Source organism: Toxotes jaculatrix, chromosome 14 (assembly GCF_017976425.1).
Source record: "Toxotes jaculatrix isolate fToxJac2 chromosome 14, fToxJac2.pri, whole genome shotgun sequence".
Taxonomy (NCBI): domain Eukaryota; kingdom Metazoa; phylum Chordata; class Actinopteri; family Toxotidae; genus Toxotes; species Toxotes jaculatrix.
The window spans coordinates 15,387,665-15,531,843 of NC_054407.1; the positions used below are offsets into that span (position 1 = coordinate 15,387,665).

The following is a 144,179-nucleotide window of genomic DNA, read 5'->3' on the forward strand; positions in this document are numbered from 1 at the left end:
GTAGTGTGTCCAACAACAGCAAGAGCACACAAGGATTTGTTTAAGATGCATTTTCCTGTTAACTATAATTAAACCATTTGTTCACTGACCCTCATGTCATCCATTGATCTATGTCTGTCCGTCACCATCTGACTTCAGCTGCTGGAGCAGAATGAAAACATGGAAACGGAGGGTGCTGGTGATGTGATCACGTAGCTTAAAGACATGTTAATGTGTTAGTTCTCTGGATTAGAGACACATGTAAATCACATTCTGTTAATGCCACTGAAGAGGTTATAACTGGTTATTCTCATAAATGTAAAACTACTTTTCCAGATCATTTTCACATGTGTAAATGTGACAAATTTCATTTTTTCCATTTGAACCACCTCCAGTGGTGTGCATGTATGTCTGCAACAGTGACTTTTTTATTCGATCACTGCGAGAAGTCAAAGTCTGGCTTTAGATACACCGATTAAAAGCTAATATATTATCAGTCAGAACATTCCTTAACATCGCTCTTGAAAAGCTGTGATCTGTTTTCAGATGGGGCTGCTTGAAGAAGACACTGCTTTCCTGTCCAACATACCTGTGCCACTGGATATTACGGTGGCTGTGGTCTATTTTATCTTTGGTGAGTTAAGTCTACACAACACAGTCCTGCATTGTCTTTTTTTTCATTCTTGAACAGACGAATAAAAAGTAAATAATACTGTCAATGAGTTTTCGACTGAAATGAGTAACTGCATAAAGCAAGACAGCACACCGTGAAGACTTGCAAGCACATTCATTGTTGCATTATTGACTGTGCTACTGAGTGATTTGTATTCCACTTTCACAATTACCAACTGTATATATTTAACTCTTCTATCTCTATTTGATGTATATATGTGTCATGTCTGCCTATAAGTGTACTCTTCCTCAGAGGCATGCACAAATAAACGTAAAGCTGTCATACAGACCAGACAGCCTGTGCTGCAGCTGTACATATAGCATCTGTGCTTCTAACACAACAACATAAGGGGTCTCTGATCATGAATTCTGTGGCTGGACCACATACTGAAAAATAATCACGTCCGGGTTAACGTTCATTACAGTCTTTGATCTTTGTAGCATTACTGGAGAATCTTTACATTTAATGCAGTTGTGGGCTGCGTGCTGTTTGTAGTAAACCAAAAAAGACACAGCTGTAATATTACAGTTATTTAGTGTATCGCCTTGTTCCCTTACACTGATCTAACGACACCCATTTAAAATTTCAGGGGAGTTTATTTCCTAATTACGGTGTTTTACTTTACTTTAAACTTTAAACCTACTCATTTGGCTTTAATGAGCTTTAATGAGTATTCAGTGTGAAACAGTGTGATACCAGTGTAAGTGTGTCTCTGCTGCTGTGGGTTTGTGTTTTTTCCTATTCGTGTTACCTTTAGACTCAACCAGCTGTTTCCCTGTTTCCAGTTTTCATACTAAGCTAAGCTAAATGGTTGCTTGCTTTAGTCTTACAATTACCACACAGGTATGGGAGTGGTATCTTCTCATGTAATGCAAATGAAACACGCAGTATGATTCTGACAACTTGTTGAGACAATTTCTGGAAAACCAAAACCAATTCCTTTACACTTCCCACTACATTTTCCTGCAGGAGTATGTTCACTGTTTGGCAACAGCACGCTGCTGTATGTATCCTACAAGAAAAAGCACCTTCTGAAACCTGCTGAGTACTTCATCATCAACCTAGCAGTTAGTGACTTGGGCCTCACTCTGTCCCTTTACCCTATGGCGATAACTTCAAGCTTCTACCACAGGTACTATTTCCAGCACCTATTGTAGCATTAACGGGTAGAAAAGCACAGAAGCAAAGACAAAGTGGTTGTTCTCCCCACCAGAAAATTAAATACTTTAATGGGACACATGCTCACTATAAGTAAGATTATTTATAGGTACTGCTTTTACATCAGATTCTCTTTCAAATTTCATGGTTCATTAAAATATATGGTTGGTTAGCAGTATGAATGCCTGTGAGTTCCCAGATATGGAGTGTAATGCTCATGCTTCTCTCCTCTTTTCCTTTTCCCACTTTCCCACTCCCTCTCCATCATTGATCTTTCTTCTCTGTCTGTCATGTGCACTGTCCTCTTTCTCTTTCTCACACTCCCATTCCCTCCCACGCAGGTGGCTGTATGGGAAAACAGTGTGCTCCATATACGCTTTTTGTGGCATGTTGTTTGGCCTCTGCAGTCTGACCACTCTAACTCTGCTAAGCATGGTGTGCTTTGTGAAAGTGTGTTATCCATTCTATGGTAAGTCTTCAGAGAATCACCCACTGGAATGACACAGGATTAACCATCACATCCCTAAGTGGCTGATTGTTGATTTATCTGTGGAAGAAAACAAATTGATAATCCCTCTGTGAAGCACTGCACACTGACCTTTCTTTGATGACTGACAAGTCCAAGGGCTGCACTCAATAAGTATTACTTGTGATGTTGGTTAATGCAGTGCAATCGGGTCTTCTAGTTGACCTTGAGAAAGTGCCTTCTCCCGGTCACAGTCAGAAAAGGGTTTCTATACATAATTCTCAGCTTTACTGAGGAAGTACAAGTAACCCTAATTTGTCTACTGGAGTGAAAATCTATACTCCTGCAAGACGCCTATTCAAGGATAATTTTTCCAGGAGTTTGAAGGCATGGACAATTGCATGTGGTCTTGGTAATGCGAGCTCTTAACATTTGTATGTTCAAGGACAGAACAGCGTATGGGTTCTCAAGCACACCAGTGCTGAAACTCTAATTAATTTCTTGAATGAGATTGTGTAATGGTTAGGATGGACAATATGACCATGGTTGCCTGTATCAACCATCAAGGGAGGGTTGTGCATAGATTACTTACACATGCTGGAACACAAACTGATAAGTAATTCACATTTCCTTTCTGTGACTGTGACATATATTCCTGGATTTGTTATCCACTGGCAATTCCCTTTAGGGAGAAGAGGAAACTTCATCCAGGCTTAGTGAATCACACTTGGGATGGAGGATTTCTTTGTGCCACAGGAGCACACCCAGTGTCCCATGGTTTTTGACAAACACAATCATGATGTCCCTGGACTAGATACACTCACACACAACTGTCCTCCCATTTTGCTTCATGGGTTTCCTTGCCTTTGAGTCCTTCAGCTCTGTTCAGGGTGAAGGAGATTCGTCTGAGCTTTACATATACCTCGTGCATACAGTAGGTTTCAACACAGACATAATAATCACCGGCCTCTAAAAGCTGGTGTAAAAGCAACAACCTGCCAAGCAAGCCAACTTCATGCAGCAGTTAACCAGATGTCAAATGACGTCAGATGAAAAAGTATGGAAGAACTTCTCTCTCAACATTTCTTGTTGTTCATGCATCTACTTACATCACTTCACACTAGCATGAGCAAGGTCAACACCATGAATGCATTCAAGGGAAGACTGTTTGAAGGTCCATCTTGTTATCCCTATTTGAATGATTAGGCCATCTCCGCCTCTATGCAGGCTGTTGCATTTCCTTTGAGTGTGGCACTTTTGCCTTCAGATGTGCTCAGATGGCACTACGTATGAACATGTTTGTGGAGTAAGTGCTTCTGAGAACACATGGAGGGGGGCATTCACATGACCTCTCATTCATGTAACTCAGAAAACTGGGGTTATGAAATAACCTACAGATTTCCATCATCTAACTTATTGTAACGTACATTCATTTGGCAAATCTATAAATAATAATTGTGTCTGAAACACTGATCTGTTTTCACAGGAAACAGGTTTAAGTCTGTTCACGGCCGTTTGCTGATTGCCTGTGCTTGGGTATATGCCCTGTTATTTGCCTGCTCCCCACTGGCCCACTGGGGGGAATATGGACCAGAGCCTTATGGAACCGCTTGTTGCATTGACTGGCGCCTGTCCAATCAGCACACCACAGCACGTTCCTACACTGTGGCACTGTTCATCTTCTGCTACATCCTTCCCTGCTGTGTTATTGTAGCATCCTACACAGGCATTCTGGTAACAGTGCACGCATCCCGCAAGACTATGGAGCAACATGCATCAAGGCAGACACATATGAGCAGCATCCAGACAATTATTGTTAAGGTAAGAGGAAAGTCTCATAAACTAAAATTATTGCTTCAGCCATGCTAGAGATACCATTTGGCTCAAATTGCTTTGACACTTTGAGCTAGAGTCTAAATTCTAAATATTGACTTAATAACATGTTCCAAGAATCCTTTCAAGCTCCACAGGAACTCACAGTACAGACACAAGTTTGTGAGCTTAGTTTTACTGCTTCTGCAATGTCCTTCAGTCTCTCAATCTCTTTTCACCTTTACATGTTTCTTGCCCTCATCATTAGTGTCACTGCATAATCACACCCCAGAAGAGTATCATTAATCCACTAACACTCTTTCAACTACAAGCACAACATACATGCCCACATTCAAAAATAGTTCTACACCTGAAACTTAACTTAGAGGGAGACTCATATGTGTTTCATAGCTGTAATTACTGGTATAAATCTTATTACGTTCACAAATCTGATCTGTGTGAATCTGAATCTTTTAAAAAAATGTAACAAATAGGTGCCAATTGGAACCATACTGACACAGCACTGTTATACAAATAATGTGGTGGTGGGGTTTAGGGTTCAGGGCTAAATATCAAAGTAACTTCTTAGAGACCAGTGTCCTCTGGAGAGTTCCTCATTCGTCCATTTGCTGAAGAAACTGGCAATGACCTCAATAGATCCTCTAGTGGTGCAGCTTCTCATTAGCAGAAATTGGCTCTGGTTGCACTGTGATGGATGAGAAGCTGCTGCTGCCTTTGCTGACAAATGGTCATCATTATATACTCTTCTCCATAAGAATACCTGTGACTCATAAAAAAAAAGGGTCACGAATCTGATCTGAAATTAGCCAGTCTTTCAGGTTGTGAGGAGAAATGCCCAAATTCACTACACCCAATCAGTCAACAATCATCAATTATCTTATCATTTGAAAAGATTAGCCTTGTGATATTTTATATTTGTCTTATTGTCACTAAATTCAATGGAAGATTCAAAACCAACAATGAACTGGTCCTACTAACAATTGTTGCCAAAACCTGGTACAGCTTATACATCTGTAGGTATAATTGATGTAGACCGCAATTTCTGTCCAAGAACTATTACAAACACATAAATAAGACACACACTTGCACCAGGTGAAATGCTTCTTCATTACAGTGAACATTGGCACTGTAATTAATTTTGAATCACTCCCACATACACAGTCCTGCTGCTTACTTACTCGTTAACCAAATGTGTATTAATCCACAGCTGAAAATAGTCTCCAACAAATATACTATTGACTCTAGATTACCTGATAAAATTTTAACATTTAACTTAATAACTTAAGAAAAACTACAGTGCCTAGATGCTTTAGCTACTTAGTGACTTCTAAAAACATGAGACTAAGCATGTATATGTTTCTTTTTAAGATTTACATTTTTAGCAGAAACTAGTGGACTTATGGCTGAGAGCCACAGACAAGCTGGGGAAGCCAGAATGAGAGAGGTACTAATGCATTGGTGGTGTTGGTCATTTTATGGGATTTACTGACAAAAAGAAAATACGGAGTAAGAAAATACGAAGTAGCACCAGACCTAAATTCAATTTCTACCCTCTGTGTTCTTTTTCCTGCAAGCTAAGTGTTGCTGTCTGCATCGGTTTCTTTGCGGCATGGAGTCCATATGCTGTGGTGTCCATGTGGGCTGCTTTTGGACACGTTGAGAACATCCCTCCTCTGGCATTTGCCATGCCAGCCATGTTCGCCAAATCCTCCACCATCTACAACCCAATCATCTACCTAATACTGAGGCCAAACTTCCGCAGGATGATGCACAGGGACATCGGGACTCTATGCCATGCCTGTCTGAAGATCTGCCTCTGCTCCCAATGCTGCACTAAGCCAGAGATGAGGGTCAGACTTCGCACAATCCATAGACAGACCAACCAATGCCCCTCATCCAACTCCTCTGCTCAACCCCCTATGGTACCATTAAAGGATTACAGTTGTGAGAAGTGCAAGGATGCTTTTGAGTGCTTCAAACACTACCCTCACATGTGTGGTGTCACTAACCCAGCTGTCAATGGAGACTCATCTAAAGATCAAGAGACTCCAGTTCCCCAAATACGTAAGGAGAAGACTCAAAGTGTGTGCCATAAGAAGTCTCTGCTGGCTACCATGTGTGCAAAAAGGACTTCAGAAATAGACAACCTCCATATTAACTTAGAGATGGTCCCAGGGCATGCAAAAGTTGCTTGGCCCTGATATTTCCTTCAATTTATACAATATTGTTTACAGAATATCTCTGGACATATTTTGCAGGCTATGTTCTTTAATTTCAGGAAATCTTGTTCAGGAATGTACCATATGCTCATGAAGTGTTTTGCCAGAAGCCAAGTAGCTTTATTTATTGTTACCCTCTATGCCTTACTTTGGCTATGGTATGATAGAACAGCTTTGAGGGTAAATGCAGACAGCTTTAATTTGAAAAGATATCATGTTTGCAACCCAGAAACAGTCTTACTGTGTCGCCTCTTTCAACACGACTTAAATCTCTATTCAAATAAATATCGTACTGCCTCAAACATTCCTTAAAGCAATACTAGCATCCTCCCTCTGGAGATATTGTATTTCTGTTTTACACAGGATTTAATGAAGTGCTCTCATTTTAGTTTTTAGTCTACACTAGCTAGGTCAAGTAGGATGGAGAGCAACTATTAATAATTCAGCATCTTGTTTTAACTGAGCACCACTTTAAGGTCCTTGAAAACTTGACTTGAGAAGTATTTCTCTATATCTTTTAGTTAAATTTTACGTATTATTTATTAAGAGTTTAACACTGAAAAACTAAGCTAATCTGCTAAATCCTGATTGGTGCAAGCACATTACACCACCTTTTTCCAAATTAGCCCACTCACTTCAAAATTAGTGCGAATAGCAATAAGGAAAACATAAATACAGAAATCTGTGATGTGATAAACAAAACTATTTAAACTTTTAACTGGCAGAAAATAGTATGGTTGTGTTAGATCCTATCACTCTTAAGAAGAGAAAACAAGTTTTCAGGGCCTTTGAAGGGGTAGAATACTCAAAAATCAAAATAATATGTTTTTGAGTAGAAAAAACAGAAAAGTGAAACTATCTTTGGAGATTCCTGTGGCTAATGATATCCTCAAATTAAAGCTGACATTCTGCTCTTTCAACATAGTTTTTGGACAAGTGCTGTGCAAACACTTGTGGACCTTATTAAGTGCTTGATATTATTTTTACTGGTCAGTGGCTGATTTGCTGCTAGTATTATCTTAGTAAGAGTCATCTCATTTCAACATCTGGCAACACTTCCTTTACTATGACTGCCCAAGTATTGTTTACACTTGACAAGTGCAGGTATATAGTTTATGGTGCTTGATCAATTATCTATGTACACACTGGGTAGAACACAACACTGCTGCATATTACCATTATTTTGGCATGCCACAATATTGTCTGTCTACCTGTATTATTAGAATTTCAGTCATATTATTTGTACAACGAAAATGCAATACTTCTATACTACTTTACTTATTATCTAACAATATGTATACTGTTTATGTTTATTTCCCTACAACAAAGGGAAAGGGAAGAAAGACATTATTTAGTGGACGAAGACTACCAAGTTCATGTTGTCTGTAATTGTTATTGTGTATTAATCCACTGTGTTAAGTAAAAATGACTGGAATGGGATTTGGGCAAGTTTTCAGGACCAAATACATGTGTGACAACATCTCAAGCTATTGTTTCAGTTACTCAGGCGCTCACAGAATTGTTTACTTTGCATCAGCTGATCCCATGGGTCCACAGCTATTTCGTTCTATCTAATTAAAATATTGGTGTTTCACCGTGGCAGGGTGTACTGCCTTTGAATAATAACATAAGTTAATTAGATTTTATCTATCAATCAACAGGGTGCCATTTTAACAGCATATTTGAATCTGAAGATGGATGCAGTTACTGTTAGGAAAACAGAAAGCCTGTCCACATTTGTGTCCTAGAGCCTTATCATTAATCCTTCATGGCACAATAGGATTAATTTTTGTGTGTTTGGTGAAAAGATTATCAAACTCAGCTGATTAAAAAATAGCCGTTTGATTTGCAAAATCGTACTATCATCACATCTGTAATCCATTAAAAGGTCTGCTAATGTGATTTCAAACAGTCTTGCCAGTTACAACAGTAAAAGGGAAAATTATCTTCCTGTTGAGTACATTTAGGTGAATTAAAGAGGATTATCAGGACAAATAAAAAAACAAAAAAACAAAAAATGCTGTTAAAATTTTTATACTCAGGAATATTAATCTACATTCTAAAGTAAGTGTGTGTATTCACACAAAATTCTTATACTTGCTTATACACAGCACTTTCTATAGTGTATATTGTTGTTTTACAGTTATTCATGACTTAAGACAAAAGATAGGCCAAACAATACACATTGCATGCAACCCTATCGCAATCAAATTGGCTTGGAAGGGCAATGTATTTTGAAGTGTCGGGATGAAGTATGAATCTAACTGGTGACTCACATCTATATTCTACAGGCCTAGCTGATGACTAAGAGGTGAGAGGCCTGTGACTGTTTTCGTGGTTTTAAAAATACATGACACTGATATCCAGCAACTAGTTGCAGGAGATTACCAATAAGATTGGGAATAAATGCTAAACTTGAATTTCTGTTGTTCAGCTCAAAATATTAAATACATTAATTACATTTGCAGTTTCAAAGACAAGTGTAAACACAGTTTATTCAAAATGTAAAAATTGCTTTCCAGTAAATTCATGTTTGGTAAGGTATATAAAAAGGAAATATGGATGGAGAATGGAGCGTTTACTTTTTTGAAATGCTGCATATCAGTCTACTAACTGTTTGGTGAACTCCATCAAGAACTCAAGACTGCGAGGACCAATACACAAAGTCACTGACATTTGCAATGAAACAGAAAAAGACACTAACCCATCTCCAAGATAATATAATTCTTGGATGGTGAGAAAAGTAGCTTGTAATCCAAAAATACTTGGTACAGAACATTACAGCAAGTCATTAGCTGTAAGAAAATGTGATAATTGTACAGGACAAGCCCGCAAACTGAAAATCATAAAAAAAGCAGCTAATTCAAACATACTTTTTCCATCATTTTGGGGAAATGACATTCATGGCAGTACATAATCTACACTCAAATTAAAGGAAAGGAGTCTGACTTACTCATGAATCCTTCATCTACCGACCCCTACTGGACACATGTATTGTAACTGTGTATTACAATAATACACACATTACTGGAACAGTGCACTGTAAAACTTTTAGCCATTTGTACAATCTGCATTTCATTTTCTTCCTATGACTAATGTTTTCATCCTCTTTCAGACTAATAGACTTTAGCTGTTCTGTGAATAAGTCATTATGTTTGTGTTTGGCTTGAATAAATGTTTACCACACATCATTTGATTGTGCCTGATTATGGTTTCATTATTCTTTTAAAGCTACATTATGTGTTCCATAATACCATAAAATTGAATACAATTTCAGAAAAACAGCTGACAAAGTAAAAATATTTACTTTTGTAGTAATTCTTACTTTGACTTTGAATTTGAATCAGCAAAAACAGTTATTTAGGGTAGTTTTACTTCATAGCAAATTACAAAATGAACAATGATTTTGAAAATTATGGAAAAAAAAAACTGAACCCTGACCCCTGATAATCTCTTCTGCTCATAAAAATAAGCTTTGTATTGAAAGTCTTAAAGTAACTTGATGAGAAAGTTTGAGCTTTTGAACTTGAAATAGTCAAGTCCAAGTTATCATTTTAGCAAAGTGAGAGATTCCCAGACAATGTTCAATCACCTACCACAGACCATTTCCTTATGAAAGCATTCACTTCTACTGTATTATATGGGAGACTGGGACAACATCTCAAAACCATATGGCACATAAAACCAAAACATATCCTTTTTTTGTTTTTGCAATTTTGGTTGAATTGAGCCCTTTCAGAAAACACGGCCACCAGCGTTAGAAAGTCATTTAGAAGAAATGAGGCAAATCAGATGAAAAGGTTTATGAGATCGAGGGAGAAGAACCGCAGCTGTCCAGTATTTTCTGGATGACATCTACCTTTGTATTTCCTGACAGAGCTCGACAAAGCTTCCCGATGGTACAGCCAATACTTCCCTCCTTCATTTTCCACTGCTCCAGCATTTGATGCACCATCTCTGGCAGGCCGTCACGGTAGCAGTCGTGCTCTATGGTCTGTATTTCCACAGGGGTCAGACCCAGGGCCCGTGCACAGCGCTTCCATTTGGTCCCAATGTTGTCCCTCACCAGATCCAGGTGCTGCTCAGTCACAGAATGGTCCTCTAAATGACACAATAAAGATAAATCTATAAGGGTAGTAATAAACAAGCAACTACACAAAATGATTTCAAGTACACTGGGCTGAAATGACAAGTGGATTAGTAAATCAGTAGCTTGGCTGATCGACAAAAAAAGAATCAGAAACTACTGTGATGATCCAGTACCAAACATTCTGATTTCAGCTTCTTAAATGAGAGGATCTAAGGCTTTTCTTTGTTATATGATGATGGCAACCTGAATATCTTTTGAGTTTTGGAGAGCTGGTGAGATAAAACAAGCGATCTGAAGACTTCCTTTAGGAATCTGGGAAATTTTAATGGCAAATTTTCTGTCGTTTTATAACAAAATAAATGAATAAAATAAAAATTACCTGTAGATTATGCGATAATGACAATAAATGTTAGGTGCAGCCAAATAATGAATGATCGTGTTTGCAAACTGAGCGACAACTAGAGTGTACAAACATACTATTACTCTCTGTTGCATTGTTAAGGTTTACCATATTTCTGAATGCCATCTTTGATGAGATAGCTAGCCAAGCTGTTAGCAGATGTGGATAGTGAACTCTGGGCCGACTCGTAAGCTCTGATAGTCAGTGTGTTGTTGCTTCCAATCTGGATCCCTCTGGCATTCTGAATGAAAACAGATGCTGGAAGAAGAACAAAGCAAACACACTTAAAAAAAAAATCACTCCAGTATGGAGCTGTGAACACTTCAGGCCTCTAGATTCAGAATTTGCTCAAGAAATGCTTCATCTCATACCTGGATCTTGTGACAAGCTGCTCTTGGAAGTGCTCATGAGATGCCCAGGAGCAATGTCAGGAGCAGATGTGTCAGACACTGGGTAAACTGGCCAAGACTGCTGACGGTCATAGTGGGAATGTGGATGTAGCTGGGTAAACTGTGGAAGTGAAGGAGTGCTGGCAGACATTGAAAAATGGGCTGGCATAGATAAGGAAGAGTTCATGGACTCATAGAGACCAGTATAAGGGCGATTCCACCCCTCATCCTGGCTGGTGGACTGCGCTGGCTCAGGTTTAGCCCAGGATTGGACAGAGGATACAGCAGGTTTGTCTGGTTCTGGTTGCCTTACAGTATGATCTGAAGCACTGGAATGGTTTTGCAGGAAAGGATTTGTGTTGCTGTGATGGTAGCGGTTGGTAGGGTCAACCTGGTTCTCGCAGTTATAGCTACCATATTTGTGGTACTCAAGTTCCCGATGCAGTTTCTCATCCAAAGCTGGAGGGCTGTTAACTACCTTGGCATCTGTCTGAATGGACTCCAACAATGGCTCACATTGGATGTCATGCATGTCCTCAATACTGGCTTCGACTGGCACAGATACATTTCTGTCTGAACTCACCAAAGGAGCTGGGCAATCTGTAAGGAGAGAAGTTAAGTCCTAAAGCTGCTGAGTAATATTTAACAATTTCTCAAACTTTCTGAACATTTAGAACAGGAAGTGTTATGCAACAAGCAAAGACGGACATTAGAGTGTGTAAATTATATCTAGGCCATCACAATTATCAACAGTGCTTACCTGCAAAACATTCATAGGTCAATGACAAAGATCTCATCTTCTCAACAAGTTCATCTGGGCCTTCATATGATTTCTGCATAAAAACCACACAGAGAATCATGATATAAAATATAATTGTATTTATGCGACAATATTCCAATTTCAAATCCACTGCTTAGTGTCTTCACTGTATGTACAAGACATTATTATCACATCAGATCTATCTTAAAAATATATATATTTACCCTCAGATGACGTAAATCTTCCTCTACGTGTGGTTCAAGCTTTTCCACATAGAAAGGAAGGAATGAGTTGTAGCCCTCTGCAAGCAAAGTAAAAAGGAGGGACAGGATGACAAGAAGAGCCACAAACTAAACAAAGGAGTCAAATTATTGGGCTTGAAATTCAAAGTTCACATGCTGTCTGCCTGTACAACATAGTGACAAAAGCTGAAAAACAGCTAACAGCAACACCAGTACACTTGACTCCTCTGAAAGTCTCGTAATTCAGATTTTTGGGAAGTGAAAAATGACACTTTTGTGGACACAAGCTTGTGAAACTGATGAATCATGAGATTGTGGAATTAATAGTTTTTGTGAGAACCATCAAAAAAAAAAGTAATAATTCAGAAATTACAGCAGTATCATGATTTCATCAGCTTGCATTTCATCTGTTCTGCATCACTGGACTATGTGCTGTATTGTTTATAATACATACACACACACACACACACACACACACACAAAGAATACCCTTAAATGTTGGTCGTTTTTGCGGATTCTGACTCCAGCATCTCCTCATCAGCTGAATTATTTCTTCAGGTGTATCGTCTGGAATAAGGTTCTCTGCTGGCCGGTCACCATTACGAACACACTGGCTGATCTGGTCTTCACTCCTGGCATCTGGGCATAAAAGAAAGACACTTTGGTTGTCTGTATGAGGTTTACTTAATCTAGTAGGAGGTGAACACTATGGCCCATTTTACTACTAAACCAGTAAATCAGACAGTAAACCAGGGAGCAACTATCTAAAACACAATTTAATTTAACTATTCACAGATATATCTGATTTGTTAATATGACTTAAGCATGTTTTGGCATCCCAGCTCACTTGCGTATGGTTCTTCCCCTGTGAGAATGACCCAAACCACGATGGCAAAGCTGTAGACATCAGACTTCTCAGTGGAGGCTGTATGTATACTCTCCAGGTGCTCAGGAGCCATGTAGCTCAGTGTACCGGCACCCCTTGCCCCACCAGACTGGCCTATACGACTCTTCCTGCGAGACTCCTCTTTTGTGAGTTTGCTCCATGTCTTGTAGGTGGCCAGGCCTAGGTCTGCAATCTAGAGAACATAAGAGTAAAATACTGCGATTACTATGATTGTACATTCATGCTGTAAGAATCATAAATGTGTTATGGGCCTTAGTATGTAATATACCTTGATGTGAAAATCCTTGTCCACTAAAATGTTTTCTGGCTTAATGTCCTTATGTATGACATTTTTCTCTGTGAGGTACACCATCCCTTCCAAAATCTCTAAAATGATTCTGCCCTTGATGGATACTGGCACAGACACCTAGGAACAGGGGGAATTTATGATGTTAATATTACAGACATTCATTAATTTTTTGCTTTTCAGCATGATTACAGATTTTGAACCTGCTGACCGTTTTTAGCATGACCAAGAGGTTGCCTCTGGGGATGAGTTCCATGACTAGTGAGCAGTCTCTGTCCTCCATGATCACCCCCAGCAACTTGACCACTCGCTCATGGTTCAGACTTGCCATGATGTTCCCCTCCATCAGCAATGACCTTTTACACTCCCTGGAACATATAGCAAATACAGTGAGAACCAGATATCTGCCAGTCGAGTGGCATAACTTGCATTGTGTTGAGTCTTATAGGGGCTTAAGGCAGGATGTAGGGATGCACCGATCTCATATGCTCATACACTTTTTTTTTTTAAAAGCAGATCAGATATCAGTCATGAAGTGTCTGAACCACATAAAATAGTGTCCTTGTAAAATTTATTGTTTCTGCTGTCAGTTACAATCATCCAAGAAGAGCTCAATTATAGGCAACTGGACTTGGTTGTAGAGCTTTAAGACATTTCACCTTTCACCCAAGAGGTTTCTTCAGAACTGAAGAAGCCTCTTGGATCAACCAGGTCCCATTTCCCTTGATTCAATTTGTCTTGGATAACCAGGTCCTGCATGACTGAGAATATCCAAATGTCAGATAAAATCGTTCAGTCAAGGTGAACCAGATTTTAGCACCAGAGAAATCTATGTCCTATCGTTACCCTACATACAAATGGTTAAAATGACTTCCATACAGTGAAGTACACATTATAAATTAAGGAGGAAAGAGTACTATTGTTGGATCAGTACTTGGTATTAGTATACTAACGGTAGAAAGAAAATGCTGGATTGATATTGGAAATCAGAAATGACACATCTGAATTCTCATGTTAAGGTTGCAGCAATAATATGAATGGAGTTCCTGAGGGAACGGGCTGTAAATAAAAGCAGTGCCTACTCAAAAGTTGTTGTTGATGATGATGTTGGGCCTGTATTCCTCTTTCAGAGGAACTAACCTGCCTTTGAAAAAGGAAGTATGATAGAAATAGAAATGGAAATCAGTGCATGCTTCTTCTAAGTGTACAGCCTGCGGACCATGGACACCCATTGCTGTAACACACATGCATATCAATAAATTCGACGCTCTATATACTGTCAAAAACCACAAATCAGTGTCACTGAGTATGGAGTATGGATAGACTGGCTGTAGTGTCCTGCTGGACACATGATTCAAGTTACCATTAGGCATAAGGGGAATACCCAGCGTAGTAACATGCACAGAGAACTTACTCGTTGCGAATAGAGCCCGTATACAGAGTCTTCAACACCACCTGGCCGAGGGTTACATGGTAGCACAGGTAAACATCTCCAAATCCTCCGTAGTCCAGGGGTTCTTTTTTTATGAGATCGGTCGAACTCATTTGAAGTGAATGCTGCGGCGCGGTGGCCATCCCTAGTAAGAAGTCACAATATAAAACATCGAAACGAGAAACACTACAGCTCAGATTAACCCACAACAAAGTGGTCAACACATGTATACTGTCAAATGCAAATGCAATGCAAATACGCCGAGGGGTCAATCTGAATGACCGAGGCTGCAGCTCAATCATCCATAACATTCAAAACACTCTGACAGACTCTAACAGACTAACTTCAAGCTAACGCTTGACGTCTCCGAAACTTTCGGCTCCATGACAAACTTTGTCCTCGTAACGTTACCCAAACTCTTTACCTAAAAAAAACTATATTATACAGACCATTAGATATCACTATCAGCAAAATAAATGTATTGAACAGTTACCTAAAAGGACAGAAAATCCAAGTATCGCCCTTCGTTGGTAGTTCCGGTATTACCTCGACTTTCTCCTTTGATACCGAAAGCTCAGGGGCTACATTCAAACTACAAACAGCCTGAAAAGTCGATAACAGAACCTGATCAACTGATCAGGACGGCTAGCAGATTCAGATTTTTTGTGGCTGAAAGGGCCTAAAAAAATATTACGTTTGAAAACACAAGTGCAGGATACGATATAAGGTTGTTTTTCTTTCTAATTTTGTCAATTAATTTGAACAATTAACGTGTTTTTTGTGATAGAGGATTCCTCTGAAATAGGACCATTGTAAATATTGTCGTGTGGCATTGATGCCACCTACTGGTGAAATGAATTATCGCAGACTAAGCAGCCTTGCATTACTTAGGAGGACTTTGAGATTGGATAGTATGGGAGTGGTATTTGATAATACTAATGCAATATCTGAAGCTGTTTTTACATCCAGACCGTTTTGAGCTGTATCTTAATGCCATATGCCATATGCTACCTGAATCTGTCAACATCAACAAATCAATTTCATATTCATATTCATTTATAACTGAAGCAGCAAAGCTAAAATTATGTCCTTGGTTAATAAAAAAAATATAGAATAATGATAATCTGAAATATATAGAAAATAAGTTCATTGATAAAATAAGGTTAACGTGAAACTAGAGCGGGAAACCACCTGAATTGTAGCCTCTGACAGCGTGGGTGATGAATGACAAGTAGGCCTACATTTTGGGCAGCCTATCTGTGAACACCCACACTATAAATTCCTCCTTTTGCACACTAAAGCCACAACAAAGCAGTGTCATATTTACCGGTCTTGTATTGTCTTGGTTTCTGGTTTGTTTATTTATGCCCCCCCCACCCCCTTTTTGGTGTTCTTTTTCAAATATTCAGATTTATCGCTGGTGATCTTCAGGCTACCGAGAAAGCCTCTCCAGCCACGACAGATTTCAATTTACTGAACACTATAATGTAGGATTAAACAAACAAATCTGTAGTACATGTACATGTAAACTACTTACTGTCCTCAGTTAAAATGGTCTGAATAATTTAGTGGTCAGCTGCATTTTCATTGAGGGTGCATTATTAGACATATTTTGGAAAATTATGCCTTCATTCATAAATGAAATACAGGACCATTTTAATGCATCTAACCAACTTTATTACTGACAGCATGTGTTTTTTTTTTTCAGGTATTCAACTAAGTGTTGGACTAATCCATCACTAAACTACTCTAAGTCTTAATCACACTGAAAAATCTCATAACTGAAATCGAGTAGAGAAGACTGAGGTGAAAACGTCAAGAGTACTCATGAGGGAACAGGTTATCAGACTGAAAACCAGTTCACTCCATACTTTTCCAGTTCTCACCATAATACAAGAGGCCAGGTCACCTCACATACTGTATCTGCTGCAAACACCTCCTCCCATTCAAGCAGTAGTGTGACGGTCACACAGTGCTCCACATAGAACAGCAACAGATCGCCAGGAAGTTAAACCAACTGGTGCCTGCGGTGTAAATGTGAGGCCTGCGTAAATGTGTCAGTCTGGGGCAGTGGGTAGCAGTAGTTTCCTGTTGATGTTGTTAATGTGATGACTATCAGTACAAAACTGCCAGGTGTCATCCTTTCTCAGTAATAGCACCAGTGTAGCTGCCCGTGCTGTTGACTGGTTTCTTAATGCCTAACCCAGCCTTCTTACTGGTTTTCTATTCAACTGCCTTCAGCAGAGATGTTGGGGATGGAGTTAGTTCATTCCACAGACTTGATGGGGTGCTGCATTTAAAGTGATCTGGGTATGTTTGTCTTCCTTGGCGATAAAGATACAAGTCACTTAGCAGAGTCCGCAGGAAGTAGCAGAAGTGAACATTATTGGCCTGATGTCCAGGTGGTCATTTCCATTAGTGGCACTAGTGTCTGTTTCTTTCCCAGAGGTTTGGCAAGCATCTCAGTGGAGGTTGTTGTCCTGATATCCCTGTGTGGTGGTTGTGCTGAGTCTTTGCCAGGTGTCTGACAGGTCCCTCAGACAAGGGTGGTGGCTGGACAACCTTTTTCGAAAGGTGTTAAGTCACAATTAATGCTCTGAGGTAAGAAAGTGTATCATCCAGGCCACAGGAGAAGGTAGAGACCCTGGGCATGGCCAGTGTAACCAGTCCTCCCCATCCCTTCACTGTCACTGGAACAGTTTCCCTGCTTCTGAGAAATTATTTGCCTTAAGTTGGACAGTCTGGTAAGGTACAGAGGACGCCAGACACAATGCCCTACTGCCACAATGGAACCAGTGATAAGGCAACTTGTCTGAGAATTAGTCACTTCCACTTGCTGCATACCCAAGTTGTTGTTTTCATAATTATTTCTGAATTTAGCCTATATCCATATATTTTTATTTGCATTATTAATTTCCATCAAAGAGAAAACTTTCTCCCCTTCTCTTTCACAATAAGGTTTTGTTCACTGTCTCTTCGTGGTAGGCTTTGTATTCCTGACTAAATGTACATATTTATAGTAATATGTAAACGTACACATATATATGTATTTATATGCCTGTAATCTGCCCCCAGGGACAGTACTAATTTTGCTCTAGTATGTAGACAGTCACATTTTAGTGGTTAGCATTTGCTGTCACTGGGCCATGGATATTAATAGTGGGTTTAGATCACATCTGTGTCCACACTACAATAGCTGCGCTCCTTACATCAGCAAAACTACAACTCCCAACATTCGTCACCGGGAGCCTGGGCAGCATTGCTCGGCTCGCTCGGACGCGGAGCTGCTGCTTATGCGTCCTTGCAGCGTGTTATGGAAATCGTCAATCCGCTGGATAAGCAGTTTTAAATACGGAGAACCACAGCGTGGCGTTTCTTTTCAGCATTGTTTTTTTTTCAGACCGGGTCTTTCAGCATGGGTAATGGCATCAATAAGGTATGGTTTTCATCTGTTGCACGAGCTGGAGTTCACGCACGAGTCGTCCTCGGTGTCTTGAGTGCGAATAAGAAGAGGGCAGGCTTGATGTCATCTTCAGTAGACTTTGAGATGTTAATCACAATATCGAAAAGTTGCCTCCTCTCGTCTGTTTGATGCAGTTAATGTAAACGTGGCTTTTTTAGAAAAATTAAACACTAACCCTCTTAACTTAGATGGTTTAACTAAAGAATTTTAACATATTGCATAGTTATCGTTGTACCTGAACGTTTTTTCCAACAGTCACGTGATCTCAGGTTCTGTTTTGAACCATAGACTTATTTCTAATTATCACTTCATATTTTCAGATTGTCATTTGAGTCAGCTGTTTCAAGTTGTCTCAACTGCTGTACCACTTCATTATATTACAGATGCTTTGACCCTGTCTGCTTCAATTGTGTACTTACACTATTCTCTGTCCTTTTAGGTCCTGCCTGACTTATACTTGGGAAATTTCAAAGGTATGTGTGTGTGTTTTGTGTCATTTTGTTTTGTTTTCTTTTCTTTTTAGTATATATGGTTGTACACACTCATGGTCTCTGCTTGTGGTGTTATTTGTTTACGTCAGATGCAAGAGACCGAGAGCAGTTAGCCAGAAACAACATCACTCACATCCTGTCCATTCATGACAGTGCATCTCCTATCCTCCAGGTGAGAAGATCTCCATTTCCTTGTTATAACGTCTCCACCCTCACTGGGATCATAAACAGTGCACATCTTAAGTTTCTCATTAAATTTTAAGCGGAGTGATCAAGCAAATGAGGCTGAACAGATCTGATTGGCTGAGACCCTCTTGGTGTGTTAGTTCAGCGCACATGACTTGAGCTCAGACACAGTCCATAAACCAGTCTGTCAGGTTGTTCAGGAAGAGGTGCCATAGTGCTCACTTACATTACTGCTTCCTGAGCAAACAGTTGTCAGTCCCATGTGAGTATAAGCAGGGGAGTTTCTACCTCATGTGATTCTTGGAGTATCATGGAAAACATGCCAGTCAACACCAGTTGGTTTGGACAGTATACTGAGTTGTGTGCTTGCGTGGGTGAGAGAGTAGGTGGTTGTTCTTGCTTCAGCCAGCGTGGACTGTGCAGTCTCACTTCATTATTATTTTTTTCTAGGTTATTGATTTTGATTTAAAGTTTCTCAAACAGCTGCAAGTAGAAAAGCAGCTTCTGTTTTGTAATTTTAAAAAAGAGAACATGCAAAAATGTGACCGCAAATCAGCTTAAAATTGCCTTTATTCTTTCACATATAGTAGCACAACCTACGCCCATCATCAGCAACACACACAAGTATTGTGAAACCTTAAGTGTTGATGTGTGGTGGTATTTATTATGTGCTGTTTATTGAGCTGTGTGAAATGCATTAGACAAGTGACTGCTGACAGGTGACTAGTATCCTTTGTCCTTTAGGAGATGACCTATCTCTGCATTTCAGCAGCTGACCTGCCCACACAAAACCTGTAAGTACCAAAATGTGCAGCACAGCAACACAGCTACAGAACAATGAAAGGCTGAGGCAAAGAGAGAGTACCACATCCATTTGACGCTGCACTGTGTGGGCGTCTGAGGTTCATTTTCTTCAAGCTAACGTGTAAATGATATGCTTTCACAATCTCAACATCTAAGTGTGAACTTATTCACTGACTAGACTACAGCAACAGGATTAGATTCAGCTCTTGTTGCATGTTTTTTTTTTTTATATCAACTCGTGACACACACATATACCTGCAGTTTCTTTTATGTACTATGCGAAAGTAGCAAAGAAAAATAAAGTGTGGTGGATATATCACAAAGGGATACCCTGGTTTCAACACACATGTGCATGAAAACACACACACCTACATATGCATACACATACACAAATCTTTTATGACCAAATACACATTTCAGCAGGAAGGAAGTCTCGCAGGTTAGTTCTGCAGTTTTCGCACGATGGTTAGTGCTGTGCCTCTATTTATACACACAACCCCCCCACCACCACCACACACTCTCTCATACATATGAACACACATATGTACACACACGTATAAGCACACTTATGCTCCTTTCAGCCTTACGTCCCCCAGCTGCCTCATACCTTTTACAACAGGTTCAGAGTTTGTGGTGTTTGAAATCTGTTCTGTGAAATATGAGACTAATTCTCTCAAGCCTGAGATGATCACACCCTCATCCTGTTCTGTCCAGGATGAGAAATGAAAGGGTCTGACAGGTCAGGTGCAAAAACATACACATACCATGCATAAAAAAAAATACCAAAACATCATATGAACACAATAGGCCCACCTTTAGATACATACAGGAGCTCTAAGTGTCAGTGAAGACAAAACAAAAGCACATAGCAACACAGTTTTTCCTGTGATTTTCTGATTATAGCTTAATGTGGCTATGGCCTATTATAACAAGTATTTTCTTCACAGGACTCAGCACTTTAAACAAAGTATCATGTTCATGCACGAGTCCCGCCTCAAGGGAGAGGGCTGCCTCGTTCACTGGTGAGAACAAGATTGCTTGTTGTGCCTTTACCTGAAAAGTAAGACTCAAGTTTCACTCTCACTCATTCAGCAAGTGAATGAGTGATTAACTTCATCTATCTTATAATACAATCATAGACATGTTGAATATAAATGTACAGTGTTCATCTGGAGCTGAAAACATCTGAGATCAACCAAGTACACAAGTGAACTCATGTGTAACTGCTGCACAGAAGAGATTAAATGATAAGCAAAGGCCTATTCTTGAACTTCCCAAAACAGAGTACAGTAACAAGTCTGACCACATTCTGTGTTTGTGTAGTAGGGTAGCTGACCATATGCGCACAGGGGAAAGTTATATTTGGTTAGACAGAGGGTCTTCTCAGAAATGCAGGGGAACAAGTGGCTATTTATGAGATTTGCATTGACACAGGGCTTGACAGCTTGATACGTCTTGGTCTAAGAATTCAGATCCTTTCAAATATGCATTGTGCAAAGTGTTTTAAATCAATGACTTCATCCAATTCCTATCGTATCCTGTTTTCTGTCTGTCACTGTCTGTAGTCTGGTTGATTTTACCTAGAGTGCCACCTACTGTGAGGTGTTTTCAACCTCTTGCTTACACACAGTATGTTTACATGCACGTTTACCCTGGTTCTGAGGCTGGTTTTTACTCATATTTGGAAATGTTAACATGGAACATAGAAAACCTAGTCATTCATATCCCTGTTAACAAGGCCCTAATATTTTTCAGCGTGCTGGATTTAGCTTCCTCATTTAACTCGAAGGGAAGATGAGAGAAACCACAAAATGACGAACTATCTTGTAACTACAGTTGTGGACGCACCTGTGAACGTGACAGAAAATGATCAGAAATCTGTTTTCCATTCAGATTTCTATTTTAGAAATCTGTGTTTATCTGCCACAGTATCCTGGTTTCTAAAACAGCACGTTCAGTTTTTTCAGAAACACAGGATAAGGACGTATATAGGTTATTTTCTTACATTACACTCTTCATCCCTCTTCATTACAGTTTGGCAGGTGTGTCCCGCAGTGTCACCCTGGTAGTAGCTTACATTATGACAGTGACAGGACTGGGCTGGCAGGAGGCGCTGGCTGCAGTGAGAGTGGTCCGACCTTGTGCCGGCCCCAACCTGGGCTTTCAGCGCCAGCTCCAGGAGTTCGAGGCTACTCAAGCTGATGAGGTCAGTACTGAGAACCGAGTATGAGAAAATGGAGAGGGAGAGTGTATCTTTACATTGTTATCAACAGACAGCTGTTTTTTTCTTTTCCTACAGTTCAGAGAATGGCTACGGAAGGAATATAAGGACAACCCCTTCAATGATGAGGCTGATCTACGTGACTTGCTCAACAGGGCGTCCAGAGTCAGTGGTGAAGAGGTGAAAAAACATGTATCTACCCCACCTGGAGGAATCTGATCAGAAATTGTGATGGGATCTTTTCTAGCTGGAGTCTGGAGGATTACACCACAGTGTGATGCTTAAATATTTTGGACCTGTCTGGAAGTCTAATATCTTTTGGAGTGGACCACTATCAGGATGTTTATCGCAGCTGGAATGATCCTCTAGATATCATGGATGTGAACACTTGAAGAGACAGTTATTATGTAGAGCACACATTCATTTTCAGTGTTGATGGATGTTTTCAGTGCTGTTTTTTTCTAATCTGTAAATGTTGTGAATTGTGTTTTCTGTACTGCCATTCTGATTTTAAATAGTGAAATAAAAGGAGTAAAGTCAAGCGTTTTGTGAGTTTGTCGGTCGGTGGGCTGTCATATTGAAGGTGATAAGACACATTCAGTGCTATGTTTACTCTGTTTCCTGGTTCTCTTCCTGTTTGTCTAATGTGCAAGGGAGGTCATGCATGGTGGCATCAAAAACACCAAGATCATGTTCTTTTCTCACTCTCTCTGCTCAGTTGTCCGTAGAAGCTATAAAGCAATACAATTTGATTAATTTCACCAAGGTGAGACACAGATTACATAAAATAATCCAAGTAACACCAGAGATTGGTTGGGGATGTGCATAGATAGCCACTGGAGGGCAGTAATACAAAGTACTTTTAACATGCATATATATTCTGGACCCAACCATGTGCGTCTTCCCCTACACTGGTTGCTCATGCCTGATCAACCATCCAGTCAAATTCAATCTTTCAACAATAACACATTTAAAACCATATAGATTTAATTATTTCCAGTCAACACTTATGCCAGTGGAAATAAGGTTGAATTTTTAGACGTTTAGAAACATAAAATCTATGTTGGGGGCGAGAGAGGGATGCGATGGTTAAATATACAGGTAATTGTTCCATTCCGTCCCGGTGTCTGCTCAGGGTGTCACTAGAGGGATTCCCCACCTCCGCTGTGTGTGTGGGCGCTGAGTTAAAAAGAAATGAACTTACGATTGCTGCGCATCACTCTTAAACTTCTCAGAAACTCCACCCCTCCTATAACAAATCAAGATGCGATAACGTTTAAGAGAAGGGCACCAAGAGCTTCAAAACAGATTTCAGCGGGGGAGCTCACATGATCAAAGGTAAGGGATAGCTCCTTGAAAATGAAGAAACGTAATTTCAACATCAAAATTAATAAAAACTTTTTATTATTATTATTGTTTTTTAAATTTATCTATTGCCCGCAGTCGTTTCAGTTAGGAGAAAATACCTCAGTCTCAATCATTAAAATCAGTATCAAGTTTGGCAGGTAAAATTTCAACATAACATTAACTTGGTGTAATTAGAGGTTTATCGTTGAACTTATAGTGTCTGTTAATCATAAAACTTGTAAGCGTGAGTTTAATTTTTTTTTATCAAAGTTGAATTAACGTCCTGCAAAACAGAACATTAAGATTAAGAAACGTGATAAAATAGCAATTGTACAATAGCACGTATACAAGCATTCACAGTATTTGCATTAAAACACATCCTTGTAATTTATCTATGGCAACGTGACTTATGACTGTATTCATTCACGTATCTCAAATGAGTCACGTTTCTTTTTGCCCACTAAAACCCCTACCCTTATACTCTTCCACTGTATATGAGTATGAGCGAAGTATCAAAAGTATCCTTAGAGAGCTAGTTAAAATGAACTATTACTAGATCAAATAACTAACCCTGGCAACACTTTTATTATTATAATAAGTGTAATTTACTGGCAGTTGCAATAATGATAACTGTTTTAAACTGAGCCTGGTACCTTAATCAGCTGATCATATTTATCAATCTTCTCAGCTTCAGTCTTACAGTTCAAAAAAGAAATTATAACCAAACTAGAACTGCATCACCTTACTGTTCCCACAGTTCCATTGAGTGTTGTGTTTTATTTTGCTTTATTTTATTTTGCAGAGATGAACCTGGATGAAGACAGCGCCCTGTCAGTCAGTTGTGGCAACGGCAAACTGAGACAGTGGCTGATTGATCAGATCGACAGCAGGAGGTATCCTGGCCTGGTATGGGAGAACGATGAAAAAACCATTTTCCGTATTCCGTGGAAACACGCGGGCAAACAAGATTATAACAGAGAGGAGGATGCTGCGCTCTTCAAGGTCAGACCATCCCACCTGTCTTCACACACTGCACCTGAAGTCCCTGACAGCTGCATTTTGAACACACAGCTGCACTTGATTTTTCAAAAGGAAATTAATTTAGATTAAACGGCAGATTTGAATCTGTATGCTTCTTTAATTTTTGTTATAGTGATTTAATACTGGTTTGAAAAGGCAGCCGCTAAAAGGATTTTAAGTGTCCATGCAGCAATCCATTCTTCAAAGCTGTAACTCTTTAAAAGTCTTTGTACATCAACACAAATAAAGATGAATTTGAACTGAGTCTGTTTAATGGTTGTTTCAGGCATGGGCAATGTTCAAAGGAAAATATAAGGAAGGTGTGGACAAGCCGGATCCCCCCACATGGAAAACTAGGCTACGCTGTGCTCTTAATAAAAGCAATGACTTTGATGAGTTAGTAGAAAGAAGCCAACTGGACATCTCAGAGCCCTACAAGGTCTACAGAATCATTCCAGAGGGAGCCAAGAAAGGTATTCAAGGTAAGATATTAGGGGCGGAATAGCTGGGCTTTGATTACAAGTAGTAAAATATAAACCCAAGCCTTAGCAATGGTTCATTTACATATACAGTTTACTTCTGCATTGCACAAAGCAACTCACAATGTTAATAGACTGCTGGCACATTTTTCACAAAACATATGCACCACTGCAGTTGATTCTATTGAGGCAGGAAGCACAAAGGAAGCCAGAGCATGTACCAAAAAGGCCGTAGTGCTTTTTTTAGAGGGCTTCGGTTACTAAGTGCAGGGTGCACATAACACAACCAGACGACCTCCAGCCTTGCATAACTAAGTTTCTGCCATAGCACAACAGTTTTTGTCACAGCAGAGCAGTTCTTTATATCTGGACTAGCACTTAATCCCAAAGTAAGATTTAGATTGGCACTTGCCTGAGACATTTGCTGCATTCACTTTGCAAATCACCCTGTTCATCTGTTGAGTTAAAATAGCAAGACCTCACCAGTGCTCAAAGCATATTCACAGTTTGGACCTGCCAAAATTAATCAGGCTAGTTAGGTCCACAGAATTTTTATAATAAGGCCTAACATATTTTTTTAGATCATAGTTAATGTGTACAATAAAACAATGTTATAATCCTGTATTATTATGAAAGATGTTACTTCCTTGTGTTTGCAGGGAGAGCTGTCATTATAAGATGAGTCCTGTCTCAGCAGCTAAGCATGGATAATAGTGTAGACAAGTTATCTGACAAATCTATTTTTGGTTTTGTACATTTACAGGATTGAAGATGGGCAATATAGATGAGACACCATCACATGTAAATGCCCTTGGCTACATTCCTCCATATCCACCCCTGCACAACCAGGTCAGGACATTTTGTGGCTGCTGCGTCCTATACACTTGGCCTAACACATAAATTAAAAAAAGAAAAGGAGATTTATAATGACACAATCTCTGAGTGACCACTACTATGTTCCCTTTTCAGGTACCCTTTATGGTTTCTCAGGAGAGAAGGGACTGGAGGGATTTCTCACCGGCAGAGCAACCACCTCTTCCTCCACCACATCACCATGGGCCACATGCAGAGCTGCAGTATGGGCAGTGCCACTACTCATCAGCAATCAGTCGGCCTTGGCCAGGGTCACACACAGAAAATGGTAAGACAATGCCATACACACCTCATGGATACAACATTCAGAGAATATTCACACACATAAGAATGACCACAATCTCTGACTCAAATTTCATTTGGTCATATAAGTTGTAGATGTGTAACATTGTTATTGATTGTTGTAATGTAGAAAAAAAGTTTTCAAAAATATTATCCAAATAATGGCATGAACAAAATATAAAGAGCACTTAAAATCACATTTGTTTCACTGTGTAATGCCTTTAATCCATCTATATAATGAGGCTTTAACAGGTTACAAGGTAGTATCAGTAAGCTTGTCTATAGGTATATCATTAGGTCATTTCAAATGTTCTGTGATCACAATCCTTAACATGTAGTTTACAGTGGAATCCATGTTTGAGCTTTGAGGTGGAAAAAAAGCCCACAGACAAGTTCAAGGACTGTTCTGTCACCAACTTTTTTTGCATAAACAAGAATATTGTAAGAATATTGTCTATGTTTTATGAGGGACATTGTATAGAATCAAATAGAAACTTTTCAAATAAGTAATTATTTAAATTGTAATATTAGGTTTAGCTGATAATTAAAGCCAAATCAGATGCAGTCGACGGAAAGCATCAATTTTAGTGTAAGAAGATTCACATAAATTCTAAAGTGTTAATAGCAATATTAAGGTAGAAATTACTATAGAGAGTATGGATCAGCTGATTGCAGAATTAGATCATTATTCAGAAACAGTATGAAGTAACAGTTGCATGGTTGCAGGTCCTTCCTTGTAGATTAAATATATATTCACTTAAACTTGTGTTCACTTGAACTCATGTACAAAGAAAAAGCCAGCGGAAGTGGCTGTAAATACATTATGCTTAGAACCACACTTACATGAAATGACAATACAGTACACTGTACATGTACTTTTATAAGATGTACCATAGCAAAGTTGCTGCCCTGTCTATGTTTACCAGTGGTTGTACTGAGCAGCAGCAGAATGTACATAGTTTTGTTAATGTTAGGTGATGTTTCTGACGATGATCAAAGTCTGGGAAACAAAACAATTAAATTAACCAGAACTCATACTGAAAGGATAAACATGCTCAGTTAACATGAATGTTAATGCTAATAAACCGTAGGTGTAGCCTGGGGAAGATGACATCAGTGACATAGCAGGGAAACAGGCAGTGGTTGATCCAGCAGCTACGCACTAGTGATTAGTGGCTTGCACAGAAACAACGAGAGCCAAATTTGATGACTTCCTCAAACTTGCAAAGAAGTGGCCAAGCACCCCTTTCACGTGTCAATACTCTCACTTTCAGCGCTCTAATTATGACCAGTTATTTAATTTATTCTGCACAGGTTTTCAGCTCTCCTTCCACACCTACTTTTCAGAGTCACAACAACCCATGTATACAATGGACCACAACAATCCAATAACAGGTAAAGAATCATCTCAGGCTCACTAAGAGACATATAAATAGATGTTCCCTCACATGCTTGCTTTCAAATTTATTTTACTATTTGGAATTTATTTGGTTTTACAGATAAGAAACTACAAACACTTTGTCCAACACTTACTACTTACTACTTCCCTATTCTGAACTACAGAGAATAGTGTGGGTGTTTTTTTCCTCCCATGTCGTGATAGTTTAAAGACGAGGGTTACAAAGATGCTTGGAATGATATAAGAGAAGTGACTAATACCCTAAATGGCAAGATTACTGAGGATTAAGTTTTATTTAAGCTTGAACTTTCAAGGCTCGCATCTGATCAAGCTGTGTGGCTGAAATTATGATATTGATGAGGTTTCCTACAGAGATGTATCTGCTAAATGCTCATCTCTTTCTTTCAGATTTCAGCCTGCATGTGTCCCTATACTACCGAGAGTCTTTGGTGAAGGAAGTTACCACCACCAGCCCAGAAGGTTGCCGGATCACCTCTTCTTCCTCTTCCTCTTCTCCATCCTCTTCCTCACGCTCTTCCCCATGCCCAGAGGACAAGTTTCACAGTGGGGCAGAAATCATCCTTTTTCCATTCCCATATCCTGAGTCTCAGAGGCAGGGTGCTGAGATGCTTCCAAACATACTAGAAAGGGGGGTGCTTCTGTGGATGATGCCTGATGGGTTGTACGCTAAGCGCCTGTGCCAGGGACGAGTATACTGGGAGGGACCTCTGGCTCCTTATATGGATAAACCAAACAAGCTGGAGAAGGAGCAGCCATGCAAACTGTTTGACACCCAGCAATTCCTCATGGGTAAGCACTAATATCCTCCCGTAGTGGCCTGTTCACACCTACAGGTTTTGGGCAGAATGACAGAACCACCTGTGCAATACCTGAGTGATGCAGCCCAATACAATTTTGTTTGGAATAAAAACTGCTTTTGATAAGTTTATACTTCAAATACTTTGTTCAGACTGTGTCACAGACAGTGGTGGAGGAACACATTCACTTAAACCAAGTCAGTTTTTATTTCTATAACCCAAAATCACAAACCACAAATTCACCTCAAAGGGCGTTACAATCTGTACAGCAAATGTCATCCTTTATACTTAGATATGTCGTATTATCATAAATGCACATATGCACCATCACAAGTAAAAGTCCAGTATTTAACATTTTTAAAAGTCTTTTTGGCCTCAACTTTCTAAGAAAAGGTATTATCAGAAAATATACATTTAAGATGAATATATTATGATGGGAATAATGAATACTACTACTACTACTACTGCTAATAATAATAATAATACCCATAGAAATATTTATTACATAATAAATATAATAATTATTTACAATGACTCCGTCTTCAACAATTATATACACATTTAAATGATTCATAGCCTAACACACTACAATGTACTTTTAAGTAGATATAATATGTTGATCTGTTTATTAATGTACAGTATTTTTCAGCAGTTGTTCTCCTATGAAAGCATATTAATATGAGTAAATATGTTTTACTACAGTGTTATTGCATACAACTTACAAACCACTTATCAAATGTGTATATACTGTTTATTAATGCTAAATAGGGGGTTTACAGTAAAGTGTTACTGTTTAAGCAGTTGATTGGGTGGAGCCAGTCTGAACTACTGTATATGGAGTTTGGTAGTTTGATTCATAGTAATGCATCATGATGCAGATGATCATATGTTTTGTATGTAAAATCTAAATCTACAAATTAGCTAGTAAGTAAAGCTGTCTGATAAACGTAGTGGAGTTAAAAGCACAATACTTCTCCCAAAAATGTGGTAAAGTAGAAGCATAAAACACAAATGCTTTAAAATTGCGGTGCAGATGTGTATAGCAGTGATATAGTAAACATACTTTTTTTCTTTTATTTTCCAGTACTGGTCACAGAGGTATTGATTCAACTTTATGGTATCTTGTTAGCCCACAGATTGAGGCGTTAATATTGTATTGAATGACATTGCAAGCATTCACAGTATTTTTTCCACCAGTGTTTGTACAGGAGTTTGGAGTACAACATTATGGCAACTGTGAAAAACATACATGGAATTTACAGAGGATATTCAATATTATTAATAATTATTATTATTAACAATTATGTCGAGAATGCTTTTCACTTTCCAGTGAAGTTGTAATTCAAATCATGACTGTAGCTTTCTGTACATTGTCTTTTCTGTGGGGTTTTTAGTCCATCTAAGTGAATGGACCTCCATCCCCATGTCTTTTTTTTTATCCTGTGGTGTAGATGCTCTTTATTTACAGTGATGTTTTTTTTTTTACTTTTACTGCTCATCAAAACCTGTAAGTGAGCAGAATAACTGGAACTTACAGATACCCGTGCAGCTTCAGCTATTTACATTATGACGCTGGATGTGGTCATGTTGATAATGGCTATGATGATGTTGATGTTAATGATGAAGAAGAGGCTGCAGGTGCTTTAGCTGGGTAAGTCCCTCTCAGTGTTGAGGTAGCACTGAAAAGCTAGTCCCATTCTCAGCAGGGGGCCAAATTGTGTGGAGTCCCCACCCACCTCCTGTGGGCCACCACACTGTATGACAAGATGGTGTTTTCTGTACCATGTCACACTAAAATTTCCATCATCCTCATCAGTGGTTTCCAGCAAGGCTGTCATATTTAAGGAAAATACTGTGTGAGCAGTTTGGGGTTTTTAATGTTTATTTACTGTATATTTAAATGTGATTTGGAATAGTACACAGTGGGTTTTTCTTATTTCATCCCCACTCTTTTCTTGCTCTTCTTCTCTCAGAGCTTCAAAATTTTGCCCATAATGGCCGACATCTACCGAGACACCAGGTGGTGCTATGTTTTGGAGATGAGTATCCTGACCCACAGCGGCCAAGGAAGCTGATCACGGCACAGGTACCCATACATTATGAAACGTCACCTAATAACTGGAAGCATTTTCCTTAACCTATGAGCTATGACATTCTCAGGTGATTGCTTAGAATTATTTGTCTCTCTCACAACCAAATATGCAGAACATAAATATATGCATATACTATCCTACAAATGCAAAACGCATTTGGTCAAAATGGGGTAAGACCTGAATCTTAAATTTTTACATCTGTTTAACAAAATAAAAACATAATTTCTGTGAAAACACCTTTTTACAATTCACATTAACCACAAAAGAGCTGAAATATGAAGCCACACTGCAGTAACTGCAGCAAAAGCGCAAAGCGTAAAAGTGCTAAATCTTACATGCTAGTACATAGTCACGGATAGCCATAGCCCAGAGCAAAGCTAGATTTACTCACTGATTTTTCCCTAGCTTTTATCTATAACTGAAAAATATTGATTTTTATGAAAACACATGCTGGTTCTTTAGTTAGTTATTCTGTAATTGAAGCTGTAGCTAAATTGAGAAACAAAACAGCTTGACTCTTGCTAAAGCTAATGTAAATAGCTGAACTCAATGACCCTCAGTGACTAGCTGAATTGTTATTTAATATGTTGAATTCATTAAATGCATTAATGTAGATATGTAAATTCCTTGACTGTATTTGGTTCAACTTGAATATTAGTAGTAGTTGGACAAACAGATACCTAGCAAAACAGGGATACATTTAAATGAAATTTAATTTCTTAAACAAACTAGTTAAAGTGGACAAGAAATCTGAAAGAAGTGCAGTACCTGCACCTGAAACGACATATTCCCAGTCCCAGGCATATTTCATACATAGACATAATTTCATTGCAGGTGGAGCCAGTGTTTGCCAGAAAACTGGTGTTCTATTATCAGCAGAACAATGGCCACTACCTGCGGGGCTATGATCATGTCCAGGAACAGAACACATCTCCAGCAATCGACTATCCTTCCCAGAGACCTCTACAGCATATTCAGGAGTAACAAGCACGCACACACACAGACACACACACACACAAACACAAACACACACACGCTAGAAAGCACGAAGGTGAATGTAAACCACTGACCATTTTTACTGTCAATGGTAGAAACTGGCATGCGACTAAGGGGTAGCGATGGGGAAGACCCTGTTGTTTTCACCTGCACACCTAGGCATCGAAGTCTTTGTGTCTGTGACTGTGGAGTAATTTTTTTTTTTTTTTTTCACGAAAAGTATTATTGTGACATTGTGAAGGATGCGGTTTGAGGGTGGGGGGGATGAGGGGTGCGGAGGGGGACCGAGACAGGAAGTACTAGCACAGGTGCACAGGAAGAGTGGCCCCTAAGACAAACACTGATATGCCAAAGTAATAAAACATTGTGACTGAATATTTAATACATTTTCATAGGTAATAGCTGACGCTACCATTGTTGTACTCACATACTAAAGTGGTGCTCAAGACTATCACAGACTTTCCCTCTTAAACTCGACAGAGTTTGACAAAGATCCTTCTTTGGTTCAAAACTTTTATTATGTACAGTACTTGACAAACTGAAAACATTTGCTTCAATGAGCAAGCCAACAGTCAACAGTGTCAGTGCTAAGGCCACTGAAAAAAAAATTCTACAACTGGAATGTGAAAGAAATCACTGGTCTGGTGATGTAGTAAAGGAAGCTGTTATCTCAAATTGTGCCCCTCTTAGCTGCTACATGTAGGCTATTGCAGAACATGCTTTCTACTAAATCTGATCGGCTTTTAGAAATATCTAATTCCTTTACATCAAATTGAATTACATCAAAATAATGAAAAAAAAACCTGTACTGTTGGTTTGCAGAGAATGGCAGACATTTGCTTTTTCTCTGAAAGACAAACATATACAGAAAAGGCAAAAAAACAATATTGCCTGGGGCTCCACTCTAAGGAAACAGAAGGTAATATAAGGGGTCTCCTGGAGATCACAGAGATAGTAAATCAAAATATCGTGTTTATTCATTGGACTTTTCTCTGAATTTTTTGACCAGTGGCTAACAACACATTATCAGAGTAGCTTGAGGCTCAAGCTCTGTGTCACAAGAAAAGACTGGCCACAATGGGCGGTCTTGACCTAACTGGACTGTAGGAAGTTGACTGGAAAAAATCACACTCATCCTGTAACTTGCAAGGAAACCATACCTGTTCCTCTTCACCTGAAACTAGTGGCCTCACAAATGGGAAGGAAAACTACCTTTGTGGTCAGTGTGCAGGTTCAGCCAGGGAAGAGCTCTCTGGTTCCCATTCCTGAGACACTGTATTTGCTCTCCTGATACAACGCCCACTAAAATCTATCCCAAGACCTCAATAAAATGTCTGTTACCTATTTACTAATGAGTATATAACATAAGACACAAAATGCAAAAGTCAGTAGTGGAATTTCTCATTATGCTGAAGTCCTAAAGGGTGATGCAGCAGTAGGGGGGATAGAAGCTGTGCTATGTGTTTCTTCTGTGGTCCAGAGTTTCGATCTCTGCATTTACTTCCTTCACACTTAAACCACATCACTTTCACAATGGCTTCAAAAGTCTGACCAAAATCACAGGAGGGAATGTTTTTCTTTTTTGTGTATGTATGTGAGCCAAAAATCCTTTTTGGCTTCAAGCATCAAGTCAGTGCCCCAATTTTCTGCTGGGTGAATTTCTTTTTTTTTTTTTCATTACTCCACAGTCAGACATTTGACATTCAAAATCAAAACCTAATAGTGAAAATGTTGTCAATGTACAGTGTGCTTTTGTGGTAAACACCATGTATATGTATGTGTGTGTGTGCGTGTGCAGTAAAGGGCTGTGTGTGTGCATGTGTGTGGGTGGGTACATGCATATGTCACACGGTTGCGATATTACTGTTATCAGGAGTTGACATTTCTGGACTCAGGATAAAACATGTGACTCCCCCACCTACAACATCAGTGACTCAAACACAGACACACACACACACACACACACACACACATACACACACACCCATTTCACCTTACAGTTACAGTAAAACGTTATGAGCAAGCTGCAGAGGAAATCACAAAAACGGGTGCATACTGAAAAAAACATTGTTACATTTGTGTACATTCTTGTTCTTGTTAATATTTTTCAAGAACAACAGAAATAATCAGAAATTAATATGGAGACTGATTAATATAAAACTGCCACATGAAGAGATGATTTAGTTTGAAATAAACTTATCAGTCTTCTGCTACACGTCTGCTGAGCTGTTTCTTCTTTGAGATCCCCTGATTTGCAAACAAAGGGAGGAAGAATGGGAGAGTCATATTTGGTTAGAAAACGAAAGAAAAAAAAGAAAGAAAAACACTTTCACACATTTGCCATGGTGTTTCCCCCTCTGCAGGAAGCCACATCATTTGTAGTCAGACTTCAGTTTTTCCGCCTAAATGAGCCGTTACTCCAAGCGACATCGCCTGAGCCCTTGACTCGAAGCTTTGGAGCGGACTGTTTAGTCAACCAATCCCACAAACATCGTCAAAAATGGTTTTAGCGAAGAATGAAACCACCAACAGCATATCAACTGCATCACTTTCTCCAAAAGACAGTGATTGTGCTGGTTCCATCTTGACTCAGTGACTATGATGAATTTGACTGGCTGGGCTTACAATGACACATCATACTATAGACCACCGTTAAAAAGTCTAAGTGAGAAAATGTGTAACCAAAATCACTGCAATCACTGAATTTGCTTTTTCTGGCATTTCACTGCAGTTACAGCAGCATTAACACTGATCACACATGCTGTAAAGTCTGTTTTGTACTTTTACACTAAACTCAGATGTTCATTTCAAAATATTCAGAACACAGTTTGTATGGAAAGCAGTATTGATCCATTGGTTTATTTATGTGTGATGATACATTAAGGCAAGAAAAAAAATTAGGTTGTATCACAAGAAAAACTTTCAGCAAATGTTTTGCTGACATCTGCTGGTTTGTGTAGCTGCAGCTAAACAAAAAGATTTTGCTGTGGTATACAGCACTGACTGGCAGCCTGAGTTCTTCTTTTCTAAACAAGTTAGGAAAGAAGGACTCAGTGACCCTGAAGAAAGAAAAAAAAGAAAAAAAATCCTAATTATGTTTTAAAAGAATATTGATCTATGCTTTTTGTTGCAAAAAACTGGAATTACTTGATATGCTGTTGGATAGATTTACCTGTTCAGACCACTTAAAATGTATTTAAATGAAACAGTAGGAGAAGGTAAAATGCTCAGAGATTATAGAAGTTTTTTATTGCTCTAAAGCTTCACAAACCAGATATTGGGAAACCCTGAGTGCAGGGAGACTACGATAACTCTTCACTTCAGTTAGGGTTAAAGTCAGGCTTAAGGTTTACGACAAATCCACTAAATCCCCATTCTCCAGGTAATAAAGTCTGGGTTGTCATACATGGTTCTAGGTGTTGTACACACAGTAATGTGGGTGGTAATAGTGGCTTAAAAGCACCTGACAAACTGCAGACATGAGGATACTTAATACCCAGCTGGAGATGATATTTGCCATTAAACATCAGAGAGAACAGTAAAACTGGTACAAAACATTACTCCCCCTGCTGGCATGAAAGGGGAGTGCATCTAGACTTTTTCTGTTCTTTGTGAATTTGACACAAAAGTAGTTAGAAATTGCATTCTGCATTCACAACTCAGCGTGCAAATTCTGATGAGCACCTGACTTGTCTCCCTTATGTTTTAAAACCTTTTGCCTGAGACTATACCTGTGGTAATTTTACACAAAACTCAGAGCCAGTGACCCCAGTGTGTTTAGGGTCAGGGAGGACTGAGACCCCTGCCCAGGATTTGATGACAGTGGTGTTTAACCCTCTGCGACTTGGGCTGATCCTGCTTGTTGATCCCCTGGTTAGGAAGGTGTTGACCTCATTTTTCCTTTTTACAAATTTTGACCCCTCAAACTGACACTGCAAATCCATCAGTCATCACTCACTGACCCACTGTTGATGCTGTGCTGTCATGAAGCTGTAGCTGATGGGAGCAAATAATGAGGAAATTGCTGACAGATGATTATTATCCATTATCCATCATTATCCATGTAACTTAGCAGCATTTTATTACCATTCGTATTATTATTATGACATATTATTTTTGTTAAATTAATTCTCTAGATGTGACCGACAGGAGGCATGAGAATTGCTCCCCATCAGCAGTAAATAAAAATTTTATCGTCACAATTAAGCAGCTTGAATTGTTTTCAGCTGTCTGTGTTTATCCGAGACTCTTCAGATAACAATGTACTTGACCCAATACATCATGATGGCAGGAAAGCAAAAACAGTTGTCGGATGAGGAGCAGCAAAGCAATGCAAAACAATCAGATGACTTCAGAGACGAGTGTAAACAGATAAGGGCCGATAAGCAGAACAATATGGTGGGCTATACCTGGCACTAATGCAAGGGCCTGGCTGTCTGTTTAGTTTGGCTGGCAGCTTACAGAGGAGATAAAGGAAAATAGGAAATGCTGATTTTTAATTTTGTTTTTTTTAAACTATAAACTAGTTTTTCTCCGGGGACATGTAACACACTGAGAATCCAATTTTGAAGCTCAAACAAAGTTACCAACCAAGTCACTGTATGTGGATGTAGGTGCAGTAAAATAAATGACCAGCAGGGAGTGATATGTCATTGGTTGGCTGCTGTCTGTGTAGAGCTGGAGACTGATAATATGAACCATAATAGCAACATATTTGGATGCTTGGACTGCATCAGTAATCAGTGCATTCACACACCATTTAATCGCTCTTAATGGCCCAGGGACGAATCTCTTTGTAACACCCCTGCCTCTAAGACAAACATACATCCACACATGCAGGAGGGCACACACGCATACACACAGGGAATTTTATAGTTTATTTCCTTAATTAATTTGCATTCCTTAGCATGATCAAATTATGCTTTTTGGATTTCCTGCAAACCATTTCCTATAAAACACAAGAGTCTGGGTTTTTTTATGTTTCTGTCTTCCTAAACACAGATACTTTTTGTTTTTTTGTGCATCAAGTGACACCCACAACCAGTGCTGACAGAGAGACGGAGGCGGTCAGAGTGACAGCTCATGGGCCGTGTTGCGTGAGAGTGACTTGGGCTGTTCTCAGACTCTGTGTGGTCTGGGTGTGTGGTCTCCAGCTGACGGGCAGGGAGGAGGACGAAAGAGCCCTGTGAGAATATGTGTGTGTGTGTGTGTTCATGCCTGTGTGTGTGTTCAAGTGTTTACTTTATCCAGAGTCAGGTCCAGGCTCTCTGTAGCCACGGCTTAACTAGAAAGCTCTGCCTTCCGCCACTCAGCAGCCCTGGTCTGAAAAATAAACACACATTGCCACCACTCTGACATGGCTCATCTAAGGATAATTTTTATCCATGTATACACTTATGGGACCTGAGAGACCTTTAGGTTAGAGGGTCTTAGACTAGTGTGTAATTTCTGAAACTATAGCCTTGTATCGTGTACTTGTTTTACATCTTTTCCAACGAATACTGGATTAGAAATTGACACAATTTCTAAATCAATCTCTCAACTGAAAATAGTTTGTGTACATTTTACATTTTTACATATATTTATAAGTTTATTATATATTGAACTTTTATCCTTTATATTTCTTCTTTTCCAGTCCTTATTTTTTTGCTCTAGTCTTTTAGCACAATCTTGGGAGCATTTCACGAGACCTATTACTTCTGTATTTGACAAATAAATCTCTGAATCCTTGAATCCTAATTGATGACAAGATTCTTTTTCTTTATTTATACTCTTCCTTTACATTTAAGGCATGAATAAATGTTGGTTGCCTGGCTCAGCACTATGAATAGAGCCATTTTTCATTGCATCTGAAATATTTCTTCCATGTTCAATGAATCCAGGTTTTTTGATTCAGTTTTCTTCTCTTCTTTTTTTTCTTGTTTTGTGAATATTTTGACAAGTGTGTTATAGGTGTATATTATTAATGAAAAAATCAAGTCAAATGTAATGTCTTAATTTAATTTGCAGTATGACCCAATTAAAGTAATACAGCTATCACTGAAAATTGAATGGATTTACCTCAAGATCATTAAGTGCAGATTCACAGTGAAGAAGATTAGACCTCATACAACCTCCACACTCTTCCCTTGTGCAAACACACACACACACTCAACTGTTGGGCTAGTCTACACTCCTCTCCCTCTCCCACAGCAATCTCAGGGGAAGGCTATGTAATGCAGCACTGCTGAGAACGCGCCATGAAAATATAAATACAACCTCGCCGCATTTCAACCATGTAAATAAACAGGGCCACCCAAATTTCCAATTAGAGCTGGTGTGGAAGGCCGGAAATGGGGTAGACAAGAAGAGACCACACCCCCTTCTCTATCCTCCACTCCTGAAAAGAGTCCAGGTCCAGGTCCAGGTCAGGGACATGGGATGGCGACAGTGCAGACACAGTGAAGAGCACAGCATTCAGTACCCCATCTTAAACTGTTTTGCTCATCCCCCTCCAGCTCCACTGTGCTCCTCCTCTTGCTACCATTAATGGATGGGACTCGCACAAACTTCCACCAAATTCAGATATGGGCATGGAACGAATACATGGAATTTGATACTTAAACTTATGAAATCACCATAATCTCACTTAAGATATTGTCGGTCATGTCTCCACCTCACAAGCCTTACACCAGCTTGCCTTATCCGTCCAATCAAGGTTATCAGGCAATTCCTATCTGTCTGAAATGAGGCATTCTCACTGTATTCCATGTCTTCTTGGAACAGCTAGGCACTGTTATTATGCAGCTAAGCCCCGAGACCACCCAGGAACCGGGGTCCAGGTCTGCGAGGCAGTGGAAGGATCCTAGTGGTGATAAAAAAGACAAGCTTTCTCTTAGGAGAGATGGCGTTTTGACATTGTAACGAGGTTTGCCTGGTAGTTCGCCGGATCAAAGTCTGATTCTCTGAATCTGACTCTCCTGGCTCTCAGACTCACACTAGGTCGAACTCATGTGCCTGTTGGCAGCTGCTTCAGCTGTGGTCAGTCAGAAAACATCATGGGCCCTATTAGTTAACATAAACACACAACTTAGTATAATTACCCCAGAGAGTCAAAGAGCTGTGTCATGAAAGTCACTTTCACTCCAGATATGGCACCACATTTCCTAATGACTATAATTCACCCGGAAAGGGCAGTGCTCATTTAGATAAAGCCTAAGGGAAGGACCTGAGGTAATGGTTTATGCTCACTTTGTATGTATTTATGTTACGAATAGTTAGACAATCTTGACATGGTGTCCTGTTGAGTTGTCCTGGGATGGCAGCAGCAATGATACCCCAAAACCTTGTCTTTGGAGCAAATCCTCCTCCGTCCATCATCCATTGTTCAGTGTTTATGTTTGATTGGTCTCTGACTGCAGTGTCTCTTCCCTCAGCAGCCACACAGGAAACCGACAGTATAAACACAGGGCTCAGGAGATCCTCTCTTGCCTTGACTCTGAGCAGCAGAACCTCAATGTAAACAGACAGAGACACTGGCTACTCATTTTGAGAATATTTCGAAAATTACCGGCCATCTCTCACATAGAATTTTGACCAGTCTCTTGTGAGATTAAAAGATTCAAGGGTTTTTCTTTAGTCTATGTTAGTGGCTCTGTGAGGCTGTAGTGGCTGCTACCTCTAGAGCCACACACCTAAGTATAGCTAAAAAGCTAAATTGGAGAAGGATGTTCACATCAGATGTTAGACATGGAGATAACTGCAAACCAGAAAAGGGTGTATCATCTCTGAAGGCGCAAAGTAAACCACAAGTCAAAACTTTCATGAGTCATGGAACACTTAGAGTCTGTGATACACAGGCCATCAGGCCTCTCACTTGGTATGTTATGTTCCGTTAAGGATCCAAACAGCCAGATTGGATTCAGAATGCGGGAGTCAGGCAGCTTTAATTCTTAAGTGCACCACTGCAATTACATTCTTCGAGGTGTAAAAGTGAAAAGGACACACTGCAAACTTTACATCAATATTGACCTCCTATTAAATGAGACTTAAAGCTTTCTGTCCTGCTTAAACGTTAAGTCTTCTGCAAGCACTCTGGGGAATGTATTTTTAACAGCAGCGTGGTTTTAACGACCTCGGTTAGAGCAACACGCTGCAGACTGGTACAGCATGGAAACACCTCGGCGTTGGATCAAATGCCCCGGAGAACATCAGTGGGAACAACATCAAGGTGTATTTGCCTAGACAATATTCATTTGCTGTGTGATAATAAATATTAGCGACAAGCCGGTCTGTCTGTCCGTAGAATATGTATGGAGCTCTTGTGTGCTAGGCCACAGTTTGCTACAGTTTGAGTCTCATGCAATAAGTCATCCAGACAAGGGTACTCAAAGCAGAATTTTTGGAATATTGTAAATGTGTAACATACTTGTGTTGTGAGCATAGAAAGAAGGAATATATTTAATATGATTCCATTTAGTGTAAATTCCCCTGTGTAAATTATGAAGTCATTGCTTACTCTATTTCTTCCTTTCGGTGTGGTTTAAAATAGGAGTGTCTCACAATTAGAGGCTGCAACATGCCAGTACTACTGTAAAAGCTCCTTTAATCATTTTTATTTGGATGTAATTGTATTTGTTATGTTGGCAGACAGAGGACAAATGGCAGATAACTTGTGTCATAAATTCCCCATTTCCTCAAGGAAGTAATTTACAGAGTAAAAACCTTTCAAAACATGTTTGTAAAACAAAATTATTTTCAACACTATTTGATGTTTCGTTTTTATTTTTATTCTTTTGGTTTTGTTTTTTCTTGTTTTTAGCAACACCAGACTTTTCCGTTCCAATCCAAATGCAACAAACTTTGCAGGATGTTCCCACATGATTTAAAATATTTCCTGATGTGGGCTCAACTAACTGCAACTTTAATTTTAAAAGGGGCAGAATTAATTTAAATCATGATGCAGTCTAAACAAGGATTTAAGTCCATAACAGCCACTGTTATGGACTTCAGTTATATTTTAACATAGGCTGTAACATTTGAGATGGAAATAGTATTTTTATTTGGATAAAACAACCCTGGATGTTTTTTTTTTCCTAAATGAATTAATGCACAGAGAACAAACATGTACAAATCAGAAACCAAATACAAATCATCTAGCTTTCATTTACATGCTGCATCCTGCTGAGACACACTGACCCATCATGTCTCTTGTGCCCAGCAGGGGGCATGGTTGAACAAACTCTTTTACTGATCATTTTAAATGACATTTGGCATAGTATCAATAGTTCACTGAAAAGGTGCAAGACTTCCATGTACTGTGCTCTGCTGGCATTCAAAGAATTTCTTGAACATCTTGTCCACAAGGAAGGAGGTTCTGTAGTGAGTTTATTTCTAAGTACAGTAGCTTTTAGAACAGCACAAGTTTGACAAATATACACAATAAATAACATTGTTCACAAAATATGGGATGTTTATCCTGCTAATACAAACAAATGGAACCAAAAAAAAAAAAAAGGAAAAAGAAAAAACAAATCACATGAATTTGATCATTCAAGCAACTGATTTGAATGAGTTGCTCTCTGTACACCTTACCCACCCACTTATTGTTCCATGGTGGTAGTAGTGGTGGTGGAGATGTATGTGTGAGTGTGTGTGTTCTTCCTTTAGTACTAGAACTGGCTTACATAGATTGGACCTTGCAAACTCAGTTGTAGTGTTTCTCTGTTTTTCCAACCCTGAGTCCTTTTCCACTTTTCCTCTTTTCCTCTTTTCGTGTTTCTCCAAAACTTTCTGCAAGACTTCCTGAAGTCCTGTTTAGAGATACCATTAGTCTCTTTATAAGATCTGAAACTACATTACACTCACACAAGCATTTTTCTTCCAGTGGTTAAAAAAAAATGCGGCTCATCAGAAGAAAAAAAAAAATCACAGAACCAATCATGAGATGGAATAATCTTCCAGTAACATAACTCAAACTGTGGACTGTTTGCAGCTCTGAGGATAAATCATGCCCTTTGTAGCTTTTATCCTTGTGACAGTAATGGTCATCAACACCTCCCCATTTACAGAATATTTTTCAACAGGGGTCTTTTCTGGATAACGTACGAGGTGATGAGTAAGAACATGTTTTCTTCTGAAACAAACTCTCAGATTAAGGGGGTGACTCAGTGTTTTCCTTCACCTTGCCTGTCTCCACTCTTGCCTTTGTGCATCTTTCTATTTATTATCTCTACATGCTGTCACTTGTGCAAGATCTTACACACAATATTTTTGTAATGCTAATATAACTAATTTATTGTCTTTGGATCTTGTTATCTTTTATAGTAAGGCTGTAAAGCTTAAATGGGTTAAACTTTACACAACAATTTTCAGGAGGCAATACACATTTGTCAAGCAGATGAAACGATAAAAGGCTAAACCTTCAAACAAAAACTGAAGTAAATGCGTACAAAAACATTAGTATAACTTTAAGGCACTGTACACTCTTTGTGTGGGAAGAGATGCTACTGCTGAATGTGTAATTGTCATTTTATTTTGTGTTGTGAGCAGTACAAAATGACATGTATTTTCATATAAGACATTTCTTTGAAAGTGAGTGAATTTTTTTTTTGTTGTTGAATCAACCGTTCGACGCCTTAGGCTGACTCCGGTTCACATTTAAATAAAAACACTTCAGTTTAGAAAGATAAATACCTTGAAATATAGCCAAACTATACAGTTCAAGAGTGCAAGCTGGGGGTCCAAATTGTTTCCTTCAGTGCTTTCTGTAAACATTATGTCATGAAGAAACCTTCCTGAAAAAGTATATTTTTAAAGCTACTGAGCTATTTCTACATTTGATTCACTGTTCATAACAAAATGATAGCAGTGAAAACACAATTATAAGTGTATAGATGTTTTGAATTGCTACTGTATACTGCTACTTCATCTAATGTTAAGTCATTATCTAACACTGTGTTCAAAAAGAATTAATACTGCATTTAACTAAACGTGAATGCTTTATCATGGTAGTGAAAGCTGAACCCTTTAAGGTAAATATAACACTAGCCGGTCATTAATTGGTATCACTCAACTAAGAGCATATTATCTGTATTATGTAAGAGGTGCTGTAAATGTGTAAACAATCCACACCCTCGTTCAGAGACAGAACCAAATCTTAATCAAACTCAGTTTTAATTAATTCTTTCTCCTTTTTTTTTTTCATCTGCAGGGAATTTAATTTAGACGCAGCTACTGATTTCAGTTTATGTTCTATCATTTTCTGTGGTCAAAGATGCCATATTCAGACATATTTCTCCTTTAAACTTTGAGTTCAGATGGCAAAGAAGAAATTCTAATGGAACAATTTTCGACTTTGCTTTGTGTTTTTATTTTCAATTTAGTTTTCACATTTTTTTTTACTGGGTTTAGAGTATCCTTGCACCTTTTCTCTCCCTGCTCTCTCTCCCTGCCTCTGTCTCTCGTCATTCTCTCTCTACTACGTTTTCTAACTTGATAAAATAAACAAGAGCTTGCTCAACAGAATGATTAATTGCTGATTATTAATCATGATTAATCATTCATGAAGCTAATGTAGCCGTGTACGAACAAAGAATGAGCCTTGGGTTTAACCAAGAAACATGGATAATATTAATCACATTATCAAAAGCATTGTGTAACAAGTAGGAGTGTCACATTTGCACTGAACACTTTGATATGATTACAAGAGGAATAATTTAGAGTTCTGCCCATTAAAATGGCATTGTAATGTGGACATTATTACTCAGTTAGGAGGCTACTGCCTAGCTTATTACATTTGAATTGAAAAGAAAAGATAAAACAAGGATTCAAGTTCAATATTCTTCTTTCCCCAAAATCAAATTTTCTTACTTTTCTTATTTACTTTCAAGTTTGAAAAATGTTTTCCAACTTGGTGTCACTCTTTCATCTGGTGAATTCCTCATCTGACAGCGAGACTCTTTGTATTTGTAACTTCAACTCTAGAGGGCCCTGTAGTCAGAGGTGGAGACCACTGCTGTGCCTCGATAGCGTGACTGAGCAGAACACAGCTGTCAAGAAGTGCGGACAGGCATCTCCGCCGCTCTCAGCTGTGAAAACAGTTAACAAGATGCCCCTCACATACATACACACACACACACACACACTGACACAGAAAGGTTTACTGCTATATTAGCCTATACACAGAAAGGTTTATTGCTGTATCAGCCTATACCTTGTGACCTTTATCTGCTGATGAATAAGTCTTGATTATATCATAGATTGCTGTATTAATATTAGCTCTTTGATACCGTGAAAGAGAAATCACTGCTGATAAAAGTTCAGTTGTAATTAGTCAGTACATTTTGAGCTAACTGTTTTTATCAGTTGGCCTCTACACGGCACTTAAACAGTTCTTTCTAGTGTTGTAAATATGAAAGCAGTTCCACAGAAGCTAATATAATACAGCATAAATAATAATGAAACTGTGTATTAGCCACAGAACTAGAGAGATGGTCGCTTTGTGTCTGATAAGCTGCAGCTTATTGCATTTGCTCATAAGATCACATTTGTAACATGATGCAGAAGATCACACGCCAATTATACACAATTGGTGGCAGTACTGCAGCTGAAACTCAACAGCGGTATTTAAATATTACAAAATCATAGATGTAAAGATGTATTTTTGCATCAACATTTTAACAATCAAGGCAAGGCATTGCTCGAATACGTTTGCCATGCCCTTTCTTATGTTAAGGTTCACCTTGATAGTAACTTGTCTATCTAGGACAAATCTCTCGTTAAAATTCCGTCACATGGGGTTATAAAGGTGATATTGTTTCACCGTTCATTGTCCCAAAGAGTAAAATGACTCCTCCATTACGCGACAGTATCAAGTGAATACGTTTAAAGTTTAACCATGGCACGACCCATAAATCATGTCATTTGAACAGATTAGAAAGGCTGTCTGATATAAAGAGAGAGGGAAAGGAAGAAGGAGGAGAAAAAACAATCACGTATCATGTACCATTAACCTGTCATCTCATCTCTGGTGTTCTGACAAAAGTTATAGAGTAAGTGTGTTCACCTGTGCTTGACAGACTATTGTCTTGACATGCTCATGCAGCGTCTTGGCCCTCTTGCTGCACAATGGAAAACACGTGAACTCCAGTGCAAGGATTTAAAATAAATATAGGAAAGTTATAACATTTTATTCATATTCTTTCAAGCAGGTTAAATAGGTATTAATTGTTCATTTGGCCACTGTTTACAACCTGTGAACACAACAAAGGCATATTTTCACCTTCTTAAAATTTTATTGTGAATGTGTTAGGAAACAGTTGCATTACACATCCATCAGACAGGAGCAGCATTAACATTCATTTGAAATCATGTCTGAGCTAAAAGACTCTAAAATTCTCCATAAAACTGAGGGGAAAATGAACAGATCTGAAGTGAATTATTTGTGGGAGCATCACTATGAGCTTTAAATGAGGATAAACCTATATACAGTATGATATAGAAAAAGCACAGACTTTGTTGACAGAAATAATTGTGTCTTTTCATTTTAACTTTAAATTAGTTCTTAGCTGGGGTAGCAGAGTATCCATCAAACTCTCAGTTCTTTTTTTGTAAAAGGCAATAAAAACACAGAATCTTTATTTCTTAATAGATATGTTTATCCACACAAGGTTCATGTGGGGTACTGAATGGCCAAGCTATGTAGTGGGACAGGGTCAGTGATCCATGGATTCAGGAGGACCATAAATGGGACCAGTCCCTATCAGGACCTGGCGGGACATTCCTGTATCAGGAAAGCTCGGCATGTGAGCCTCGGGCAGAGCCAGACACAGGTTTGTTTATGTCCTTAAGCCCACATCGCGTGCCAGACAGGAGTCACGCATGTCAACACCAATCCCAAAGCATAGAATCCCCTTCCATAGAGACATTAGTCATTACTGTTTACTATAGGCAATGTTTGTGTCATTACTTTGTGTCTTACTCATCAGTTAGCTTATTAAGTAAGCTTTAAAATCCCCAGAAGAATAACACTGAGGCATTTCAGGGCTGTTTGTATATGTGTGCCTCACTGCTTCTCCTCACAATGTTTAGATACGGGCCTCACCCCAACTGACAGCTTTCATTCAAGTAATGCTGCTTTTATTGTGGAGTGATTCCACCGTAACCACTGAAAGCATGTCTGTGTTCAGATGCCAGACAGGTTTAATTTTCTCAACTGAATTCAGAGTTACAAACTGTGCACACAAGATTTTAATAGACAGCTATTTCACTTTTTCTCAGCTTTGAAAGTGAAGATAAAACTAGCAACAATCACACACCAAATATAGCTTTGCATCCTAGAAGAGTGCGTTTAATGCCATCAGCCTTTACCAGAATCATAATAAGAAGGTGTTCATAGCTACAGTTAACTTTCAGTCCAACTAAGAGCAGTTGCTTAGCAGCACGTGTTTAACTATGTATGTGCTCAACACAGGTTGAAAACAGTAATAAAGCATCATTCACTGCTCATGCACAGCAGTGATTAAAGTTTCCAAAGAGCCATTATTACATAGACAGCAATGCTTTACAATTACAGGTATCGTATAGGTATTATAGGTGAAAAAAAAAGAGAGAGATTTACCCATTCACCATGGGTAAATCTCTCAGGTGTAAAACACCAATTGTTGTCATTTCAGTCAGTTATGTTAACATCAAATCAAAGTATTGGTGAGATATGTGAACACAATGTCTTTTCTAAAGAGAAATCCAAAGGAGAAATGAACTGAAAGAGAACACAACCACAAGGTCAGTAAAACCCCTTGTTGCACAAGAAAACTATGCGCATGCAGAACTACCATAAGTACAGTATATCAGTGATGAACAGACACTTTGGGTATGATGACACACTGTGTCATCATCTGACTACTCATGTTTCTCGCTCTGTTGGACTTTTTTTTAGGTGATGACGCATTCGCAGATCTTAAGGTGTGTTCAGACAGAAAACAAAGCCTGTTTTCAACTTGTGTAATCCGTGTAGTCCATGCTGATTTGCCCCAAAAAACCAGTGTTGAAAGCTGTTCAGATGTTAGCTGTCCAAGCTTCCAAGTGTTTCTCTCAGTTTGCCCATGTGTGCTTGTGTCCACTCAGCCTCCAAGTGGACACAAGCACCCTCTCTCAGAAGTCACCAGTAACTGGTACTTTTCCCTCCAGTCTTCCTCCCTTTTTTCCTCCTGTCTATCTTTATGAAGCAGATTTGTAATGTCTCGGGACAAGTGCAAATTTTCTGCTCTGCCACATTTTTCCAGCAACGTGTGTAATTATGTCTCCACAGTCAGAAATGAACTTGGTGAGCACAATGTTATTATAACTGATAACACTGACAAAATTATGAAATTTGGACCCAAATTTAAATAAAGTGAAAATATCCTTTGAATACTTGTTGCCTCTTACAAAAAGCTCCATTTATTCATGCATCTGGTTGACATGTGACCTAAACACTTTTTAATTTTTATTTTTTAAAATACTTTTAAATGGTAGTACTGTAAAAACAATATCAGCATTAAGTAACCCAGTGTATATTGAGACAATCTCTATAATAAAGGAAGATGGTACCACCCTAATTTGTTACTGGCACTGTGTTGTACTGTTTGAGGACACTGATAGTAATGGTTGAGGTGCCACAACAGAAGTGACAATGGGCATGCAGACAATACCACCTGCTGTTATGTGATAGCAGCAAAGAAACAACTATTCATCTACATGCGTTTTCAGTGCTCTTATTATTCTCCTCTCTTTGTTCTGTTATTCTTATATCTCAAAACAACACCCTTCCCCATTATATCTGAAGAGTTTGCTTACGAAGGGAAGCCACAGAGGATTTAGAAGACTGTTTTTCCAAAGCTGACCTTATGTGTCACGATGAGTCATACTTTGTTTATGGTTTTCTGAATGGACATTACAACCTCCCACACTCACACACTGCTTGCTGATTTTTTCCAGTTTTAATCTTTAACCAAAATAAAATCATCATCTCCTTTACTCTGGACTGAATTCCACTTTGTGCCAAAGTCACTGCATCAAAAGAGCAAAACATAACATGATATGTTTATAATACTCCTTACATTTCCTTTGACATTTTTTTTTTTGCAGATGTTTTTCACTTACTACAGCTACGGTTACACGGTTAGCACCTGTGCTGTGAGGAATTCCAGCTATTCCAAAAGCCTTGCTTTCCTGCTCTCTTGTAACTTGAGAGACTGTGTTAATTGGTGGTTCTCTCAAGTGTCTGAGAGATCAGCATTTTGTACTGTTTAGCACATTTAATCTTTTAATTGCTGTTTTTTTTCCCCAAATCATTTTTGTAGTTTGCAGTTCAACTAGTTTGAAACCTACAAAGAGAGATTATAAACAATTCACCACCTGTAAATAGAAAGGAGTAGAAAGCAGACAAAATGCCAGCCTCCAGTGTCTCTTTCTATAGTTACAATGTCATTGTGTTGTGGTCCTTTCCCCAACTATTTTTGTGCCCTTTTACCTCATTGTTTGTTGTTTTGTTGGTAGTGGTTGTTTGATGCTGAATGAGGATCAGATTACAAAGGCTTTGTTTTGATCTTGCTCCATAACACAGCAGGGTTAGAATGACAAGAGGTCAGTGAACGGGAAATGCTTTCATCGTGCCTCACTCTTTGACTCTGGTCCTCCATTGTGTTTATGGGCTAAGTTCACTCTTCTTGATGGGGTTCCCAGATCATCAATGGGTACCAAGCTCTGTGTCACTATGAAAGACATCTTTACTTGTAGCTGTTCATAGAGGTAAGGTACACATGTGGTGACACAGACACAAATATACAAAACCTAAAGAAAATGCAAATGTCCTTTATGAATCATATGATCAAATGAATTTTTGAAAAAAAAAAAGGAAAAAAACTAGGCAAAGACAAAGATGATACTACAAAATTATACATAACAAAAGTGGGACTTCCTTTACTCTCCCTCCTGTTTGCATGCTCTTCTTTTCTGGTGTCACAGTCTGGGTTAAAGGTAAGAGACAGACCGCAGACCCCCAAAGGATGGAGGCCTCTGTCTTTCAAAGAGACCGAAATAGAAATTACAATTCCCCCCAAGCTCTCCGTCGACCTCATCATAACCCACCTTCCCTCCTCAGACCTGACAAACACTGGGTGTAGTAAAGAAAACATCCTTTCACGAGTTGTCCCACTGCCAGTTTCCTGAGCAAGGTATACCCAGTCTCTAACAGAGTGTCTCAGAACCTGAACTTCCCTGTTTAGCAACAGCAGCCGGTGAGTCATCGTAGTGGGCTGTGATTCTCACTGAAGATTACACACTGAGAATAAATTTGGTCTATAAAACAGACCAAACAATATTGTTTCTCTGCTTTTTATAGTATAAGGTTACTTCTCCAAAACAGATTTACTTTCCTTTGATTCTATTGTTGTGCACAAGAAGAATTTCTTCTGCCATGAGGTGACTGTGTATGTCTGAATGTTTTTTTTTTTAGTTCAGTCAGCATATGCTTTCCAAAGCTTTAGGTGCCTCCTGAAATGCCTTTTGAAGGCAGGGTCATACCAGAAATTGGTACAACCAAGTTCATCAGCGTGTCCTCACATGTGACATAGTGATCACTTGGCTTGCGGGGCCTGTTGTAACTTTTTGTGGAGCACTTTATATTCCTGCATAGAGGGTTAAATAAAAATAGATGGTGCAGTCAACTCATAAGCTACTTTTCTGTTTTGGACTCTTAAGCTCTTCGTTTCCCTCAAAGTTCAGTACTGTTGAGATGGTTTGCCTTTTCGTGGACAGCACAACATTTGCATGTCTTTGTTCACCAGAAAGATTTGTGCCGATTGACTTTGCTTCCCCAAATGAATCCACCGACCTCTGTGATTCCATTGAAATACTGGTGTGGCCAGGCCTTTAAGACAGGTGTTTCATGGCAGATAACAAGGAACTCTCCCCAAGGGATGAGTGAATGACTTGGTGGCAGTTTTAAGAATATTATACAAATTTAAAACTTACTGGGGGACTTGGCATTTGTTGAGAATGAACCCCCAAAAATATAGCATTTAAGAGGCCTTGTTTCTCTGTATCCACCACAGCACCAAGGAGATTTCACAAGGCCATAAGAGACTCTACTTTCTATTTTCACTGGTTTGGTTCCAGCTTGGGTGCAAATTTAATTATTCTGACGTCTGGTTTGAACTTTACCCACATGAATCCGAGACCTGGCTCATTTTCAGTCACACATGTTCAGCACTCATTATCAGGAATGTTTATATAGACAACTGATTTATGTTGCTTTATCTGACGTTAGTGATCGGATAGATGTGGAATGATTCATGAAATGGGGTGGAGTAGAGTCTCTCACGCACCTCACTGACATGGGCTGATTGGATGATTGTGCAAGTTTGTCCTTGCAGAATTCTTTGCCAAACTGCCCAGATGGCTCGGTGGCTTTACCTAAATTAGCCTTTGGATTCAACAGCTAGTCAATTGCAGGAAACAAAAAACAACAACACATGAGCCATTACCATGACATCAGGTGCAGTATAACCCATATAAAACTGAGGGAATTCTACATTAGACACCAGGAGAGCAATCTCTGCTGGTGACTTCAAACATTGTGCATGCTACATTAATCTCTCTCAGATCTCTTAACCTGGGAAGATTACAAAAGGATCACATTTCAAGCACAGTTTACATTCTCTCCATTGTACACATACCACACACACAGACATTTGCTTTGCTGAAGAGTGAAAATGTCGACAGCTCTGAAAGAATTCATTTTGAAAATGAGAGGATTTCTTAAAGGACAGAACAAGCAGTCATATTTTCATTGGGTGTGAAGGTACTGCAAGGAAATTCTAAAATATGTTGCTCACATGATTTTTGGTGACCTCCTCCTGTCTGTCAGATCATATTAAATAAATCTATGCACAAAATGGGTGAGACATCTGGACTAGCGACATTCTTTGAAATGGCATCTACAGTGATGTCTGCTGTCCTACAGACACACGTGAATTTCCAAAGATTAAGAGGAAATAAAAAAGGTGCCGAACACTTCTTTCAATGACTCATAAGGGACAGTTGATTTTAAAAGCTGGAAAAGAGTGCAATACATCTTCAAGTCTAAACACTGATGAAAAGACTGGTCACCCAGCGCATGAGGGAAACTCTAATAAACTAAAACATGATCACGTCTCTTCTTTTCTCTTGCCTTTCTTTTACTGTCTCTGTCATACTCTTTCTAACATTTATTGTGTGAAACAGCGACACTTCATTCACGTTACGTGCAGTAACAAAATATCTCTTGTGCCTCATAGAAATCCGGCATTCTCCTATTCAGGTTGTACATAGTGTAAAATGAAATGAAAATATTTTCACTGTCTGAAAATAACACGGTCACAATTGTGAGTCTTAAAATCACGTTACTGACATGACAACTGATTGTAGATCTCACTTTCAAAGTATTTAGGTCAACCAGGGCTAACAACCAGGTATTGGACTGTATGAAAATAAAAGTCAAACTAGTAAAACCATAAAATTCACTTTACATCAACACAAGATTGCTTAAAAACACCCACACACCCAAAGATTATTGTTTTATATGTAATGACCCAAACTTTGATTGCGTTTGTTCCATTGATAGTTAACTTGTGTGTATATTCAAGTTGAGCTTAGAAATCGAGATCATAAAATGCTGTAAGCCCATGAGGTAATGATGCTATTGTACAAGTTTACTTTAAGTGACGCAAGTCATCTTTGAAAAGTCTGCTGATGACACTTTGAACACATATAAAATTCCAACAGGAATGCCAAGTTGAGAGGGCACAGTCATGTTTCCACTTTAAAAAAATCCACCAAAAAAAATTATGTTAGCACAGAGAAATTCATATAATTACATTAGTTATAAGAATTGTTTGAGTGATCACATTGTGGTTAATATTCCCAAGGTTATGACAAAACAATGCATATCACACATAGGTGCACTTCTAAGTATTTTGTGTGTGGTAGTTTCCAATGACCATCACTTTTCCAGGACAATGGCTTTCAGATTTAGAATTTCAGGGAAATACTAACTCCTGAGATGAATGAAAACAAGTTTTTCTATATAGCACAACACTGAGTCTACGGCCGTGCTGTAGAGCTCAACACATCTCACTGATAAAAGGAAAATATTAACCTCATGACAGCACCTGAGGTGATCACCAAAGACATTGTGATTCATCCTCTGGGACCCATAAATGCCTACATATTGCCACGACAACCCCTTCAAAAGTTGCTGAGATATTTAAATCTGGACCAAAGTAGTGGGCAGACTGACCAAGACTGAAATCCCTTGAACTATGCTGCTAGCCAGAAAATGGCAGCTGCTGCAGCTTCAGTATATGAGCTTGGGCCTGGTCTGGAGCGGCCTGAAAGAGTATAGTATAGAATAGTCTAAGCCTGTTCTAACACTGAACAGAGCGCTGATCTGCTGTAGCTCTGCGGTGGGGCCGAAAAAAACAGAGATGTGTGGACTGCAGCCGAGATAGTTAATCTTCTTAGGATGGCAGGTAGGAGCAGGCTAATTCACCTTCAGGAGAGGTTGTGTGTATCCAAACTGTCATACAGAATCCATTACTGCTGTCAGCATGTGTGCAATCACACTCTTATAGAGACAGTATGAGGAATCAGCACACATACAGATAGGCATGTGCGCCCATATGCATGTACTTCATCCACACACTCGTCAAACATGCTGTAAACATTCCCCATTCACAGACATTATGAGTAAACTCACACCGGTTTTGAGGCAAATGTGCTGAGCTCAGGTCCAGCCGAGAGAATGGATCCAGAACAGATCTGGAAGTGTGTGGCTTGGATATAAATATCATTAAACTCAGCTGTCAGATTGCATTTGGCTCTGCACAGAGCGCCGCCATCCATAAGAGCTTGGCTATACTCCACGCAAGTGCTGGGTCTCTCTCTTTCTTCTCTCCTAAACACACACACACATGCATTCTAACATGCTAAATAACCACTACTCACAAAGAAACAGACACAAACACATGCACGCACACACTCTTGGACCACCTGGGAGATCTGTTTATGGAATCTTGCAGAGACCACATGAGAAACAGACGTCGCCTTTTATTTCACTTTAAGTAAAAAAGATCTGAATTGTCTCATTCATTTACATCCAAAATATAGTTTTGTCACTGGGGAACAAGGATTGCAAAGTTATGCTGTGATCACAGACAAAGATTTGTTGTTATAAACAAGCACAAACACAAACTGGAATGGGGTTACTGGTCTACAGCTAAATGCACCAGAGTAAATATTTTTTACCACTACCTTGCCTTGTGGTGTTTTACAGAGACAGGGTAATTAAATTAGGAAAGACAACCCTGGTAATAAAAGCGCAACAAATATATAATATGGCAACGAAATACTAAAAATAAACAAGATGATAAAGATTATGATTATCTCGGATCCACAGTACATTAAATCATCTTGACAGGATGGCATTTGCCCTCTGATTGACTCCTATCTGAGTAGGTGTAAATAAGGTGTGTGCTGGTAAACCTGTGTTGGTTTCGTGCAAAGCCAGCGTTTTACAGGCACTCACCTAAAGGGAGTTCCTCCTCCCATTTGCACGCAGAGCCCTTTGTTGTCTACGTTGTGAGTCTTTTTTTCCCCCCGTCTTCTTTTCTCTCATTTGAAAATAACCCAAACAGGTCCTGTAGACGTAGTAACGGTGATATTATCTAAGCATACTTCACCTGAAGGGGATCCCATCACAGAGATTTTTTTTTTTTCCTTCCTGCCTGCACGAATGAAGCCTGGAGGCCTGAAGGCAGGCAAAACAAGTTGAGCACGGTTGGGACAGGCTAAGCACTGCTCGTAGATTCTTTTTCTTTTTCTTTTTTTCAAGGTTTCTGTAAATAGCCATTTTGCTTCGTTAAAACACCCAAAATGTCAGGACATTTTGGTTTGTACACATTAAATGAATAGCAGGTAATGGATATTGTAGGGCCTGTAGGAATTCTGACAGTTCTGCCCTGTAATGTAATGTGATTTTAACATCACAATTTAGGTTTTGTTCCACTAACAGACTTGAGGTGATGTTGCGCTACCTTATTTAAGTTGTCAGTGCGTAAAACTTGAAAAACAGAGACTTCGTATACAGTATGATTAAAATGCTGATAACATGAGAACTCCCATCAAGATCCCACATGTCGATTTACGAAAGCAGCCTTAAATGTTTAGGCACAGGGCAGCAGACCATGGCCTCACGCAACTGTTGTTCTTAGAGATAAAGCCTGTAGATTAATGGTTAGTTGTCATACTGGCACACAGACTTGTTTGTAACAAGAAAAAAAAAATCACACTTGCTCTAACCACCGTTTAAGCTACTGTGATACATGGCCTTTCACATTTAAAATCCAGCATTCCTCTGCCACTATCCAGAGAAAATGGACAAATGAAAAGAACATGTTATCGGGAACTGAAGTTTAATGGATTGTATTTCACATTTACCACTAAGGTACATTTGATCTTATTTAAAGTACAACACTGCTAGTTTGGGTTTGGTAATGAGCCAAGATAATTATAATTTGTGTATTTTTCTGTGAGAGGATTTTCTATATTATATCATATTATCATCAGGTTCTCATTTTACTATCATCACCTTTTTCTTGTTGCGAACTGCAGTACGAAGAACCACCTAAGGAATTAGGTGGTTGCCAGAGATCCGTGTGGAACTACTCTGGAAAGCGTGCTTTGGTTTTCTGGACATCCCAAAAAACAAAGCTGGTGCGATGTGCAAAAATCCAAGAAAATCCAGGCAATACGATGAAGAATGTATTAACATTTGTGATCCTAGTGTAGCCACACATTGTCTGAACCATTTGAAAATAAATGTATAGATAATGTAATTTTTTTTTTTACATTTAAGTAATGAGGTCTTTGATTAAAGAAATAAAACTCTGCAAGTCCTCTAGTTTCGAATCATAATGAAGAATGTCATAATGTTTACACAGTCTGTTTTACATTTGTTCCTCGGGTGTCAGTTTGAATATAACCAGTTTTGCATAAATCGCCACGATCAGAGGGGGAAATGAGGGCATATTGTTTCGTTGTTTCAGTCTAACAGTGGTTCAACTTTATGCTGGTTCCAAGTAACTGCTGATGTGGCCGCATCAACATCTGATGAGAAACGAGAGAGAAACAAACAGATGAGCAAGAAGATCTGTTGATGTCTTCAATAACACAGGGTGTGGAGCAAACTAATGTCAAAGAAATGAAGCTGAATTTGGACAAAAGTATTTATAACTGTATAATATCCTCTTTCAGTTTACACAAGACGCTGACTCAGTGTAAAGAACCGCCCAGCTATCTTGATATTTTAATTCCAAACTTAAGCTTGTCTCACAGCTATGCTTTGATCACTGTGGCTGCACATGGCTTTAGCTTCCTTTTTGAACATTTGTATTTCATGTGATTGAATTTGACTGAATTTACTCGTTGCTATGGCAAAGTGAGTTACAAGATGAAAACAGAGAACATGTCGTTGCTTGTTTACGGCTTTGAGTTGTTACTATTTTAGTTACAGTATGTGGTGCCATGCTCTGAAGCTTTGGACACGGAAACAGACGGAAACAAAACATATTCAGATTCAGAGGCCACAATAAGAGGGAATAAGAGAGAGTGGGCTTACCTGCAGGAGATGATGAACCTGATGTCTCTCAGAGCAGGGACATAAACATATAAACAGGGGTCCTTTAAAATGAGAAATTAAGGCCTGTCATTGACTAACCAACCTGCTGAATCTACTTTTCTGCTGGATGGAAGTAAATGTATTTTTATAGATAATACTTTTATTTATTTATTTTACTGCATCTACTGCATCTATGGTGCGCACAATTCATTTAGTATTTTGTACTTCTTTTGAGGGGTTTCATTTTTATAATCCTTAATGCTATTGACAACCAAATTTTGTGATTTAGTAATATTCAGAAAACTGCTCATAGTGCGAACACTGCAAAGTAGTTTGTCGTAACATATGAGCTCGGGATTTGTGCAGAGGACCTATACAATGAATGCATTCTAGGGAAAGTAGGAAACCATTTCTGACAAAAACATAGTGACTTGTAGCAATTTAGATCCCAAATTCGAAGAAGAGGCATGAAAATGATCAAAGTAAAAATACCTGCCAAAAATACTCAGAGAAGTTTATCTGGCCTTTGTCTCTACCGTTCTGTAATGATGTTAACAGTTTTGTAGCCCTGCTGCTTGTCAGTAACAGCTTATGAGATCCTCTCCGTTTACATACTAGGCCTCCACACAGACCTCACTACCCGGAACCCAGACGAGAATAAATAGAGAAAGGATCGACCCCTTTCCCTAACGCATCCACTGTCATCACTCACACTGTTATGATTTTTTACCTCCATTCGTGAAAACTGTTTCCCCATTTGCTAGCTAAACTGAATCCCTATCTCAACCCCCACCCTCAGTGCTGTGCCTTCGGCAGTGTTTACCCCATTCCCCCTTTTTTGTCTAAACATGAGTGAGGAGTTAAGTGGTGGACTCACATAGATGGCTAGCATGAAGTACACATCACTACTCTTACACCAAACCAGTCTCCTGCACCTAGTGGCTACCTGGTCAAGCAAACCATGTCCCAGGGTGCCTATATCATAAATAAATGAAACGGCATGTTGCACAATTTTGTGAAAACATGATGGGAACTCCACCGGTCAGTTTTTAATTCTGTTTTCTAGTGTACCTTGCTGGTTGGTCTGCCTGTGACTTTATTACCAGTTCATCATCAGTTGGTCCCTGCTTTTGATTGATGATGTTATTTCACTAAAAATATACATGATGCTATACAGACAAAACTGTTTGTTTAAGAATGGAGAAGATGGGTTAACACAATGTGGTGCAAAACTAGACCATATATAAAAATGCATCGGCAAAAACCATGGTCAGGATATATTAAAAACAATAGTTGACCAACTAAGAAAATGTGAAAAATATAAATGTCGAGAAGCTGCAACTGTAGGAAAATGTAGTGAAGGTGAATGAAAAAAGTGATGAATTTGATAAATTAGAAACTAGAACGCAAAGATTGAAAATACGATTGCCCTGTGCCAGAGGAAAATATATTTTTTTAATTTGAGTCTTTGACAGTATAATTGTGGTTTCTGAACTGATCCCCAGTCCCCATATGCAAAAAAGAATGTCAGTACATTTTATTTTGATTTGTTTGGAAGCTCAATCATTTTACCTCTGACGTGACAAGACCAAAATAGAAACTTCCCAAACCAGCAGCCGGCAAGGGCCCCCTTTTCATGTACGCTATACAGGCCAGATATACACGAAGAAACATATAGAGCCAAATGCACATGAAAAAACACACTCTACTGTAAGCTATCTGATGATGAGTAAGAACACGTACATGTTTGTGCAAAACCATAATGCACCAGTTAAATACTGAGACACTGGTAAGGCGGTTTCAAAACAGACCTGTCAAAATACCATAATTAGTGGCTTGTGAAATATTTTGAGGTGGGATGTATTGTACAATGATAATAAACACACAGCTACCATAAATAGCATGAAGGAATGCATGGAATCAACATGAAATTTTGTGTCTATTTTGAACCACTCAACACATCCCTGAGTATGAAGCCACCCAGTGATCGTTGCGCTCTCAGCAGCGTAATCTTCTGCAAAACATCTGAACACGAGAACACTTCAGTCAGAGTTGTGCAAACTAAACCCCCCCCCAGGTTGACATCTTCACTGAGTTATTTTTAGAACTCTTGTGGAACAATTTACATTGCTGAAATGCTAATCACAGTTTAAATATTTGTGTCCTATATTTTAAAAAAAAGTTTCATAATCTGTCCTGACATGTAAGACAGTTCTTTTATGCAATACAAAATGATGACATTATACAGTTTTGTACTGCAGTAATGGCACTGTGCATGTTTTTAAAAAAGCAATAAATCGAATTTTCTATTTTGACATACAATAAATGCACAGTCTTTGATTGTTATATAAAGAAAGTACATGAACCAAATTGCATGGAACAAGTGTTTATGGGCACATTGCTCTATTTACAACACATACCTTATTTCATCAACTTATCCCGAGAGACCTTATCTGTACTGTGTGACCTCAACAATGTCACTATGTCACTGTCTTGTCAACAGATTACTCAGTCAACAGATTACTCTCACGAACAGCTGATTTCGTTTGATAGACACACAAAAAGCAAACTTGTCTTAAGCCTTATCTTCATGATCACATATCTTACTCCCAAACATATGGTGAATTGTAATTTCATAATGTGGTGCAAACTCTTACAGTGAACAAGCTCCAGTAGCATTAGCAAAATCTGTTACATGAAGCTGTGGTGTGATTGAAAAGAAATATTCAACATATTCAGTTCAGCCCAACGCTCACTGATGCTAAAATCTACTGTCACAACATAACAAAACAAAACATTTGGTGTTTTCCTTCCTGCTCTGTATTTAGCAAGAGCTTTGATCTTTACACCTGCAGTCAACTAAGAATATTTATTCTTTTTCCTCGTGCACTGAAAAAAATGTTTTGTTGAATTTACTGTTGAAAGTGGTTGCACGCAATACATTCATCTAAATCCAGACATTTTTTAAGTTGGCTGTACTAGTAATTTCAAATAAATTACATAAGCACTTTCGGCATGAAAATTCTGAGTATTTGTTACTTTTTTGTATGAGTTGTGGCAGCCTGGAGCAGCTCCCAATTCCATTTGACAAAATTAGAGTCTTGTTCAAAAACTCCACAGTAAAAAATGCACATTGGGCCAACCAGAAAGATAAAAGTAAGCAAAAAAGAGGAAAAAAAATTCTCAAGAGCACTTCTCAAGAAGAATCAAAATAATTAAATTGTTTTATGCTACTATCACAGGGAGACCCCATGCACTAAAGTAAGGCACATGTGCTACACACGTGCCTTACATGTGCTCTTTCTCAGGTAGATTTTATCAGAATGTTGATCCTGGTGTGAACTGCTGGTGGTGATGTGTGTGGTATGAACATTTGGAGGAGGGAGTGAAGGAGAGAAGTCACACTGTGATCGTGTATTTGATTTATTGAATTTAAATTTTGTTGACCTGTCTCCTTTGTTGTACTTCTTCCTCTGTCAGACCAGGAACAGCCAAACCTGAGCTGGAGCGGTCCATTTGGTTAAATAGGGGGGTTCACAGGGGGAGAAACCAAGTGTGGTAGAGTGGGAGGGGTGTTTTGTCTTTTGTGGTGAAATGACCTGTATAAGTATCTTGTTTAAAAAGAAATATGTGCTTTTCAAGTAAGTTTAACTGAACTTCTATTTGATAATATGTTATTTAGTATGGGATTATTGTAAGTGTGCTGGAAGAGATAATTGATATTGATTTCTTGGTGCAGTCCACCAGTATAAAAGTGAGGAGGCTGTGGTGGCCGGAGCCTAAAGGAGAGAAGCACAGCTCCTGAACACAGCTCCAGATTATAGCTCCTGCCATGGGCCCAAACTTTTAGGGTATAACCAGAAAGGCAGTTTAGAGAGAATTCTTTTGTTCTGTATTATTTTGATTCTTCGTGAGAAGTGCTCTTGAGAATTTTTTCCCCCCTTTTTGCTTACTTTTATCTTTCTGGTTGGCCCAATGTGCATTTTTTACTGTGAAGTTTTTGAACAAGACTCTAATTTTGTCAAATAAAATGGAATTGGGAATTCCTCCACACTGCCACAACTCATTGTTGTATACCGGGTTTCTCAGCCACCCCCACATCTACATATACATTTTGATTGTTTTAAATAAAATTGTGAATTGAATTAAAATATTTTACATATGTAGAATAAAACAATTTAATTTAAAACACAATGACAAATTAGCTAACCACAATATATGAATTACATACTGAATTTAAGTAAATTAAACATGGGTTTAGTTAGAATTACTAAGGAAATCAGAGTAACAAATACTCAGAATTCTTGTGCTGAAACTGCTTACATAATTTAATTGAAATTACTCAAAAATATTAAGTACAGCCAACTTAAAAAATATGTCTGGATTTAGATGCATGTATTGCGTGCAACCACTTTCAACATTAAAATTGAGTAAATTCAACAAAACATTTTTTTCAGTGTGCCCTCTAACAGATGACTGGAAAACTATTTTCCCTTACAAACAACTAGACAGAGGGAACTTATTAGAAATAATGGGCCCGTGACTGTGTCTGTTTCATGAGTTACCACTGGGCCAGCAAAGTTCTGTTTAACTCAAGCTTGGAGGATACAAAATGTAGAGGAACCTGCTTGTGAGCAACTGCAGTGTTCTAATATATTATGTGCTACAACTGTAAGTGAGTGCTCAGGCAGCTGCTGTAGGTATATAGACGAGCATAACTGTGATATACTGTATTCATAAATCTAAGCTAGCAGTTTATTGTGTTGGCATGAGTTTGTGATTGTAGAATGTTTATAAACTGAACACAGTGCCAACGAATCACTGAACTGTATTAACAACCAGGGTGTTAGTCACTGAAGTCTGACTACATGTTTCATTGTGCTCCACATTCCAGCACATCAACAAGTGATACCTCAAGGCCAGAATCAAAGCTACAGTCACAGTATACTGCACCCAAATAGACATTTGCATTTAAAATGCCTAAATCAGTTTTAATGTGACAAGAAATAAGGAGCTGTTATGGACAAAGTGCATGTGCTGCTCAAAGATCAATGTCATTATTTCTCTGCTCGTACAGCACCAGTCTTCGTTCTGTTACTTTGAAGGTTTTCCATTTTTATGTCATACAGGCATGTGATTTAAAAACTGAGTTAGTGAAAATTAAGAAGACCTTATCTGATCTAATGTCTGCAGAAAAGCTCCACACTATACTGTAATCTGAAGTGCTCATAAATCTCACAGCACTGATGTTGACAAAGTCAGAGAGAAGGGCTGTGACAATAAGAGCAGGAGCCTCTAGTTAAAATTGTTTATGCCAGTATGTCAAGGACTGAGGAAAACGTAACTTCATAGACACATATCCAGACTCAGGAGCAAATGTTTTTAAATCTATTGTCTACAGTCAGTGTGTCTGCCAAGCATTTGAGTTTTCACAAATACACTTTTATACAATATCTGCAGCCTATATTTGTATACTTGATTATTATTTAGTAATAATGCAGTTAGAAATGTTGGTAATTTATTATTCAGTGTTCATAAGTCATTAATGAACAATTTTAAGCCTTAAGTCTGCAGTTGTAAGTGCTAATAAATTATTAACAAAGTTATTTTGGTCTATGGTGTCTGTATCCTCTTCCACGAAATGCGTGGTCAAACGGTGATTCATTTATTATTGACTTATTATTCATTAATAAAGCCAATGTTTATAACAAGAAGGTGCTTTATTAGAAAGTGGTTCCTTTTTGTCTTCATACACCTTTTTGGCAGTATATGAGGCACATATATTCCTCTCTGGTTCCACCTGCAAAGCCATAACAGATAAACTGTTATTAAGTAGATCCTGATGTATACAAGAACACGATGGGCTCACAAGCTGCTACATGCAGTGAGCAGAATGAATACATGGTATTTGAGCTCTTGTCATTGTGTGGCTAGCTTACAGGAATCCATCCTTGACATGCCACCTTTCAAAATAGTGACTTCACCATGGATTGGGTGTCATGAGCAACAAGAACAGATTATTACCTGAAAATCAAAACATTCACACCAAGCACAAACATGTGTAACCTACATGCAAATACAGCCAGAAAAACACACTTTGCATAAACACAAGTTAACCAGCTTGGCACAGACAGAACAAATTCAGTGGCCATAGCATGATGTCAATGTCGGTTTCCAGGTGGTGTATGATGATATAATTTTTCCATTTGACTGTTTGGTGACAGTGTTCCAGCAAAACCAATGAAACCAGTGATTTGGTCTAATACATTTGCAGGAAATAAGGCTACCAATTACACAAAGATGGGTTGTTGAGTTCAACATGACTGCCAAATGAACCTGAGGGAGTGAGTGGGAGGGAGGAGATCCGGAATGTGGAGTGGAATTAAAAGAGAATGAAACACTGACATTAGCTATTAAAGTTATAATATAGACTTTAGGGTTTTTTTCTATATCTTCAATGGGTCTATTCCCCCTGATGTCCTTGTTTTCATTATTGAGAATCACATCACAAGTGATGTGGTTCCAGCAACATCCCCCCGCACACACACCCCATCACCCCCTGTTCAAAAGTCTTCCAAAACCTTTAGGCAAATCTTTCAGAAAGAAAATAAATCACAATGAGTAATTTGCTGGGTAAATGCACTATCCTGGCACTGAGCAACAGGAAGGATCAGGCCCACTATTTGTTTTAAGAGAGAGAAACACAACAACACTGGTTTCTATGTGGGCTGTAAAACTGGCATGAACATCTAAAGTTCACACCTATGCAGACTGCTTTGTCCTGAGAGATCTTGAGATCACCTGCATGGCCACATCCTGCTGACATACGTAGCATCTTTTCTAACAGACTGTAGTTTGAATGCTAAACTCCAATCTGAAAAAGAGAGTTTAGAAAACAGTTTTCACTCCAATGAGGATGTAAAGAATTCCAGTCTGTATCTAAATGGAGCCAGTAGATAATTCTGGCTGTGACTACAGAGCTGCCTGAAATTGACAAATGACACTGAACTACCTGCAGGCACCGCGCCTTAGAAATACAAAGGAAACATACGCCACCTGCTTGTCTCAGGTGAAATAGTCCCAAGGTGTTTGCCAGATCACATTTCACAGGTGAGGCAGCCGTGAAGCGGCGCTGGAATGGTGTTTTCGGTGAATGTCGTTTCTTAGTGGTTGCTAAACAGTTTAAATTAGGGTCATGATGAAACGTTTATTATGATCCATGTTTTTATGGAGTATCATGCACGCAAAGTGAAGATGTTGTGAGATGCTCCAAGTCATCTAGCCCCGCCTTCTTGGGGTTGGTCCTGAGGTGAGCCGCCTATAAACTGCTGCTCACACTGACTGTAGGTGAGAAGGCGGTTAGTCGTCTTGCAGGTATGACCACTAAGAAGGAAACTGCTGGATTCTATTCAAAACACTCTGCATCTTGACGCACACAAGTTACGGACTTGGGAGAGCGGAGAGCATATTGGACAGATCTTATACAGCACCATTAAAGACGATCAAAAAGTATGAAGTTGGAGGTGTTGTGCGGGAGCCACTATGACATGAAACATTTCGAGATGTCCAGTGATGCAGAGGGGAGTGTGCGCTCTCCTCTTTCTGCTGAGGAGGAGCTGGGGTCGGATGGAGACTGCGTGGCGCACAGTCCTCCACCTGTTACTCCCTGCGGCAACAGCAAATCAAAGCCGTACACACGGAGACCCAAACCCCCGTTCTCATACATCGCCCTCATCGCCATGGCTATCCGGGACTCCCCGTGTGGACGTCTGACTTTGGCGGAAATAAACGACTATCTGATGAAAAAGTTTCCGTTCTTCAGGGGCAGCTACACCGGCTGGAGGAACTCCGTTCGACACAACTTGTCTCTTAATGACTGCTTTCTTAAAGTGCTCCGGGACCCGTCGAGACCTTGGGGGAAAGACAATTACTGGATGCTCAATCCTCACAGCGAGTACACGTTTGCTGACGGGGTGTTTCGGCGCAGAAGGAAGCGCATCAACAAAAAGTTCAGCAAAGAGCAGGAGGTGTCCGAGCACGCAGAGGAGCCGCAGAGCATAGCGCAGTCTTCAGCCCCCACCAAGACGGATTCATGTGCCAAGTTCACCAGCTCCTTTGCTATAGACAGCATCCTCAGCAAACCCTTCAAGAGAGACTCAACTAAAGAACACTTTCCTCTCCTCCCGGCCTTCACCTGGCCATGCTACCCTGAACTAATGACGCCTCATTCAAATACACCTGCCTCATTTCCGTACGTGAATGCACCTTGCCATATGGACTCCTATGCTGCTGCTGCGCATGTGTCAAACGTCTATGGCGTTGGGCTGCTTTCACAGACAGCCATGCAGTATCAGAAATAAACTCTCTTTAATCTGATGATTCAAAATCATCATTGTGCACTTATGGTGGACACAGGACCAGAAAAGGACCAGACACCAAAGACAGAACATTTTCCATCTGTGTTGGGATTACATTGTATTTGTGGTGACACGGTGTTACACGTTCTTCTTCTTTTTTTTTTTCGTCTGGTCATTTCCTTTTAAAGCATTAACAGACCTGATGTTTTGTACACAATTGTTTATTGTAAATGTTACTGAAATGACGATAAACTTTGTTTGTTCAAATAAACGTGTTAAAAATGCGCACTTTGGTTTTGTGTGTTTCTTTCTAAAAATCTGCTCGTTGAAATGAAAAATAAACACATGTAGTTACAAAACAATCCTGTGGAGCAGAATCAGGACTTACATCTGTATGAGACGTTAACACCTGTTAGATGCCAATGCATGAATGTCCATGTGGGCGTGTGTTCATCTGACTCCACCTTGCAAAATTCTTAGCCAGCAAGTGCACCAAAGGCCTCCTATAAACACTAGCCTCCCCCTCTATGTAATAACATATGCCTTTGCTTTGATAGTAACGATAACAACAACAACAACAACAATAATAATAATAATATAACCACAGCTTATTATTGGTTTCTGGTGATAAGTGATAATTGTTTTATTCTTTATCCTTTAAGCTTCCAAAGAAATTGCCTTATAAGTATTCACTTTTCAGCGTTCAAGAAGCTCGCTGCTGCCGGATAGGGGCATTCAATATTTATGTTTTCTGTCTGGCGCTGCAAATAGCTGTCGCCTCAGTCACCACACATGCGCAGGAAAGAGTTTGTACAAATAGAGCATCCTGAGCGAGCTGAACTGGAATCCACAATAGGAAGAAATGTCTTCCAAGTAGGCCCATTCTTCTGAGGCTAGAAAGTAAATTTCCTTTAAACCAGCTGTGCATCCTGAGCGCAGCGGGGTTGCAGGTTTGATGTTGCTGATAGACTGAGTTAGACTGTGTTTTAACTTTGCTGGTGTATGGGAAATTATTTCATGTCCTAAGTGTGGTGAGTTGCCCTAAATTGACGGAAGAGACAAAGAAGCCATTTACAGAAAGAAACGTTGCAGAAACGATATCTGAATTATTCCTTTGGACTCTTTTAGATTTTACAATCAATCCATTTCTCCAGGGATGTAATCCAGGCCCCAAGAGGTAAACTGACACTTGTGCGCTGTGTGTGGTATGTTGGCACGCTCTGATGGAAAAAGCATGCTTCCTCTCATGTCAGAGCCCTAACCCTGAACAGATCCCAAACAAATCAGGACTCCTTCTCCTGAACACCTTTACAACAGAAAACCACTTGCAGACCTTTTTGTAGGTATGAGACGAAGGGAGTAATTTATCCGAACTGTGTCTCTTCATTCATCCTGACTTGTCAGGTTGTCCTGCCAAATATTGGTCTGACAAATGTGGACAGAGGTGTTTTGGAAAGAGAGTCGTGGGAGGAGATTTATCTTACTCCACTGTGCCGTGTCCGGCTTCTAGTCTGGATCCTGGCCAGATGGGGAGGGAGTAGTTTCTGGCGATTTCTTGGAGGGATTTGGGGGGATAGAGGGGCAGATAGAGATTTTAGAATTGATAGGTGGTCGAGTTGTGTTTGGCCGGGTGGATATGCGCAAGCAAAGTCGAGGAGCTTTATTCTCCCTCTCATATGGGATCATTGCCAGCAATGGACAGAGAGAGGAGGGAGTTCAGCGGCTGGCGTTTCTTGATTTTCACGGCTATAAACGCGCTGAGCATCGCATAGAGACTCTGATCTCTTTAATTGTCACATTAGGGAAACTTTAATAGCGTTTGAAATATAGTGAAAGTGAGCTACCCAAACGTTATATAGACCCCACAGTGGTCGGATCCAAAAAGAGGCGCAACCATGACGACCGAGAGCTCCCAGCAACATTTGGATCCATCTAATCCTCCGCGCTCCAGTCCAGCGGCCGGTGCTCTGAACGCAGCTCTGCTGAGCGCACAGCCGGTGATGGAGAGCGCGCACACAGCATCAGCTAAAGGGAAGAAGGGAAACTCGGGCTTGAGGCGCCCAGAAAAGCCCCCCTACTCATATATTGCCCTCATTGTGATGGCAATTCAAAGTTCGCCGACCAAAAGGCTCACTCTGAGCGAAATCTATCAGTTCTTACAGGCCCGGTTCCCTTTCTTCAGGGGATCATACCAGGGATGGAAAAACTCCGTCAGACACAACCTGTCTCTGAACGAGTGTTTTATAAAGCTGCCCAAAGGTCTCGGCAGACCTGGCAAGGGGCACTACTGGACCATCGACCCGGGGAGTGAGTTTATGTTCGAGGAAGGCTCCTTTCGTCGCAGACCTCGGGGGTTTCGCAGGAAATGCCAAGCCCTGAAACCGATGTACAGGATGATGAATGGCATCGGGTTTGGTGCGTCTATGCTGCCACAAAACTTCGATTTCCAGTCCCCTTCAGGCTCATTATCCTGTCATAACAGCTACAACATTGACTTGATGGGTAACCCAGTTCCAGGTGGCTTTGAGGGACTTGGAGGGGGGCATCACGTCCCACACATGCCATCAAGCTCCGGGTCATCGTACATGGCTGCATGTCAGGTGGCCTCTAACGCGGACTATTGCCCGGACAGCAGCAGCAGCCCCCTACAGTCCTCACCAGCGATGGTGGGCACTCTGGACTGCCAGTCGCCTTATGCAAATGCAGCCTCGCACTGGAGTTCACCTGGTGTACCTTCATACATGAAACAGCAGTCACTAGCATCAAGCAGCCCCACTTCTTCCACTCTGCACTCGGGGATGTCATCTTACTCTCTGGATCAGGGCTATCTGCACCATAATGCACGAGATTCTTCTGACATTCCAGGTAGAGCCTCACTGTGCAGTCACACATATAAACTATGGATTTTATTGTCTCACAACTATTAGCACCTTAATGAGTCATGGGGATGTTCATAGTTTCATAATTAACATTAAACTGCAGAGAGGTCACCGCTCTTTTGAGTTGAGAAAAAGAGAGTAAAGAGTAAAGAGGGAAAAAAAATAGCTTTTCAAACATCACGTGCATAAAACAGAACAAATATTAAGAGATTTTCACAATGCGTGTTCTGTCTCAGTTGCATTCGATGAGCTGCGTCTTAGGAAAATGCACCTGAAAATCCGTTTTTGACTAAAATTTTAATCATTTTTTAAGCATTAAGCAAAAACCCAGAAACGTGTCCCTGCCAAGCACAAACTGATGCGCATTAACTGTTCTGACTGTATGGTAAAATCTTGAAAACATTTGTTTTTGCTATTTTTCACCATATATCTTAAAATTGTGTCTGAAATGTGCAGAGTTTTCTGAACCCTCTCTCTAAATTTCTCACCATTTGACTGCATCAAGCTCAAATTTTCTTTAGAGGCCTCTGAGTATACACAATGTTCTTTAACCATAGCACAATAAAAATGCTTTAAATACGCTGGCACAACTACATTCTTAATAAAAAAAAAGTTTCAGTACAACTTCATTAAGGCTTTTAACATGAGGCACAGCAGCTCAGTTCGTTTTATCCTGTTGTATAAATTATTATTACTATGATCCTTTTGTTAAATAATCCTGTTGTGTGTTGTGTAGTGTTTGTACTGTTTCATTATATTTTATTTTTGATTGTTCACGTTTTTAGTACACACGATGGAACAAAGTGGCACCACTTTATAGTAAAAAAAACCCTAATTAAGTTTTTATAAGTTAAATGGTAACTTTATTAATGGTTATGTTTAACTATTGTTTCATAGATCTGTCATAAACTATTAGTGTGAGCAATCTTTGAGTTACCAGGTTGTCAAAAATCCCATTGCTGGTGCTTTAACCTCCTTCACAAAGACACTTTGCTGCTTTGCTTTATCTTTTTAGCTTCTCGGTTTATCATGAAGATGTACTTTCTGATAAAGGCCCGTAGGGCAATACTACCAAAATGCACATTAACCATGAACTGTAATCAGAAAAAAAGAAATCCACAATTATCTGTTGATGGATTATAACAGCACAATTACAAAATTATTTATGAAGCCACTGGACACCACTTAAAACACTTTACTTAGGACACCTCATTAAAAGTGGCACCAAAAAATGTACCTAAGGCACATATCACTGAAAATGCATATTATGTTTTGTTATCAAGAAATTCATTAACCACAACAAAAACCAGAGACTGACTAAAGAAATAATGATTTAACCTCATGTCCTGTGTCCTGTTTGTTTACAGTGGGACTGTCTCGATATTCCAGCCACTCAGCTCCCGTGTGTGACAGGAAGGACTTCGTCTTGAACCTAAACGGAATCTCTTCCCTCCACCCCAGCAGCGGAGGATCCTATTATCATCAGCTTCATCACCATCACCAGAGTGTCTATCAGGACGTAAAGCCGTGTGTCATGTGACAGAAGATATTCGCAAATGACCTTTAAAGACAAAACTGTCCAGTGCTTTTCATCTAAATACAACCCTCAGGCGGAGTATGCTGCAACAAAACCATTAGTGACGAAAAGGCGATTTTTATTTTCTGAAGACTCAGAGTGAAAACAGAGACATTTCCCTCCAGTGAACTTTGACCTTTTAAACCCTTTAGTAATGGTTATGATATGGAGGGGACTTGGTGTGGCACTTCACTTTCTCAGTACATGTCTGACTTTACACACATGGATAAGCAATATTTACATCTTTACTGAAACAATACATAAAACACTTAACTGAATTAATCTTTATTCATGCACTTAATTTTGTTTTCCTGATGTTACTGAAATTGTTGCTTATTTTCTGCAAAAAGCCATTAAAGAGATTTATTTTTAAAGGATAGTTTGGAAGTGTTTGTCATTTGTAAAATATATATATACATATATATATATATATATATATATATATATATATATATATATATCTCATGAAAAAGTTTATATATATACACAATGATTTAAAAACCACTCTACCGCTCTATCTCTTCACCTCTGTCCTTCTGCTACAAAAACATAATCATCATTATTATTATTATTATTATTATTTATAAAACCTGATTTATTATGAGAAGCAATCTTAAACTAGTTCTCTTTATTCCTGACCCGTTAAAATGTTGGAATTGATTATCACTTCCTTGATTTAAGACATAGCAGTATTAAAAAAAAAAAACCATTAAAAACCAATATCGATATACTTATAGCACCATCATGGATTTCTAGTTCTTTTATCTGTGCCTTCTCTTGTTTAATTTTCACACTGGTATTTTCACACTGGTGGACTGTACTTAACAGTTCAACAGGATGTGGCGTTTTTTTTGGCTTGTTTTTTTTCTTTTTATCATTATTATTATTTACTTATACAACTCACACATAAAAGAAAGTAATCATTCTTTTAACTGCTCATGAGCTGAGGATAATTTAAGTCATTTGTGTCTTATTTATCCCAGGAAACCTGCCTATAAAATTGTGATCTCATGATATTGTTATTGATATTGATAAAGATATTAAATTAATTAATAAAAACAAACAAGGCAGACAAAATACACATTTAATATATAATTTTGAACCGGAAGCGCTGAGAAAAAAACCTCATCCCTCTCGATCCTTTCGATTTCCATGAGACTGTACCGCCACCTAGTGGTGACTGAAAGGTCAAGGGCTAAAACAAAACTCCAGTTACTCTCTAAAACATAACGTAGCGCGTGCTTGGTCTCATTTTGCTAAAGAAATTGAAATGTTACGCAGAACAGCCATTTGGCCATTCAGTGAAATTTATATACGGAATAGAGATAAAACTCATAGTTTTACCTAAGTGATCCACAATCTGTCCCTCTGATATGGGCTCCTACTGTCTATCGTTTGTGCCTATTGAGCTATTAATCCAGAATCCAGGTCTGACAGGTCAAGTGTAGAAACTGGCACGATGTTGAAGTGAAGTATATTTATATAACATTGGTAACAGATATGTGGAACTGATGTCAATCATTTGACTCCAACCATCAGTGTAATTTTCCAAAACAAGCTTTCAAGAGCGAGGGCTGTTTTATTTCAAGAATTTGTTTATGTCTGTTCCTGGTGCTGAAGAGGATTATTATTACATTTTAGTCTGTCTGTGATCCAGTGTATATATATGAAATATACACAGTAGTCCCATAACAATTTGGCAAAATAGCAGTGTTTAACACACTTAACCATGATGCACTCTGACTTTGATGCTATAGGTTAAACTAATATTAATCTGGAAGTCAGATGGCAAGCATCAATTTCAAATTTTCAAATTTCAAAAAAAAAAAAAAAAAAAAAGGTGCTGGATAGTTCACTTGATTCCTTTTTTTTCCTTTTAAATATGTACTCAAATTAACAAATGTTAAGTCAGAAATTTGGGTTATATCAGTTTTATTTCAAGCACTTAATCTAATTAATGTTTAAAAAGGAAATATATAACATATACGCACATATATGTACATATATGATACACATAGTATCATATTAAGAACTTGACTATGGCGGTTTCCAGTGTACATCTCCTAAAATATAATAATCCTTTACAGTCTTTAACATGAGTAGATATATAAAGCAAAGTGCAAAACATTTGCCAGATGACTTAAAAGTTATATTGGAGGAATAGCCTGCTGTTACACTAACAGAGAAATATATAAATTTAAATACATGATGACGTTACCAATCAGCAACACCATTTATCATCAGTGTTCTGCGGAGTCATCACTGTGACTGGTTTCCAGCACGATTGCTGTCAACATCATCGTTTCTGCCTGGCTGCCCTACATGACCAAGAGGAGGGACGGGTGATACAAGAATGATGATGAAAGAAACTGTCCAATGTAAATTGCTCACAGGGTATACAACACATAGCATGCTGAACACAAATCAACAATTTAATTCAACATGTCACTGACAACAACGATACAAAGGACCCAGAGAGGGATGGGTACAAGCTGTGAGCTACTGAACCTGTCAGTTGTTATAAACTTTATCTGTCAGAGATGTTGTTAAGGTTTTTCTTCCTGGCCCAGAATTTCCAGTTCCAGTGGAACATGTGCCAATACAGGAAAAAATGTAAGGGCCTGAAACATAAGAATCTGCAAATATCATGATGGTCATTAATTCCAGGTCATACCAGTGCCAAGATTTTAGAAGAAATTAACAATCAGAATATTTTATTTGGTAGAGTGAAAGGTTACAGTGGTACTGTTTATACCAAAGATTCAACTTTGTATTTTTACTTTATTATGGAAATTAGCCTGTAGCATATCTTTTGGTAAAGTTCAATTAGTTTACTGAAAAATAATGTTTATACATTGTAACCTTCTGAACTGAAAGGCAAAGCCCTTTATCCTGCACTTTTCCATGGATGCCAGGTTTGGTACATATACAGAAGATTAGTGTTGGCAACAAGTGTTGCGTCTTCTGTGTCTTGTTAATGGCCCAAAAAATACTGTATATAACACCAAAGTGGATCCTCAGTTAGATGGCCAACAAATATTTACAAATTCTTCTGTGAAATTAGACCACAGGAAAAAAAAAACATTTAAAATGAAAAGATGTTCATATGAACTAAACGCGTGTACCAGTGTATGGCCCACACCGTTCACCTATAACACTGTAACCTTGTGAGAAGCGCATAGGTATAGGTGGGTTTCACATGACGTCACGACACAGCGGCGCGAGGGCACCAAATTCAAATGGGGAAAGAAGTGTTTCAGCCGTTAGCTGACTGACACACTGAGAATCTACCGTGTGGAAAAATGCCTATGTTTTGTGCAGTTTACCGGTGCTCAAATCGTTCCAATAGAGAAAAGGAAAATAACTATTATAGGGTAGCAAAAGTAGTCACCCACAACGGTGAGAAATATTAAAAAAACTTACAGAACAACGCCCTTAAAGGTGGATCTTAAACCTACGTCTGCGGTTGGGAGGAGCAGTCTGCTAATGTCCGTGTCTATGGTGACCACTTCGTCAAAGGTATGTTAGCTAGCTAACATTTTTTTGTGGCTGTGTTTATATCACTAGGTTGTCGCTTAATGCTCATTTACATAGTAATGATTATTAAGTTGCCTGTAGTTTACTATGGACTTCATTGGGACTTTTTAGGCTGCCCTGGCGTTTTAGGGGACGTTGACTCAGTAGTCCAAATGCTATTCCGCTGTCATGTCATACATTAGTATATCTTTGTAACTGACAAATAAACCCCCTTGTATCCCTGTAAAATGTGTTTGTTGACATTATAGCCGCTATTGCTAGCTGCTTGCTGTACATAACCAGTATAAGAATAAACACTCACCCTGGCGAAGACCGGACGATAATAAGAGGTCTGAAGTACGAGATAATTGGTGATCTCAACAGCCTGGGTTGTCGGCAAATCTTTAATGTCCGTTGAAAACTCGCTCATCTTCATGAGGTACGGGTCACGTCCAACATATTGTTTGATTAATTGTGTGTATCGCCATCTGGACACGGGATCTAAACTCGTACAATATGGACTCTCCGCTAATATTTCAACCATTGGCTTTGACATGTAACTTACTTCCTGCCCGCCATGTGAAATCGCTCCGCCTACGTGCGTCATCATGATCACGTGACTGAAACCCAGCTGTTCAAGGTCCTGATTTTCTTTTTCTGACGGTGCCTTCTTGTCTTCCATGACTAATGATCTCACATCTGTGCCCAGTCACTGTCTGTAGTACTAAAGTGGACCATGAGGTGGCAGCAGTGTCTCAAAAATGTTCTGCAGTCTCTTTGCCTGTTGGAGGCTCCTGATTGTAAAACTGATCAACCAGCCATCACCGCACTCACATACACACAAACGTACACACGCCTGAAATGAATCTCGGTTTTATTAATCTTGACAGCCATCAGTTATTATTAGTAGTATTATTTTCATCTGTATCCAGAAATGAAAATTCTATTATAAAACGGTTGTTGAGCATTAAAGTGAGGATTATTATAAACATCAGGTTTAGAATAATCAACTCCAACTGAAAGTTACAGAAAAGAAGTTTACGACCTCTGAACACTAGAGGGAGCCAAATTCATAGTAATGATGAATCTCTCTCTCTCTCTCTCTCTCTCTCTCTCTCTCTCTCTCTCTCTCTCTCTCTCTCTCTCTCTCTCTCTCCTTCTCTTAAAATAACATCATTGTGAGTTCATTGTATTTTGAATCACGTTGTTAGGTTTTTATGTCAACATCAATATTTGGAGATAACAATATAGAATGTATAGAATGAAATAGAATGCATCGCGCTATATTACATAATTACGTGTTTTTTTTTTTTTTTATAACTTGGGATTAAACTTGCTAAATGACCATGTATTAATGAATACTCCCATACTCCCCATGTATTATTATTTATTATGATCTCGGCTTTTGTTTTAGAGAAAGAAACACTTAATTGTAAAACGGCCAGCTGCAGTATGCAGGTACAAATGCACTAATAGCCCAAATAAATAAACAAATAAAATTGAAAAACTAAAATAGAAATAAACTAAATTAAATTGTAGAGCAAACATTTTTCAAACAGGTGCCTACATCGTTATAAAAATGTAACATTTGTTCTAATATGAATGATGCCCTGACTGTGTTGAAACACACAAATAAGAATAATAAAATAATAATCATAGACAACGACCATCAAATGTTTCTCCCGTTGTTTTGTGTTTTGTTTTTGACACTTATTGATGTTTTTCGGTGTGCTTCAGTCGTGGATGCCTTTAATAAGAAAGAGTTAAGGAGGACTGGGTGGGCAGGCCATGGTATTAAGTAAAAGGCCCGTCGTGAATTGTGTAAACAGCCCAGGGCGGTGGAAAAAGTTCATGCCCGGGTCCATGTAAGGAGAAACCGGCGCAGCACCAGGCCACTGCACGGACATTTAATTAAGACGACCTGCAGAGGATTACAGCGATACTGGGACTGTAACTGTGCCTCACAATGACCGTTAACAATTTCATGCACAGTCGCCTTTGACAGAAAGGCCATACAAAGACCTTCAGGGTCGGTTTATTGAACATTTTCTCTATCTTTGGTCAAAATTCTAATCTTTTGATTTACTCCCCAAAACTCAGCCTTAGGATGAATTTATTTGGAATTTGAAATAAATAAATAAATAAAAATGCGCACACTGCTACAAAACATCTAATATAAATATATCTTCAGAATGAAAATTAAATGAAATACTTAATAGAAGATTTACATCTGTGTGAAGAAAATAAAAAATTATACTTGAATAGTATACGTGATACCTGAAAATATACGCGAATAGTTATGCTTTAATACTAAACAAAATATTCTTAATGTTCAGTTTTGTTTATTCAGTTAATGGGAGATTAAATCCTCGATGGGCCTCAAATATCCCATCCCATCAGATATTCTCACAGTTTGATGAAAAGCCCCTCATCTGAGGTGAGGTGTCATTGTCAGGTCCCATTTGGTTCCTTATCTTTAAATCCTTTTTCTTGAATAAACTCTCACCCCTGGTCGCTCTCAGCCCAAACTGCCTTTAATTCCCGCTGTAATGAGATCGCACTTAACCGCCCACTGCCAAAAGATGGGAGACTGTGTCCTGCTTTGATCTCCCGGTGATCTGCTGCTGGTGATGAGTCTTTTAACTAATAAAATGCACTTTAAAAGAGGTTAAACTGCACGTTAAGGACGCCATTTGGTTTACTGGTGTTACTCTTTTCTAATTTTAAAAAAAAGGAGGGGGGGGGGGGGGGGGGGGGGGGGCGGTTAATTAATTCACTTCTCATTAAGGACAGCCACTGGAGAGCCAATAAATTCACAGCATGCCTTGCGTAAAATGTGTGATTTTTTTAAAAGAGAAATATTAGATATTAATTTAAAGCTAGGATTTCTAGGATATAACACCATTAAATCTGAAATCTAACTGATCTGTTTTCTTAGAACAGCTACAGGTCTGATAGAGGCTGTCTTTTTTGCAACAAAGTGTGCGGGGATAAGCACTGCGAGATCTGATTGTGTACATGTGCGTTACTCTGTCACGTCTGAAGTCTTGGCTGGAGTGAGGCTGGGAGTTACCGACACCTTCTCTCATTTTACTAAAAGCCATGAGTGTGGCCGGGAGCTCTCTGCTCTCTCTGACTTCCTATTGGACGACCCGTGCGCTTTTTGGGGAGGAGCTCCACGGGCAGAGAAAAAAAAGGAGGAAAGAATTTAACTGCGCAAAAAGTCCTGTGTGGTGACGGATGTCCGAGGTTCAGAACTTTTTCAATGTGCGTTTCATAGAGACACGGAGATGGGGACGGCTTAAAACACTGCCGAGATCCAGCACGCTGCACTTGTTAAGACTTTTGTCTCATTTTTCTTTTTTGAGTGAGCAGTGAGGAACTGTGATTTGAGCGCCCCAGCCTTCAGAGGAGGGAGAAGTGGAGCTCTCCGTCTGCTTATTTTGGAGCTATATATATATAGTATTTTTTTACCGGATCAAAGTGAAGACATGCAGGCTCGCTACTCCGTCTCCAGTCCCAACTCACTGGGCGTCGTGCCGTACATCAGTAGCGACCCGAGCTACTACCGGGCCGCTGCCGGTGGGGGATACACAGGGATGCCAGCACCTATGAACATGTACTCTCATGCAGCTCATGACCAATACCCTGCCAGCATGGCCCGGGCGTATGGACCTTATACCCCTCAACCTCAGCCCAAGGATATGGTCAAACCTCCCTATAGCTACATCGCGCTCATCACTATGGCTATCCAAAACTCGCCTGACAAGAAGGTGACCCTGAATGGGATTTACCAGTTTATCATGGAAAGGTTTCCATTTTACCGAGACAACAAGCAGGGCTGGCAGAATAGCATCAGGCACAATCTGTCTCTGAATGAGTGTTTTGTCAAGGTGCCCCGTGACGATAAAAAACCCGGTAAAGGCAGCTACTGGACCCTGGACCCGGACTCTTACAACATGTTTGAAAACGGGAGCTTCTTGAGAAGGAGGCGGCGGTTCAAAAAGAAGGACGCGCTGAAAGAGAAAGAAGAGCGGCTGCAGAAGGAGCTGCCGCAGAGGCAGCAAGGCCGGGAGCAGGAGCAGCCTGTACAGGGCTCCCAGCCTGTGAGGATCCAGGATATTAAGACTGAGAACGGCACAGTCACGCCACCGCAGGCCGACTCACCTTCTTTGAGCACCGTGCCCAAAATCGAGAGCCCGGACAGCAGCAGCATGTCCAGCGGGAGCCCTCACAGCATCCCCTCTAGTAGATCCATCGGCATGGACAGCTCCGATCACCACCAGCACCACGGCCAGGCCTCGACGCAGGGCTTCAGCGTAGACAACATCATGACCTCCCTCCGGGGGTCTCCACAAGGGGCCACAGAGCTCACCTCCAGCCTCACCGCCTCCACCAGGACAGGTATAACACCGTCTTTGTCCTTAAACTATTCTCCAAGTCAGACATCTGCCTATAGTTCACCCTGTAACCAAAACTCCATCTCCACTACCTCCAATGCAACCTATCATTGTAACATGCAAGCCATGAGCTTGTACGCCGGGGACAGATCTAGCCACTTGGCACCGAGCACCACCGTGGACGAAACGTTGCCAGATTACTCAGTCACAACCACCTCATCCTCTCTGACCCACGGTAATCTAAACTCTGGGCAGGAGGGCCACCATCCCCACCAAGGGAGGCTGACCTCATGGTACCTCAACCAGGCCGGAGACCTGGGGCATCTGGGCGCAGCTTACCCAGCTCAGCAGCAGAACTTCCATTCAGTCCGAGAGATGTTTGAATCCCAAAGAATTGGCTTGAATAACTCACCGGTGAATGGGAATAACAGCTGTCAGATGTCATTCCCACCGAGCCAGTCCATCTATCGCACTTCGGGAGCTTTCGTATATGACTGCAGCAAGTTCTGACCAAAAGAAAAAAAAAATACAGGCTCGATAATTTCCTCACGGTGTTTGAACTCTTTCAGTAAAATTCAAAGCTCCCCCCCCTCACCCGCCCACACCATATGGACTAATATGAGACAGAAAACAAAAAACAGAAAAGACTTGATCTTGGTTTGTCTAAAGAACAGTGTTACTGCAAATAACACGTAAGTCTCTCTTTGCTTTTGTGGCTTTATGTGATATGTTAAAGATATGTCAGTTTTCATGGACGTGTAAATTGCATATAGTAATTTATTTCTAAACTGTAGCCGGATATTATGGACCAAACACCCAAAAAAGTGTTTCTAAATCGAACTGCCTTAATTGTCCTAAAAATGTTCCATTATAAAAGTTTAAAAAAAAAAGGAACGTGTATATCGCCGTGCTATTTCAAAGATTCTTCATTTGTTGAAAAGTATTTTTGAAGGATTTTGTTTGTTTGTTTAATAAATTGTCATTTTATGTGAGTTAAAGTTACGCCTCGTTTCTTACAGACTTGAATACAGGCTGGTGATATTTTACACTCAGTCTGGCCCGTCTTAGTTTTTGTCTGGAAGGTAAATAGGCCTCGTTATTAATCTGATCTGAACCACTGAGATTTCTTTTCTTCAATGGTGTGAGTTCATCAAATTTTTAAAAATTTGATGAACTCACACTATTTTTTTAAAAAAAAAAGATGTTTGGACTGTCATCTGCTGCAATGATTAAGACCTTGCTCATTTCTTTTACTCATGACGAGGCCCTGGAAATAGATTTTGTTTCTCGTCTTCTTATTGGAAATTCCTTTAGAAAACGCAGGGGGAAAAGGCAAAATAGAATCTGTCGTCCTGCGCACGTCCAGACAGAAAACGCATGTAAAGGATATGTTTATTTCCAGGCTTTTGAACTTTCTTATTCATACTTCATATTCAGTTGGTGTTTTCATTGTCGTATTGGAAACGTTTATAAGAGATGATGAGATAGCATGTTGACCTCGAGGCCTAGACCTGCACACAGCACAACTTTGTTTTGGATTGCGTTGTGTGTTTACTGGCGCATACCAGTGCTTACTTAATATCATGCCACACATGCCAAAGACAGTCCCGTTGTCACTTGAGTTTTGATGTTTGAATTCTCACCAGTCTGACATGACACTGACGGGACTGGGGACGACTGCGACCGTCAGGTTTTAGTGTACTGGACTCAGCGTGCTGCTTCAGGGTGTGTGATTTCCAGAGTGAGGAGATATTAAATTGGCTTTATAGATTCCAAATGCCAAGTTGAGGTTTTATTGTGATCCTGGTTGGCAGTTGTTTTTAAACTAGGAGTCATAAAGACTTTTAACAGTTAGTTCCCCTCAGCGTGAAAGGGAATCAGTCTCTTTTAATCCCATTAAATGAGAACTCCTTAATTACCTCAAAATACGCATTCATTTAGTATTATTGCGTAGAAATAGTTTAAAGCAATGTAAATAGAATATAAATATGTCAAATCAGATTTTTTTTTTGAAATTATTTAATTACTTAATTTATTATATTTTATCTTATTTTATTTTATTATTTGGAGAGATTTCGGATACTCACTAATAGCTGAAAAATATTTATTTTAAATGTTAATATATGCATCTTTTTGCATCGATAGACTGTGCATGGCTACAGTTTACAAAAACAACGTCAACAACAACAACAGCAGCAGCAATAATAATAATAATAATAATAATAATAATAATAATAATAATAACAATAATTGTATGGGGCACTGGTTACTAGTCGTTATTACCAAACCACTAGTATAAAGAGATCGGTTCCAATATTACAACGTAGTAAAGAATTGTTAATAAACGGGATAAAGGGAATAATACCCGTTCATAAATGTACACATCCATAATTTGCACATTTAAATTACAAAACGAGCAGTTTGATTTTTCTCTCTATACACTTTTTTGATATTTTAAGGACAGTTTAGATGCTTTTTGCACAAGTTCTTGCTCCCTGAGAGAGGCGATGACAGACGCTCAGTCAGAACCCACTCATGATCAAACAGCCTGTCATATAACAACAACACGTTACCTGTGATTCTGAAACCTTGTCTCTACAGTGGAAGCTGGGTTAGGTGGGCTTATTCTTCATATCCTTCTCGGTTGCCTCAGGCTTTTAGATCAGCAAGACGAGAGCGACGGCAACAGTGAAACAGCACATGAAAACAAACCATCTTGAGGGTTGCTGCAGGGCGTGCATGTCTCATTCTGCATAGGCCCTAAACTGGCATGCGATATATTTATGAACTACAACGAAAATATATGAATTGTTCTATGCAGCCACGACTAAATCCTGCTTGTTTGTCTCTCCCAGCTCTCCGATTGCACCAACTCCAATCAGGCTCATAAAAGCCATTAGATACTTTCCCAAGTATAGGCCCAATAAACAAACGTCCTGTTAGTCAAAAGATTGATGGCGCCCTCACAGAATAGACCAGGTCAGGAAGGAATAAAATTCAATCAGAGAGCTGGAATCGTTTTTCATGAGACGGAAAAGGCAGAGAGGGAGACGGGGGTCAATGAGGAGGATGTCGGCCGCCAGAGCACCATCAACAATGTAACAGGACATAGCAGAGAGAGAGAGGGTGAGAAGGACGACCAGAGTTGAGTTTAACTTGGTGTGTGTGAACTGAATTCCTAACAACTGTAAATAATATAATTTAAAAATGCAAACAAGATACCAAAAAAAAAAAAAAAAAAAGAAACTACAAAATACACTATGCAGAAACCTGCTGAAAGATGATTGTAACTGGTTCTTTTGGTTCTGGAAATGAACTGATACTGTAATAAGCAAAGAGCCTATAGTTTCCTACGTGGGCCTTGAGGGGCTTTCATCCGCCCGGAAGGGTCCCACAGCAAAATAGGTACAAATTTAATTTCACTTTCATTTCCCCTTCTCAGAGGAAGGAGTAGAAGGAATAAGCCCCAACCTAAAGTACAAAGGTTATAGTAGTTATTTCAATCACAATAAACAACAACACGTCTAATTAGTTGCAGCATAGGCGTCTGTTGGGGGCTTCTCAACACCAAGACTTTTGGAGAGCCTTGTTTAAGCCTGTGTTTGGACTTTACTCTTTTTCCTGAAACGTTCCGCTACATTCCTCAAAACGCACAAACTTCCCTGCGCTGCTTTGGGTCAAATAGCAAAGACAAAGGTGTGTGTTGTGGCCTTCATTTTAATATTCAACAAATTAAAACACTACATTTCAAATTTTATTTGATTCCTCAAATAATAAAAAAACATAAATATATATTAGTTTTCTTTGTTATTTTGTCGCCGATTACTTCGCCTGAAACATGACTTTCGATGAAGCAAGTGTAGACTATTATTCATGAAAAAAATACAAATATAAATAAATAAATAAATATAATGAACTATCTAATCGTTTTGGACATGATACATTCTGAATTTAATCTGATACACTTGAGCGCCAGTATTACAGGAGCTGTACTGTTAGTCTGTGTGCTGGAGCTCAGGCCAAAGTGAAGAAATGCACGTAAAAATAAACAACATAATAAAAAGAATAACATTCACGTTTTAAGACTGCATGAACAAAGACTAAAGACAAAATAATCTCACGGAATTTACAATTAACGTGGACATACGAATTTGTTGTAGCTAACAGCTGCATCAGCCGATGATGCGCAATCAAAAAGAAAAAAAAAACAGGTAAAATTTCACCTTGTAACCTCCACTGTTTTTTTTTATATTACCTCGAAAGCCGTGACTATCCAAAGGGTAAACAAATGTCAACAGGAATTACATTTAAATGATTGATAATTTATCTGTACTTGAAGTAAATACTCTGTATTTATTTGATAGAAGCTTAATAAACATGTGAAAATATGGATTTTTTATCTTTTAAAAATTTTCCTTTCAAATTTCCTTTCACCATCTCTCTGGTACTTTTAAGGTTGCGTGGACAGCAACGGAGCTCTGAGTGGATAGGTCATAATGCCTGCATTTATTTTTTATTTTTTTTTTTTGATAGGAACCGATGATTATTCCATCCTTTCTGGTCGTGAAGGGCGCGTAAAATGTAATGCAACTGGGCCAAAGCTCTTTTCCCAGTAGAAATCTCCTGTGAGGCTACCTGCAAACAGAGCTGCAGGGCGCTCGTTGTGACCCATCCTATGTTTCCTTCAGTTTAAAGGGGGGAGGGCAGAGAAAGAGAGAGTAGATGCACTGAAATCTGGCTGAGCTCCTGCAGACTGTGTGCACCTGTATGGCTGAGTGACCAGCTCAGCTCAGTATGGAAAATGCCGTGTTTTTCAGCTCCGTGTTACAGTGTACAAGACCCGAGCTCCGAGCGCCATCTGCTTCTAATTAAGGGCCCATAGACGCAAATTCTGTCTGCACTGCGGCCAAACGAGAGAAAGGTTGGAGGTCCACCACTTGTCTCTCAGAGGGAAAAATAAGCGCCGCATGCAGCCTCTTATCTTGCACGTCTCATTTTAAAGACAAATGATAATTTAAAAAGTCCTTTTTTTTAAAAATCAAAAAACATGTTTTAGTCAAAACAGGCAGAGCGATGAGGCATAAACAAGGCTTCTGGATTTAAATAGCAGTGCAATTGAAATCGTGCAGCATCTTCAAGTCAAATGAAATGAACTCACGCAGACCTCATGAGCACTTGGATGGTAGGATAATGGGGTACTGTGAATTCAGACCAGGGGGGAAACGGCCGACCTTCGAATAACCCGACAGCCTTGGCGAGATACCTCAAAAACGAACAGAGTTGCCTTCAAGTTACACAAAACCTGCTTTTCTGTAGCTCGGCCCTGCGGTTTCTAATTATAGCACCTTTTTATACACCGAGCACTTGAATGTCCCAATTATACCGTCACGACATACAGTAATTTATTGTCAAGTAGTTTAATTTTATGAATATATTTTTGAAGGTTTCGTTCCGGTCGACTTTACAACCTTCTTTTTTTTTTATCTGAATGACCGGTTAGGGATAAAACTTTATTCTGCAGCAGGTGTGGGTGATAAAAGTGCGGTATTTTATTTATATATTTGCTAATTTAATTGAAATTTTCAAATGTATACAATCAGAGATCATGGTGTTTAGTTTTTGAAAAACAAGCCAGTGTTGGATCATTCTTTTCTTTTCTTTTCTTTCCTTTTCTTTTTAAAAAAAACTTTTTCAAAGCAGATCGTGTTTTGAGCTCATAGTAAAATACGACATAACATTAAAAATAAGATTATAACAGAATAAAATGATAATAATAATGGAACAATAGAGTAGGGTAGTGCGGTGGTTGTTTTGTTTTTGTTTGTTTTGTTTTAAAATTCTTAAATTTCTGTTCCTGCCTCTTGACAGAAGTACTTGTACGTGCAACTGACGTGCGCATACATATTAAATACATTTGGCTAAACACAACATGTTTAAATATGTACATTCAAATAAAGAACAAACTCAGTTTTGGTGGACTGCTGATAGCAAACGTCCAATTTCAACAAACTTGAACTCTATAACTTGTGACATGATAGGGCCACTTCAGAGCTGTCCAGCTACTGCTATTTGAGCCACTGTAGCAGTTGTCTGTGTCTTTCGTGGGTCTCATATCATTTTATGGTGCAAGGCTGCCACTGAGCTATGAAAACATCAACAGTAGACTTAGAATGCAAGACTCACATTAAAAAAAACTGTCTCCTCTTTTAATGTGAAAACACGTTTTACAAGAAATAAAAAAAATTCCGTCAGGCCCCATCACTTTCTCCTTCGAAAATAAACATTTCTTTAAATATTATAAAAACCTGGATGTTTTAATTTAAATAGGGTTATAAAATGAAAAGACATTAGGCTTTTCCTATATGCTGAACTGTTATGTCTTGTAACAAAAAGTACTACTAAAAATAGCCAATACTTATAAAAGTGAAAAAACGAAATAAATGCAACACAAATAAACAGATATATAATCAAAATTCTTTGCTGATGACTTTTTTTTTTTAACACTACTACTTCTTAAGCATCAGAACCTGAGACAAAATCAGAAAACATTTGTTCAGGACAATAAATTCATAAGAATAATTAATGAGACATTCATTTTACAATGAATGCAAATTCATTTTCAGGGAATGTTATTTGTTTTATGTCCCACCACAAGGGCATCCATGCATATGTACACACATGCTGACGTCATCAGTTTTCACCAGACTCTCCCCTGATCCTCACATCTTTTGAGCTCAGGGAAGCGGGTGGGTGTCATCTGCACCAAAGGAGGAGGAGACAGTGCTGGAAATGACCCATCTCAGCACTGAGTCCTGTAGTCTCTCCGAGGAGGGGAAAAGAGAGTGTCACACCATCCAGAGGAAGAGACAGTGATGAATTGGGTTGCAGAGTAAATGTCACCTTCCCTCAAAATAGAAGAAAAAGTGGCTTTATTCAGGAGGTAGATCATTGAGGAAAACAAACCTGAAATTGGATTTTAATAGGGAGGATGGTGTTTGCGTGTGTGTAATTGTTGAGATAAAGCCATCTAAAGTCTTGAAGAAACCCATTATTTCCTGGCAGAGAAGTGTAACGCTGCACTGTGCGGTACTAAGAGATCATGTGTGCATTAGGGTTTATGTATGTGACCATCAAAACAGTCTGTAACAGACTTCCTCTTGAGTTATTTCCCACTAATTGTCTCCTGTCTTCACTTTTATTTTGAAGTTCCGATGGCAGCAGTGATTGTGTAATCAGAAAAAGGCAATGTTGAACACAGCCCTGTGCTCTCTGGGACACTGAGACTGTGCTAATCCAATGTACTGCAGCTGATTTATTAAAAACAGATTCATCTGCTTTTTTTTTTTTTTTTTTTTTGGTCCATCAGAGATGAAAATATCTGATCACATATTAGCTCTGTCAGTCATACAAGGAGGTCAGGAGGTCATGAAATTATCTGATGAAAATTCAGAGCTACTACAGAAAATCAAAATGTCAACAATAATACATCCATTTTTGGAAATGTTGTGTCAGTCCTTCCTCCTCTTTCTACTCAGTCTTTCTTGCCTTTATAATGTTGACAGATTTGGTAAGTGATGTTTAGGTAAAAGATATTTGGAGAAATCGCCAGATTTATCTCAATTAGTGAATTAACTTGCTGCAAATTTCAAAGACTGTTTCAATCACATGTTTATTATTTATGTGATGACACTGGTGATCATGATTAAACATTATTTCAAGCTTGAAACATGAGCAAAAATTAAACATGCCTTGATCTTACTCAGCAGTTATTCATCAGTTTCCTTGCAGGTCAGTTACAGCATGACTGATTGACTTTGCCATGGTTGCAGTTTTATTCACAACACTGTGCTTCTGAAAGACTGATGAAGATATTATGTGTGTGTGTGTGCGTGTGTGTGTGTGAGAGAGAGAGAGAGACAGACAGAGAGTGCCCAAAGGCACTGTGTTCTAGTGACAGTCTTGCAGTCATGCATGCTGCTCCACCTAGATTGTGATCAGTCCCTGCAACCAAAGTAGCAGGAAGCAGGGATTTACCTGCAGCGCCTCCTCACAACACACACACACACACACACACACACACACACACACACACACACACACACACACACACACACACACACACACACATACACACACACACAAAACAAACATGCAACATGCTGCGACTGAGAATTACCATGCAGAATGGGGTGTGAGGCGAAATACAGGCAAAGAAAGGAAAACAAGCTTTTTAAAAGAATAACACTCTTCTGACGAGATGTAAGTTAATTAAAAATAGAACTTGCACGGGGCAGCACATAATCACCACATGGATCCGACTGGCAGCATTAACCTTGAATGGACGTGTTTCCTGTGACCTAAAACAGCATGAACACACAGTAAAAGATTGTTGGAGTAGTACAATATACAACATGGAACAAAAACAAAATCTAAAAAACCATGACGAGAAAGAAACATTTCATCATTCTTGCAAAAATATGTAGTATAACATACCCACGTACAAACAAATACAAGAATCCCACATATGAAAAACACAACACAGCTCTTTGCAGTGAACCATAATGTATCTCAGATGTCAACTGTCTGAGCCAGTGTCAATGGACAAACTGCCTTCTGACCTCTGAGAGGAAAACCCTTCCTCCCGACAGTCTTTTTCAGCGGCCCATTGTTTACTCTTCAGTCAGTTAACTAATTTTCTTTAAGTCTTCCTTTCTCCATTTTCATGCTCAGTTGCATTGTAAAGCCAACTCAGAGGTGAGGAAAGTCAAGGATGAGAGTCTATGGAGCACACAAAGAAAGGGGGAAAGAATGGAAGATTAAAAAACAGCTTGACTGAGTAGAATTTGATCTGTCAAAGAGATAATTAGTAAAGGAGAGGAGAGGCTGACTGTTCTCAGTGTGTTAGTCAATAGCTTAAAATGTGAACATGTGGCACATTATGGCCTTTTTGAACTTCTCTCTGCTTTTTATTTCACCTTGACTTTTGGAGTATCTCACAAACCCAAAGAAAAAAACCCCCAAACTTTACACTTATGGCGTTGCCGACAGCGTAGACAAGTTCATATAATATCAGCGGTTCTTTGTGTGTTTCTTTGAGGTGTGCAGGTGTGAGGTCTTCGCCGTCTGGTGAGAGGCATCCAGATGGTGTTTGTGTGTGATGGCGAGCAGCAGCGATACAGCGGTGGTTCCTTTCACAGATCAGCACTCATATCTGTTCCATCTCCAAGCTCTCTGCTCATATAAACATCCCCAGTCCAGGGGCCTCTGATGTTTCTGCCATTGTGTTTACAGTGAAAAGTCAGGCAAATACGTGAACTTTAAGACAAAGAGAGCAAGGATGAACAATGGACGGAGGGGAAAAGCGTTTGAATTAGTTGTGATGTAAAATCATACTTGTACTATAATGTGATGAGATGAATTTTCTGATACAGCATTTATAATTTTATCTAAACAACAACTTTAGTAAGTAAACTAACATGCGGGTCACTTCTTCTACTAGACATTAACATTATGCCTCTCTATATTATCTATTGCCAGTGGCAATCATATCTTCCAGTGGATTTTCATACACATACTGCACCCTTTGGTCTGTACACCCTCCCCTTCACACAGTAGGAAACAAGCTCAGTTACACTGATTCAGCATAGACATGGGCGGACTCAGAAAAAAAGTGGTCACGTTTCAGCGCTCAGGGCCTGTGGCAACCGAAATGAAGAGTTCGGGAAAAGTGGAACGTAACGCACATATGCACACACACATAAATGCTCACTCACAGTTCTTACTCATTCTGCCAAAAGGTTAAATTGTCTTTGCAATGAAGCAAATGAGATGTAGCATTCACTTTTGAAAATGGAGCTTTGTCTGAAAATAACCTCACAAAAAAATAATCATGCACATTTCCAATCAAACCCAAACCCCATGCAACGCTGCGACTCCGACTTCAAAGTGCACTCAAAGCGATTGTCTCCCCCTGCTCCTTTTAAACTGCCCGTTTTTCAAACATAGAGAGAAGAAAAATCCCCTGAACATCAAAGAGGGAGACAGAGAAAGTAATTTAGCCTTATCTTAATTGAGCTGCAATTTTAATAATGATCTTACACATTGGGACCAGGGAGGAGAGAGAATTAGCTGCAGGCTGCAGGACAAGAGGCTGGCTTCCCTGCTCTGTGCTCCACTGCTCTACTCTGGTTGTCTAATCTCAGCTCCAGACATGTCATTGGCCAGTGATTTATGATGACCTAATGTTTTGTTTATTTCTTGCTCATAACAGGCGGGTGGATTGCATAGGCTGTGCCGTATGGGGAAACATGAAAGAGCTGGGACCGCTTGCAGGGCTGCAGTCCCCAGCAGTTCACTGAAATAAACAGCTCTGTGCTTCAGCCACCTGGCACAGCACCTCCCTCAAACTGAGAGCCAGGGCAGCCGGCCACTCCGAAATTTACAAAAATCCCAGGCTGTGTGTTTCATTGGCTGTCATGAGGCAGCCATCAGTCTTCCGTGTGGAGGTTACACACTTGATTTAACCTCTGGAAAAACACATTGACCCCTCTGTGCATGCACTTTCTCAATAATTGACTTGCCTTTGCCATATGAGAGGACAAACATATGGGGTCTGACAACTGCTTGACAGTAAGGTCAAGAGTCCAGTAAGTCAGTCCACTTTTAAATGTGTTGCATTCGGCTTCTGTTGGTGCTTTTCTGGTATTCAGCGGAGCAGCGGAGAGGGACTCAAATGGCCCTGGTTGCTTACAGGAAATGCTGTGACTGCTAAGGAAAATAAACACAACAGTGGCTTTGTGTGAGTGATTTAAAAGATATGATAACGCAAGGGTGTCACAGTGGTTTCCTTCACTGTTAAGGAATATGTGACCATTAAAAAATTTCATGTAGTGTTCTTGTATGCTTATGCTTAAACTTCTTGTTTCTTCCACAAGCCTCAACCTGATCTGGACATAGTGACTCAAATGTCTTTTCTCTGAAAGTAATGAGAAATATTTGCGGCATGATGCCTGTTAGTGGACAGCACAGGGAGGGAGACAGGGGGAAGCAGAGGCTACCTCGGCCTATTATCTTCACCCGCTGTGGGGGCATACACGAGTTTCACCTTTCTGATGCGGGCAATAAAGAGGTGATGGCTCCACATGTTTTCTTCCAGATTCATCACCGTTGACGGTTCAGCACAAAAAACCTTTGAATAGTAGCCCCAAATACAATTTTAAAAGAAAGAGTTTCAAAAATGTAGCAGATTAGTTTTGTGTGGTTTGAGTCTTTAAATCTTAAATGTGCCCAGTATCTTGGGGGAAAAAAAAGCATTTAACTTTGAATCCCACCTCCACAGCCTGTTGACAGACTTAGTCAATCTTACTCTGCCCACATGCTCTCAGTCGTTTGTTTTTACGCTGACTAGTGTTACTGTCATTCTGGGGTTGACCTAAAATGGGTCTGAGGTCAGTCTTTTCATGACAAACAATACTTCTATGTGCATGACACTTTCATTTGGATTGTCTTAGACTGATATATTTTTTTATATTAATGGACTCGTTAGAGTTAAATTAAGGGTCCGGATTATGGTTAGATATATGTAGATACCAGTTAGGTATATAAACTGTGGTCACATGACACAAATAAGGCAACATGGATGATAAAAGGTTTAGGTTTGAATGATTTTACTTAGATTAATGTCAAATAAAACTTTTTAAAAACTTTATCAAAACAGTTTTACTTTGACAACAATTCTGAATAGAAGTGAGAGATACTAGTACATCAACAAATTGCCGTTAACCAGATCTCACCTAGTCTTGTAAACTCTGCTGTTTCATTTTGTTGTGCTTCTGTTGTTTATTAACACTGCCCAGAGGCCATGCCCACAACTCCCAGAGATGGAGATGTCAATAGTGTAAATATTTTTCTCCTTCCCTGTCTGGCCATTCAAAATCCAATTTGAAAACCCCATCAGATAGGCATTTCCTCCTTCTGCACCAGCAACTAGAGCAGGCGACTGCTACATTCTTATCTTATCAGTAGCAACAATCTCGCATCTCTTCGTGCCCAAACAGGGAGAAACAGAATCATAATGAAAGTGGTATTTTAGCTCCCACTTCTGCCACAAATAATCTACATACTGAAGCTTATGTGAAACTTCTTCAGTCATCGACTCAGACTGGATATTGGCTTTTTGTCAAGCAAAAGAGCATAAAGGAAAAACCCTCTTCTTGCTCTTAATACTCCCCCAGCTTCCCCTTCTTTTTCTTCTCTCCTGGCACGGTGACATGCATGATAAGAGCAGTGAAGCGAACTGTGAGCTCTGTCTGGGTCTGTACAGGAAGCACAAGGGAATCAGTGGTGTTGTCCATCAACAACAGCTCTGCTGCCGTCAGAGCCTAGAACAATGGCCGTAGACTCCCCTGGCATTGGGAAAACTTAGTCAGCCTGCAATCTCACTAACACAGAGGAGATAAAGTTAAGAGGAAAATGAGAGAAAGTAATCCAAAAATTACACTTACTCACATTACCATGGACACACAGGCAGATTTAAGGTCACCTCTAATGTTTTTTGAATTTTAGAACGAATGTGTATCTCGATCAAGATTACAAACCTCTAAGACGGGAGCCTTGAAAGTGGGTTGGAAAGTTCACTCATTGAGTCAAGTTACAATTAACCCTTTAATACCTGTGTGCCTTTGGAAGAACACATCACAGTACATGTACTGCAAATGTCAGATGTTTCTCATCAGTAAATTCTACAATAATTTCCCACAGTTAGATATCACAAGTATATCATCACACCAGAGAATTTGCTTGCTTGCTTCCCCACATCCACTGAGCCAGAAAGAGCGGCTAATATTAGTCAGATTTTGTTATTATCAAGGACCAGCTTTGAACAGAGAGTAGAAATGCTACATAGTGGATGTGCGAGCCATTAAAGGGGCTTTTTCCTCACATAACAACAAACTAATGTTATTGTTATGATATGTTAATGTAATGTAGTTAGTTCCTTCTTCCTTGGCTTTGGAAGCAACTCATTACCTACTACCATATATAGTACGTTGGTTAGGCAGACATGCTAACATTTGCAGCTTGTGTTAGAGCATATAAACACACTGTTTAATCCATTCCTTACATTTTTGTTATTTATATTTTTAATGATAAAAAATAATCTCTTTAGATACCCAGTATCGCTCTTACTAGAGCTCCATGCACATTGTTTCGACATGAGGAGAAATCCAAAGTTTGACAGGCCTGCTGTGTCTAGCTACAGTTGCTAAGCAATGATGAGTCCGCTGACAATCACTGTTTAGGGGAAAGGTCAATTTCCATATTAAGAAGATATCACATTGGAGAAATGTTTGTGCCAAATACACATTTTGGTTAGAAAGCAGTGACATTCCTGCCGTGGCTTTCTTTACACAGCAGGAAACCTAACCCAGTCACCCAGTTGTAAAGTAAAGGCTGAATATACTATGAAAACAAACAAAGCACAGAGACTTGTTAATTTAATGCCATGGCATACATTATTGTAGGGGAAACGTTTTTCACTGCCAACATAAATGCATTCCATCCTCACGCTGCACATACTGGGGATGAAATATAATCAATAATGCAGTAACTCGTGTAAATAATAGCCCTCTGCGCGGCTGTAATGATGATAGATCTAATTGCTTCTGTACAGAAATGTGTTCAGGCTTCTGAAACGTGTGGGTTACCAATGGCTAAAATCCCCCAAAAGACTTTTTACAGTGATGGAAAGTATGGAAAACACAAAGCCATCTATATACCAGCCCAACACACACACACACACTTAAGCCATCTGTCCTGGACAGGACATAGCGAGTGCATCCTTCAGAGCACACTTAGTGGAGTGGAAGTCAGGCCTTGAGGTTGTTAAATGACATCAGCCCTGCAAAAGCGACACCATTTATCACCGACCGCTGAACATGGAGACATTCATAACATCCTGACAGGAAAATCTTGTGGAAAATAATCACTTGGGCTTTGATAACAACTTGGCTCCTTCTTTTGCTCCTCATTTTGACAGTGTCCTGTTCTGGTGTGCCATTCTTTATCTGCGACCTTTATTCATTTATCATGCATTCAACCTGCCATCACATTAATCAGTGTTTTAATGACTTAAATTAAAAAAGTAAGATATTCTCCTGAAATCTCTTTTTTTGTCCTTGATTGCTTGATATTTGGTAAATCTTTAAAGCTGGAGAAAAAGATATTTGTCAAATTGGGTTGGTCAGTATTTAAAGGTGATCATGGAAAGGCAGTTACCAGTGTGATATCCATATAATGGTAAACTCACAAAAGAAGAAAGAGGAGATGACCAAATCTTTCCAGAACACGCTCATTTGGGTCCAAAGGTTAGTCAGCCCTTTCCCGTTTAAGCAAAGTACGGAGTCTGTTGCAGCTCTTTGTAAACAACCTGCTCTCACTCCTGGTCTCTCTTTTGTGCGGAGGTGAGAGTGGAGCTTTTGTCATATGTCAGAGGAGCATGGACAGCAGCCAAGCCTGTCCGTGGGTCTTCCTATTTTGACACCCTGAAGCACCTGCCCTCACTGAAGCATGGCAGGGAACGTCACAGGGAGAACAATAGAGAAAGGGCCTCTTTCCAGCCACTCCTTGCCGGCTGATCCTGCACTGACTGCCTGTCACTCAAATCCATTAAAGGTCATTGTAGCTTGCTACCCTCCAGCTCTCAGTAGGACACGCCCTAATGGACTCTGCCAGTTTTACATTCACTTTTTCCTCTCCACCACCTCTCCTTCCCCCCCTCAGAGGTCATAAGAGGGGGATATCCCAGAAGGAAATGCCTGAGCTCTGAAGGAGGTGCCTTTGCTCTCTCCATCTTTTTTTCTTCTCCATTTCTTTTACCATAGTCCTGGGTGTTTTTTGCACTTATGTAATGGTATCTCTCCTGAATTACTTTTTTCTTTTCTTGGCAAAAACACATTTACTTACATTTGGTTGGTGAAAGACAGACAGTAAGGAATTTATGTTACAGTGAGATTTATTGTTATAGTGTGAACTGTAAGAAAGAAAAAAAGCTTTTAAAAAACATAGTTGATGCCATCTTACTACAACTTTATCAATCAAGGCAGGCAGAAGTATCACCTGGCTAGTTGCTGTGTCCATTATTATTACCTATACAGATGTGTTGCTTTACATAGCAGCACTAAGTTTTCTCTTTCCATTTCAAGATTCAAGAGTCTTTATTGTCATTATGCGAGCATAACGAAATTTGTTGTTTACCATGGTTAGGGTATAATTTAGAAAAAAAGAAAAACATTTCCTCTTTGTGCTTCTTTGTTTTGAATCTGTTTACAAGACAGGCACGTCACCGTGGGAGCATCTGTACACTTAAATGCCTCACTTCAAACAGCAAACCTGTATTTCAAGTCAGATAATAATTCGTAACATAATACTTTCAAGGTGATGATGGGTTAATTCAAGGTGGCAAATGACAGTCGGCAATAAACCTTTGCCCAAGCAATAATTCACTTGCATTTAAACTTACTAATTAGTGTCCAAAGGTAGAGATTTAAGGAATGTTGTTTGGACTATTTTTACTTTCAGTCAAACTGCCATCAACTGAACTGATGCCACACACATTCAATTGTGACTTGCTGCTGGAAATATTTTTTTCAGGTGAGGTGTCTCTAAATCGTAAATGTAAATGAATGGTTTTCTTATCTTTATCTATTATCTGGAATCATCTCTCACGTCATTTAGCTTACACCGAAGAGAGAACCTGAACAGCAACAAGCGATACTGCGCCTTAGCGGAGGCATGCACACAAGCAAGCATGCACACTCAAGCACAAGTGTGTTCAGCCATATCAGCCCTGGCATTCCAACCCCTAGCTTGGGTGCAAGAAATGATTTAGGTCTCTTCCTCTTGATAAATGCATACCTTGACTGTAGTAAAATGAAGGGGTGCAGGAAGGGAAGTATGAGGCACCTGAAGCAGTGAAACTAAGGAGACAGGTCACTGTGGTGATACTTCATGCAGCACCTCGTTCGTCTCTGGCGTTGTGAAGACAGATAGATCTCTTTTTTTATGGCAACTCCATCATCAGCTACAGGAGATAGAGTACCCGCTGCCATAGTGATGTTGACTCACCCCTATCGCTTCAACACACAGACCTGAAGTATAGGGAGTTATGTCTGACTTCCTGCCCTCTATATCCATCTTTGTGTGATAAAGAAAATTGCCTTTTTGGCTGAAATGGGGTGTTACCTTTTCTGCAACTGATGAAACATGTAAAACACATTCAACAAATATTGTCTATATAAGGGCATGATTGCAAGGATAAAAATACATAAGGTCCAGTGCACACCAAAAAGCGCCAATGTGCCTATGTAATCAGGCATCCAGTAAGAACAATTTATTCAGAAAAATGAGGATAAAATTGAACGACATTCCTAAATATGAAAGAAAAAAGGTTCACACATGGAATAAATGACTAACCTCAGCAGGCATTTTCCCTGTTAAATCACATCAATATACTTTTCACCCCCCCCCCACAAGGACAGTAGAGGACGTGAAGGGAAAAGAGGGAAAAGTAACTCCTCCAATGATCTACTAATAGCCCCGGGCAAGCTTCAACCGCAAGGCTGTCCATCATCAAGCAACAGTTCCTGCCTCTGGGTTAATAGTGAACGTGCAGATAATGTCAGTCAGTTTACCTGCTGCTCTGATGGCTTAACTGGAGCTGTTTGCTTCTAGCTTTTACTGGCAGCTTCAGAAATTTGGGGATTTACAACATATTTTTGTCCCGCTCATGTTTTTAATAGGTAAAAAGTAAAATTGATTGATTGATTGATTGATAACTAGTGATTAAAGAAGACGCAAAATAGCATCTCCACCTCTCCAGCTCTTTGAGCTAACACAACCCCTTTTTAAGGGCTAAAAAGAGGGTTGTGTTATTTTGTAATTAAATCTCACCAATACAAAAAAATCCACTCAGCACAGATGTTTGAATTTTCTTTCTTTTTTTCTTCTTCTTCTTCAAGATCGGATTGCTTTTGAACTTGCTATTGAACAAGAAGTTGAAGAAAAGTGAGCCTATAAGTAAACTGGAATAAAAATATGCAATGTGAAAGTAATATGAAGCAGTTTGCTCAAGATGCCAAGATAATGTCAAGATAAACTACTTTAACAGGTAAAATCATAAATGTGCCAATAAATGTGCTCATAACTATGTATCATATCAAAACAGATTCAATCAGCTCATCTGAGGATACTGAGGAAGCCAGTTTGGTGCTGACACACAGGCTGAATATTTCATATCTGCCTTATGAACAGATATAATCTTTATCTTGACATTTTAGCTCTTTCTGCTTTTAGAAATAAAAACAATCTCAAAACATTTTATGAAGAACTGTGTGATAACAAAACAGCAGAAACCTAGACAAATAAATAACAAGAAATAAATTGTAGAAATTTGTAGCTCAACAAAACAGAGCTCATCTGAAGCTTTTGAGCAGAGTCATAAACCATGTGAGCGAAGCGGATGATAACAGGTCGCCTGCCTCGTCCATGGCAGCTGTCAGCCTTGGCTCGTGGTTCCCTTCTCTGGGTCAGAGGTCATCCAGCTGTGCCCCCCCCCCATCTCCCCTTGACGCAGCAGATGTGGTCGGACCACCATGGCGAAGGCCTGACCACATCTGGCTCTGATTATGGCCAGACAATCCAGCTTTATCAGCTCCATCCACTTTGCTGAGCTCTGCTACACTCATTCTCCCAGAGGTGATGTGTGACACATTCTCAACTCACCGATATCGGCTTTACAAGGTGATTTATACAGTATTTAAGTCACCAAAACTGGGGTTATATGCTGTTGAAGTTCTATTTTGGTTTGAATATAAGACACATGCCCACAGTACCTGACTTGTAAAACTTAAAAATGACTATGGCTAACTCCACATTTCTCCTCTACCTGTTTAGTACATGTTTAGGTTCTCTTGCTGATTATTTTTGCCAACCTTCCTTTTAAAGGAAAAGTAATAATTATCTGCTTGACAAAAAAAAAACAAAAAAAAAAACTAATGACTAATGACTTAATGACTGCTGAGCCGCCGTCAGCCGTTTTCGACTGTTAGTGAGTCTGTATTTAAGTATTTGCCTGAACTTGAACATGTCAGTTCAATCAACAAATCATGTGATAGTGCTTTCACACACATTGTACAAAGCACTTTTGCTCCTAATTTCTCTGCAGACATGCCGCCTTTATTCTGATGATCAGTCATGTGATCTGGATGAGAAATATGTCACACTTGCAGATAGAAATCCCAACATCCATAAACAGAGGCGTTTTAGAAAAGATTATGTTGCATACAGGGATCACTGACTGCAGTTTATTTTCCCAGGGCGCCTTTCCCACTATTCCCCACCCTTTTGCCAATGAAATCTCTACAGCCCTTAGTTCCCGTGGTTACATTGGGATATCTCAAATCACTTCAAACAAACAGTTGACAGATGAGGTGGAATTCCACAAATATGAACCTGAAATTGAGTCTACCATGAAAAATTCATGAATACTAAGTGGGGGGGGCTTAATGTTTGTGTTAACCATTGTGTTACTGTTCCATTGCAGTAACAGTAGTACTTGTCCTGCACCCAAAGTGTTTCCAAGGTCTCAGTCTGTATGGTCATTTTTTTAACACATGCACCTACACATTATGCCATGTCACATTCATACCATGTCTTCTGTGGCCTCCTGTCCTCATTCGCATCCGAGGTTAACAGGAGAAGTTGTCGGGGTGGTTATCACAATGCTTTAAACCCTCTCCTATCCTATCCTTCTATCCTTTTAACCATCATCACCTACTTTAACCCCACTCAACCCTAGCGGCAGCCCAGTGCTGGGCCACTCTCTGCAGGCTTCCATATGTCAGGGGTCCCTATGCAGTCCACTCCCTGGGACACAGGCATGTGCACTAAAGCTGTCACCGCCTTCTACTGCTGCCAGTGGTGGAGGTTATCTTCCACACAGAAGTCCCAACTGGCCCGCTGTGGCTGTTTGATCTTTAATACTACTGAATGACTTTAGTTTCCCCCACTTCTCTCTTTGAATTGAGATTTGTAAAAGGCCTGGCATGTATCTGGATGCATGACGCAAAAGGATCCATCATTCCAGAGGTTAAAGTTTAATGCATTTGGCAACAATACTGCCCATACAACCAACAACAATCCTTGATGAGAGCTTGGCAGCAATGTAACTATAGTTCTTGTCTTGCTAGTAGGAAAGGTTGCTGTTGTGACTCTGGATTTGTGGATTATATCAGCAACAGGAGGAAATGGGTGAAGTATGTTGCTCTTGAACTGTGAGAGCAAATAAACAGAATGCTAATTAGAGAAGTTCAGTTGTAAATGGCCCCCCTGCTGATGGTGAAAACTGCCAATCAATGAGGAAGGTGCTTCACCTCTTTATTACCGGTAGGGTGATAATAGCCCAAAAGGTTCTTCAGATTTGGTGTAGCAACTTGGATGCAAATTTCCTTCTCAGAAGTTCTCAGAAAAGTAGGTGCATAAATAAATTCACTTCCCAGCATCTCACAAATCTCACAAATCAAGACATTTTTGTTTAGTCTGTAAAAAAAAAATAATAATGATAAAAAAAATGTCAAAATGGCAATCTGAAGTTTTACTACACTTTATATGCCAAAATAGTTCTTAGCTAGAAGTAACTTCCTGGATGTTTTGCTGATATCCTGGCCCCTGCTTACTGAAACAAAATAACCTAAAACTCAAACCACAACATGTCGTCTTCACTCTTCAGTTTTTCTATGGATTGTGCAAATGAGACATCGTAACTAGTGAACTACTGGAAACCAGGGTAACTGGCTGCTGTCTATAGCTTCATATTTACCACACACTTCTGAAAGATGTGTTGATCTCATTTAACTCTGCACCAGAAAGCAAATGAGCGCATTTCATAAAATGTTGGACTGTTACTTTAAAGATTAGATAAGCTAATGAAAGATTTAGCTGCAGCTTTCACACATTATTTGTCATGTTCACACATCACTCCGGGATCATTTGCATATGACAAACACCTAAAATGAGCTTTTTCTCTCTTTTAAAGTGGAAAATCATTCAAATCAGACATGCTGCCAAGTGGGTGAGGAGTTTACTTCTTTTTAGGTGTCATCAAAGTGACCCAGTTGGTTAAGCCTCCAACATGTGTGAGAGTGTTTTCTTTTGGGGGAGGAGTGAAGGTCTAGGGAACTGCAGGGAGCTAATTAGAAGCTATTCTCTAACTCAGGGCCAAATGGAGCAATTATCTGGCCGAGTGAGTAGATAATTCCCTCCCATTCATCTCCCACTGTCAGGGTCCCACTACCCACCAACCTGCACTGAGGACTGGATGCCAGGGCCTGCTGACACCTAACCTCTTTCTCGTAGTCCCTGCATCCCTCCCTTGTAAGTAACTCACTGCTGCCTCTGAGCAATGACTAACATGGTGGATCACCAAGCTGATAATTTCTCCCATGGTTGCCACATACCATTGCCAACCCCCCCAACAGGATTTATGAGTACCACATCTCAGGTTCAGCTAATGAGTCTGTTGGACACTGGTGGGAGAGCTTGCTTAAAGGGATGATTAATGCAGCAGCCTGATAGGCCCCATGCTTGAAAAAAAAAAAAAAGTTGCAACATATGGACTTGCTGATTGAATTAGAATTAAACATGGGGTTGGCAAAAGGACAAAAAAGAAAACCTGATTATATGGGAAAACAAAAGTTCAGCAGCAGTGCTACATTCTGCAAGCTAAGTGCACTTTTGGTCCATGCATGACTTACAACAGGTGACGAGTTTGTTTTCATTCAAGATCAGTATTTTGGAACGCCATGTGAGAACTGTAAGCTAATATTTTCTGCACAAGGGGAGTTGCAGACCTCTGTCCAAAGTTTAACATTTCACCGTGCATCCAAGGTTGGCAAGAAAGTTCATGCTGCTGACAGGAGTTGCCATTTATTACTCTGAGTATCTCACTTATAACCAATACAAAGAAGGCATCCTTTCAACACGATTCCTGTACTGAAAAGAAGTGTTGAGAAAAAAGGGCTAAAAGACTTCACTCATGCAGAACCTAAGTACGTGAGTCATAGGCAACATGTGAATATACAGTTGTTAGAGGGGTTCCCCGAAAGTAAAAAAGACTATACAGAGTATGGAAAATAAATCAGCATTAATTGCATGTTAAAAATGCATTCCCATTTTGTGGTTCTTAGTCTCTGACAGATTATTTCATCTGCAACGTGGAGAAAGTGATTAGTTTGATCTTTATGTCCAAGTCTTATAATGTAAATCTGTAAAGGGTTCAAACTGGATGCTAAGTAAACTTTAGAGCTGGTATTATAACAAAGTCAATGAAAAGACACAAATGAACACCACCAGGTGAAGGTGCATCCACTCAAGTTGAACATAAATAAAATATTGGCTCACTGTATCTTATCCTCAGGCTACAGAGGCAATAGGAAAAAATGAGAAATTGGAGGAAAACAGCAGCTCCTGGTAAGTTTTGCGATCTGGGTTGCCGCACTAAAATGGGCATTTTCTGAACATACTTACTTACTTCCTAGCTACACAACTAGATAAATCTATACAACTGATGAAACAAAACATTGCCTCACATCTGCCTGAGCCTGCTATAACAGGTTTTTGTTATACATTTGCCTTGTGAGCAGTGAGACCCATGCAGTTTGTCTCTCCTGATCCAATCTCTGTGCTTTATGTTTATTATTTGTGCAATATTATGTGTTTACACATGTCACACATTTGTAATTTAAGTTCTTATTTTGCTTACAAAATGTTAACATACTAATACTGGGTTTCATGAAAGACAGATGTCCACAAAGAACCCTGTAGATTATCCAGTACTGTAACAGCAGCTGCAGAACAGCCGACATCAGACTGTACACTGGAAAATAACCTTTTCTCAATGAATAGTCAATATTTAATATTAGATTTATTTTCAAGAGGATAAATACATTGGATTGTGAGGATCAACTGTGATTTAGTCACATAAATGATAAAAGAAGAATCAAGAGGTTACTGCAAAATACATTTTTGTCTTTTTAGGCTTGTGTTTTTTCTCACACATCTGCAAAAGCAAGACAGATTTTGGTCAAGCTTCTATGTCCCCAGTGGAATCAGATGGAAACAGAGGCCAGGTCTCTCGTCTCTGCCACCTGAGACAGGTCACTGAGGAGGAGGGAGATTTACAAATGTCTATTACTGTTCTGGGCGCCACTAATGCAATATTCAACCACTGAAGATGGAAAAGAGCTCAGAAGACAGCATCAAGCCTTCCCTGTCCTCCCACCTCCAGAAATACATGCCCCATCATACCTCAGTAATCTGGGCTATCAGATCTGTTGCACAAGGGAACTTCACAGCCAACTGTCTGTGAGACAGAGCTACTTTTGAAAGCCTCATGTTCTCTGTCCTCCTCTACAGTGCTGTCCCTCACTTCCTCTCCTTTCCTTGCAGCTGAGGTAAGCAAACGGGGTGAGAGGAAAGGGGCCGAGGCATCCGCATGACCTTGGAATTAGTAGAACTCCTGGGACAGAGCTTGCTGGGTGGGACTTCATTGGCAGCTGCTGGACTTCTTTTCCTCCCGGGTCTGCAAGATTAATGCATGCACTGGGGGCTTGGCGGTGCTGAAGCAGTGGGGGGGCTTGTGCAGTGGGAGCAGCAGTGATTTTGGACAGGTCTACACACTGTGAGGGACTTATGCATGACACAATGCAATGGGACAAGTAGTATGTTGTTAGTCTTGTAAGGTGCGTAATGAATCACAATTGAAAGATGCAGTTCTGCCCATTTATATGTCTTGGTCTAGATAAAAAAAAAAAGGTCAGCCATGGATATGGATATATAGCACATTTTGGACTGTCTGACCCTTGCATCACACTGTTACACAGGATTTGTGTACTGCTTCCTGTGAGGCCACACACACCAAACACTCTGGAGACAGAAATTTTCCTCTCTCTCCTCTTGTGTATTATCTTCCTTGAGGCAAAACAGTGATCCATTCACAGCCTTTTCATGCTCTCAGAATCATAACAGGGATTTTGCACGTTTCATCCATTTACTACAAAATCTACAAATAAAATCATGAGTTTTGCTGAGTATTGTGCAAAATATGCTATGATGTTTTGCACTGTTTGTATTTTCCCTCATTGTTTTCCAGTCATTTCCATATGAAAATCACTTGGCAGATGCATGAAACCTTGTTATCAAACAAGTAAACTGAATAAAGACCTGATTTTTTTTACAGTGGCTGGTCTGCACAGTAGGAAAAAAAATCTATGGAAAGCTTTTGAAAATTATCTACACCATTATAAAATATATATGATTCAAACAAATACAATTTGCAAAAACTGTGGCATTGTCCTTTAAAATACAAAGAATCCTGTAGAGAACATTGTGTGTTTGATTTAATAACAGCAAACATGGTACTTGTGAATGTTGCCTAAAAAATTGCACCTACGTAGAAGCTACTTAGGATGTGCCCATGTGTTAGCTGGTGCCCTCAGTAACAAATCTTGAGTGGCCATTTTCCCAGAGTTCAGAAACCACAGGAGGCACTTTTACCTTCAAGTCCAAAGTATCGTAGCAATTTCAATGGAGCTTCCAGACCTCAGCACGGCTCAGCTGCTCAGGCAATCAGTGCTCTTTTTTCATGTAGGGGTGACCGTGGCCATGCACACACGTGTGTTTGTTTGTACACCGTGCACTTGTGTAGAGTGTGGTGTGTGAACGTGTTATAGCATGATGCATATATCATATTAGTGTGACATAAATCCCATGTCCTTAGGTCCTTAGTGTCACCAACATGGGCAAATAAATACTGGATATAAAGGTGCAGAGTGACTGACGTGTCATCCGCTGTTTGACTTCTGTATGTGTACTCAGGCCACATATACCTATTTATCCTACTGTATTTTGATTAGGTGAACAAATGTAGAAAGATAAATGCTGAAACGGTTGGGTCCGTCACATGAGATGTATATTTATCCTGGCGCTGTGAAGTACTTTATAACACTAATCCTTGGAAGTTTTCATGTGTAAACAGTATCTGAGATTATGTAAAAACATTTTAGGATTATGTAAAGGAGCAATTAGTCAGCAAAGCTGCCAGCTCCACAGCATGCACAGACACAGCCCACAGTGGCTGTACTCAACAAGCCTTTTCATCTGGTATTAATTGAGACATTTCATTTAAGTTTCTCTTTTCTCACATGTAAGTTTGCCTATCTTTCTGACAGGTGTTGAAATAGGAAAGCTACTACACGTTCTAACAAAGTAATCATGTTTGCTCTGGTCCCTTCAGTGGGTCACTCCTTTTATTCCGCCATTTCTCTCTTTATTTGAATTCCCACTGACCTCATGACGTAGCATGGAATCAGGGTATTAATCGGGACTTAGGCCCAGCCTGTTCCCGGCCTCTCATGTCGGGAGTGCCTACAAAGGTGCCCGAGCGGACCAAATCCTGGCTTCATTTCTCCATATGAACTCATTTCCTTGTGGTGGTTCTCGAATTCATGGTAATGTAACCTGAGGAGAGCATGGACTGAGGGCCTCCAGGGGATGAAAGCATCCAAAAGCCTGAGAATTAACCCCTCGGGTCAACTGCATTATCCACCTCTATTTATAGTTAAACTTTAATTTTTACCGGGTGAAAAAAGGCAAAAAAACAGGATTACAGGGGTCACAGCAAGAGATTTGCAGTTAATTAAATCAATCGTAGCGATTGACAAAATCTGTGGCTTTTTCCCTTCAATATTCTATCCACTTAGTGACATCTTAATTAGATTACATGACTAAATTTCACTATCAAGCTTTGTGTGAGAGCCCAGGATCTTTTCTTTTTTAATTCCTTGATCTGATTGAAAAAGTCCCTATTTAAAATATTTATACTGTTAATCTTTTTCACCTACAGAAAAAAATGCATAGTCATTATTTGAGTTTTGGTTTATGATTAATCAAGCAGTCTCTTGTCGGTAATCCATTCTTTTTCAGCTGTGCCTTCACATCCACTCCCATATTTTCTGATTGGTACTGAGGTAAAAAGTGTTTCTTTGATTCTCACCAGGCCAGCTACACAGGACAGAAGGGTCCTTTTACACTGTAGTGAGGCCTTTTTCAAGTTTTCTTCCTGTCTCAAGTGGTCTAGACACATTAAAAGCAGATGTCATTTAGTATACTACAGGAGCAACAAATATGATCAGGAAAAATGTTGCATGAATTGGCTGTCAGTGATCAAAAAACTACTGATGGAAGCTTGGCTGGAGAGGAACGTAAACATTTGAACTCCAGCAGTGTAAACTATAAACAGCCACATCGGAGGAAATTCATTGAAATATCTTGACAGCTATTCTGGAATAATAAACATATCTTAAAATATTCCGTTTTAAACTGTTCCTCTAAATCTTTTTGAACTCCCACTCAGCTCCCTTTGGGAGGAAGTGGAGCAGTCTGGCCAGTTATATTTACTCAGATCTCAGAATAGAGTCAGTTACAGTGATAGTAAGTTAAATTTGGGTGAATTGTTATTGTGCATTTAAGGCCATGTGCAAGTGTTTGGATGGGTGCAAGCATGCGTGAACTAAATAAAAGTGTAAGTAAAGATCAACGTATACTTTGTAGAGACTGGATTGATGCTTGTTTTAGGTTCTTTGATCAAACTCCTATGCGACAGCAGATCTGGACCAGAGCCCTTCAGACATTTTACCAAATTAGAGGAATTTCCTCACATACAGTCCCAGGCCCTCAGTCCAAATGCCTACGAACATAAACTCTAAACCTTTAACATGTAGACATGCAGCACCGGCACCATTAATATATAGATTTGAACCTGGCCGAATCCCACCAATCATAGGGTACATCTATTAGACCCTTGTTTGAGTCTATCTAAACACACAAACTCAGGATATGGACATAATATTGGAAACAAAGTAATAAAAAATTCCCTACATGGAGCACTGTTCCTCTTGTGAGATATCAGAACATTTAAAAAGGTAACAGCTCCAGAGTCTGAGGAATGCCAAATGACAAAAGTGATGTCTATGCCCCCCATTTGGCAAATGATTGAATATTTTACAACAGTCATATTCAGTACATTACATGACTCATTATTCACCTTCACATACTGCACTGCAGAATGTACATGCTGTATTGCATACTTCAGTGCACATGGTTACCTGTATTTCCACAATAGATAACTAAGCAGAACAGGATGAGTTTAGCAATCTTTCAAAGATGACTTATTGACTAGTCATAGCGGGAAAAGCACAGATGGAGCAAACAACATTAATCATGGTCCCTTTCCATTGAATTGTAAGCTATGGCAGGAGGTCTGCATTTGCCCTACCAGGGCCCTCTTACTGGCACAAATACATGAAATGCAGCCATTAATAGTGTCATGAGTTACACCTGTGTTTGAGAGGTCAAACTGTGAAAAGCTGCACTGGTTTTAGGAGAGAAAGGACTGGATTTGAGACAGCACACAGTTAATGAATGGTTATTGAGTAGAAAATGAAGACCAGGTGACACTTTAAATGAGAAGACAGATGATCATCTGTTTAAGCATGATAATGACTAAGTGGTAATTGCTTCAACAGTATGGTCTTCACCTTATATTGCTCCAATATTCCCCGCCCATCTCCTTTACTGCAGTTTGCAGCTGCCCCTCAACCCCATAGTAATGCAAACCCCTGCTCAGAGCACAAAGGGAGCCTGTGTGAGGTGTTCACCTACCCCCACTGCCCACCTCTCTGCTCCCACCCCAGCCAAGCTCTCTCCCCCAGTGTGGCTGATGTGCTCCATTTGCTGGATGATGGACTGAGCGGGACAAGGCAAAAGTTCACACACCTTTCCTGTTCACATGGCAGGGAGGCCAGTTTGACCCCGCTGAGCAGCTCAGGGGCCACCTCCCATGTGCCACTGCTGGCTGCTGGCCCACCTCCTTGCACCACAATTTGTCCCCTCATTTGAGGCCAGCCACGCCTCTGTTGTCCTAATGCCATAACTGCTCTCAACTGTGCTATAGCTGCCATTTCCTTGCCAGGGATGGAGAGAGGAGGGGATGTAGGGGGACGTAAAGAGAGAGGAGTTTCTTTGTATAAGGTCAACAGTTAACACTAAATGAGCACACAATGAGCATACTATGGTTTCGTTAATGTACCAATTTTGCTGAAACAAAAATACCAGGCTTTCTCTAAATTCATGAGCTCGGTCTTTTCCTTTCATACCTGTACCACAACATCCTGTTAAAAGATTGTGGATTGCAGTTTGCAGGGGCCACAATTTTCTTCACTGTGTTAACACTGACGTGTCTGGTAGAAAAGTGTGTGTATGCATCTTTAATCAGTATGTATTCAGCATGCCTGGGTGAGAGGCTGCGGCTAGCAAAACAAATGGCAGAGCCACTGTGCTTCCCCTTTTCCCATAATTCAGCTGTCTCACTGAAAATGATCTGCCAGTGACTGAGCACAATTTGGTACCCCCAACCACCCTCCGCCCCCCCTTCACCACCACTTCCCTCAGCACACAGACACCCACCCTTTGAACCCCCACACATGCGCGCGGCCCTCACTTACCCCCCGCCCCTCGTGAACACACTCCACATCAGCCCAGAGGAATTCATTTTCTAATTTTCCTTGACTGAGAAAACAATACACATGCCTTAACAATGTTGACATCTCTAATGCCTTAAAACGCGGTAGTAATGGAGCTTTGATTGGTAGTAAGTGGATACCCGATTACAAACACACATAGGGAGCTCCCTCACTGTACTGCAATCTTTCTGACCTCCACTGGATAAATATATTAGAGGTAAAATAAGGTGAAATAATTAAAGGTAATCTATTGTGAATTTACAATGTTCACCTTTAACAAAATCTTACTGAATTAGCTAGAAATTGTTAAAACAGTGAAAAAAATGAAAATATTGTGGACTACAATGATGATATGAGATAGAAATGTCCTTGCAAAAGTATAATACTGTCCAAAATTTCCAAATTAATTTAAATTTATCTCTTACTCAAATGTCTTTAGGACCAAAAAGGGAAAAAAAAAGTTATAAGCAATAATTAGCTGCTGTCTATATTGGATTTCTAGGTTCTTAGTCCTGTGCATTTTCAGTTTGTGGTTATACACTAACTATGGAGTGACACATTTAGACTTTATATGTGATTTATTTCTATTGCAATAAAAGGTCAGACAGGCTCGACGCACATGACTGAGGACACTTCTCAGGACGCACACAAACTAGGCTTACAAATCAGAGCTTCGGCGTATGATGAGATTATTTGTCAACAAAGCAATGTTTAAGCATTAAACTGTGTGGTTAATAAACATCAAATACTGCCTCTCAGAGTACATTCAGTGAGTTTTCTTGTTTTTTCAACAATAGTTTGGTTCACAGATGCTGAACAAAACAGCAGAGAGTAGGCTTAAAGAGGAAATATGGGTTCTTTTTTTGAAAACTCCTAAATCTTTCATTAAAGAAATGTATTTTCCTCAAACAAATTGATTGTTCAGATTTTGGTATTTTAATCTTCACATTGTGTTTGACACATTTTCAATATTTATATTCCTGTTAAAAACTGACCAGGCTCATGCAACTGTGTAATAACTAAGGCAGAAATCATAATGTAATTGGTTGTAATCCGCTGACCCACTTTGTTCTTAAACTATCGCTCAGTTTTAATTACATGGGCAGTGACACTGAATATGAAAACATCCTTCTAAACATTTTTTGTAAATATCTTTTATTGAATCCATAAAACGGTTATAGTATAACGTGAAGAGCCCCATTTAACTTGTCATATCTCCGGTCCAGTTGTAGATTAAACAACAGTTACATTTTGTCCTACAGCTGCAAGCGTGTTTGTGCCTGTGCTTCAGTTTCAGTATGTGACAGTGATAGCATGTGTCAGTTCTTCACAGTTCACTGACAGGTTCATTTTCAGTTTTGTCCTCTTCTTCATTGACATCTTCTGCTACTACTTCTTCATGTTCAATATTTCTATCCTCAGCAGGGCCATAATCCAAGAAGAAATCATGTGCCTCATTCACAGTTTGTCGCTCACTCATTGTGGTGCTACCACAGAATGACGTGAGGAAAATAGTAAACCCTAATTTGTAGACCAAAGTTATGAAAACCAATCATAACTGATCAGTGTAGCAACAAGTCATGTGCCAGTTGGATACAGCTGTTTTCAAAAAAAAAATCTAGTTTGCAAACTTTCTCATTCAAATTTAATATGTTATCTTTCAAATAAGTTGATGACACAGTTCAAATTTAGTGTAATCAAACACCTGCCATTGCGTTAACCTTTATCTTCATGCAAACAACAACCACACTGATTTCTATCACTGTCCACTGTATTAAAATTTAAAGAGGACAAAGCTGCTGCATGCGCATGTGATGAGAGAGATTACGTCAAAACAAATGAGGTATGCGCATGATGTCAGTTAGCTCGGAGATTAATGTCCTTTGGTCCTAACACCCTACATTTCTGGTATAGTAACTTCTGGTATAACAGATGCTGAAAATGTATTTGTTTAAAAACTGCAGCACCACAGTTATCTTGTGGATGAGCTCATGCACTGCAAAGACAGCAGATTGATAAAATCATAGATGTCCTATTCAGAAAATGTGCAATGTCTTTCTGCTACGATGGTTTTCACCTTTCTTAGGTTACATTCAACAGGATTCCCATGACAAGTCCTTGTCTGACAGCACTCATTAACCAGTTTGTCTCCCATGAACACCTCTGTCTGTTATAAAGGCTAATTGTTAGCCAAGTTAACAGCAGCAGCAGCAGCAGCAACCTCTCCTCCTTAGCCAGGCGATTTATTGCAGTTCACATTTTTGCTTGAGACAATTCACACCAGTGCACCTGTCACTTTCCTCATAATATAGAAATAGCGGTGGTAATTCTTTATGAGCACTTTGACACTTTCATTGCCATGCCATTCCATGCAATACATCAACCGTAAATGAATATGGAAGAAAAAAAGATTAATTTATTCAGTATACTGGCAACGGTTTTTATTTGACATAATTTTCAATATTTATATTTAAACTCGCCCTAATTCTTAAGTTTACGCTGACTGGTTTAGCTGTTTCTGTTCATGTAAATTTCACATCCCATTCAGCTGTACTGAATGATTATAAATTACTGATAACACAGGATAATTGTTGTGTAGGTAACCTACCTGAAGTGGATCTTTGGCATCATAGTGGCTACTGTGACTAGTTTTGCATATCACTGTTTAATGTTATCTTATCAAGGAAAAGGTACGCCTATGATTTGGATGTTATGGATTCAACAATGTGCCCTTTCAGTGCAGAAACAGAGTATTTCACAGATCAAAGTCACAGGATGATTTCAGCAAAACTGTGAAACGTTCATTGCAGACTTAAAAGAAAAAGTCTGACATTTTGGGAAATACATTTATTCTCTTTCTTGCTGAGGACTAGATGAGAAGATTGATATCACTCTCATATCTCTATGGTAAACATGAAAGGGCAGCCAGCATCTGGTTAACTTAGGTTAGCACAAAGACAGGGGCAAACATCTAGCCTGTCTAGGCAAAGCTGTCTGTATGTTTACATGTAAAAGACAGTGCTACTGATATTCTCATCCCACTCTCAGCAAGAAAGCAAATAAGTGTCCAAAAATGTCAGACTTTAAAGGGTCAAGCGAACCTCAAGTTTAAAGGACATGCCTGGAAAAATAGGTCAAAAGTTAAGCAGTCATTTAATAGTGTAGTAATTTTAATTTATTTGCATAGGCACGTCACAAACCACTCAAACACTTTCTCAGTTAGTGATTTGAGACTCCCGTTTGACCCTCGAGAGATGACATCTCTCCCATGTCCATGATTCCCTGACCTCATCATGTCCCCCTCCATTTATGTGTTACCATAAAATCATCTGTTTCTGGCAAACCGGCTGCTGAGTGACTTATGCCTGGCTCGGCCGCCGAGAGGCGGTGAGGAAGGCAGTCCAGTCCTGGAGACAGGCTAGTTCTAGTTCAGCGGCCCACACACAGAAAAAAAAAAGACCCCTTCAATCATTCCCATGGTTCTTATTCTGGGCAGCAAGCGTGGTGTCTACAGTTTCCCAGGCCCCTCCTAAAAAATGACACATTCTCAGACCAGATGCTTGAGACAGCCAGTACAGAGCTGTGATTATTAGCAGGGCCCTCTTTTTTTGTCTGAGAGAGGGGCAGGCTATTTTTAACCAACGACCAAAGTTTGAATATCCTTCCACCCCTTGAGCACACCAACTACTGCTGCCAGATACTGCAGGGTTTCAGCCCAGACAAGGGGTGTCTGGAGGGCATGGCTGCCATTCAGACCAGCGAGACAGCACTTTGCCATTACTGGCAATGCTACATTTACTTCCTCTCACTGCACATAACCCGCAGTTGAATGCAAAAGAGGGCTATCGATGAGTGATTGAGAATGCTGAAAGGCTGGTCTGGAGCTTTGTGACTGCCTTCTTGTTCCTTTGTTAGCTGGCAGTGATTTCCAGTGGCATTCCAAGAAGCTATATTTCCCATACATTCCTACATGTTTGGAGGGGCTTTCTTCTGTGTGGGCTGTCAAGAGAGACGTGGATGACAAGCTGGGACTGAGAGCAGAATGAGGGCTGTCAAAGCTCTGCTGTATTAGATCTGTTGGAGAAAGATAAACGCTTACAGACAGAACAAAATGTCTGCTGCACAGAACAGGTAGGAATCGCTGCTTTTGGTGCTTGCACTGACTTTGAACTTGGAAATGACTTGGAAACCAAAACAATCATGTTTTTGTGTGATTTCGGCACTCCCTCTCTGATCTGCTTTCCTACTTGCAGTTGCTTGTTGTCATGAAAACACATGACGCTGCACACATGCTGTATGGGGAATGTGTGTTTGCAAAAAACTACATCACGTATGGTTGCAGTTTCATCCACACATTTCTGAATTCAAAACATTGATCAAACACAGCGTAAACTGTGTTTCACAACTCTAATCAAGCACACTGGTTGCACAGAGTTACAGTCCCATGAGCCTTGTGTGCGTTCTGTACAGTAGGGGGAGTGATGGAGATTTAGTTGTGAGGTCAGACAAAGTGCCATTACAGTGCATCAATTGAATCGTTGTCAGACCTCAAAATGTGGCTGCAGTACAAGTGGCGCATAGTTTACACAGTTTGTCTGTGTTCATACTAAATAAATGAAAGAAAGGCTCAAGGTCATTCCCTGCTTCCCTACTAATAAATCATTTTAAAGAAACAAAAGAAAATCATAAAACTAAGACCAGTTTTTTGGTTAGACAGTCGGCATCCACCACACCACCATAGAAAGGCAGCCATAACTCCAGGGCCCAGCTCCAGTATCAGCTGAGCATCCCAGACAAGGCTGATGAATAATGTGATTCTCAGTGTCCTGCATCCACGGTATTTGCCAGAATCTTATCCGGCACCGCATCTGCCAAATACTGTTAGATCAGCTGAGTGCACACATATATTTTCTTTAAACTGTGCCTCATAAACAAAGACAGGTCCAGATTATGCAAATTGTTTTTGCATACACATGTAAGCGATAAACCTGACATGCTATTTCGTTGTAAAGATGGCGCTCTGCCAAACAACTAGTAAGAATTCCTTTTACCCCTCAGACTTCTGCAGGCGCCAGCCACCACTGCACTGGAAATGTGTTCACCAAGGGGAGGGGAGAAGAGGAGAGAACGACTATTTTAGGAGTTTGCCTAAAAATATTTCATAAATAATGACAGGAATGAGTGTACATAGGTCAATGTGAGTTTATGAGTCACTAATAATGCCTGAGATTGCAGAAGGAATGGAAAGTGTATGTGATGCATAGAGAGATGTGTGTTTTTATGTGTTTGTGCATTCGTTGTTCAGTAAGGAGAGCAAATGGAAAGAACATGCAAAGGTCTCATTCTTTTTCTCTCTTAGGCTCTCTCTGTCTCCTTCTTCCATCGCTCTTTCCCTCATCTCTCCATCTCTCTAGGGGAGGAAGGTCTCAGAGTTTCTCAGGAATGTTGACTTCTCTGTGCTTTGGTCCCTTGGGGGAAGTTGGTTGGGGTCTTGACCCTTCTCCTCCTGTATCCCTGGAGCCTGGAGTCAGCTAACTAAGTTAGCATGAGATAACTCTCTGCTCCTGCCCCCCCTCATTGCAGTCTTTTTCCTTTCCCTCCCTTTCTGTTTCCCTCACCCTGGGCTAATATGAGACAGGAGCTTCATTAGAAGCAGGAGAACATCCATCACGCTACTGTCTAATCTTGGCCTGTGGCAAAATTTGTCTTTCAACCCCTGTCCTCCTCACTCACACTCTGCGCTCAGACACTGATGAAATCTCCTTTGCTAATCCCTTATTGGGCAGAAGTGCCATCCAGGCATCTGCTGGTATATGCCACAGTGATGGCTCAAGTTTCTGTTTCACACTCTGACATTTTCCATTTGAAGTATCTGCAATAAATTTAATTTATGAATGTACAAGATGTAAAATTTTTTATTGTGTACGACCCCCACATCCAAACTGCCTGAAAAGATACAGTTGTGTAATACCATAGAAAATGCATTACAGTTTATGTCCTTGCTGTCCAGCTGACCTCCCATGTGCTCTCATCTTGCCTGCAAACGGCTGCCGCTGAGCTCTGCAGCATAAGCAGGTACCTTGGGGAGCATTGTATTTGTCATCACAATTGTGTTTTGTTCAGTCACTTCCATTGTGTGTGTGTGGTATGTCTGTCCCTTTGGGACACAGTTACTTTGCTCTGGTAAAACATTTACATAATGTTGCATGTGCATCAAATCCCTGATATTTCTGAGCATTTTTAAAAATGTATTTATTACTGTCTTTCTGTCTTTTTTTTTTTTTTACATTGTGTCATGGTTATTATGATTACTTGTTATAATGCTGCATTATCAGCAGGCAGTTCCTGTGCCAGATTTGGCAACATGCATCCAGTGATTTTTGGAGTTGGAGCCAACTCCAGAAATAATGATTGTTAGATTTAGTCATTGTTTAGGACCCAAAACGTATAACACTGAGAAACTTAGAGACAGTAGGCTAAACGCTACTACCATTGTGTATGAATGAAAATACTAGAGTGAAGAACCTGTCCTTAAATACTGCAGCTTGGAGGTGGGTTGATGACGTGATGATTAACAGGTGTGTAGGTGAGTTGGCGGGAAAAGAATCTAGGTCACCACGCTCAGGCCAGAACACACACACAAACACACGAACAGGTCTAGAGCGCAAAACGGGGACAAACGAGGCACACAGGGATGAGGGAGACAGACTACCTAATTCTGACAATTTCACCCTTGAAGACTGGATGTGGAGAGTGAAAGGCGCTGCCTTGAATACCTCTGCAATCCTGTTTTTACTGGATGTCTTACGAATATCGTGGCTGCTTACCCTATTTAGCATATTGCATCATATTAGATCTAGCTGTCCCCGCCTGCTAGAAGATCTGAGAAACTAATTTCCTTGGTAGAAAATTTTAAATGTTTACAAATTAAAGGGAGAAAAAAGGCATAAAGTTTGTTAGCTAACAATGCTTCAGTGTCACCTTTAATTTAGAAAAAAGAAAGGTAATATAGCCACTGGCCTTCAGAGCTGACTGGCTGATCTTTGCTGTGACCCTTCCATGTCATGTAGACAATATTTATCAGGACCATCAGTTGAAGATGACTGTGATCTGCCTCCTGTTTGTTGTGTATTTTCTCAAGCCTTTCTTATTTCCCTGTAAGGTCAGTAACCCTGCAATTTTCTCCCACACACTGGAGAGCATTGACTGGCTCTAGCACTGGTCCACCTCTTGTTCTGTTCACCCCTCACATTGCCTGGGGTGCTTCTTGAACTTAGGGACGCACTTCGTCCCTCAGTGGGAGAACTTGGAACCAGGAGGAAATGGGCTTTTTCCCAACGTTGGGACAGGCAGTGTTAGAGAAAACATGAGGAATGGCTTAAAGGAGGAAGCATGGAGATTACAGAGACTAAAAATGAAATGGATAAATGCTGTTTGAAAAGTATGTCACTGCAGAGAAGATATTAAAGAATGTGTTTAGAACCGTCATGGTGACTTTTAGATAGCTTGAGGGTATAGTTGCCTGATTAGAAGGTCAAAGTTTGAATGTGGAGCCTCAAAGAGAAGCATCTATGAACTTCTAACCTAAAATCTGGACTTGGTTATTCTGTTAGAAGTTATTTTGTGCTATCATTTCTCAGCGCACCCTTGTTGTGCCACACTAAATATGAAACCAAAAAATACTGGCTATTATTTATTATTTACGATTTCCATTCTGGAACTGAAAAACAAAGGAAATGGACAAGTCCATACCTTGTTTAAAATGAACCGCACAATTTTCCTCCCCCTAACTTGAGCCATTTATTGCTCGTCTCTTAAATGAACTAGCTGCCTGCAGACGGATATTACTCATAACTCCAGTCACTGCCAAGTCCTGGTCTGAGGGCCATTAAGGTGTTTAAAGTCAGCCATTCATATTTGTGCTGGATTGCCTCTCTCTTTTTTAAATATTCCCTTGAAATTTTTACATGAAATATAGCTATGGTGATTGTTTGAGAGTGCACTGCATCATGCCCTACCATCCTGCATTACCAGACATCATTCAACACCTTACACATTATACAGTCACATTACACCTTCATATTTTCCTGCAGGTATAGCCTGCTATATTTTACTTTTGAACAAGCTGAATTGGAAATTTACACAAAGAGGAAGTTGGCCAACCTGTGCTATTAAATCCAGACAATTTTCCTTGAACCAATCACATAAGGTAAGTCATTTTTTTTTGTTTACTATCTCCAGTCATTTGCTGCTATAATGGCCAGCTCTGCAAGAGCTGGACTCCATGTACATGTTTACCAGTTGCTGGTGCTGGTAGCTCTTCTTCATTGTTTTGCATATTTTATTTTTGTACATTAATTCTATTTTATGTGTTAAACACATGTCTTTTTTCACAAGACAACCTGGGTCTGTGACTGGAAGTGTCCATCTCACATTTTTAGTGCATTCCTAGCTTGAACAATGCTGTCCTACAGCAGTTTTAGTTTTAAAGGTGGAATTTATAAAGTAAACACAGTGCTCAGTCTAATCAACCATATAGCTCCCAATCTCATGCATAAAATAGCATACATGTTAATTTCTTAAGCAATCGTGTGCAACTTAAAAAACACGAGGCTGCAAGTTGTCAGTCTAATTGCTGAACCAGGTGACAACACTCAGCCATCCCCCCTCTCTGATTGAGGGTGTGTCTATCAGAGAGATCAGCTGTTGTCTTTGGTCAGTATAAAAGCCTGCACGCTCTGAACCAGAAACACTCTGTTAAGCATGAAAAGCTGCAGATGTCATAGCTTCTCTCAGTATTTAGTTTTTTCTCTCCTGCTTGGCATTGCTAAACTGTGACACAAGGCAGTGGGGGTTCAATAAAGAATTGAGTAAAGCTGCCTTTTCTGTGTGCTTTTGCAGAAAGGCCCCTTGGGTGTGCTTTACCCTGGAAGACTCTGTATATGAGAGCCTAGGGTGTCGTCCACATGGCTTGTGTTACACTGGGCCCCTGTGACCTCCAAAACACAGGGCTAAACGCAAAAGTGACAATGTGCATAATTGCCTGCTAAACATAATGGACTGCTGATTGTGATCAATGACTTTTCCCAAACACAGAAGTGGCATAAACTAGTACAGAATTAATTCAAGGCTAAGATGTTCAGAAGCACTGAACCATAGGTAGCCTGAGATGCTTTGCTGACCCAAAATGTGTAGAGAAAGAGTTTCCTAAACAGCAGTGTCAACCACAGTATATAGACATTCACACGATCACGCTTGAGAGCTCTCAAAGAGAGAGGCACGTACGTACATGCACATGTAGAAATATGACAGTGGTACATGTGGAAATCATGCTCTAGTCTCACTGCATGTGCAGCCTTATATTGAGATACAAGCAGTGTGTGTGTGAGACGAAAAACCCTGGAAGATTATACAGTGGCTCTCTGCTGTTTTATCAAAATAAATGGAGCCTATGCAGACAGGAATATACACAGACATGTACCCACAAAAATATATACATGTACATGCATGCATGCATAAATAATTTTTTTTCTAAAAGACTTGATAATTTCAATGTGTTCTGCCAGCAGTTTAAACCACCCTTTTGAAATCTAATGCCACCCCATTCATCTCTGCTGTGAAACACTTAAATATGCATTTGTGAAACACTCCTATGCATGAATAAGGTTCTAAATTGCAGATGCTGCTGGCTATCTGCTGTGCACATGAGACCAACATAGCCAGCTTCACAGTTCTGTTAACACACTGAAACATTAACCCTAGCCCTTAGCTTGAGAATAGTCATTGGCATGTTGTATTTAGCGTGGGATTTTCTCTTCCCTACTTAGTTGAGCTTCCTCCATTGTAAGCTGATTGTATATACAGTCAAGTCAGTGGCAAACGTGCAAAGTTTTAAAAAAATTAGCCTGTAACTGCAGTTGTCAAGTATAAAACCCACACATCTACATGGTTCACTGCTTCTTCCACTGAATAACAATAGGCTCAAACCTCCATAAACTAATTCTGTTGATTATGAAGAGAAAGCACATATTATCTGTCTGCTTTGTGTCTCTACACACCATTGTCAAGAGTGGCTGTGGTTGAGAAGGTACACATTTGTGTCTCTCAGGGAATTTTGCTTTAATTAGTAACCCAGGTTTCCTCCATAAGGCACAGTTTGTTCTGACTTGGTGATAGTGGTCCTCTTGAGGGAACCTCTGCTAAAGTGAAATCATATGACAGAAGCAGGGCTCCTTGTGTCATGTATAATGAAAAATATTCTAAGATGTAAGAGTGCTTTGTTGAAGATAGGAGTTAGCAAGTTAGAGCGCTGAGAAGCCATGTTACTGGATTGACTCATAGGCATTAATCCATAACATAGTTCACAACTGATTTAAATTGCACACTTGCATGTTTGAAAAAGACACAGAGGGAGAGAGACGGACAGAAGACGCTGTCACATGTAAAACAACAGACTACAGTTAAGGCTGGTACACTGTGTAGGCGGCTAGCCACATCCACTGGCTATGAGTGAACATGCACAGAGGTGACACAGCAGCATCCATCTATCCTCATCACACACAGATAGCTGGCTTCAAACAAAGCAAGTACAAAAAGAAATTGACCTTGATTAGGACTAATGTATGGCAGGAAAAGAACCAGTGACAGACTGAGGCAGATTTTAGCCTGGGTGGGATGCTGCTGATGGGGGCTTAAGTGAGGGAGGTGGAATAGGGGCAGGCATAGTGATGCTTTGATGTAAACAAGATGAATATCTGGCATGTTTATGTTTAAACTTGGCGCCTAATTGTTAGAAGATTGGCTACAAATTGAAAAATGAAAATCAGGTGCAGACTCTGGGATAGTGCTCACCTCACTTAGTGGAAACTATAGATGCCTACAGTACATTCAAACACTTGCCCACAGGCTCAGAAACTCCCAGTTTTCTTATGTCTTCTTGAATAAACCTCATCTCAATTCAGAGTCTCCAGGATCCTTTGTAGGTCCACAAAGCTCTGTCATTTCATCATCTCTGCCACGCTGGTGGATGTTTGCAGCTCTTTATTTTCACCAGCCAAATGTGAGCCCATAAACTGTGTTAACGTATTTTTGTCACATATTTAAGAAAGTTGTACAAGTATTTATTAAGCGTCCATAGTGAGGTTGGGAGAGGGAGCCCTAACTTGAGTTGCATTGCTGCTACCCGCTGTCCTAGGAGAATAAAAACATCTTGTTTTCATTACCGGGGGGGTCAGGGGTGGGAGGAGGGCAGAGGAAGAGGGAGGGGGAATGGAGGTAGCAGTTTAATGTACATGTTTGTCTGAGTGTTTCTGTGTACCTGTCTGTGTGTGTGTGTGTGTGTGTGTGTGTGCAATAAATGTGTGGTGTACGTAGTTGCCTACAGAAATACTACCATTATCCCTTTGGGGAGATGGCCGAGAGTCTGTGTGGACAAAGACAGAATAAAGAGCTGATGACATCCAGATGAAAAACATTCCAAATTACAAAGAGCTATCTTTTGCCAGAGAACTGCGGTCAGCTGACATGACATAACATAACTCGGCACCTAATTTTGTGTCTACTTTGACAACTTCCTGTTTGAGACATTTGCAGGGCAGCATGCTGCGTGATCACTGTGGTAATATGGTCAGCAAGTACATGACTTGTTTCTCAACCACAACAGAATGCACATGCACAAACCACAAGGGAGAAAACTTTTGTATGGACACAATGGCGCTTTGCCTCACCTAGCTACCTTCCTGCTGTCAGTCATGAACTTCTGACCCTTCTCCAGGCCCTGTTCCTGCAAAGCAAGACTTTTTAAAGCAAGACTAACAGACACACAGGTAAACACTGTTTACAGAAACTTAATACTGATACTCCACTTACTTTCAAGTGACTAAAATCTTGCTTCCAAAACTCATCAACAACTTTTTTTCTTTCCTCGTATATATTCTACTGGTTTGTTTGGGTGAAATCAGTGAGTGACTCCTCTTGGTGTGTCAGGAGAAGTATCCAGCTGAACACACGGGAACTGGCAGAAACCGCTGCATATATTATGCTCCTTGGTAAAACTTGCTGTCAGTGGAAAAGCAGCAGTGGCCAGTCTCTTGTGTATCAAGGCAGCACAGACACATTCAGAGATTTTGCATACACAGAAGTACCTGGGTTACATTTGGCTTTCTGCTGTAACCTGATTACTTAATCGTGACACATTCCCTCTAAACCACACACACACATCCTACCTGAAACACCCTGCTGTTACCAATAACATGGGAGATAACTGTTTCCTCTCCTTCCTATGGGCTTGGCTTTATCACCTCATGTATGTTTATAAATGCTAGTATCTATTCATACAGTAGGAGTTGTGAGACACAAAAAAAACCTTGCTGTCTTCCTGAAAATGTTTTTCCTTTTGTCCTTATCACATTGGGCTTGTCCCCTGTCACAACCCACAAACCTGACTGTCCATCTCCACCATCAGTGTCATCATAATAATGTATTGTATGCAATGTTCAAATGTCTGTTTTTCAAGAGTGCATCTCTTTAATAACCTGCAGGGTGTGCTTCTTCAGATTAGCTATCTTGCCCAAACCACTCTGCATTGTATAAATTTGGGGGAAAACTTTTAATTAAAAAAAAAATTATTTAAATGATAGATAATGAGAATATAACAATCCCATTGCTTTACGGAGAACGAGCAAGGCACTGTGACAACATTTTCAAATAGAATAGCCTGAAACATTTGTGAATTATACAGAATAATTTGATTTCCCCTTTGTAAAATATTCACTTTTCTTTTAATGTAAAAGAACAGTAACAAAATATTACTGCTGCAGAAATCAACACCGTCAAACCAAAGTTGATAGTTTCTTGATTTAAAAAAAAAAAAAAAAAAAAAATCTTGCATGCACAGTAGTTCTAAAGGCAGCACAACTGGTGTCTCCATCCTCTGAAGGTTCTTTGAACACAGCAAACACGTGTAGTGGAAGTGTCGGAAACAGGTGCTTTGTGGCTCAGGCAGCTCTCCCTGTTTGATATCCTTTATAAGAAACAGACGGTTAGGGCTGGGTGTGTCCATAAACACAGCAAGCACAAGCCTGCGGAGACCACTGCATGTCAGTTCCTCTGTGCTTGTTAGCTAGTGAAGAATGGGGCATTTCAACACATTTATTGTGACAGAGTATTGAGCAATAACCATAGATTAAAAAGCAAAAACTGGTGCGATCCACAACTCCATGAGCTAATTTAAATATTCTATAAACATGTCTGTTGCCTCCACTAGAATCAAACAAATGAAACAATCAAATGACATCAGCAACTTTGTGAATGACTGATAAAACATTTTATTGCACAGCATTTAGTTTTGTGAGAGTCCCCATACAATACCCACTTGGTCTGTGTATTCAAAATTCAAACTATTGTTTCAGCATGGCAATGTATTAAACATTTAATCTGTAATCACATGTTCAAATGAGTATGAGCGTGTCCTACACGCAAGCAGGGGGCAGTCCCAAAAATGCATAGTGTATGCTCTTTTGCCCTATCACTAACACAAAACATCATCATCCTGTCATCCCTGGTGACACTGTTTAACAGTCACCTGGTGCAAGGTTGAAACAGCAAACATGCCTCTGTCATTCTCTGTAACTTTGCACTGCAAACACCTTTAACTTTTCCTTGCTTCGTGTTTTTTTTTTTTTTTTTTTTTTTTTTTTTTCCCCCCCACAATACAGAATATTAGGTAGCTTAGTCTGGCTGAAAATAATGTGACTTGTTCCAAACTACCCAACAACCTAAGGGCACACATTTAAACAACTTTTTTAAAAAAACACATCTTAAACACTCTCATCTGTTCCCAGGAGCGACACCACACCACTAATCTCCCGTCAGGAGATTCTTCATCCAGAGAGAGACATCAAGGCTGAACTTGTCACTCCAATGCTCCCCTGAGAGAAGTAGAGGCCAGAACTACTGACATTCTCGGCCTCCACCCAAATGATGCTGGCACAATAAAAATAAATCGTTTCTGATGATGTGTTAATCCGCTCTGACAAAGCATCGCACCTCTGAATTAAGATGTCATTTTTTATCACCAAAGTGACACCTGTTTATAATAGGAGGTCTGGAATGACTTATGTGGCTGTTTTTCTTGCCTGTGAGCGGCGAAAGTGAGGGGAACTGGGCTGATATGTGTGGCCTTGTATTTCACCATCCTTGGAGCATGGTTGAAATGAGCTCACAGGGGAGTGCCATGAAATTTTACTATAGAGATGAATTCATTTGAACAGCTAGATTGGGATTGCATTAAATCTGCAGATACTTCAGTTCCCACACGTTCCCTGAGTTCCTTTCATGCCATCTGTCCTAATAAAACCTTACATAAACTCTTAACTTAAAATTTAATGCATGTGAGAAATCCCTCCAATGATTGTATTTAGCATGCTTCATTTATCAGGACTTGGCTTGGTTGAGTCTAACACAACACTTCATACACACAAGCACACAAAGACTGCTGCCACCAGCGTCACTGATCAGAATCAGCTTCCTGTGTAGCTGAATACTTGGGCTCCGTTTCTGTCAGACTAAACTGTGGGGAGTGGGAGCATGCAGTCCAGATGTGAGCCTAGGTGTCCGCCCTCTCAGGCTAATCAGATTGATTAGGGGCAGTAATCTGGCGGGCTGGCACTGGACTCTGCACTTCATGAGGCTGAGCAGTGAGAACTCACAAGATGGCTGGATGTTACACAGTCCAGAGCAGCTTAGGCCTGCCTGCTCCTCCAGCGCACTGACATGTGAACGGTTAGGCAGAGTGGGGTTCTGACTATGGTATTGTGTGTCTGTTTTAAATCAAAACCACAGACTAAAAAAGACCCAGTCACACTGGGCATTCTCAGGCCAGTCCTAAGCATAATTTTTATCCTGTTTTTTGATGTAATATTGAAATAATTCTTGCCTTTTCAACTTGACTTCCTTCCATCGGATGAAACTGCCCAAAACTTCAAATCAAAGCGGTAGCATATAAGAAGGGAGCTTATAAACAGGCGGAGCAACAGGAGGTCTTATTCAGCTCCGGCCTGAATTTCAGACTTTGAATCCAACCCATTGAAATGATTTGAGAGGGATGTGGGAACTGAGATAGCTGTGCTGACAAGCTCACTCAGTGATCAGAAAAGGAAATGCTGCTCTCAATGACCCTACTGTTACCCTTAACAACACCACATAAGTCTCCTCTTTCTGATACCGGTCTCGGTCTGAAACATCCAATTCAGTCCCATCCCAGGAACCGGCCTTCCTCTCATTTCCTGTCTGCGCAACAGCCGTCGCCTGTTTAAATTACGCCCCAGTGCCTCCCCAGTTCCCCTGCACATAGCTACCCTCTCTCCTGCTGACTTTCCCTCTCTCTCTTGCTCTCTCCATCCCTATTGGCTCCAGCCGCCTTCCAAGCTATATTTTTCTGCCAAGACCACAATATGTTAACAGGGTAGATTGCTGATTGATGCTCCGCAAGCTCCAGGGAAAAGCTGATAAAAAACAAATTGTTTTTTTGCATGAATATGCCAGGAGATTTTAAAGGAATAGTTCAACAGTTAGAAATATGCTTATTTTCATTCTTGCTGAAGGTTAGAAGAGAAGATTGGTGCCAGTCAAACAGTAAGAGATTCCAGGAAGTTTCTTCTCCCAGTCAAAAAACAGCCTGGCACATAACCCACCAGTATAACAGAAACTGTTGATTCTATGCTTTAGTTTTTGTATGACTGATCAGTGAATGAATGTTTTTTTTTTTTTTTTTTTTTTTACCTTTTGGAAAGGACGAAAGCGAAAGGGTATGCTAAGCTAACAGGCTTGAGAGACATGATGAGAGTGGCACCAGTCTTCTCATCTCTCAACTCTGGGCAAGAAAGCAAATGACCATATTCTCTTAAGCCTCACTGTTATTTTTTTTTTTTTTTTTTTTTTTTTTTTTAAATAAAAGATACATAAGAAAAGAAATTTTAACTGGATCAACAGAAAAGTTTAGGAATAATGTGCATAATGCATTTTTCATGTAAAAATACATTTGCAAATTTTGAGGTTTCAGAGCAAAAGAGATACCTTCTTCCTTTTCCTCTCTCAGGCAGACTTACATCCTGCAGGCCAAAAAGAACGCTTGTTCCTGTGGCAAACTACTGAGTCCATAATATGCAACTGAAGTCAGAGTTAATTTATACACCCACAAAAGAAATCCTCTCCTCTGTCTGACCTGGTCCAGTCGGCCTCCCCTGAGATGCATATTAAAATGCCATTACTGAAAGCTTTTTGTGCAGCCATTGTCATCATCTTTCAGTGAGCTTACCATCAACTTAAGCAACACTACATAAACAAGGTGAACCATATTAAAAATAATCAACAACGTAGCTATAAAAAGGTCAATTTTGGAAAGTGTGAAGAAATACCGGTGAAAACCCAACACATTCATTACCTCCATGTTTTAACCATGTCTCTGAGCGCAGATGTTATCACACAGTTTCACTGCACACATGCTGCAGCCTCTGCGAGATGGACACTGTTACTTTAACAAGGAATGATGTGGCTTTTAATGAAAGTACGAGAGTTCCTTAAGTCCAGACTATGTGGCTAATTCCCAAGAAGGCAGTTAAAAGTGAATTTATTGTACTCGTTTACATTTCAATACATGTTCCAGAGAAATCAGGGAATTATAAACCACAGGTCTATTTTTCTCCTCTCTGAGTATGCATAAATGTGGAGAAAAATGCAGCCAGTGTTTTACATCTCCCCCATTGCTCTGAGTGCACTCTGTGGACGCCGAGGGGAGGGTGTTCTACTTCGTTGCTTTTCTCTACACATTTAGCCTCTGCAGTAATCCCACACGCGTACACATATGAGACATATTCTGCTGCATAACAATCATTTCAGATTCAACACAACAGAACCTCCTCTGCTGCGTGGCTAACCAGTGTAAAATTATTATAATTTGTAGACAAAATACTGTAAAGTTATGTCTGAAAGTCATGATATTTTGTGTAAGCAGTATACTTGATGTGGATTTATGTGCATATGTGTGTACATAAATGCCTCCACAAATGGTTGTATGTGTACAGGCTCAAGCTAAACATGGGTGGACATGGCGTTTTGGATGGATGATGATGTGTGGGAATCATATTCCAGTCAGTCTCCATAAAGACCCAACACATTAGTCAGGCAGCAGATAGGCAGTTCTCCCCACACAACATTTGTCAGAGACCCACCCTGGTCAAGCCAAGTTTGTTGGTCCCTTTGGTCAAACCACCCACTGGCTATGGCTCGTTCACTGGTCAGGCACGGACAACATGACTGGTTGCCAATAATATCAGCTTTGCATATTTGAAGCTTGGAATGGCAGCAGGGGGTAACATGATGAACTTGAATTTGAACTTTAGATCCCAGAAATTGTGAAACATGTCAGTAAATTGCACACAGCTTGCTCCTGTTTACAAACCTGGTCAGTCTGTGTTCATTTTATACCTTTTGTTAGCAAGTTCAGTTTCACTTTTAGAAATTTAAAAGGCGTATGGCTTGGTATTAAATTTCAAAAAGTGTCCAAACCAAGATTTTCTGGGGGAAGCGTGTAACCTTTTTTCAACTGAAATCTTATTTCATGATTTAGCCTAATAAGATGGATATAAATATCTGGCCTTATCTGTAACACAGTCTCCTCAAAATATGTTCATGGCTACTCATTTCCTTTGCCTTGGAGGTTGTGGAAGAAATGTAATTGCTGCATGGATTATGTTCACTGGCAATATTTTTTTGCAGTCAAGGAAGTGTGATATTTCTTTATTGTGGAGATGTTGTAGCCTTACTTCCCACATGTTGTTACAGTAGGTTTAAGCTACTAACATGTTTGAGGTTAGGGAAAAGATCATATTTTGATTAAATAATGAAAAAGGTAATGTGCCCTGTCTCGTGCTTGAAGTCAGTGTCTGGCATTTGCCTTCAGTATTTTGTGCTGGCAGTGAGCGTTTTGCAGATATGTTTCATTTAACTACCCTGTCCCAAGAAGTTTCTTTTCTATACTACAAAATGTAGTATAATTATAATATATGGCAAGTTGTTTTTTTTTACAGTAGATTCTTACACAATCTCTACAGTACATAAAACCAAACACAAATCTTCTGCGCTCCACAAGTAAAAAGCATCACTGTAAAAACTCAGCAATATTGAGTCAAATGGGAATTGCTCTGTTTATTGTTGTCTCTACAAATAGGACAAGAAGTCATATACCAAACCCTAACATATCATTATACTGTTGTTCAGTAGTGTCTCTACAGCGTGTATGTACAAAGACTTATACTGTAGCAATGCAGGTCTTTTTACCACAGAGCAGACAGCCTGACATGGTGGCCAATAAAATCAGAAGTACAACAACCCCTGTTGGGTTTCATGGTCACATTTGACATCAATCACTGATGTCCAGGGTCAGCCATGCGATTTTGTCTGCAGGACTTCTCTGATCACTCCCTCACACTCACACAGCAAAACAGGCCTCTACATCAATACTTCACAGGGAGGGCACTTACTGGACATGAGATCGTTATTGCCAGAAATGGAAACAAAAAAAAAATTTTCAAGCAGTAATACCGCTGGAGGTCTCTTTAACAGCGCTCCTTAGTCTGTGAGCAGCAAAAGGGCAAAACCTGCAAGTGGGTTTTTTTTCCAGAGGAAAGAGAGAAAATTGTGTTGACTTTGGAGTCTCCTTTGTTTCTCTTCATCACAGGAGTGAGGGGTCCAGTGATTTTTATAGGGCAATATGGCTGACATTTTGATTTCGGCACTGTACTTTTGACTTTGATGTCAACCCCTGCAATTTTCCCCTCAAAAAAAAGGTTGTGACATGTCAGGGTGGTATTTGCAATATTTACTGTATTTCCCTCACTTTATGTTCCTCTTTGTCCTGAGAGACCACTTTAGTATGAGAGATCAGAATGGAAATGATCAGTCACTGAAGCTCCTAAATCCACATATTTACCCAGAGAGAGAGACATGCACACATCGTATTGTGTTCACACCACATCTTGTCTTCCACTCCCTTCCTTGACCTTTTTTATTCATGTGGTTCATAAAAAAAGTTTCTGAATCCTCTCAGTGAGTTAAGACACATTAGAGATGTTTTGCCTGTAGTCAAGCTCTGAAGCCATGCCCAACAAAGTACATGGGGATTTCCCGGCATGCACTGAGAGAGCACAACAACAAAATGGTTGTCTCCATCACCAAAACAAGAATGAAGCCTGAATTATGCTCCTGGAATTGTAATTCCAATTGTAACGCAGACTGCAAAATGTACACTGACATGCAGTAAAAAACGTTCTTGTATGGTATCATAAAACCGGCTACAGTTACTCATATATGCAAGATTCATAATTCAGATTTGACATGTCATGCTCTGGTGCCAAAATTCTGAAGCCAGACCGTGCCATGTGTTTTTGTTTTTCTTTTCTTGCGCATGTGAAGGACCATTTGGAAGCAATTTTTCTTTGTTAATATGAGTATTATTTTAATTGTAGTAATTATAGGTTAAACTGTTCGACCACTCGCAAGGTGCTCACCAGCTTTTGACAAGAGGACAGCTTGACTTCTTACAGCCCATTTCTCCTCTCCTGTACTTCTTCTTTTCCTCTAAAAAATATATATACAAGATTATCCACATTGTGCTATCTTAAAAGCCACATGAACTTTTGCATTTATGATGATTCTGTTAGAATTGTGCTTTGTTTCATTTGCATTCATTTCCAAAATGAAACCTAAAATTATAAATTTTGGCTTGTTTTGTACAGAAATAACACAACTTTGACATCACCTGCACTGTGACAAATCAGCATATGATTGGCAAAGGAAACTAGGAGGAGAATGTTTTTGGGAGTTCAACAGTTTGCTGGCTAACCTCTTTGTGGTTTCCTCTTTCTGTGACCCCTAAATCACAACAGAGATATAGTAGTCCAGCTTAGAGTCTGGTAAAATTTTACCTTCAGTCGGCCTTAGAAGTGGGTGGCACAACATATTTCACTTACATGAAGCTTTGTTAAAACTCAATTATACAAAAGACTCTTATGGTTTAAGTGAAATTATGTGAAAAAATACAATCTTTTTCATGAAAATTAACCACCTTTTTTTGTTTGTCCTTGCTACCAGAGAGCTGTATGAAATGGGAAGCAAATTCTTTATCTGCTTGAACCAGCCCTGGAGGCTCATAAAGCCCTTTAAAGTAGGATTTTCATGAGAATGGTTTATGTAAACTGTATTAGGGTTTTTGTGAGAAAGTGAAAGTGGTAATTGTCCACATTCCAACAGTTTCAATACATAAACTATGGAACCGTCAGCCGTGAACAACCCAGCTGCTAGCAATTTGTGTAGCAGATAATAATCAGGCTACATGCAAAACAGCGTTCCTCTGTCAGGCATTAAGGCTGTAGCCCATGCTGTAAGGGATGTGAGACATTTAGAGGAATGGTTGGTTTAGTTTAAATAACCTTGGACAGAAGGAAAAACTAGACCTCCTCTGGCCACATTAACAGTCTCACTCCAAGACCAATCCAGACCATTTATCAAGATGAACCAAAGCATGGGTACACTCATACTGTAGTCTACACAAAGAACACATGTGGCATTCAGGCGAGGTCTCATATCACATATTACTCATCTACTGCATAGTCAATTTGCAGAGGCCAGCAGTGAACATTAATCATGGATTCCAGTTTTAGAAACGATCTGAAACCAATAAACCGGCTTTTTATAGAATTGCTTGTTTGTTAGCTCTAATTTAATAGACATTGTGGTGCGGTACTTTCAAGAAACCGAGCTGTTTATAGGCAGCTAGCAATTTATCACAGGAGACACATTTACAAAACCCAAGTGTAAACAGAATAATAACACAAACACGTCTAATGACAAGTTCTGAAAAGTAGATATGGCAAAAATCTCAATGTCTTCACCACGTGCAGACATGAGCAGCAACTGCAGAGTCCTGCTACGGGATTTATGTCCCTGCTCAGTCTTTCAGGGTCCTCCTCAGCACATGGTCACCTCATGAACAGCTGGGCGACATATTTGATTGGTTGTCAGACAGGACTCAGAGATCATATTGTATGTCTTTTCATTGGTGCTCTATTCTTACATGAGTGATCTAGTTTCATTTGAGTCAGATGGCTCCCTCAGCAATGCTCTCACAGCAATCCGGTTGCTCTAGTGTTTCTAGGAAACTAATATTTCTTCAGTAAGAGAACTGCCCCATAGTAGGGCTGATGGAGTGACTGCATGGGTTGTAGGGGTAGATGAGGTAAGAGAATACACTGCTTAAAATGATAAACCCACATATGCTGATCAGTCATCAACTTATGTTTCAGTCTTACACACGTTAATTGCTCAAAATGTTTTATCAGAGTTCGTCATTTATCCTCTCTGTGTAAATTGAAGACTGGTTGTCAAGTTGCAGCCAGCACCATCTGATACAGAGGGAAGTGTATCAGGTCAACCTAGAGCTGCCACTGATCTGGATATTTCCCTCCACTCCAGTGCTGCCCGAACAGGTGCTGCTTCAGTCGGAGAGATTAGGTGATCAGTGTCTTCAGATTCCTTCCCACTTGGAATGTCCCACATGCAGAGGAAGACCGGCCTCTCCCGGCTTCCTGAAGGGAGGTTAAGGTAAGATGGGCAGCTGGATGCAAGGGTGAGGGTGAGTTGTTGAGGAGGAAGGGCAGCCTTCCCTGCCATAATGTGAGAGTAAGAGCTAGAGATGAGCAGTCAGTTAATCAGTTGGATGATCTTGGATGAGAATGAGAAAAAAATTGACTAATTTGGGATTTTGGGTTGTTGATCTGACAAATTCCAAGATGACAGCTTGGGCTTTTGGAAATTGTAACAGGCATTTTTCTCTATTTTGTGACATTTTATAGACCTAATGATTGTCTGAGAAGATAATCAGTAGATTGATCAATAATGAACATGCGTGCGTGCGCGTGTGTGTCCTCCAGTGGTAACCACATTGTCAGACAAAAACATTTATTTAGACAACCCACATTTACGTTCAGTGCTAATGTTTTTGTTTGTTTGTCTTTTTAATTCTCACTTTCTGCACATGGCAACTACGGTATGGTTAAAGATTGTGGCTACAGCAAATAAACAGTGGTTAAGGTATGGTTAGGGTTAGGCAGCTAAAATATTTTAATTGCAGATTGCTGGAGAACTCTGGTCTCCTGCATGATGCTCTGATGGTCTGATACACACACTTGCCCACCCACCACCACGACTTCCACACCCTTACTTTCCACCTCAAGACATGAAGGTCACACTACGTCCTGCACTGGCTTGTGAAATCATCCAATAATTCCCAGAGACCTCCTGTTTTCCAAAAAAAAAACAAGCCTAGAAGGTTTTCTGTGAGAGCCGCTTATTAATGTGAATACTATGTTTTCTTTAGAGGAAGTAGAAGCACATACTGCAATGTCAAGGCTTGCATTGGCATTGTTTGTTGCATCTTTCCATTTTTAGTTAGCCAACTTTTTCACTTCAGCCCAGCAAAAGGTATTTGTGATATTTCTGCAGGTCTCCACTCAGGTTTTTTTAAACCTCAAAATGAATCATGGCAACTGTGTAATAATGAGCAGATTAGGATGGAAATTTAGATGAAGAGCAAAGGGATATTCTGTATTTAGTATGAGTTAAAGTCTGGCTGTCAGAGGGATTGAGCATGGAGACAGTGATGATACAGTGAGGGTACTGGAAGTGTCGTGTGTAGATGTTGTGTAGAGTTGCAGGCTGGGTAAAGGGAGGTCACACATGCTTTGTGTTCCCCAGGGAGTCATGCTGGACGAGACAAGAGTGGTGCCTGCGTTTGAGGTGCCGGGGCGCCACACAGATGAGCTCATGAAATGCTATGCTGTCCGCCTAGCCAGGGGTGGGGCATGGAGGGTGAGAGGAGAGGGCATCCCTGCCATCAATCACCCAGGGTGGAGCTTGGAACCACTACTCCCCGGATCAGCCTAACCGGCAGGAGGAACATGGGGCCAAGGCCACATTAAAGGCATTGAGTGTCCCCCCCTCAGTGTGAGAGGGTGGGGACTGAGTCAAAGGAGAGAGGCTGAGGGGATAACAACCAGGAGGTGTGGTGCCACGTAACTGGAGAGGTGTAGCTGAGCATGGAGACAAAGTGAGGAGTCGAGACAGGGGCAGGGGAGGGACAGGATCTGAGGGAGAGCGGCCTGTGAAACTTGAAGACTGAGGCAAAGATGGAAAGAGACAGACACTGTCAGAACCCCTGCTTACGACTCAAAGCTTAGTCCATGAACTCGTCACCTTTGGTCACATGTTGTGAAGCTTGGAGAAGAATGCTTTCTATTTCTTAAATGTGTTCATGCTTGCTCAGAGCCAGGAGTCAGTCAGGAGTAATTTCAGGACCCTGTTATGCCTCTGGTGTTCTGGGCAGGAGTGTGATCCACCCCTACGTGTTGGCAGCAGTTACAGACTCTGGGTGAAACGGTCTGCCGGCACAAAGGCTCACGCTCAGGGTATCTGGTGTTGACAGACAGGCAACAGACACACCAGGTACTAGTCAAAATCCATCAAGAGGCAGTTGTGGAAATTCATTCGAATACAGACAATCCTTACAAGACAGGGTGAACAGTCATTACACTGAGCTTGAATGTTAATCACAGTGTTTGCAAAATTTTCACAAAGAAACAAAAATATTTAATTTGATGTGTCTGAATACTGTAAATGGAATCTGATTACAGAAAAGATTCTGCTTTACAGTTATTTTTTTTTCATGAAATGTACGGACCTATGAGAAATCTATCGAAATGACATTCCCCATGGACACTGCAATTCAGATGACACATCTTCCATAGAAAAAATATTGTCCCAAACTTCAATACAAATTTATGTATAACTGACTCAACCATACAGTGCTGCTGTACTAACACTAAAGCGACCTGAATTTAGTGATGACATTAGCAATTAAGTAATAAAGGGGGAGAAACAGAAGGTGAAAGGTAAATGAATACATAAATAATATAAAAATAAAATGCCCATTTCTCACCAGTCATGGACCAAATCCAGAATCTTCTTTCCAATTTCAGAACACAAGTACCACACTTTTTATATATGAGCAAGCCTTTCAAAAACACGTCAGTCACATTGTTTCCTCCTTACATGTAGATAGGCTGTCTTAGCCGAGATTGTAGGGTAACCCTTACAACTTTTTTTTTTTTTTTTTAAAGGGTGCACCTGTGAAACACAAATCTGTAACAAACTCCCACACTAGTATGTTACATTTCTAATAAGCATCACCAAACAGGGAGGGAGGTAAGTGAAAAAGAATGGCTACTGTATGGGGTTTGTAATAAGAGCCAGCTGTAGATGGCCATGTGGGCTCTGCGCCTGGAGCATGTTGCTGGAAGATTTGAGCCAGGGAGAAGCTGGCAGGCACATCATAAATCCAGCTTGTTGGGCACACTTGCTTTTTTTTGAGGAGGCTCAAAACAAGCGAACAGCCTTTTAATTAGGGAAAAGTCCCTTCTGAGTATACAGCAAATGATTAGACCAATGGATTTCTCTTTGAGCACAAAGGCTAAGCACAGAGAGCAAACACTTGCCTTATGTCAGTGCTTACCCTGCTAGGTTTGCATAAGCTCTGTACACCTGACATTCAACTGATGACAGCAAACTCTGACAGTGCAAATTTCTGCACACAATACTGATAAACAATTTACATAAATAAATGTGCATGTGCAAATGTGCAAATATTGACAATAAAAACACCACAGAATTATACTGGATGAAGTGTCAGAGCACCGTCTTCTTGGTATTCTGATCCAACAAGTTGCTGGAGTTGCTCCAGAAAGCATGTGGGCACGATTGCAGTCCTTTTAATGATTCTGGGAAAAGGGGTGGCATTTTACAGCACTAAACCTGCCCCAAACGAATTTGACTGTGTCCTCTGCTTAAATAATTAAAGCAGCAAGGGTCTGAAATAAACCATGCAGGACCACATTTTCTTCTTCTCTCTCAGCACCACATGCAAACATGTGAAACTTTGTGTAGGTATGAAAAAGAGAAGTAAAAAAGAAACATTCCTGTCTGGGCAATCACTGTAAGCACTACATCATGTTTATTAACAGTACTAAATCAGAGTCTGTGCCGCGGAGGGGAGCTACAATACTCCTGAGGAGCCTCCAGAATGACTCCGCCTGGGTGAGCACACCATCGCACATTTGAACTATGTAATAGGAGGGGAGGGAGTTTTAAAGACAGAAATCTTGTCTGTATTCCCTCCTCTCACCTTTTATTCTTCCTCCTACTCCTTCGAGTGGTAAAAAAACTGCTTCGTGTTAGGAATTTCCTCTGAGCTTGGTGAAAGTTGAATGGTATAAATAGCCGTGGCTTGTCTCTTGCTCATTCTGCCTTTCTGTTGTTCACTTTCCTGCATGGTTTTCTTTTTATTATCCCATACTATCTTTCTCTCCCTTTCTCTTCTCACCCTGCACCATAGAAGTACAGCCCCCCCCCCCACACTCTCTGTGTGGGCCTGGGGCTCGGCCCAAGACCCAGGCAGCCAGGGACGAAGTGGTAAATTCACACACATGCTCCCCTAGCCCCACATTTCCTGCTCTCCTGCAACTCCATTGGCCCCTGCGTTTGTAATTACCACTGTGAGCAAATGCACTCTCCCTCAGCTGCAAATTGCTGATAAGTTGCTTTTCTAAAACACAGTCCACTACTACCAGTCATTAGCAACATGATCTCATATGCCCACCCTGGTGCCTGTGAAAACACAAGCGCCAATAGAGGCAGACTTCATGATTGCTGGCTTACAGTAATGTTTCAGAAAAGTTAAAGTGAAATTAACCCCTATGTGCACACATATTTTTTTAAGATAATCTTGAAGTTAATTATGTTTTTTGTTTTATTTATTAGCATCTAGGCATACCCAAACCCAAATTTGTGATGCTGCTGAAGAAAAACAGTGTGTATGACCGGCCACAGCCCAGGACCTCTGAACCTCTGCCGTTATCTATGAATGTACTGTAATTCATGGATTTCAGGCTTGTGTCGGTGGAAGGACCAATGGCTTTGAGAATAACAGTAAATGGGAGTATATCCTTCGTTTGAGGGTTTGTATTTGGAACATAGAGACCCTTCCAATTCTCTTCATGATATGCAGATGCACCTGTTCTTCAACCTCTATATTGAAAATGTTCTTGACAGTAATGGTTTTTATTTGAGGTTTGGTAAACCATTTGGACAGTGTGCTCCTGGTGGAGTTTGTTTTGAATGGCTTTAATACTGCTGCATGTTTTAAAAGTGCTGTTTGAAGCATCAGAATCACTGACAGATTGAGGAGTTTGGTGCCCAGAAACCACATTCTGAAGTCTGAGTACAGATGGGTGACACATTAGTGGAAAAACCAACATTAAGTGTCTCAATGATGTGTTGTTCCACCTTGAGCCTTCAAAACAGCTTCATTGCTTCCTTGTCATAGATTCTCCAGCGCTCTGAACTCTACTGGGGGGATGAACAACATTTTACCCTTATGTGGTGTATTTATGATGGTGGTGCTGGGCACTGTCTAACACAATATTCCAAGATCTCTTGCATTGGGTTGAGGTCTGGGATGGGTTAATGGACCCTTGTTGAGGCACTGAGGTTTTCAACCAAACTCTGTCGAAAGTGTGCACTTGGGACATGTAGATATACCACAAACTGTATCCAAAAGTTTCTCCATAACTTAGCTGTGAGCATTTTAAATCAAAATATTTCCATACCGGAGACAAGAAAGGCCCCATCTCAACGCAAAGCTAACATTTCTCTAATTTTCACACACCTTACCTTCAGTGAACCCTTGTTCTTTTCTGTATATCCACATGGAGATGTGTTCCTTCGTGTGAAAATGGATAGTTCGCGTCTACAAATTCTTAACTACCTCTAACATCATATTGACAGGTCAGCTACTTCTGAACAAAAAAACTGTTAGAAAAGCTCTCTAACAATGGTACATCTGAGACAAACTGTCCAGTTTGGTTGCGCAGTCCCATCTCATCTGAAGCATGCAACAGCGTTTACAAGGGATGGGTGGCGGGGGTGGGTTGAAAGGTGCATGGGAGATGGGGCGAGGCGAGAGCCTGCTTGTAAGGCCTCCAGGCCGAGTGATGCTGAGTACTCTTCACCCGGGCAAAGGTTCACTCCGATCATCTGGGCCAATCTGTTCCAGACGTGGTAAATGACACATTATTGGATCCAGACCTGACAAGGGCTTTGTGTATATTACATTACCAGACACCAGGCTCACTTAAGCTTCATTACCTATATCCCTCCTCCCCACCAAGAAAGAGAAAAAGGAGAGTGAGAGGGGAAGAGAAAGGGCACCGTAGATCTTACCCCAAGCAATGCACAGAGGGTGCTTTTTCCTCCAGGTCAGGCCGATACTCTGCAGTTAGCTCACCATCACACAGCTCTCTTTCTCCCTCTCTTTTCCTCTTCTTTCTTCCCCCTGCTTTCTGCACTGGGAACCCGTTAAATATAACAACACCAGAGTCCACCCTTGGAACACCCAAGACGATCCTGCCCGCAGGGATTTTTGGGGAGATATTAGAAACACACCAGAGAGGTCACCCCACCCTCCTCTCTTCCCACACTGATGGAACGAACGTGATTTGAGAATTACAAACTTGTGTAGGTGCAGTGGATGTGCTCAGTCAGGCTTGTTAGTGACAGAGTCAATACATTACAACTACAAGTAATTATGCACATGAATGAGGCATGTTTGTGATTAATTTGGTGGACACAACTCATACATCAGACCTCAAACTGAAGATTGACTTAAAGCCCTCAAGACTGTGAAGCTACTGTAGCAGCAACACTCAGAATAACATCTTAACTACAGCATGTTATGGTGGGAGCTTTCCTGTGGCTTGGATGCCTCATGGCGGGATATGTGCCATGAGCAGTTGGTGGATTTGGCTAAACCTTACTTTATTTGGATGACATATGCACGAACACTCATACCACAAATTTCTGGCAGTGACCACTTGCTTAAGTTTCCATTAGTCGCTTCTTAAACTACAGACAGGTGTGTGTCTGCAAAAGTGAGCCTCTGCAGAAGTGTGTCTGTACCCGTGGGTGCTTGTATGTGACACTGCTCAGGTATACATTCCACAGTGTGGGCTGCAGGCTCAGATTTCTTATTTAACATGAGGGCATTGGGTTACAATCTAAACATGCAAACCGAGGGAGGGGCAATTCATAATAAAATGATTTTGTGAGATACAAAGTCCTCACCCATTGCCTTAGTATGTGTACAACTGTCATATAGATTACCCACGTTGATTTGGAGCCTATAGAATGGCTGTCTACAACACACAGAACACCACACCCTCTTGACCTCCACTCACAGAGACTATAATCACATAACAAATGGAGCTATTTTATGAACAGCAAGAATTTAAATGACAATCGCCTTCCACGGTTTCTCAGTTGCATCACCTGCCAGGGTACAAGGACAGGGGAGTCTGTAACAGAAGTCGGCCTGAAGATATATGTGCCTCCAGAAATGATAACTGAAATGTGCACTCACAAGCGTCAGTTAAGATATATGTGCCACAAGGATTACTGTTACAGTAAGAGGCCCACAGCTGTAGCTTCCTCAGCAGCCAGAGGTCGAGAAACCACATTATGTTCGGTTTGCCATATGTAACATGAAAGCTGCATCAAGTAGGATCTTAAAAGGGATGATGTTATTTTTTGTGCTTACAGCACTTTGGTGCACTTAGATTTTTTTATGTGATAACTGGGTATTATGGGGAACGCATAAAGTAAAGAATGGTGTCGTATACGGAGACCTTCAGGATTTGCCCACACATATATAATGGAGTCATATATATATTTTAGTATGGCATGCCTTTCAGCTCTGAAAATTCTTGGAGTATTTTTATCAACATCAGCTTAGTCATTCATCACTTTCTACGTGAGATCACTTATTTCTGTTTTCCTCCTTTTCTCAGTCATCGCTCCGCTTTCTTGTTTGTTTAAACTCTGTTCATTACAACCCACTGGTTGCAGGGGTCACTTTGATGCCAAGAACTGTGAATACACAATGGTAGGTTTGCATTTTTGTTAACATTATTGAAGAAAGAAATTTGGCAGACCAGATTTTTCCTCTTGCTACAACTATAACTTACCCTCACGAAAATGTGACACAAAATACTGCTTTTTTTCCTTTCTTTTTTTTTTTGTACCTGAACACTCTTTAACATAACTGATATTTGCCTTGTAATTATGAGATAATGTTATCTAATATAAAATGGTCAAAAAATAATATTCTGATAATCTTAATGTTACATTTACCAACAGTAAAATGTGTTTCTTTTATCGGCGTCCATGTTTAAATGTAATGGCAGACTAACACTACAAGTAAAAAGTGTGTCTGTTATTCTGCCCTTCACACGTCTGTCCATGTCTGACTTCACGTGTGTGTGTGTGTGTGTGTGTGTGTGTGTGTGTGTGTGTGTGTGTGTGTGTGTGTGTGTGTGTGTGTGTGTGTGTGAGGTTAGATGGTCATGGAAGGCAGCTCGAGCTACACTGTTCCAGCTCATTAGTCGTGATTAATCAGCATGTGAGCTTTCCCATGGTCCCCTTTGCTTGGTTGGAGACAGAGCTCACCTTGGAGGGCACAGGGAGTCCTGGCTGCTACACCACCACTGTTAACACTTTGCCACATGTAAGAATGACTTGTATACATTAAGCTTTACTTGTCTCAGATTGTATTTGCTTACATTTGCACTGCTTCTGTGGACATGTAGGAATTTTCAGGCGTTAGACATTTTCCTTTGAATTGATCATTGTCACAGATTCACAGATTTATCCATGTTTGTCAATACAGCCAAAAGTTCAAAGTTCCAAGTAACATATATTTTATAGTATATGAAATATATTATAATGTCTTGTAGTTTACAGTCTATTTTGGTGAATTATAGATAAAGGGGATTAATAATAGAGTAATTTTCCCAGCAATATAAATATGAGCTGTCCAAATTTTGAAATGTGATTTATAACTGACGTTCAAATAATATTAATCAGAGTCAAGAAAGGTATCAGGGTAATTTAGGCAAAGTAATGTTATTTGTATAGTACCTTTTAACAATATGGTAGTTTTTGTTTAACAAAAAACAAAAAAAAAAAGCTCAAATTGAATAAAACAGATACAACAGGAGAAAAAAAGTGACAGCGCAGCTGTGTGGTGTAAGATATGATTTATATATGTATAAAATATATACAGTATATATTTTATGTCTTTCTCAAAAACTTAAATTTTTTTTTTAAAGTTATCAATATACAGCATGGCACATAATGTATATAAGACTTGTAACATTTGCCATGACAACATTTTACATAAAGTTTATACTGAATTTGCTGTACATCAAGTATTTTTTAGATAAAAATGTTAAAGGATATGATGACTATAATGTCATTTTGGATGTGGAGGGAACCTACCTGAGGAATTTTGTTTCTAAATGTCTGACCCCATGTAAGCTCCACTGACAACAATCCCTGAACGAGATTATAAAACCAAAAAAAAATCCAGCAGGTTCGTTCACACAAAAATATACATTGATGTAGGTCTCCTCAATTAAGACACAATAAATGCAGTGAAGCCTTTGTTTTTTCACATATTGAGGAAATATGCTCTCTAATCCACCGATATAAGAACCATCTGTGTAAATTCATGCCCACAGAGGTTGGACACTCGCTGGCTACAGTGTACTGTATCTGCTGTGCACAGCAGTGAGAAGACTGTGATGAACTCCCCGTGATTGGCTCAAGACTTTCACAAGGGGATCTGTCTCATCTTCATTCTGCCCCTTACACTTCTCCCTAAAATAAATAGGTCTTGTTTCTGTTGGGTCCCTCAGCGCCCACACACACACTCACTGATGTAACAGGGTTACTCTCACATGTATGTGTGAGGAAGTTGCATGTTGTATCCCAGTTCTGGAAATATGAAGTGCTTACATTGGTATTTGTCACATACCCTCACAGTAGCTAATGGTATTTTAATCCCACTTGACAAAACAAAGCTATAGTATAAGTCAGTGTGTTATTGCTGCCATTTCAAAGATCCTACATTGTTAGGATGCTGTTGCTGTTTTCTTTTCATTATTTCCATTTTTCTTCTCCTGCTCCTTGGCAGCTGCAGTGATTAAACAATATCAAAGGTTTCTAATACAACATAAAATAATACTCATTCATCATGTTGGGATGGACCGATGTGTTAAAACAAATTAAGGCAAGAGAGAAATAAATCTAAATACATAACAAAAAAAATCTTTGGGAAGATGACAGGCAAAAAAAAAACAATTCACCCTTTTTAAAATAATTTAGGTATGAACTTAAAATCCTGGGTCGCTCATCTCTGCCAAATAAGGTCTACGTTTAAGCTGCCCACTGACCACACATGCCCTGAACGAGCACATGCTGAACCTTGTTTCACTTTTGTTTAAATCCGCTGTTCCAAGATAATTCAGACACAAATATGCTTAAAGCTGCAGAGGTTTCTTAATTTCCTGTGTGGGCCACACACAACTACACAGATCTTTTGGCTACAGACAGCACTCTGAAACTAAGACGCAGAATCCGCTGTCATTATTTTTACTGTAAAAATAGGTTTCAGTGAGGGGCTTTGTCTCCCACTTATGAAAAGTTAACAAAATAATTAATGGATTAATTTAATACTTGTTCCTCTGTGCACAGCAGTTTTTATGAATATAATTTTTCCCACAATCTCAGAGCAGGAGAATGCCATATTTTTTACACACACAAATAAAACATATGTGATATTTGATATTAGAGTGAATTTCAGCATCCAGTAAAAAAAATAAAGGAATTTTGAACATTTTGTTCTCTATTGTACCTGTGTTGAGTCATTCATGAGCAATTGACAACCAATCATCTTCATTTTCCAAAATGAATCTAGAAAGACATTGTTTCTCACTCTCTTGCTTAACATTAATACCCTCATTTCCTTAGGTTTTTATTGTATGGTTGAGTGAGGGAGTGATCAGCACTGCTTCTGTGACACTGTCCACATCTTCTCATTTCAACCAATTAGTCAGCAATTCATCAGTGCACAGTCCAGGTCAGCCCTCTGAAACCCAGCTCACGGGACGGGACCCGCTTGCCCCATAAATGCAAAGAACGTGCTGAGAAGAGAAAAGCAGAGCAGCAGGAGAGAGGCCAAGAACCTGGAATTAAACGGGGGCCACCTGATCCACACCAGCAGAATCACAGCCAGCCAGACAGAGCACTCATTGTCTGTAGCAGACACCACTGAGCTCTGCTCTTTGTCGCCCCCCTCCCACCTCCACACACACTGTCCTCCACTGTAGCCAGCTGCAAGGAAGAATTATGGAATCTAAAATATATCTTCAGTGCACTGGAAAAACCCCGTATCTCCAAAGTGGCTACTTTAGAAAAGCTTAGTCATTTTTAAAACACATGATTTGAAATATATTTTTTAAAACCATTGTCAAAATTTCAAATAAGAAAAATGTGAGTTAATAAAACCCTAAATCAGAGCTCAAATGCTCACCTCGATAATGACAGTAAGTCTTCCTGTTTTAAAACCTACTGACCTACAACTCTCCTTTAATTTCTCCAAACAATCATGGTAGTACACACACACACACACACAGACACAGCTTCAGAAATGCTGAGAAGCACATACACACACATACTCTAATACACAAGCGCACACACACAGTGAGGAACGGGAGTCAGCAGGCAGCAGCGACTGCTGAATAATTCAGAAGTGGAAATGCATGATTGATGTGGGACATTTCATTTCCACACCTTTAAAAGGTCTCTTTTAGCTCCGGCACCAAACAGGCCTAGTGGTCTCTGCAGTTCAAAGCCTGGCATGGATCTGGCCTTCCTAGTCATGCTCTTTGGGACAAGAGTGGCTTTATTCTGTGGCAGGCGCACCAGTGGTGGTGGTTGGGATTCCACACCTGTGTTTGCTCCTTGCCCAATAATTGAGAGCTGCATGCTATTTTGAGCTCAGAGCACAAAGTGCTTCACTCATGAGGAGCTTGGGGTGAAGAATCTTGGCTCCCAGTTTGATGTGGCTGGAAAACCTGAAGACCTGCAGATTAGCCCGGCAGGGTGCAGCTATACTCAAGAACATATGAGCTTGAAAGACAAACATACTTTAAATAGAAGATGCACATATAGCTTAATTGTGACTGGTGCATTGTTAGCATCATTTATACTGTCAGGACAAAAGTAAATAAAATATGTCAAAATGTAGGAAATGGCAAAATGTACTTTCATGAAGGTGACAATATTTATGGACAAATAATTTTTTCCTGTTTATAACTTTTTGAAAACAGTAGCAGACTTTTTTTTTCTGTGGTGGAGGAAGTATTAAATTCTTTTAGTTAGTGTATCACTACCTAAAAGTAGAAATGTTGGCAAGTCCTTCCTTCATAATTTTTTAATTGTGCTAAAAGTACATAAGTATTAGTACCAAGATGTAACAAACATATCAAACACCAAAATATTTATTATGCTGAATGTCTTCTTTCAGAGTGTTGTATTGTTGGACTGGACTGGAAAAATTATTATTGATGCATCTATAAATAAATTAAATGTTAAAGGGGCACTTTTAGTATTCAGTATTCAACTTCAAAAAGGTGGGGGACTTGCATGAGACAAATACGAAAAATAAAGATAAAACTCGATGAAGCAGAGGCAGAGATATTCAGACTACTACAGTTCCCATAATGCAACCAGCATCCTTTCATTATAAATTTGTATTCTGCAGCCCTGACATCATTAGACTTGACAAAGCTCCTCCAGAGTCTCCAGAAGGCATTATTCAACTGTTTTTGCTGGCTGTCACAATCGATCACTGGTAAACTGATGTAAAATCAGTGAAGGTCCTCTCTAATGTAGTCACTGGAGCAAAGTTTAACCACATTATGTACTGTTGGGTAGTTTAGTATGTATCAATCTAATTTTATTTTTTTAAGATAATCATCAATTTTGCAAGTAAAATATTTAATTAACTGGTAACTACAGCTGTTGAAATGCACAATACTCAAGTAATGTACAAATACCTCAAAATTTCACTTCAGTATAGTACTTCAGTAAATGTACTTATGTTACTTTACACTTTACCATCACAGGAAAACTACTTCAGAGTAGAATTACTGCATTTGTTTTGCCAATGCAAAAAACTATAGAAATATGAAAAGTCACACACAGACTTAAGAAGCTGACTAAGTAAGGATATACAAAATGGAAATGAGCAAAAAGAACAGTGAGTGTGAGCCAACGCACTGTTACTGAGCTAAGTCAGTTTTGTGGAGGGTCAGTCCAAGTGCAAAGAGAACTCCAAGTCAAAACAAACACTCACTTTGGCTTCTGATGGGACGGCGTGCTCACTTTTTCCCACAATTCTCCAGAACAGCTTAATTCATAGTCACACAAACTAGGTGGTCATGAAACTCATCACAACAAAATGTTCCAGATGTAATTTAATTTTCATGAAAATGTCCACTTTTCCTGCCATACATGTGATGCATGTTACGTGTTTTCACAAAATGACAATGATAGATTTAGAGTTGTGTTTCGTGTTTCATGACAGCTCCGCACTGCCAGTTCATTATGATATTAATAGGGAGGGTCGAAAATGTCAAAACATTCCTCAGTTGTCAAGCAACCTTGCCCTAGTTAAACCTTTGAAAAAAAAAAAGAGAGAGAGAGAGAGAGAGATGTTGTTACCAACCCAGAGAATCCAATGGGACCCATTTTTATTTAAAATGTTAACTGGCTCGGTAATTTATTACCAAGAGACAGGAATTTTGACAAATCATTCAGCTCAGCAAACTCAGCCATGGCAAAGTTCAGCAATTAGGCTCCTATGTAAAGAAAGTCTACTCCTCTGCATTGGGTGTACTGGATTTATGTGTGCTGTCCAGCTAGCGGGCAGGTTCAAAGCCCTGCGTAGGGGTGCTGGAGGTTGACACATGGGGAATTTCACAAATATGGTGGAACACACACATTTTGCAGTAAATCTGACCAGAGAATAGTGGTCTTTTGGGGGACAGGAGGTGGTCAGTGAGGAGCGAGGTGGAGTGTTGAGTGAAGGCATAGCTAAATAATCAACCCGAGATGGGGGTCAACTATTCTCAAGTCATCTGTGATATTAAAGAGGCAGAAGAAAGGATAAGAAAGCAGGACAACAGTGATTTTTCAACCTGACTGCTAAATAATAGAATTGCAAATAGCTTCTAAAGGTTTCAGAGCTCCTTTTAAAAAATGCAAACTCCTAATGTAGCTCACACATGTTAAATTTTGACTTCCAGTCAGCCAAGCCGAAACCCTCTGTAAATATTTAGCTTTCTTTTAATGGGGTGATTTTATGCTACTGTCTGACCATGATGGCCAATGAGTAGCTGCTTGCTCAGTGTCATAGTGAGTGTACCTGAGAATAGCTCTGGGTAAACCATTACAGTCTGGTGGTTCATAAAGCATAAAGTGATAGAGATTCTGGACTTTTGGGTTTTAGGTTTTAAAATACACACACTCAAACGTTTCTACATGTTACTTGAAAGAATCCATTGGTTTCCGCGTCAGCAAACCATTTATGTTAAGATAAACTCAGATTCAAATGGTTCTATGTTTTGACTGCTATAAATCCTTTAGAAAAATACATAATAAAGAGTTTTGAAAGTTTTTAAACAACTATCATTCTCATTCATATTTTTATTTTAATTTTTAATATTTATTCTAGGCTTTAACTCAGGAATATACTTGATGTCATAGTTAATTTTTATGAAAGTCAAATTATTTAAAGACCCATTAATAGCTTTGCAGATGTGTAATAATTCAGTGATTAATTAAATCATTCAAAATTCCAATACAATGTCTAGACTCTTCAATAAAATGTGATTTAAAGGTGCAATAAGTGAGTTTTTTACTGTCCCACCACAGTGTATGACCATAATATACAGTACCTGCTGGTGTTTTACAGGGTTGTAAGATCAATACAGTAAGCCATCGAGTGCTTTGCCAGGTGTTGATATTTTTGGCATTGAAAACTCGCTTTCTGGCTTGAATAAAAAAGATACACTACCACCACCTGCTCAGATTTCAACTGAGGATATCCAGAAGAAGAACACACACTCTGAATATCTGCAGAATCTCAATCCAATGTTTATTTTTTTCCTAATCCTTAAGAAAAACTGTGCAGGCATCAACTGGTCAAATGCAGTTTAGATACCCATAATTCATAATTCAGTAGCTCTGAAAACAGAGACCTTTTTGGCAGCTTTCCTTCAGTTTATTTTATTTTACTTATTTTTATTTATTTATTTAAATCAGTAAACACACTTTAGTACATCACAAATATCCATTAAAATATTTTTTGAAAAAAAAAGAAAAGAAAAACTGGCCAAAATGATCCAGCACCCCAGAGAATAAAAGTCATTTACACTGTCAATTTGTAAATTTTCTATGTCAGTGGTTTCTTGTTCTCTGAACATAACCAGCACAGGCTTTGTTTCAGTGTAGATACATTTGTAGAGCGACATGACAGCTGACATGGATGGGGCACACTGTGTTTTCTTTAAGGGATCAAAATTAAGTCAGAACTAATGGAGCTAATTCTGATCATTTAAAATATGCCTTGATCCACTCTGGTTCCAGCTCAGCAGATCAGTCTGGGACATCCTTAGTTTTAACAGCTCAAAAATTGCTGTGATTAAGCAAGTTTTCTGTTATGCATTTCAGACCAGGAATTGTGTGTGTTGCAACGTATGTGAGTGACGTTTGTCCTATTGTTCCTTTAACCTACAATGAATCATTTGGATGTGAAGCAGCTCATGGGTTCAGGAAGTAGTTCATTCCGTAAGTCATTCAATCATTCACACATGATGAGACTATCTGCACCCTAGTGGTTGTTACTAGCTGTGACACAGTCTACAGATAAAAAACTGAACTTCTTTAATTTACCAGATCTTTGCTACAGTGCTAACCTGTGTTAAAGTGAGCAAGTACATCAAACTTTTAATTACATTTGATTTGAAGATTTCTGTCCTGTTCCGGTCTAAACTAAAGGCAACACAGTCTCAGAGTGGTCCAGCTGTGTTGTGTTTTGACTGTAACAGTGAGTGAAGTCAGAGCACAAACAGGCAGGTGAAAAACAGGTTCACTTTCTGGCTCCTAACTGCACAACCATGCAGGGCTTTATGTTGTGGACTGGAGTATTTTCAGAGAGTGACCTCTTGTTAGCCCTCCTCCACTAATGAAGACCAGACATTCGCATATGGTGTGTGTATGAGCATGCAAACAGAGAAAACACACATACAAATATTCTCCTCTGAAGCACAGAAATTGCAACTGCAGACACATGAAAAGAGAGTCACAGCAACTACAGAAACTTAAATGTCAACAGAAGAATCTTGGGAAACAACTTCACAAGCAGTGTACAAAATACCATAAATATCTTCTTCCTGCCAGCTACTTGCCAAAACAAAAAAGGAGAGCATATTACTACTTTAAACTTAAACTTGAACTTATGTAGCAGAAAAACTGCACATCACCTTTCACTAAAGATGGATTTGTGGTATCATTTTTAAGGGTTTACAACTAATAAATGAGTGAAATGAGTGATATCTGAAAATGAGTGTATATATCAGTCTAATGCTAAACAAGGTTGAGTAGTTCTATAGATTCAGTTGCTTGCAAAGCCTATAATAGAAACAGCCAAATGGAGGGCTCTGTTTAATGACTCTCATCACCATTTATTAGCAGATAGTTGTTGGAGGCAGTTGACAAGCATTAAAGCCTTCACACATTAATTGTTTATTCCAGCTAAGTACTCAGTGGGGTGGTGAGTAGTTGATGGTAATCACGTCCTTGCTGCTGCTGATGAACGACATCTGTCAGGAGTCTTTAAGGCTGAAGAAGCTGCCAAAAGTCTTTGATAAAAGAAAGAAGGAAAAGTATAAAGTTGGGGAAGATGAAGAGGAACATGAATTGAGAGTTGAGAATAAAACTCCAGTTTAATCTAGAGAAGTTTCTCACCAATTTGTTCTAAAAGAGAAGACTTGGAAATTTAAGACAGTTTACATCATAATCTTAAGTGCCTCCCACGTAAAACTGCCACTGGAGAGATAGAAACAAGAGCAGTTACAATCATACTCTGACCCACTAATTTCAAATTTGACATGGACCAGCAACTTTTAACCATAACTACCCACTGTATCAGTCTGATTGGCTGTATATTCTTTGATTGTTTCATTTCCAGTTGACGTAGAAGCTTCTGACTACACAGTGTGAAAAAACAAGCATCTGTTTTCATCTTACTCTCAGCAGGGAACACTTTAGCTTCCTAAGCTTGCAGCCTGTGGTGTGTGTGTGTTTGTGTGTGTGGGAAGCTGCTGTCATTACCCCAACACCTTTTTCTCTCTGGCGCCCCTCCCTCCCCTCCTCTTTACCTTTCCCCTATAGTCAGCTTCAGAGAGATGCAGCACCGCAGCATCACATCCTCTGAGCTCAGATCTCTTCAATGCTATTCATGGAGTTCTCTTTGGTACATTATGGCTATCAGCAGTGTATCTGTTACAGGAACGGGGGCTTTGTGCTCATGGGGTGCAATAGGGGCTCTTTGTCTGCAAATACGTTGCAACTTTGCCATCAGTTAAAAGCAATTGCTGCAAGGCTGCAGTGTTTTGACACTGATTTGCTAATAGGCCACTTGATTGTGCCTGTAATTCCACACACTGGCACATACTGCAAAAGTTCTGAGTGGAGAGATAATCTAATTTCAGATAGGATGGCATCCAGATGGAATGGAAAAAAAGTTCATGGGAACTTTGATGGGAAAAAGGGAGATATGCCTTGGCAAATTTCCTAATCATTTACATCTTGAAAAAATGTGGACTCAGTCTCACACACACAAATCACAGCCTGGTCAGTGCTATAATCTGTGGCTTCAGAATGATGTCACATGAGTTTGTCCTACTCCTTCATCCCCTGCAGGGCATGAGCAGAGGGGTCAGGGCTGCAGGACACACACACAGCCATGTCTGCTACAGCTTCTCAGCCAATGTACAAATCTTGGGAGTCGACGTCAGCCATCATTTAGTTGTCAGGGGTGGAAGCGAAATAGATGAGAAATGAAGTGCTGAGACTGGCCTGACCTTGTGGATGATTGCCGCCTAAATAGCTGGGACTGAAATTGGGCATTTTACACCCTGGCAGCTGCCCAAGACACAATTTGTCCCAGTTTAGAGGACAATATAGTCTGAGAAGCATGCCACGTCAAATACCAATTTCCTGGGAACTCTCAAATTCTACTTTGTAAAGAACTGTGAGCAGAAATATACAGTGTTCATCAGAAAATTACATCAGATCAGCAGTGAAAGCTCCCAGTGATTAATCACAGTGCTTATATGGAAAGGTGGTATAGAATATCCAGTACAACACAGAAACGTGAACACTGAATAAACACCCATAATTAAATTTCTGTTTTAAATGTCCCGTTTTTATGTTATTTTGGAAGATATGGTCGACATACTCAATGTTGACTTTTAATGTAGAAAATGTGGTTTTGCATGGGTGTAGAGGTAGAGGTCAGGGGATTAGGTGCAGCTCTCTGCTCTTTGCCCACTGTAGGTAACTTGTCCATGTTCCATGTCATTTGTTATATGTTATATGATGCGGATGCTACACATGACTGAGGCGACGAGGCACCGTATTAGTGGAATAGCTGAAACTTCCCTGGGAAGAAAAAAGCAAAAACTTTTGAAAGGAATAAATTAGCATTTTGGGAAATACACTTCTTTGCTGTCTTGCTGAAATTTTGATAAAAAGATTTGTAGTTTTTGCTGAATTTTGTTACCTTTGTACAGAACCAGCCAGGCTGTTTGGGTAGGCCTTGTATTTCCGGTCTTTATGCTAAGCTAAGCTAACCAGCTGCTTAAATTAAGGGATGTAATTGTTGCTATTAAAATGTATTTTTTCCCAAATACTATTCTGCTGTAGCATGGTTCCAATAGTCTGCACCAGATTGTATCAACCACAGGTATTCGGGCTTGCTGCTGTAAAGTATACTCTGCGGCCCTTACCTCAGTTATTTTGTTAGTTTAGGAGCTTAATCCAGAGATGCACCTCCTCAGCAGCATCTGCCTGGGACTGGTGGGTTTAAGACGCTGAGCAGGGATCACTTATAATGGAATCCAATCCCTAGCTGTCTGTTTGAGAGGGCTGGAACTAATCGATCAGAGGAGAGCATCTGTGAAAGAGATGTTCAGAGAGGCAGCTTTGACTGCGCTGGAGCCAGAAGGGCTACTGTCTGATGCCCCATTTCTGGCATTACAGCGCAGCATTACCACTTGATACGCCAGTCAAGCTGGCTTTGATGCAAAATACGGTGAGATGTGAAATGGTGAGGCTGGCACATTTCTATCCAGACTTCTAATTTTGTCATCCCTACTGTCTTAAGGAGTTATGAATTCTTCCCTTCTATCTTTAATCCTCTGTCCATGTCTCTCTCCTTTTCGCTCTCTTGCATATTTTATATCAGTTTCTGCGTTAAGTCCTTCCCCTCTGAACTCAATCCCCAGTCTGGCCCTCTGCTTGAGCCCCTCAGCTGCTGGTCTGCTCTCACACTAACCCCCTTGTTTATATCGGGGACGCAATTAAGTCGAAGCCAAGTAGAGGAGTCCCAGAGAGAGAGGCAAGAGTGCAAGCTTGTGAGTCAGATTTCAGCTTCTACTCTCACACACTCCTCCCACCTCTATTTCACTCATTTTCTCTTTCCCT

The 144,179-nt window shown here is 39.8% G+C and overlaps 7 protein-coding genes across 8 annotated transcripts; 6 read left to right on the forward strand and 1 right to left on the reverse strand.

The window, feature by feature from the left end:
• Positions 1–525: 525 nt before the first annotated feature.
• opn7a (opsin 7, group member a) lies at positions 526–6,310 on the forward strand. Its single transcript, XM_041055612.1, has 5 exons — positions 526–613; positions 1,622–1,784; positions 2,152–2,279; positions 3,763–4,097; positions 5,684–6,310. The coding sequence occupies exons 1-5, from the start codon at positions 526–528 to the stop codon at positions 6,308–6,310; spliced, it is 1,341 nt and encodes a 446-aa protein (XP_040911546.1).
• Positions 6,311–8,806: 2,496 nt separating this feature from the next.
• Positions 8,807–15,420, reverse strand: ripk1l (receptor (TNFRSF)-interacting serine-threonine kinase 1, like). Its single transcript, XM_041056043.1, has 11 exons — positions 15,328–15,420; positions 14,817–14,979; positions 13,614–13,770; positions 13,385–13,522; positions 13,057–13,288; positions 12,699–12,848; positions 12,192–12,268; positions 11,968–12,040; positions 11,190–11,807; positions 10,927–11,076; positions 8,807–10,429 (listed from the first exon to the last, which is right to left on the reverse strand). The coding sequence occupies exons 2-11, from the start codon at positions 14,975–14,977 to the stop codon at positions 10,131–10,133; spliced, it is 2,055 nt and encodes a 684-aa protein (XP_040911977.1). The 5' UTR covers positions 14,978–14,979; positions 15,328–15,420; the 3' UTR covers positions 8,807–10,130.
• Positions 15,421–18,032: 2,612 nt separating this feature from the next.
• dusp22b (dual specificity phosphatase 22b) lies at positions 18,033–22,540 on the forward strand. Its single transcript, XM_041054315.1, has 7 exons — positions 18,033–18,270; positions 18,737–18,770; positions 18,878–18,960; positions 19,719–19,768; positions 20,726–20,800; positions 21,813–21,984; positions 22,078–22,540. The coding sequence occupies exons 1-7, from the start codon at positions 18,250–18,252 to the stop codon at positions 22,216–22,218; spliced, it is 576 nt and encodes a 191-aa protein (XP_040910249.1). The 5' UTR covers positions 18,033–18,249; the 3' UTR covers positions 22,219–22,540.
• A 712-nt stretch (positions 22,541–23,252) lies between these two features.
• irf4a (interferon regulatory factor 4a) lies at positions 23,253–37,322 on the forward strand. Of its 2 annotated transcripts, none has more exons than XM_041055228.1 (10): positions 23,253–23,337; positions 24,149–24,348; positions 24,653–24,848; positions 25,609–25,694; positions 25,815–25,986; positions 27,315–27,395; positions 27,808–28,209; positions 30,191–30,303; positions 31,145–31,290; positions 36,335–37,322. In XM_041055228.1, exons 1-10 carry the CDS (start codon positions 23,328–23,330, stop codon positions 36,354–36,356), a joined length of 1,428 nt encoding a protein of 475 aa, XP_040911162.1. In that variant the 5' UTR covers positions 23,253–23,327; the 3' UTR covers positions 36,357–37,322. The 2 variants fall into 2 exon arrangements, with proteins under 2 accessions (XP_040911162.1, XP_040911163.1); XM_041055229.1 differs by having other exon boundaries at positions 27,348–27,395.
• A 25,002-nt stretch (positions 37,323–62,324) lies between these two features.
• foxq1a (forkhead box Q1a) lies at positions 62,325–63,624 on the forward strand. The gene has a single exon (XM_041054343.1). It carries the CDS (start codon positions 62,495–62,497, stop codon positions 63,341–63,343), a length of 849 nt encoding a protein of 282 aa, XP_040910277.1. The 5' UTR covers positions 62,325–62,494; the 3' UTR covers positions 63,344–63,624.
• Positions 63,625–64,964: 1,340 nt separating this feature from the next.
• Positions 64,965–68,150, forward strand: foxf2a (forkhead box F2a). The gene is made up of 2 exons (XM_041055349.1): positions 64,965–66,205; positions 67,587–68,150. The coding sequence occupies exons 1-2, from the start codon at positions 65,236–65,238 to the stop codon at positions 67,757–67,759; spliced, it is 1,143 nt and encodes a 380-aa protein (XP_040911283.1). The 5' UTR covers positions 64,965–65,235; the 3' UTR covers positions 67,760–68,150.
• Positions 68,151–74,544: 6,394 nt separating this feature from the next.
• foxc1a (forkhead box C1a) lies at positions 74,545–76,703 on the forward strand. Its single transcript, XM_041054305.1, has one exon. It carries the CDS (start codon positions 74,803–74,805, stop codon positions 76,219–76,221), a length of 1,419 nt encoding a protein of 472 aa, XP_040910239.1. The 5' UTR covers positions 74,545–74,802; the 3' UTR covers positions 76,222–76,703.
• The last annotated feature ends 67,476 nt before the right edge of the window (positions 76,704–144,179 follow it).

What these genes read in the sequence shown, in the direction of transcription:
- opn7a (XM_041055612.1), top strand. Translation starts at nt 526, where the DNA reads ATGGGGCTGCTTGAAGAAGACACTGCTTTCCTGTCCAACATACCTGTG. An exon ending in TGTGGTCTATTTTATCTTTG is followed by an intron (nt 614 to 1,621) that starts GTGAGTTAAGTC and finishes ATTTTCCTGCAG; the next exon opens with GAGTATGTTCACTGTTTGGC. An exon ending in AGTGTGTTATCCATTCTATG is followed by an intron (nt 2,280 to 3,762) that starts GTAAGTCTTCAG and finishes CTGTTTTCACAG; the next exon opens with GAAACAGGTTTAAGTCTGTT.
- ripk1l (XM_041056043.1), bottom strand. Translation starts at nt 14,977, where the DNA reads ATGGCCACCGCGCCGCAGCATTCACTTCAAATGAGTTCGACCGATCTC. An exon ending in AAAACGACCAACATTTAAGG is followed by an intron (nt 12,269 to 12,698) that starts GTATTCTTTGTG and finishes CTTTGCTTGCAG; the next exon opens with AGGGCTACAACTCATTCCTT. An exon ending in CAGCTTGTCACAAGATCCAG is followed by an intron (nt 11,077 to 11,189) that starts GTATGAGATGAA and finishes TTCTTCTTCCAG; the next exon opens with CATCTGTTTTCATTCAGAAT.
- dusp22b (XM_041054315.1), top strand. Translation starts at nt 18,250, where the DNA reads ATGGGTAATGGCATCAATAAG. An exon ending in TGGGTAATGGCATCAATAAG is followed by an intron (nt 18,271 to 18,736) that starts GTATGGTTTTCA and finishes CTGTCCTTTTAG; the next exon opens with GTCCTGCCTGACTTATACTT. An exon ending in GACCTGCCCACACAAAACCT is followed by an intron (nt 19,769 to 20,725) that starts GTAAGTACCAAA and finishes TTTTCTTCACAG; the next exon opens with GACTCAGCACTTTAAACAAA.
- irf4a (XM_041055228.1), top strand. An exon ending in CCACAACAATCCAATAACAG is followed by an intron (nt 27,396 to 27,807) that starts GTAAAGAATCAT and finishes TCTTTCTTTCAG; the next exon opens with ATTTCAGCCTGCATGTGTCC. An exon ending in GGAAGCTGATCACGGCACAG is followed by an intron (nt 30,304 to 31,144) that starts GTACCCATACAT and finishes ATTTCATTGCAG; the next exon opens with GTGGAGCCAGTGTTTGCCAG.
- foxq1a (XM_041054343.1), top strand. Translation starts at nt 62,495, where the DNA reads ATGAAGTTGGAGGTGTTGTGCGGGAGCCACTATGACATGAAACATTTC.
- foxf2a (XM_041055349.1), top strand. Translation starts at nt 65,236, where the DNA reads ATGACGACCGAGAGCTCCCAGCAACATTTGGATCCATCTAATCCTCCG. An exon ending in AGATTCTTCTGACATTCCAG is followed by an intron (nt 66,206 to 67,586) that starts GTAGAGCCTCAC and finishes GTTTGTTTACAG; the next exon opens with TGGGACTGTCTCGATATTCC.
- foxc1a (XM_041054305.1), top strand. Translation starts at nt 74,803, where the DNA reads ATGCAGGCTCGCTACTCCGTCTCCAGTCCCAACTCACTGGGCGTCGTG.